The 143,096-nt window shown below is 47.8% G+C and overlaps 1 protein-coding gene across 6 annotated transcripts; it reads left to right on the top strand.

Moving 5' to 3' along the window:
• Nucleotides 1-39,539: 39,539 nt before the first annotated feature.
• STARD8 (StAR related lipid transfer domain containing 8) lies at nucleotides 39,540-112,891 on the top strand. Of its 6 annotated transcripts, XM_046673572.1 has the most exons (15): nucleotides 39,587-39,723; nucleotides 53,705-53,738; nucleotides 99,088-99,159; nucleotides 101,419-101,500; nucleotides 102,838-102,901; nucleotides 104,175-105,589; nucleotides 106,228-106,401; nucleotides 107,369-107,528; nucleotides 107,986-108,184; nucleotides 108,593-108,803; nucleotides 109,098-109,212; nucleotides 109,495-109,719; nucleotides 110,730-110,947; nucleotides 111,046-111,222; nucleotides 111,369-112,891. In XM_046673572.1, exons 1-15 carry the CDS (start codon nucleotides 39,679-39,681, stop codon nucleotides 111,484-111,486), a joined length of 3,309 nt encoding a protein of 1,102 aa, XP_046529528.1. In that variant the 5' UTR covers nucleotides 39,587-39,678; the 3' UTR covers nucleotides 111,487-112,891. The 6 variants fall into 6 exon arrangements, with proteins under 6 accessions (XP_046529531.1, XP_046529528.1, XP_046529529.1 ...); XM_046673573.1 differs by lacking the exons at nucleotides 39,587-39,723; nucleotides 53,705-53,738 and adding an exon at nucleotides 79,821-79,999; XM_046673578.1 differs by lacking the exons at nucleotides 39,587-39,723; nucleotides 53,705-53,738 and adding an exon at nucleotides 80,849-80,867.
• The last annotated feature ends 30,205 nt before the right edge of the window (nucleotides 112,892-143,096 follow it).

The following is a 143,096-nucleotide window of genomic DNA, read 5'->3' as shown; positions in this document are numbered from 1 at the left end:
TTTATCTTATATCCTATGACCCTGCTGAACTCACTCATTAGTTCTAGGAATTTTTTTTTTGTAGATTTAATGAGATTTTCTATGTAGACAATCACGTCATCTGAAAACAGAGACAAATTCATTTCTCCTTCATAATCTGTATGTCTTTTACTTCCTTTCTTGCCTTATTGATGAGACTTCCAGTACTATGTTGAATAAGTGTTAAGAGTTGTTCTTGACCTTAGGGGTGAAACATTCAGTCTCTCACTATTAAATACAATGTTAGCTATAGATTTTCTTGTAGATGATCTGTATCAAAATGTGGAAGTTACCCTCTATTCCGAGTTTTCTGAAAGTTTTTATCATGAATGGGCATTGAATTTTGTGAAATGATTTTTGTGCATCAATTGTTATGATCATGTGATTTTTCTTCTTTAGCTTGTTAAAGAAGTAAATTAAATTATTTTATTTTCAAATATTGAACCACCCTTATATCCCTATGGTGCATAATTAAACCCCACATAGTCGTGGTGTATAATTTCTTTTATATATCACTGAATTCTATTTGCCAATATGTTATTAAGGGTTTTTGTGTCTATATTCATGAGAAACATTGTTCTATAGTTTTCCTTTTTTGTACTGTCTTTGTCTGGTTTTGTATTCAGGATAATACTGGCCTCATAAAATGAGTTGGGAAGTGTTTTTTATTTTCTTGAATTGATTGCGTAGAATTGGTGTCAATTCTTTAAATGTTTGGTTGAATTCTCAAGTGAAACAATTTGGGCTTGGAGATTTCATTTTGGGGAATTTTAAAATTATGAATTCAGTTACTTTAATAGTTATAGAGTGATTCAAATGATCTGTTTTATATTGGGTGAGTTGGGGTAATTTCTTTTCCAAGGAATTGGTCAATTTCTCTTAAGGTCTCAAATTGATGTGTGCAGAGTTGTTTGTAGTATTCCCTTATTATCCTTTTGTTGTCCACAGGGTTTGTAGTGATATCTACTGTTTTATTCTTGATATGGGTAATTTGTGTGTTTTTTTTTCCTTTGTCAGTCTTGTTTGTACATTGCAGAGATTTTATATAATTATACGTTGTGAAAGGATTTCCCCCATCTGGTTAATTGACACATCCATCACCTCACATACTTATCTCTTTTTTTTGTTTGTTTTATATATAATGGCCAGGGTTCGGGCTATATTTAGTGGGAGAAATAGGAATAAATGCATCTAATCCATCTTGTCTGGAACAAGAAGTCTATCAAATTGAACTTTAAAAAGAAATAGAATTATATCATTTTGTGTAACATTGGCTGTCAACAGCCAGCCCCTGCCTTCTCATATTCAATCTCCCAATATGTGACAGGCAGTAGGGTGGCTTTAAAAGCTACAGTTTGGGCACAATCTGACACACTTGATCCCATGTCAAGGGAGCAATGTAGAAGAATTGGTTGCTGGAAGAAAGGGGAAGGAGAGGGCAGGAGATGGGTAAACAAGCATTTGTTGAATACACCCAATGTGAGCAATGTACAGTGGTGCCAGATGAACTTACAGCCTTTGTTCTTACAATAGCCCTCTGCATCTCAGATGCCATCAAACCTTGCTGGCTCTACTTCTTAAATAGCTGTGGAATCCATCTATGTCTTGCGATCCCCATTCAGGCCACATTATCTTTCACCTTCACTACTACAACAGCTTTCTAACTGATATGCCTGCTGCCAGTCTTGCCACCTTTCTAATTGATTCTCTATTATGTATGCAGAGCTATCTTTCTAGACAAAGATGATCATGTCACTTATGCTTAAAACACTTTTTAGATTGAGATATAATTCACATACCAAAAAGTCACGCTTTTAAGTGTACAATTCCGTGGGCATGAGGGGAACCTCAGTGTAGCTTTGATCTGCATTTCCCTAAAAATTAGTGATGTTAAACATTTTTTTCATGTGTCAATTGGCTGTCTGTGTATCTTCTTTGGAAAAAATATCTGTTCAGATCTTTTGCCCATTTTTGGATTGGGTTGTGAGTGTTTTTTTTTTGTTGAGATGTATGAGTTCTTTATATATTTTGAATATTAACCTCTTATCAGATATATGTTTTGCAAATATCTTCTCCCAATTGTTAGGTTGTCTTTTCATTTTGTTGATGGTTTCCTTTGCTGCACAGATTTTTATTTTGAGGTAGTCCTGTTTGTTTATTTTTTCTTTTGTTTCCCTTGCCTGGTCAGACATAGTATTCGAAAATATGCTGCTAAGACCAATGTCAAAGAGCATACTGCCCATTTTTTCTTCTAGTAGTTTTATGGTTTCAGGTCTTACATTCAAGTATTTAATCCATTTTGAGTTAATTTTTGTGTATGGTGTAGGATAATGGTGTACTTTCATTCTTTTTCATGTGGCTGTCCAGTTTTCCCAACACCATTTATTGAAGAGACTTTGTTGTATGTTCTTGGTTCCCTTGTCAAAAATCAGCTGTCTGTAGATGTGTGGGTTTATTTTTTGGCTCTTGATTCTGTTCCATTGATCTGTGTCTCTATTTTTCTGCTAGTACCATGCTGTTTTGATAACTATAGCTTTGTAGTATATTTTGAATTCAGGGATTGTGATACCTCCAGATTTTTCTTTTTTATTCAGGATTCCTTTGGCTATTTGAGGCGTTTGGTTGTTCTATATAAATTTTAGGATTCTTTGTTCTATTTCTGTGAAAAATGCCATTGGAACTTTGATAGAAATTGCATTGAATCTATGGATTGCTTTAGGAAGTATGGACATTTTAACTATGTTAATTATTCCAATCCAAAAGCGTGGAATATCTTTCCATTTCTTTGTGTCTTCCTCAACTTCTTTCATCAATGTTTTATAGTTTTCAGTGTACAGGTCTTTCACCTCTTTGGCTAAACTTATTCCTAGATATTTTATTCCTTTTGTTGCAATTTTAAATGAGATTATATTCTTAGTTTCTTTTTCTGCTGCTTCATTGTAAGTGTATAGAAACGCAACTGATTTTTGTTTGTTGATTTTGTATCCTGCAACTTTACTGTATTCATTTGTTCTTTCTAATAATTTTTGGTGGATTCTTTAAGACTTTCTATATATAAAATCATGTCATCTGCAGACAGTGACAATTTTACTTCTTCCTTTCTAATTTGGGCCCCTTTTATTTCTTTTTCTTGCCTAATTCTTCTGGCTAGGACTTCCAATACCGTGTTAAATGAGAGTGGTGAAAGTGGCCATCCTTGTTGGGTTGCTGTTCTTAAAGGGACGGCTTTCAGTTTTTCTCCATTGAGTATCATATTAGCTGTGGGTTTGTCATATATGGCCTTTATTATGTTGAGGCCCTGTCCTTTCATATCCATTTTATTGAGAGCTTTTATCATAAATGGGTGCTGTATATTGTCAAATGCTTTCTCTCCTTCTATTGAGATGATCATATGATTTTTTTTAAAGATTTTATTTTTTCCTTTTCCCCCCCAAAGCCCCGTGGTACATAGTTGTGTATTTTTAGTTGTTGGTCCATCCAGTTGTGGCATGTGGGATGCCACCTCAGCATGGCTTAACAAGCGGTGCCATGTCTGTGCCCAAGATTCGAATTGGTGAAACCCTGGGCCATTGGAGAGGAGCGCACAAAACTAAACACTTGGCCCTGGGGCCAGCCCTCATCATATGATTTTTATTCTTCATTTTGTTAATGTGTATCACATTGATTGATTTGCAGATGTTGAACCATCCCTGCATTCCTAGAATAAATCCCACTTGATCATGGTGTATGATCTTTTTAATGTATTTTTGTATCCGATTTGCTAGTATTTTGTTGAGGATTTTTGCATCAATGTTCATCAGTGATATTGGCCTGTAATTTTCTTTTTTGTGTTGTCCTTGTCTGGTTTTGGTATCCGGGTAATGTTGGCCTCGTAGAATGAGTTAGGCAGCTTCCCCTCCTCTTCAATTTTTTGGAACAGTTTGAGAAGGATAGGTATTAAGTCTTCTTTGAATGTTTGGTAGAATTCACCAGGGAAGCTGTCTGGTCCTGGACTTTTATTTTTTGGGAGGTTTTGGATCACTGTTTTGATCTCCTTGCTGCTGATTGATCTATTCAAATTCTCTGTTTCTTCTTGATTCAGTGTTGGAAAGTTGTATGATTCTAAGAATGTATCCATGTCTCCTAGATTATCCAATTTGTTACTGTATAGCTTTTCATAGTATTCTCTTATAATCTTTTGTATTTCTGAGGTGTACATTGTAATTTGTTCTCTTTCATTTCTGATTTTATTTATGTGAGCCTTCTCTCTTTTTCTCTTGGTAAGTCTAGCTAACAGTTTGTCAATTTTCTTTTATCTTTTCAAAGAATCAGCTCTTAGTTTCATTGATTTTTTTCTGTTGCTTTTTAGTTTCTATTTCACTTATTTCCACTCTGATTTTTATTATTTCCTTCCTCCTACTGATTTGGGGCTTTGTTTATTCTTCTTTTTCCAGTTCCTTTAAATGCACTGTTAGATTGTTCATTTGAGATTTTTCTTGTTTGTTGAGGTGGGCCTGTATTGCTGTAAACTTTCTTCCTAGTACTGCTTTTGCTGTATCCCATAAATTTTGGCATGTCATATTTTCATTTTCATTTGTCTCCAGGTATTTTTTAATTTCTCCTTTGATTTCTTCATTGAACCAGTTTTTATTCAGTAGCATATTGCTTAATTTTGACGTATTTGTGGCTTTTCTTATTTTCTTCCTGTAGTTGAGTTCTAGTTTCATACCATTGTGGTCAGAAGAGATGCTCAGAATTATTTCAGTCTTCTGAAATTTATTGAGACTTGTTTTGTGGCCTAATATGTGATCTATCCTGGAGAATGTTCCATTCATTTGAAAAAAACTTTATATTCTGCTGTTTTTTGGTGGAATGTTCTGTATATATCTAAGTCCGTCTGGTCTAATGCATCATTTAAGGCCAATGTTTCCATATTGATCTTCTGTTTGGTGATCTATCCATTGGTGTAATTGGAGTGTTAAAGTCCCCTACTATTATTGTGCTGCTGTCTATTTCTCCTTTTATGTCTGTTTATAATTTCTTTATATATTTACGTGCTCCTATGTTGGGTGCATAGATATTTACAGGTGTTACATCGTCTTGTTGGATTGTTTCATTTATCATTATGTAGGGCCCTTCTTTGTCTCTTGTTACAGTTTTTGTTTTAAAGTGTATTTTGTCTGATATAAGTATTGCTACCTCAGCCTTCTTTCAATTGTCATTTGTACAGAGTATCTTTTTCCATCACTTTGCTTTCAGTTTAAGAATTTCTTTAGGTCTGGAGTGTGTCTCTTGTATGCACTATATATATGGGTCTTGCTTTTTTATCCAGTCAGCCACCCTATGTCTTTTGATTGGAGTATTTAGTTCATTGACACTTAAAGTAGCTATTGATAAGTATGTAGTCATTGCCCTTTTGTTACTTTTTTTCTCAGTGTTTTAGTAGTTCTTCTCTGTTCCTTTCTCCTCTTGCTCTCTTCCCTTGTGGTTTGATGGCTTTTTTTTTTAGTATTGTGTTTGGGTTCCTTTCTCTCAATTTTTTGTGTATTTATTAAGATTTCTGGTATGAGGTTTATATATAATAACCTGCATATATAACAATCTGTATTAAGTTAATTGTCTCTTTTTTTTCCTTTTTTTTAAATTAATGTTATGATAGATTACAACCTTGTGAGATTTCAGTTGTACATTATTGTTAGTCATGTTGTGGGTACACCTCTTCCCCCTTTGTGCCCTCCCCCCACCCCCCCTTTTCCCTGGTAACCACCGATCAGATCTCCTTGTCAATATGTTAACTTCGACCTATGAGTGGAGTCATATAAAGTTCATCTTTTTCTGACTGGCTTATTTCGCTTAACATAATACCCTTGAGTTCCATCCACGTTGCTGCAAATGGGCCAATTTTGTCTTTTTTATGGCTGAGTAGATTTCCATTGTGTATATATACCATATCTTCTTTATCCAATCATCAGTTTCTGGGCATGTAGGTTGGTTCTACATCTTGGCTATTGTAAATAATGCTGCGATGAGCATAGGGGTGCAAGGGACTCTTGGGATTTCTGATTTCAGGTTCTTAGGATAGATACCCAGTAATGGGATGGCTGGGTCATAGGGTATTTCTATTTTTAACTTTTTGAGAAATCTCCATACTGTTTTCCATAGTGGCTGTACCAGTTTGCATTCCCACCAACAGTGTACGAGGGTTCCTTTTTCTCCACAACCTCTCCAACATTTGTCGCTCTTGGTTTTGGATGTTTTTGCCAATCTAACGGGGGTAAGGTGATATCTTAGTGTAGTTTTGATTTGCATTTCCCTGATGATTAGCCATGATGGACATCTTTTCATGTGTCTATTGGCCATATTTATATCTTCTTTTGAGAAATGTCTGTTCATGTCCTCTGCCCATTTTTTGATCGGGTTGTTTGTTTTTTTGTTGTTAAGCCGTGTGAGTTCTTTGTATATTATGGAGATTAACCCTTTGTCGGATAAGTGGCTTGTAAATATTTTTTCCCAATTAGTGAGCTGTTTTTTTGTTTCAATCCTGTTTTCCCTTGCCTCGAAGAAGCTCTTTAGTCTGATGAAGTCCCATTTGTTAATTCTTTCTATTGTTTCCCTTCTCTGAGAAGACATGATGTCTGAAAAGATCCTTTTAATACTGATGTCAAAGAGCGTACTGCCTATATTTTCTTCTAGAAGCCTTATGGTTTCAGGTCTTACCTTTAGGTCTTTGACCCATTTTGAGTTTATTTTTGTGAATGGTGAAAAAGAATGGTCAATTTTCATTCTTTTACATGTGGCTTTCCAGTTTTCCCAGCACCATTTGTTGAAGAGAGTTTCTTTTCTCCATTGTAGGCCCTCAGCTCCTTTGTCAAAGATTAGCTGTCCATAGATGTTTGGTTTTATTTGTGGGCTTTCAATTCTGTTCCATTGATCTGTGCACCTGTTTTTGTACCAGTACCATGATGTTTTGATTACTGTAGCTTTGTAGTATGTTTTGAAGTCAGGGATTCTGATGCCTTCAGCTTTGTTCTTTTTTCTCAGGATTGCTTTAGCAATTTGGGGTCTTTTGTTGCCCCATATGAATTTTAGGGTTCTTTGTTCTATTTCTGTAAAGAACATCATTGGGATTCTGATTGGGATTGCGTTGAATCTGTAGATTGCTTTAGGTAGTATGGGCATTTTAACTATGTTTATTCTTCCAATCCATGTGCACGGAATGTCGTTCCATCTCTTTATGTTGTCATCAATTTCCTTTTGGAAAGTCTTGTAGTTTTCATTGTATAGGTCTTTCACTTCCTTAGTTAAATTCACCCTAATGTGTTTTATTCTTTTTGTTGGGATTGTGTTCTTGAGTTCTTTTTCTGTTAGTTCATTATTAGAGTATAGCAATGCTACTGATTTATGTAAGTTGATTTTATACCCTGCAACTTTGCTGTAGTTGTTGATTATTTCTAATAGTTTTCCAATGGATTCTTTGGGGTTTTCTACATATAAGATCATGTCGTCTGCAAACAATGAGAGTTTCACTTCTTCACTCCTTATTTGGATTCATTTTATTCCTTTTTCTTGCCTAAGAGCTCTGGCCAAAACCTCCAGTACTATGTTGAATAAGAGTGGTGATAGAGAGCATCCTTGTCTCATTCCGGTTTTCAGGGGGATAGCGCTATTTTTGCCCATTGAGTATGATGTTGCCTGTGAGTTTGTCATATATGGCCTTTATTATGTTGAGGTAATTTCCTTCTATCCCCACTTTGTTAAGAGTTTTTATCATAAATGACTGTTGGATCTTGTCATATGTTTCCTCTGTATCTATTGAGATGATAGCGTGGTTTTTATTCCTCAATTTGTTAATGTGGTGCAGTACGTTAATTGATCTGCGGATGTTGAACCATCACTGTGTCCCTGGTATGAATCCCACTTGATCATGATGTATGATCCTTGTGATGTATTGCTGAATTTGAGTTGCCAAAATTTTGTTGAGAATTTTTGCATCTATGTTCATCAGCGATATGGGCCTGTAGTTCTCCTTTTTTGTGCTGTCCTTGTCAGGCTTTGGTATCACAGTGATTTTGGCCTCGTAGAATGCGTTAGGAAGTGTTCCATCCTCCCTAATTTTTTGGAATAGCTTGAAAAGTGTAGATATTAAATCCTCTCTGAATGTTTGGTAGAATTCCCCAGGGAAGACTTCTGGCCCTGGGGTTTTATTCTTTGGGATGCTTTTGATTGCTGTTTCAATCTCTTTCCTTGAGATTGGTCTGTTCAGATAGTTTCTTCTTGACTTAGCTTTGGGAGGTTGTAAGAGTCTAAGAATTTATCCATTTCCTCTAGGTTATCCAATTTGTTGGCATATAGTTTTACGTAGTATTCTCTTATAATCTGTTGTATATCTGTGGAGTCTGTTGTTATTTCTCCTCTTTCATTTCTGATTTTGTTTATTTGAGCTTTGTCTCATTTTTTCTTTGTAACTCTGGCTAAGGGTTTGTCAGTTTTATTTATCTTCTCAAAGAACCAGCTCTTTGTTACATTGCTCCTTTCTACTGCCTTTTTTGTTTCAATAGCATTTATTTCTTCTCGGATTTTTATTATTTCTCTCTTTCTGCTGACTTTGGGCTTTGTTTATTCTTCTTTTTCTAATTCACTTAGGTGTAATTTGAGATTGCTTATTTTGGATATTTCTTTTTTTTTAAGGTGTGCCTGTATTGCAATGAATTTCCCTCTTAATACGGCTTTTGCTACATCCCATATGATTTGGTATCGTATGTTATCATTTTCATTTGTCTCCAGATATTTTTTGATTTCTCCTTTAATTTCTTCAATGATCCATTGCTTGTTCAATAGCATGTTGTTTAGTCTCCACATATTTGCCCCTTTCTCAGCTTTTTTCCTGGAATTAATTTCTAGCTTTATTGCATTATGATCAGAAAAGATGCTTGTTATTATTTCAATTTTTTTAAGTTTATAGAGGCTTGCCTTGTTTCCTAACATATGGTCAACCCTTGCAAATGTTCCATGTGCAGCTGAGAAGAATGTGTATTCTGCTGTTTTTGGATGGAGTGTTCTATATATGTCTATTAAGTCCAACTGGTTTAGCTTTTTGTTTAACTCCACTGTTTCCTTGTTGATTTTCTGTCTGGATGATCTATGCATTGATGTGAGTGGGGTGTTGTGGTCCCCTTCTATTATTGTGTTATTTTTCATATCTTCTTTTAGATTTGTTAATAGTTGCTTTATGAACTTTGGTGCTCCTGTGTTGGGTGCATAGATATTTATAAGCATTGTTCTTCTTGATGGAGTGTCCATTTCATCATTATATACTGCCTTTCTTTGCATCTCTTTACCTGACTTATCTTGACGTCTGTTGTCTGATACAAGAATTGCAATACCTGCTTTCTTTTGTTTGCCATTAGCTTGGAGTATCGTCTTCCACCCTTTAACTCTGAGCCTGTGTTTGTTACTGGAGCCGAGGTGTGTTTCCTGGAGGAAGCAAATTGGGGGAACTTCTTCTTTAATCCATCTTGCCACTTTGTGTCTTTTTAATGGAGAATCAATCCATTTGCATTTAGTGTGATTATTGATGTATGAAGGCTTAATGCTGCCATTATATCACTCGTTTTCTGGTTTTCATGCATTTCCTTTGTTTCTCGTCCTGTGAGTTTTGGTCTACACATTGAATTATGTAGTTTTTTATGATGTGTTTCTTTGCTTCTTCCTTATTTATTTATTTATTTTGTCTCTGTTCTGCCTTTTAGTTTAGTGGCTACTCTGAAGTTTGTATTCAGAATCTCATGTATAATAAAGTCTATTTTCTGATGGCATCTTATTTCCTTAATCTAAACCAATTCAGTCTCTTTCCTCCTCCATTCCTAAGTTGTTTTTCTCATATCTTATTCCAACTTGTGTTGTGAGTTTGTGATGAAAGTGACAAGATTGTCTTTGTTTTTGGTGTTTTCCTTCCTTTTAGCCTAATGCTATATTTTAATATTTGTTAACATATCCTGATTCTGTCTACCTATTTATCTCCTTACTCTCTGTTTTGTGACCCTTTTCTCCCTTTTTTTCTTTTGTCGGGTATGAGGGCCTTCCTGAGGATTTCTTGCGGGGGTGGACCTCATGGCTATGAAGTCCCTTAGCTTTTGTTTGTCTGGGAAAGATTTAATTTCTCCCTCATATCTTAAGGATACTTTTGCTGGATAGAGTATTCTTGGCTGAAGATTCCTGTCTTTTAATGTTTTGAATATGTCGTTCCATTCTCTCCTAGCTTGTAAGGTTTCTGCAGAGAAATCTGCTGAAAGCCTGATAGGGGTTCCTTTGTAGGTTATTTTCTTCTGCCTTGCTGCCCTGAGTATTCTTTCTTTGTCATTCATTTTTGCCAGTTTTACTACTATATGCCCTGCAGTAGGTCTTTTTATATTGACAAATCTAGGAGATCTGAACGCTTCCTCCACACATATTTCTCTCTCATTCCCTAGATTAGGGAAGTTCTCTGCTATTATTTCTTTGAGTACACTTTCTGCTCCATTCTCCTTCTCTTCACCTTCTTGAATACCTATAATTCTTATGTTGCATTTCCTCATTGAGTCGGATATTTCTCGGAGACTTTCTTCATTTCTTTTTAGTCTCAGTTCTCTCTCCTCCTCTGTCTGGAGTAATTCAACATGTCTATCTTCGATTATGCTCATTCAACCCTCTATGGTGTCCACACAAGCATTCAGGGAATCAGTATTTTGTTTTCTCTTCCATTGTGCCTTTCATCTCTAGTATTTCTGATTGATTCTTCTTTATAGTTTCAATCCCTTTTGTGAAGTAGCTCCTGAACTTGCTGAATAGTTTCTGTATATTCTCTTTTACCTCACTGAGGTTTTTGACGATAGCTATTTGGAATTCACTGTCATTTAGTTTACTTCTTTCTGAGTCCTCAGGACATAATTCTGGGTATTTATTGTTTTCCCTGTGATCTGGAGTTTTGACGAATTGCCTGATGCTGGAAGTACGGGTTTTTCCCATTGTGATATTATTTGGCTGCAGTTACAGCCTATTGCCGCTAGATGGTAGTGAAGAGCTGCATATTCTGAGCCCTCCGCCTTCAGCCAAAATGGTGCAGCACAGCATGGGTCCGGGGGGGGGGGGTGTTTTCTCTTGTGCCCAGTCTCCAGTTTCCTGATCAACTCTCGCTATCTGGTCTCCTGGGGTCCTGGTTTTATGAGGTCACCCCACGCTTAAGCTTTCGCCCTGTTAGAGGGCTTCCCTCTAGGCTGCAAGGGCGCTAGGGAGTCCTGGATGATCCTCCAGATGCATGACCCCTCCCCCACTCCTTCCCTCACAGATCCTCCCACAGCAGCGACTGCAGTCTTTAGGGGAGGGAGTGAAGTTCTCTTTTACCCTGTTCCAGCTCCTCTTAGGGGGGCTCCAACCTCTCTGCCCTCTGTCATTTGGCTGCCGTGACTCTCTGAGGATTCCTGTGCTATTAGTATATTTTCTGTTGGAATATGGTTGCTCCTTTTTGTTGTATGTTGGAGGGGAGAGAGTCCTGGGCAAGCTCACTCTGCCATGATGCTGATGTCACCAACACTGATGGTTTCTTAAATTTGACCTATTTCTAAAAGCTCTACTCTTTTACTTCTCTTCCCCACATTTTATGTTTTTGATATCAGATTTAATCTCTTTTTTGTGTGTGTTTGTATTCTTTAACCTCTTATCATGGAAATAGATAATTTTAGTATTTTTGTCTTTTGACCTTCATATTAGCTTCATGGGTGGTTGATCTGCTACCTTTACTGTATATTTGCCATTGCCAGTGATTTTATTATTATTTTTTGATAAATTTCTTATTCCTGTTTGTGGTCTTTTCTTTTTCACTTAAATAAGTCCCTTTGACATTTCTTGTAAAGCTGGTTTGTTGGTGATAAACTCCTTTAGTTTTTGCTTGTCTGGAAAACTCTATCTTTCCTTCCATTCTGAATAATAACATTGCTGGGTAGAATACTATTGGCTGTAGGTTTTTTCCTTTCATCACTTTAAATACATTGTGCCACTCCCTTCTAGCCTATAATATTCCTGCTGAGAAGTCGACTGATAGCCTTATGCAGTTTCCTTTATATGTAACTTGTTGCCCTTCTCTTGTGGCTTTTAGGATTCTCTTCTTATCTTTAATTCTTGAAGTTTTAATTAAAATGTTTCTTGTTGTGGGCTTCTTTGGGCTCATCTTGTTTGGTGCTCTCTGTGTTTCCTGTACCTGGATGTCTGTTTCCTTCCTTATGTTAGGGAAGTTTTCAGCTATTATTTCTTCAAATAGATTCTCTTCCCCTTTGTCTCTCTCTTCTCCTTGTGGGGCACCAGATAATATATATTATAATATGGATGTTAGTACACTTGATGTTGTCCCAGAAGTCCCTTAGATTGTCTTCATTCTCTTTTCTTTTATCTGTTCAGCTTGGGTGATTTCCTCTAGTCTTTTGTTCAGCTCACTGATCTGTTCTTTTGTATCATCTACGCTGGTATTGAGTCCCTCTAGTGAATTTTTCATTTCCATTATTGTATTCTTCAATTCTGATTGTTTCTTTTATATATTTTCCAGTTCTTTGTTGAAGTTCTCACTGTGTTCATCCATTCTTCTCCCAAGATCAGTGAGCATCCTTATGACTATTAGCTTTTACTCTTTATCAAGTGAATTGTGTATCTCTGTTTTGTTTAGTTCTTTTTCTGAGGATTTGTCTTTGTTCCTTATTTGGAATGTATTCCCTTGTATCCTCATTTTTCCTATTTCTCTGTGCTTATATCTATGTATTATGTAGATCAGCTATGTCTCCTCATCTTGGAGAAGTGGCCTAAGTGGCCTTATGTATGTGAGAGATGCCTTATGAGGCCCAGAAGTGTGCTTCCCCCTCATCACCAGTTTCAAGTATTCCAGGAGTGTCTCCTGTGTGGGATGCATGTGTCCTTCTGTTGTCACAGGGCTGTTCTTACTTCAGGTGCATGGGATGGCTAAGCTGTACCCCTGGTCAGCAGGTTGGAAGACTCAGCTGCATATGGCTGCTGTGTTCCCTTTAGTTACTCTATTGGGTGGGGTGAGCCCCATCACACTTGGCTGCAAGGTCTAATAGCACATACCTGCTGCTGTTTGCTGTTAAGTGAGTAGAGCTCCAGTATGGCTGATTGCTAGGCTCAAGGGCTCTCAATTGCTGCAGTTGTTAGCTCTCTCAGGAGTGCAGCTGGTTGGGGCCAGCCCCAGGCATGGCAGCACGCAATTGTTTCATGTTTTGGAAGGTGGGGCAGATACCCTATGTGGCTGTTTGAGAAGCACAAGTCTGCTGCAGCTGATAAACCCTACTGCCTCAGGCCCACGCACCCCTTTGATGCAGTCCCACCCTGTGTCCATGCCCCAACTCACAGAGGCAGATCCACTTGCCCTGTTGCAGAAGTCCCATACACTCCATGTATGTGGGCCCACAAGGTTCCTGAGGGCTTTCTGGGGGGTGTGGCCAGTCCCTCAGGCAGGCTGCCTGCCCTGGCTGAGCTGGATTAAATCAGTGCTCTAGTGGTTGGGGCAAACCCCTGCGCTAACAGGCCAGGGGAAGTACTCCAATGGTGTCTGCCAGTATCTGTGTTAGCCCGCCTGTACTAGGTCCCAATAATGTCTGCCACCAATGTCTTAGTCCCTGGAGAGGTGGTCCCAGCTGCCTCCTGCCTCCCTGAGATGTGCCCAGAGCAAGTGAGTCTCTTTCTCCAAATGACTGTGTATCTGTTTTTTTGGTGATTTTTTGTTGCTTTCTGGAACAGGTGATTTTGTGCATGGGCCCCTTAAGAGCAGACTTCTTTCTCTTAAGTATGATAGCTTTACTGGGGGTATTCCCCCCCTTTTTTTTTTTTGAGAAAGATTAACCCTGAGCTAACTACTGCCAATCCTCCTGTTTTTGCTGAGGAAGACTGTCCCTGAGCTAACATCTGTGCCCATCTTCCTCTACTTTATACGTGGGATGCCTACCACAGCATGGCTGATGCCAAGTGGTGCCATGTCTGCACCTGGGATCTGAGCCCGTGAACCCCGGGCCACTGAGAAGTGGAACGTGCGAACTTAACTGCTGCACCACTGGGCCAGCCCCTTCCCCATTGTTTTGAATAGCCAGCAAAGCCAGCTATTATGACACTCATCTTGGTTGTGCTGAGTGCAAAAGATGCTTATTGTGGTAAAGCTCTCCCACTCAGATCCCCTGCTCCTCCAGGAAAAGCTTTGTACCTTAAGATTGCTCCCACTTGTGAAGCTCTGTGGCTTGAATGTGGTTTTTCCCTCTCCAAAAAGGGACTTCTGCCTCTTCCACCTCAGTCAGTACTGTCCCTTGTTGTGGGGGATTTTAATCCAGTTTCTGGTTCTCTCTCAGTGGTAATTGTTCCAAGGGTAGCTGTAAATTTGTTGTGTCTGCGGGAGGAGGTGAGTTCAGAGTCTTCCTCCACTGTCATCTTCCCAGCAATCCTGATGCCCTAATTTAGACTCACAATCCAAAGGCTTTTTGCAAACATTCATCTTCCTGCAGCCTCTCACATTGTTGACAGCCCCTTCTTGCTTGGCACTTGATTAATCTCTGAGCTACATGATGCAGCTTCTTGTTAATGACCTTTCTTCCCACTTCTTTGTTTATGCCTTCTCTGTACTCTTTGGGATCTTCTCTTGCTGTCCCTCAATGTAGTTGTTAAAATATGTCAATTTTGATACTGGGTAGACGTGGAAAGTGAGGCTGAAGACCAGGGTGTTGAAACTCTGTATACAGATGAGCTAACCCCTCTCTGTAGGAAGTAACTCTCCATTCCTGGTTTCATCTTATCTTCCTATCTATATCTACTTATCTATCTTTCTATCATGTATATATATATTATATATATATGCAATAATATATAATTTTTAAACCATTTGAGAAGAAGTTGCAGACATGATGCTCCTTTTCTCCTAAATACTTCAGTGTCAGTTTCTTAAGAACAAAGACATTCTCTTACATAACCACGTTGTAATTATCAAAATCTTAAAATTAACATTGATATAATGCTATTATCTAATCTATAAACCTTATTCATATTTCACCAATTGACTCACTAACATGTTTATAGAACAATAAAGATAAATTATTTTCTGGTCAAGGATCGAATCCACTCTCCTTTAATCTGGATCAGTTTCCCTGTCTTTCTTTCTCTTTCTTGACATGACCTTGACATTTTTGGAGAGTACAGACCATTTATTTTGTAGAATGAATATTCCTTACTTTGAGTTTGTCTGATGTTTCCTCAGGATTAGATTTGAGTTGTGCATTCCTATCAAGCATACTACAGAGGTGATGTGTTATCCTTCTCAGTGCATCTTATCATCAGGTATGTGATGTCTATTTGTCCAATTACTAGTAATATTTACTTTAATTACCTGTTTAAAGTGGTGTTTGCCAAGTCTGTCCACTGTAAAGTTACTAGATTTCCCTTTGTAATTAGTAAGTAGCTTGTGGGGAGATACTTTGAGACTATGTGAATATCTAGTTTCTCATCAAACTTTTACCCACAAGTTTTAGCATCCATTGATGATTCTTGCCTGAAACAATCATTACTATGGTGGTTGCCAAATGGCAATTTTCTAATTCTGACATTCTTTCTACACTTATTAGTTGTCATTCTACTATAAAGAAGAGCTTTTCTGTCTCCATTTATTGTATTAATTTATTTATATCAGCATGGACTCATGAATTCTTATTTATTATATGGATTCTATTCTGTTACTTTCATTATTTATTTTGATACTCAAATAGTCCTAGATTTGATCAGTAGGAGTCCCTTTGAATTGGCTCCTATGTCTTATAGACATGTCCCCAACATTATTTGCACATGTCCTTACTTTTTGGCATACCAAGATGTTCCAGGCTCATCTTGTATTCTCTGTGCTCCAGCCCTGAAACTGGCCATTTCTTCATTTTTGATGGACAATGGTATAAAACCAATACAGATATAGCTCTCAGAGGATAGAGCTAGAATAAATGCAGATGTAGACGTATAGACATATAGAGATACATTAAAAACCATACTGATACCTCCAATTCCAACCCAACACCACATAGTTCATTCTACCCATCTTCCTTTTGATATTTGTAACTCCCTTCTTTAACTTCCTTTTGATATTTGTAACTCCTTTCTTTATATTGTGGAAAATCTTGGCTCCCGTTTTCCACAACATGTTTCCTTATGTGCTCAATCTTAGAACCTAAAGTAGTTTTGGAGATGATAAATTATACCACTGAAAAAAACAAACCAGCTAACTAGAGTTCAATATTTGCTTATATTTACTTTTTGTCTTTAGCCTAAGGGTATACAGTCAAATGATGTTTTTAAAATTTACTTAGATTGGTTCTTTATTTTCCTCTTCAGTGAAGTTATGTCATTCATTTGAAATACAGTTAAGTTTATTTGCTTCTGTTTGTATTTCATTTTTGGCTTTCTTTCATCCTTGTTGATTTTATTTATTCCTAACCAGATTCTTAATGCCCTATAATAAAATATGAATGGAAAATCAAGGATCCCCGGACACATGATAAATGTTTCCAACACTAAATATAGAGAACAGGTAAACAGAAAAAAAGGATTATTTTGGAAGAAATAGTAAAAATTCATGGAATGGAAGTGAACTTAAGCTCTAATTTGTCTCTTCAGAGTGATTCAAGAAGAATGAATTTAGAAAATAAAAGCAAATTAATAAGGAAAAAAATCTGAGAATGAGGGAGCTCCTGGAATTTAAAAATATATTCTTAAATTTAAAAAAAAAATCAGTGGAGGAATTGGTGGACAATCAAGAAGATCTCCCAGAAAGGTGAATCAAAAGACAAAGAAAACATAGGAGAAAAAATATAATGGATGTAATAGGATCAATCCAAGAGACTCATTGTCCAAATAATGGGGATAACATAAAAAAGAGGAGAGAGTGTAGAAGCAGAAGATTATCAGAGAAATAATTCAAAAGATTTTCCCAGAGCCAAAATTCATGTCATGAGTCCCAGAGCCCAGACTCATGTCATCAGTCTCTAAATTGTTTTTTTTAAATTTTACTTTTATTTTATTTTATTGAGATCACATTGGTTTATAACATATAAATTTCAGGTGTACATCACTATATTTCAGCTTCTGCATAGACTGCATCGTGTTCACCATCAAAAGTCTAGTTTCTATCCGTCACCAAACACATGTGCCCCTTTACCCATTGAGCCCTCCTCCCACCCCCTTGCCCTCTGGTAACTACCAATCTGTTCTCCTTATCTATGTGTTTGTTTGTTTGTTTATCTTCCACATATGAGTGAAATCATATAGTATTTGTCTTTGTCTGATGGGCCTCTAAATTGAAAGCATACAATAAATGTCCTCCCAAGGAATGAAATGGAGCCCCATGCCTAATCACAGTATGATAAAATCTCAAAACATTAAAGAGAAAGAGAAGATCCTAAAAGCTTTCAGAGTAAAAATCAGGTCACATACAAAGGAATAAGAATCAGATTAACCTTAGACTTCTTATCAAAAAGCTTTGCATTCTAGAAGACAATGAAGCAATACCTTGAACTAATTATGAGACAATGTTGTCAACCAGTAATTCTATACTCAACAAAACTACAAGTTAAGTATGATAATAGAAAAAAAAGACGTATTTGGACTCTTAAGAACTTGTAAAATTAAGCTTCCACACACTTTTTTATTGGGAAGTTCCTTGAGGGTATGCTCCACCGAATGTGGGAACATGCCAAGAAAGTGTAAACAGTAGATCATATCAGGGAAGACCTTGAAGTTCCAGGATGATGAAAACTGCGTATCTGGCCTACTGACCAACCAATCCAGATAGAAGCAGGAAGATGACCTCTGATTCCAGGAGGGAGATCTCTGAATAAAAAGTAACTGGTTAGAATACCTAATATGATGCGGTGTTTGAAGACAATTATTGGGAATATGATGAAAATAAGTAAAAAAAAAAATGAGAAGATAAAGTCAATTACAAACACCAGGATAAAACAAAAAATTATACAAGAAAGAAAATGGATACTACTTGGCTCTTCAGTGAACAATATTTACAAAGAAACGATGTTAAAAATTTACTGCTTTTCAACTTTTCAAATTAGCATGTTGTTGCCTATCCTTTAGTAAACATTGTGTTGTACATGGAAGTTAATTTTGATAATTCCCATTTATACAGACAGATGCCAACAATGTTCAGCTTCGGCAGCATGCATTTTTTTTTCTTTTTTTGAGAATGAGTTTGCAGTGGTTTGGAATCATTCATAATTGTTTGAGTTCACTTCAGGTGAAGTTTGTGTTTCTAACTCCTGCAGTTTATTCCTGAGTTCATACTGTATATTTGAAATAAACAATGATATCATGGTGATTATTAATAAATCTTCATCCAAAGAAAATTATCACTCTGCATTTCCTTCTGGCCATCATTATCATAATTTTTTGTGAAAATAAACTTTTGCCATCTGTACTTTAACTTTTACATTGATGATTTTTATGTTGATAATATTTATATCATTTCTACTTTGTTCTATATTTACACTTGTCTCCTGTGCTATTTCCTTCCTGCCTAACCTGGGGAGGGGAGAATGGTGGTAGGGAATTTCTGGAGCAAAAAGCCTGCAAAAAAAGATCTGAAAAAGTTCAGGCAAGTCACTTGCTCTTTCAGCTTAGCCAAGGGAAAGACCCTCTCCATTTCCCTGGTATGTTTGTTTCAAAATGGGTCCTGGGATTCATAACCAGATTCTCCCTTCCTCCTTCATCCCTCCAAATATAAGTGCACCCCCTGCAGGGATGGTTGAGGAGACTAGGAGTGGGCCCCTGGGGGCAACAGCAGAGCCCAGTAAGATGAGTCTTCAGGGTACTGCTCCTTTTGCACGTCAGCCAGGAACAAGGCTAAGAGATTCACTGGACCTTGTCCCAGTTTTGTCCCACCTCCCTGCAAGCAGACACTATATATTGAAAGGTGTGCCACATCTCACAAAAGTGACTCCTTTATACTATCCACCACGCACTTTTCACATACATTTTCACTATGTCTCAACATGGCAACCTCGTGTGTATTTTTACTCTTATTTTATACATGAGGAAACTGAAGCTCAGAGAGGGGATGTGAGTGGCAGAGCTGAGATTTTACGCCCAAGGCCACAAGAACTTGATTCCAGGTTCCAGGGCCAGAGGAAGAGTCATACTATATGGTTTACTGGAGCTGCCTGTGAGCCCCTGCCACTCCCTGCATATGAGAATCCTTTATTTTATTTTATTTTATTTTATTTTTATCTTTCCTTCTTCTCCCCAAAGCCCCCTGGTACACAGTTGTGTATTTTAGTTGTGGGTCCTTCTAGTTGTGACGTGTGGAATGCCACCTCAGCATGGCCTGATGAGCAGTGCTAGGTCCGCGCCCAGGATCCTGGCCAGGGAAACCCTGGGCCACCAAAGTGGAGTTCACGAACTTAACCACTTGGCCTCAAGAAGGCCCCAAGAATTCTCATCCTACGCTGTAGATTGGGAGCTTGGGTTTGTGGAGATGGCTCCAGGCTAGGTCTGTAGGTCTATATCCCTCCTCCTTTCCTCTCTTTTCCCTTGATCTGCTCTGGGTCTGGCTCTTACACTCTGAGGAAGAAAGCAGGATAGAAAAGTTGGAATGGGAAATGAATCATGGAAGAAAGTTACAAACTGTCCAAAAGTCAGCATTCCTTTACGGGTAAGCAAACTGGAATGGTCTGATTGCTATACAAGATGAGATTAAGGGTAAAATAATTGACTTCAATGTGAAATACCCTTTTGAAAAATTCCAGATGAGGGATAAAAACAAGACAGGTTTGAATGGATTCAAAATTGCAAAAGGTTAGAAAGTGGAAGACCCTATGAAGTATGTTTCTCTTTCTTTTTCTCCTCCTACCAAGAGCTTTCTAGCAATCTTCGCTTCCAATTAACACTGAGCAATGAGAAAGACTACTTTTAATGGTATTCTTATGGTATAGATGGAGTTGTCGGTTTTCTTATGCAAAGGGAATGTCTAGGAGACCAGAATGGAATTATACAATGAGCTGTGTCTTGTATCTATAAGACCTGGATTTGAGCCCTAGTTCTGCCATTAACCTGCTTTGTCAGCCAGCTCAGTTCTCTCTGGGCCATCATTTTCTTATTTATAAAATGGGAGCTATAGGGGAAGATGTTAAACTAAATGATTTTTTTTTATTATTTCTCCTTTTTCTCCCAAAGCCCCCCGGTACATAGTTGTGTATTTTTAGTTGTGGGTCCTTCTAGTTGTGGCATGTGGGATGCCACCTCAGCATGGCCTGATGTGTGGTGCCATGTCTGCGCCCAGGATTCCAACCCGCGAAACCCTGGGCCGCTGAAGCAGAGCACGCGAACCTAACCACTTGGCTGTGGGGCCGGCCCCTAAACTAAATGATTTTTAAAGTCCTTCCTGGTTCTGTGGACCATGCTCAGCCTGTCTGTCTCCTCTCAGGAGTGTAGTCTTCTTGTTACAAAATGGGAGCATTGGGCTACATTACCTTGAAGAGCTCTTCCAGTTCTTCCATTTGGTATCTGAGATGAGGAGACACTCCTGGCTCACCTGTCCCCTTCTCCAGCTCCCCACACTAGGCACCACACTGGATACCCTGTCCTTGAAGCAGAGGGAGTATCCCAGAAGAGTGATGTGTGTGAGTGTCCAGGCAAAGAAGGGAGGAGGAATTATGGCATGGTAGGGGAAATGCAGAATTGAGAGGCAAAGAGATGAGTTCAAATTTCGGCTAACCACTTCCTGGCTATTGTGATTTTAAGCAAGTCACGTAACCTTTTTGAGCCTTACTTTACTTATTGTCAAAATATGGATAATATCTTCTACTTTGTGGAAGAAGATATGTGAAAGGGTTTAGGGCAGTGTTATATTGCTCTACAAATATCACTTATGGTCAAGTCTGATATTCAGCAAGTTCACACTGGTAAGGCATCCATTCTGATTGGTCAGAGCTTCGGCCACAACACTTGTGAAATATTTTGAGTGTTACTCCCTGGTCATTAGTATTATTTTTACCCAGGGTTTCTAGATGGCCAGTCCTCATGGGAAAACCTGGCAAGCTCTCCTTCTCAGGTCCTGGAGAGTCACACCTCAAGCCAGTTCTTGCTCCTTTCTAGGGCAGCTTGTTCAGATACAGGTGAAGAGCAATTGCAGGAGATGTGCGCTGCTTTGAGCTCTACAGTTATAAGGCGGTTCCTAAAAGAGCTAGGTTGGAGCATGGCAAACTGTGGCCATAGGTGAGCTATGAAGAACACCCTGAATAGACAAGTTGAGAAGACATCTAAGATTGTGATGAAGACAAGTTATGGAATGGTTTTCCGTGGAGGTCTTGGTGAATCGGAGAAGTCCCACTTACTTGTACTTGAGCAAATGCCATGCTCCTTCCATGGAGAGATGGACCGCCATGCTCCTCAAATTTAAGTGTACATAGGAATCACCTGGGGATCTTCTCAAAATGCAGGTTCTGATCCAAATGTCTGGGGTGGAGCCTGAGCCTCTGCACTTCTAACAAGCCCCTAGGCAGTTCGAGGAACAATTGGCTAGATGACCTCATTGGGATCATGTGCCCTGAGACGATTACTTCTCTCTGGAACAAGGGGCTGACTGCTATACTTGTTTCTCTACTTTGATTCAAAGTCAGAACCTGGTAGTGAGGAGAAAGGCGACAGGGGCCTATTCTGGCCAAAGAAGTGGGGGCAGAGCTGCAGCATGAATGGACTGAGGTCCTGTAAGGACCTCTCCTCTCCATAGCACCCTCCTCTTTCCTGATTTTTGAGGGTCCCAACAAGCATGGGCTAAAGCAGGGCATTCAGAGAAATAGGCAATTTATCATCTCTCCTACCAGCTGGCTTGGTTAGTTCATTTGTTTCCTCATTCATTCACTAATCCATCTAACCACGCATCCATTCAGTAAACTAAGTCCCTGCTCTGTGCCAAACCTTGTGATGAGCATATTCATTCAGAAATGTCAGATATAGCCTCATTCCTCAAAGGGCTCACAGTCTAATGGGAGAGATAGACAGACACAAATGAATTGCAATTCAGTGTCATACGCTTTATAATAAAATATGAGCAAGATGAAACAGATTCATGAAGGAGGGATGTTTGCCATTTCTGGCTGTAAGTTGATGGTTAGAAAGGCTTCATAGGGAAGAAGGTGACAGTTAAGATGGGACTTGGTATATGAGTATTTGCTGTGCAGATATGGTGGAGAATACATTCCAGACGGAGGAACCAGCATGCACAAAGGCATGTACTAGTGTGTTCAGGCAACTATCAATTGTTGAATACAGTGTATATTAGTTAAGATGTTTTCAATTGCAAGTAAGTGGATATCCAACTAAAAGTATCATGAACACAAGAACAATAACTACTTTATTATCTCACACAACAAGAAGTCCAAAGGAAGGTGGTTCCCAGGTAAGTTCCGTGGTTCGATGTTGTCAACAAGGACCCAGCGATTTTCTTATCCTTCTGCTGTATCATCCTTGGTTTATCAACAACATCTCTCTTCTGGATTGCAACATAGTTATTTCGTCACATGCAGGTACAACCACATCTAGTGAAGAACAAGAGGACCACTTCATTCCACATGTGTCCCTTTAGTAGGCAGGGAAACCTTTCCCCAAAGTTCCCCATCAGACATCCTGTCCAGTCCCCTGCCCATGCCCTAAATGCAAAGGAAGCTGAGAAGTTGAGTATATGGCATTTGCAGCCTTTCCAGTGGGAGGCTCTACCACAAGGAAGGGGTAGAAGGAAAAGAGCCTGAAGAAGCCAGATCCTGAAGGCCTTATATGCCTGCCTAAGAATTTTTCATTTTCTCCTACAGACTATTTGGGAGAAATTGGATCAGAGGAATAATATAATCAAATCTGCATTTTGGAAAGATCACATTGCTATGTACGTACATATGTATGTAAATACAGAAAAAAGGTCTGAAATGATAAATGTGAAGTGCTACTAATGATCCTTTCTGAGGAGGGGAGTGAGATTGACAGAAGTGAAGGGGGGCATGCACTTTTTACTCTTTAGCAGTGGTTCTCAACAGGAGGAGATTTTGCCCCCCAGGGAATTTGCCAATGTCTCCGGATGTTTTTTTCAGTTGTCACAACTGGGAGAGTGCTACTGGCAAGTGGTGGACAGAGGCCAGGGGTGTTGCTAAATATCCTAAGGGGCATGGGACAGCTCCCGTAACAAAAAACAATTCAGTTCAAAATGTCAATAGTGCTGAGGCTGAAGGACCATGGTCATAGACTTCTTTACTGTTTGGATTATCTACTGCAAAACCATGTTCATGTAGTATTTATGTCTTAAAAACATTGTTGCATGAGCTAAAATTCATAAGCAATATCGGAAAGCAAATTGGAAGTGCAGAGACTGGAGGCAGGGAGACCAGTTAGGAAGCTGTCGGAATATTTAATTCAATGGTTTTCATATTTCTTTATTTTCTTTTCCTTTCTCCCTCCCTCCCTCCCTTCCTTTCTTCTCTCTCTCTCTCTCTCCTTCTTTGGGCAGTAGGAACACTTTAGTCCAATGAGATTTTCCTGGATTCCAGTATATAAATCAAGGAATCAATCAATCAATCAGCACTGCTGTGGTTGAAGCAAGAGTAGGGTCTAGAGCCCTAGCTTCTGACACTCTCCTTCTCCCCTCATGATGGCCTGATATACTTCCACAGACCCCCTTCCCCACTGAAACTGAGGCCTGACCCAGGCCAAGGATGGTAGGGATGGAGAGGCTGAGAAGATTCAAGAGTTAGGTATGTGCAGTGTGTTTGCTAGACCAGTCATGATAATAACTAAGATAGCTAATTGCAAACAGTCTATTACAATTTTGTCAGTAAGAAGGGGCATTTAGGGGACGATTTCTAATTTCTAATTTGCTGCAGATAACTCCCTTACCATTAACATTGAGTAAAGGAAAAAAATTGACAAACCAAGAGAGATATTCAGCAGGTGGAACTGATGGAACATGGTGATTGAATAGTAGAGTGAGAGAGAGAGAGGAAGCTTGAAGGATTCCCAAGTTTCTGGTTTAGTTTACTGTGTATGGAGGTGCTCTTCCTTAAGGTGAGGAATACAGGAAAGGATTAAGCAATGAGTTCAGTGGTGGATGTGTTGCATTCGAAGTACCTGTGACTCATTAAGGCAGAGGCGTTTGAGTAGGCAACTGGATACATGGGTCTGAAGCTCAGGGAGAGGTCTGGCCTGAAAGCGAAGATTGGGAGTCATCAGCACATAAATGGTGGCTGAGGTCTTGAAAATTAGTGAGATCATCAACGGAGAGTAGAGTGGGCCTAGGAGAGAACTTTAGAGAAAAGCAGTAGTTAAAGAATAGACGGAGAAAGATGTCTCCCTGAAGGAGATTGGGAAAGGGTGAACTGGAGGCAGAAGAGGAGAATGAGGAGTCTTCAACACAAGAGAAATGTTTCAAGATAGAGAAGGGAATCTGTAGTCAAATGTAGTGTATTTTCAAGTAAGAAAATGACTGAAAAGTGAGTTGCCTTGGTTTCTGTCTCAGGGCCCTTTGACAGTGCTGACTGCAAGAGATTTGAGGATAAAAACCAAGGATAGAGAATTTTCAGGACTTTTTTTAATTAGAAATTAACCAAAAAACCAATTCAATGAAAGGAAGCTTAGGCAAAAAAAATGTAATGTATGGTTGAACAACCAAACCTCAGGAGAGGAAAGGATACAGCTGAACCTCAGGAACAACTGGAACCAAGGCCTTGAGCACTGCTAGGACTTGAATCTAGCTGTATCTCACTTATCAACTTCTGTCTGCATGTCATCTTCAGTATCTCCTGCTGCAGACTGGCCCTCTTCACATGATAACATGGCCTCTGTGCCTAGTATAATGAGAGAGTGACTAAATCCCTTTTCCAAGCTTCAGTTAGAAAAGTCAAAGGGTAGAATTCGATGATCCAGCTGTCCCTAGACTCATCTCTGGGTCAATAAGCTAGGGTCAAGAAGTATGTTTGTGGAGGCAGTGGCAGTATTGGGTATCCAAGAATATGACTGGTTTAATTAAAAAAGTGGAAGGTGATTTTATCTATAGAAAACCCTAAAGAATCCACTAAAAAACTTTTAGAAACAATAAATGAATACAGTCAAGTCGTGGGATACAAAATCAACATACAAAAATTGGTTGTGTTTCTAGACACTAACAACGAAGTAGCAGAAAGAGAAATTAAGAATACAATCCCATTTATAATTGCAACAAAAAGAACAAAATACCTAGGAATAAACTTAAACAAAGAGGTGAAAGATCTGTACACCGAAAACTATAAAACGTTGAAGGAAATCAAAGAAGACACACAGAAATGGAAAGATATTCCGTGCTCTTGGATTGGAAGAATTAACATCGTTAAAATGTCCATACTTCCTAAAGCAATCTGTAGATTCAACGCAATCCTTATCAAAGTTCCAACAACATTTTTCACAGAAATAGAACAAAGAATCCTAAAATTTATATGGAACAACAAAAGAGACCCCAACTAGCCAAAAGATTCCTGAGAAAAAAGAGCAAAGCTGGGTATCACACTCCCTGATTTCAAAATATACTACAAAGCCATAGTAACCAAAACAGCATGGTACTGGCATAAAAACAGACACACAGATCAATGGAACATAATCGAGAGCCCAGAAATAAACCCACACATTTATGGACACCTAATATTCGACAAGGGAGCCAAGAGCATACAATGGAGAAAGGAGAGTCTCTTCAATAAATGGTGTTGGGAAAACTGGACAGCCACATGCAAAAGAATGAAAGTAGACCATTACCTTACACCACGCACAAAAATCAACTCAAATGGATTAAAGGCTTGAATGTAAGACCCGAAACCATGAAACTTCTAGAAGAAAACATAGGCAGTACACTCTTTGACATCGGTCTGAGCAGCATATTTTCAAGTCCCATGTCTGACCGGGCAAGGGAAACAAAAGAAAAAAATGAGCAAATGGGACTACATCAAACTAAAAAGCTTCTGCACTGCAAAGGAAACCACCAACAAAATGAAAAGACAACCTAACAATTGGGAGAAGATATTTGCAAACCACATATCAGATAAGGGGTTAATATCCAAAATATACAAAGAACTCACACATCTCAACAACAAGAAAACCAACAATCCAATTAAAAAATGGGCAAAAGATCTGAACAGAGATTTCTCCAAAGAAGATATACGGATGGCCAACGGGCATATGAAAAGATGCTCAACATCATTAGCTATCAGGGAAATGCAAATCAAAACTACAATGAGGTATCATCTCACTCTGGTCAGAATGGCTATAATTAACAAGACAGGAAACAAGTGTTGGAGAGGAGAGGAGGGAACCCTCGTACAGTTTGGGAGTGCAAACTGGTGCAGCCACTATGGAAAGCAGTATGGAGTATCCTCAGAAAATTAAGCATAGATCTACCATATGATCCAGCTATCCCACTGCTGGGTATTTATCCAAAGAACTTGAAAACACAAAGGCATATACTTGCACCTCTATGTTCATTGCAGCGTTATACGCAATAGCCAAGACTTGGAAGCAACCTAGGTGCCCATCAAGGGACGAAAGGATAAAGAAGATGTGGTATTTATACACGATGGGCTACTACTCAGCCATGAGAAATGATGAAATCTGGCCATTTGTGACAACATGGATGGTCCTTGAGGGAATTATGCTGAGTGAAATAAGTCAGAGGGAGAAAGTCAAATACTGTATGATCTCACTCATAAGTAGAAGATAAAAACAACGACAAACAAACACATAGCAATGGAGATTGGATTGGTGGTTACCACAGGGGAAGGGGGAAGGGGAGAGGGCAAAAGGGGTGATTAGGCTCACGTGTGAGGGGATGGACTATAAATAGTTTTTGGGTGGTGAACATGATGTCATCTACACAGAATTCGAACTATATTACGATATACATCTGAAAGCTATATATTGTTATCATCCAATGTTACTGCAATTTAAAAAAAAATTTAATTTTTTTTTTAAAAAGTGGAATGTGGAGCATTTCTCAGAAGAAGGGGGAAAGTTGTGGAGCGGACAAAATAATTGAGCATAATAGATTAATGAAGAATCTCTGAAGCTATTGAGGTCCTGAGGTTTCACATGTCTCCTTCTACTCCTCCTCCACCCTTTTTCCAATGGAGACAAGTCTACACACAGACATGGACACAGGAGGCCATCTGGTATCTCTAACACTTGCTGGTCCTATCCTCACCCCTGTACCCAAATGCCAAGGGAGGGGACTGAATGGCTTAAATTCTTTATAATGCCAGGTCAACTTCCTCTCTTCCTGAGGGCCTCTCTCTCTCTGTGGGGAAGCAATTAGTCCCCCTCTGCCCTATGGCCCAACCTGCAGCTTGGTCTCCTTGTCTGTGGACCTCAGCTGAGCCCAAGGATCCCATCCCATCTCAACACTGTGACAAGATGTGCTCACCTTTGATGCCAAAATGACCTGAACTGCCAGACAATTAGGCCTTACTGGAATGCCTAATTCCAAATTAGAGGATTCTAGAAGGAAATGAAAAAATGGACTCTACATTTCACAGTAATAACACATTTCCATGGTGTTTTCCAATTTACAAAGAATATCTCACATGCATTAACTTTGTTTACTCCTCATGATCGAGAACAGCTGAAGACAAGTGAGAAAAGTACAGAATTTTATCTGTTTGTGAATTTAAAAATCATGTGTGAGTTTTGCATTTGATTTAAACGTTTAACTTAGTAGAGGTTTATGTTAAAGCCAAGCTGCTCTCATAAAGAGTTCCATTTTTATGAAAAAAGTGTAAATGAGTTGAAGAGCACAACACTCTCCCTGACTTAGGTAACCCCCAGCTTAGCTGCTCAGAGCAGGATAAATACTCGCTACCATTTGTGTGGCACTTTATAGATCCCCAGTACTTTCACATCCACTCTATAATTTAATCTTAAAAATAACCCTAGGAGGTTGTCAGGACAGAGATTGTTATCCAGATTTTTCAGAAGGGGAAACCAAGATCCAAGATCACTCACCTATAAGGGTCTGAGCTAGGACTACAAGATACATCTACTGCCTCTCAGCTTAGGGCTCCCTCCCTTCAGATATAAATGTCTGTTCTGTTCCTGAGACTAGATTGCGAGCCCTTTGAAGAAAGGATTGTGTCTTACTCTTCTTGGGTAAACCCACAGTGGCTGATGCTCAGAAAAATTGCTAGCTGCCTGACTTTCTGAATGGGGTCCAGATTCACCCCCGTCTGAAAGCTGAGGGGCTAACTGCTAGTGAATTCCAGGAGCTTATGAGAAACCTAGCCTCTTCACTCATTACTTGGCTTTGCCACCAGGGGTCAGCACTGGTGCTCATGAGCCCAGAGTCCAGGGCTGTTGGGAGCAGGGAGAGGAAAGACAAAGGCAAATTTGAGCTTCTGTTCCTAATGGCTAGTGAGGGGACTCCCATTGCCTATGGGAGAAACCAGCCTACCACATGCACTGAGCCTTGACTTTGGTGGCATGTGCCAGAATCCAGGGCTTTGGTGGGGGATGGTGAGATGTGGGCTGGAGGGTGAGGAAACAGAGTAGGACAGTGGAAAGAAGCCTGGGCTGGCACAGAAACACGGAGGCTCTGGTTTCAGTCCTGGTGCTTTGACCTGCTGTGTGACTTCAGGCAGACACTTTTTGCCTTCTGATCCTCAGTTTCCCTGTTACATGGGAAATTAAACCAGAGTGTTGGTTCATAAGCAGACCTGCTTATCAGCATAATCTGAGGAGATTTTTCAAAACATACAAGCCCCCAGGCCCTCACTCGCAATCTGCTGGAGAATCTCCAGGAGGTAAGATCTGTGATTGTGTCTTTGGAGAGAGCTGCCCAGCTGGTTCCACTGCACAGCTCTGGTTTGAGAAGTCCTGGGATGGGTCGTTGCTGAGCGCCCTTCCTGCAATGTGGCGCCTGCCCCTTCATAGGTGGTCCTAGGCAAGGGGGTTCACAGGGCACCTCCTGAGCATCCGTACCTGCCTTCAAGCTCTTCTCCTACTCCACTCCCAAGAGTCACAGTGGCTATCTAGGGAGGGTCCTTCCCCCACCGTCCGCCTTGCTCACACCCGGGCTCTCTGACCTTGTTCGGTAAAAGCCACAGGACTCCAGAAGTGCTACTTCCTCTGCCCATGGGCAGCAACCCCAGGCCCCTGGTATCTGCTCTTCTTGGGAAGTGTCCTTTGTATAAGGGACACCTTCAGAGGCATCTGGGAAAGAACCATTACACGGACTAACAGGGAAGGAAACATCCATGAGACAGGAGCTGGGAGAAAAGGATACCCGTTGAGACAAAAGGTAAAAGGCAAAGAGCAAACCATCCTGGCACTAAGGATATGAGTAGGAACCACTCCTACCGTTTGGGCAGTTTTACAATTTCCAAAGTGCTTCCATGGTAATTAACCACTTTATATTTTAAGTTTCAGCAACAGCCCTTGGAGGTAGGGGCTGTTATCCCCAGGTCTCAAGGCCCTGCTTTCCTGACCACCCTAGCTAAAATAGCTCCCCCTCTGCCCCATCATTTTTCATCTTCTTCCCCTGCTATGTAGCCCTCATCACTACTTGGCATTCTATTTTATCTTTACTGCATATTTGCTTATTTGCTTATCTTTTGTCTTACCCATGAGAATGTAAACTTCAGGAGGGCAGGGACTGTGGTTACCTCATTCACTATTGAAGCCCCAGTGGTTAAAAGAGTGTCTGGCATATGATGAGAGCTCAATAAATATTTGTTTAATGAATAAAGGAAATCTGTAAATGGGAAATCAATATCCACAAAGGAGAGTAGCTTTGTCCCAAATTACACAGCTAGTCACTGCTTCAGACAGGCTTGGATCCCGTGTCCCTCTTTCTCCTGACTCTCAGGACAGTACTTACTCTGCTCCCATGGAGTCTGAGCTGCTGTGCAGTGCTTAGCTCTAAGACCAGTCTCTGTTGATTTGGGGGCCAGGATATGAGAAGAGGAGTATTGGGCTTGGTGGTCAAGGCCGATGACAATGACTACAGTCTTGAGAAGGGCCAATCAGCCTTATATAGAAGAAAGCTCTAGCTTTAGTCATAAATTAAGCCCCCGGGTCTGGCCAGATAACGCACCCCAGTGGTCTGGGGAAGTGAGTTAGAGTGTGGCTGACGAGTAACCCATGCCCACCGGTGGAGACACTCCTACTAACTGATGATGGCCTAGCAGGAGTAGCTGGAGGTTTTTTTTTTTTTTTTTTTTTAAGGAAGAGACCACTTTTTTTTTTTTTAAAGATTGTATTTTTTCCTTTTTCTCCCCAAAGCCCCCCAGTATACATAGTTGTATATTCTTTGTTGTGGGTCCTTCTAGTTGTGGCATGTGGGACGCTGCCTCAGCGTGGTTTGATGAGCAGGATTCGAACCAACGAAACACTGGGCCGCCTGCAGCGGAGCACGCAAACTTAACCACTCGGCCACGGGGCCAGCCCCTGGAGGTTGGTTTTTATTATTCTCCCCATGAGCCTCCTTGTGGGAGGCCATTGAGGATGAGAGTTACTTATGCAGGCTCTAGAGGCAGCCTGCCAGGGTTAGAAAGCAGGCTCTAGCATTTACCAGCTATATGACTTCCGGCAAATGTCTCTCAACTGCCTCCATTTCCTCATCTCTACCTACCACACAGGGTTACTGTGAGGGTTAAATGAAGCAATCCATGAAAAGTGTTTAGAGGGGTGTCTGGCACAAAGTAAGTGTTTAATGCATATTAGCCATGGTTGTGGTTATTTTATTAGAACTCATTATTGTACTTTCTTATTATTGTTCTACTGTTATTTATTTTATTTCACCATACTCATCATTGTTATTATCCTCTTATTTTTCTTTCTTCTCCTTCCATAAAGTCTATGCAATTGTCTTCCTCTAGCCCTAAGGATTGGTGGTAGATGGGAAAATGGTGGCACAGAAGCCCCACCAAGGCTTGTCCTGGGTCTCATAGTTCACCAAGTCACCAAGAAGGCCACAGCCTCCCAACTCAGGGCTTGCTTTTGCTGAGCCTGGACCTCATGGAAAGCCTTCTTGCCACTATGACAAGGTCTGGATCACTCCGTGCAAACCGAGTGGTATCAAGCACAGGGAGGCAGACACTTCTGGGCTGGACTTAGTGCTGTGAGGAGTCTATTATCTAATGTCACCTGGGACCCAGCTGCTGCTGGTCTTCTTCCCCCATAGCTAAGAACTTTTGACCCCACCAGCAGGCCCAGCCTCATCCCTGGCACCCATCCTGAAACTGGGCAGCCCCAGGCCCACCTGCTGGCCTCAACATCAGACGCTTGCTGTGACCTAGCCCTGGCCCTGGCCCTGTGCCCAGGTTCAAATCACTGGGTTCTGACTGGTAACAGTGACCAAGTCTCTACTTGGTCCACCCCAGCTCTGATCCCTGGTTCCATCCTTGGTGACCTGAGAGCTGAGCCCTGCCTTGCCTTTGCTGGTCCCTCATGGACTGGAGTCTGGCCCTTTTCCCCTGCTGGGATCCTGCTGCCTGCAGACATACCCCCTCCAGCTGCCACATCCCCAGCTGCACCCTAGAGTGCTTGGAGTCACCTGGCCCTGGACTCCTTGAGAGTTGCCATGCCCTCTCCCAAGACATTGTATGAGACTGAATACTTCCACTGCCCCCCTGAGTGTCCCCACTTCTGACTGTCACCTCAGCTCTCCAGACAGCCTGTTCTGCCTGCTTTGCTGCAGGAGTAGCAAGGCTTATCCCATAGTGCCTGCCCAGGTCCTGTCATTTCTCAAGGGCATCAAGATTTGCTTTAGCAAACTGTGGCCATGATCTCATGACAAGGAATTTGACTCCACCCACCAAGCCTGGCAAAAAAGTTCCCAAGCATTAATTGTCACTAACCCAGGGCCTCCCTGAGCTCTCTTAGGCCTTGAGACATGCCCATTGGCCATCCTAGGGCCCTAGAAGGAAGTCTCCACTATGTCATTGGCCTGGACCATGTTCCAAGCCAGTTTGTTTCTTTCTCCTGCCCTGTTTCTCAATCCTCCTTACCCCCATCTCTGACTCCTTCTTCCTTTCCCTCTCCTCCATCATTGGCCAGCATTCCTACCCTGCACTTAGCCCTGCCAGGTTCTATCTGACCTGTGAGAGCCAATACAGCTGCCCTTCTTCCAGAGCATTTGAAGCCACCACTTCATGAAGAAAATTGCTCCTGTGCTGGACTGATAATGACCAACAATCCTGCTGATAATCAGATGCTCACGGGATTCAGTCTTCAGTTACCACTACTTCTTGTGATGTACCACCTAGTCAGCTATAGCTACAGCCCTGAGGGGCCCTTACATGTAGGAATGGATCCCAAGGTCTCCTCAGAGAGATGGAGTGGATTGGCTCAAGGTGGCAGCTGCTGGGCCTGGCTAGAAAAGGAAGCAGAGCTTGGTTCTCGGGGATCTCATGTACCCTGCCCTGCCTCTAACTCTCAGCATACCGGGAGGGCTGGGGTAGGGGCCACAGGAGCTAGGAGGTGCTGAGCTGACCTACTTATGGGCAGAGCCACTGTGGCAGTGGGCAGGGACACTGCATTCCTGAGCTTGGAAGTCTGTATTTCCCACTCTAGGCCCTGGCGACTGGAAGACCAGACTTTCCGACAACAGAAATTTCACTTCTCCAAAAGGCATCTAATGTCTTTCTTGGAATCACATTCAGGCCTGCCTCAGTCTCTGACTGCTTGCCTTGACGGTCCTGTGATACACAGAATCCCAGTCTCCATCCCATCTCCCAGTCATCCCTGGGCCCCTCCCTTGGGCAGGAAGAAATTTTTTCCAAGGCAAGAGGCATTTTGCAGCAAGGAAATAATTAGCTGCCTCCTATCTGTCAGAACTACCCACAGTGTAGACATTTAAAATGGTAACCTTCTGTCATTGGGAGAGGAATGGAAGGACAATTCCAAAGTCTTTTGTGTTGGGCCTCCCTGGTGAGGAAACCCAGGGGACAGAAGGAGTTGAAGGATTTAATGGTATAAAGGCATATCCTGCCTCTCCATTATAGTCAATTCTTGGATTGATCACAAAGAACATCAGAACTAGAAGGACCCTTAGAGCCACCTGGACCATTGGTTTCTAAACCCAGCTGTTCATCAGAATCCCAGGGAATCAGGCCCTACCCCTTAAGGTTCTTATTCAGGCTATCTGGGGAGGGGCCTGGCAATCTATATTTTTAAATGTAGATGTGCAGCCAGGTTTAGGAACCACTGGTCTAGTCCAGTGCCCTCACATTACAGATGGGGGAAACTGAGGCTCAGAGAGGCATGTTTTCAAGTCGTATGGCAGCTACCTAATTGACATTGAAGGCCCTCTATGATCTGGTTCCAATCTACCCTTTCTCATTCTAGCATCTCATTTATGTACCCTTAAGGTTGCTACATAAAATACAAGATGCCAGTTAAATTTAAGTTTCAAACATACTTATACTAAAACTTTATTCGTTGTTTATCTGAAATTCAAATTTAACTGAGCATCTCGTACTTAAATGTTCTCAGTCTGGCAACTCTATACACCCTACACTGCAGACCACCTGAATCAACTTTGTCATATGTAATTTCTGCATTCTTACTTCTAAGCCTTTGCTTATGCTGTTCCCTCTGTCTGGAATACTCATCCCATTATTTTCTCTAATCCTGTCTGTTCTTTAGCCTGAATGCTGATTCTTCTCTCAAGCTTTCTTATCTTTTGAGCTGATCTTCATCTACCCTCCAATAAGACTTTGTCTCTCTACTTCCACCTCCTTGTGCTCTGTCTTGGATCAAAACTCATTATCTACTTGGCTTAACTCTCCTGTGGAGCATGAGTCAGCCCTCCCCCATGGCAGGGACCATATGTGAGTAGAGAGTAATGTGTAAAAGCATGGGCTCTGGAGTCAGATGGATTTGATTGAATTTCAGCTCTCTCACTTACCAGCTGTGTGACCCTGGGCAAGATTTTCCTCCTCTTCGGGACTCGGTTTCATTGTCTATAAAATGCGAATGATAAAACTAATTTCCATATAGGGTTGCTGTGAAAAATAAATGAGGTAAAGCTATGAGAGTGCTTAGAACAGAGGGAGTACACATGTATAAAGTGCTCAATAAATGTTAACTATTGTTATAAGTCAACACCATCTTTGCATCCTCAGGGCCAAGCGCAGAGTAGTGATCAGTAAAGTCTACTGAATGAATGAATACACGAGTAAAAGTGAAAGGCCTGGAGATAAGATCCTGTGCCTTATTGACAGAAAATGCTAGATATCAATGTGAGCAGCTTTGCATTGAAAATACATGTGCGTTGGAAAACCACGTCCCCTCAGGAGAAAGTTTCTGCCCTCGGGGAGTCGTATATAGTACCACATTTCTCTCTAGGGGAGTAAATTGCTGTTTAGAGATTGTTACACAAATGTTTGTCTCATGGGATCACTTCTATGCTTCTATTTTCTACAGTAATTATTGGAAATGTAAACCTAGACTTGTTCCTTTCACTTTGTCCCTGCTTTCCTGTGGACCGCTAGGAAACTGGTATTTCCCCTGGGCTTTGCTTTCTCCCTCCATTTCAGTGGAATTCATTGATTTAAAAATTGGCAAATACTTGGAGACAAAGAAAAAAAAAGATGAAATACAAGTGCCAAGTTCTGTTCAGATTTACTTTTCTGATTCCTCATTTACTGCCCCCCCCCCACAAATGCAGTAGTTGAGGGTTCATTGGGTCCCCAGCAAGCATTAAAACAGCATAAAATGAACAGGTAGAGATTGAAATAAAAGGAAGTGAGAACAGCAGTTTTCTACTGCATTGGGATGTATTATTCTCATCTGAAGTCACTTATGGCTTTTGTTGGGACAATGCACCCAGCATATTGCCTGATATATAGTAGATGTCAAATAAATATTTGTTGAATGAATGACTGGACATTGTTGAATGAAAGGTAGAGTATAAATACATACATACATAAATAATTTTTAAATAAAATAAATATGGACTAATTCTTCTACCCCTTTTTTCTGCCTACCATGTTCCTGGTTCAACTTGGAAAAGTGACTAAGCCCTGCCACAGGAACCCTGCCTAAACTTTACTGCAAGTACCATTTATATCCTCTGTCAGGCTCTTGAAGTTGATAGGAACATGACAGGTTAGTTGGGCCAACTTTTCCCTTATATACATCTAGCGACAGGGAGCTCTGACTGCTGCATCAATGACAGATCCTGTACAGAACCCAAGCCTCTCTATAACCCAGACTAGGGTACTCTCCACTGTACTACCTGTGGAACTGTGAAGCTGTATTGTTCAAAGATGGTAGGAAAAGAACTTTCCCAGGAAGCGGGAGACCTACATCCAAGTCTGAAATCTGCCATTGACCTGCTGTGTGAAATTGGGCAATCTCTTTCCTTATGTGGGCCTCAGTTTCCCTTTTTGCACAATGAGGGGTTTCAAACTGGATGCTCTGCAAGACTCTTCCAGCTCGTGTGTTCCAGGATTCTCTAATGAGGTCTAATTAAGATCTCGTAATACAGTGCTTCTCAAAGTGCGGCCAAAGGATCCCTAGGGGTCGCTGAGACGCTTCCTAAGAGTCCATGAGGTCTCTCTTTCAAACTACGTATCCGTAGAAGGCAAGATTTTCTTCATATACTTCAAACAGCATGTTGCAACAGACTGCAGACACAGCTATGAGAATCGATCTGTTTTCTATTAAGCCAGATATTAAAGATAATAGCAAAAACTGCAAAACCATGCCACTCTTCTCAGTAAATTTATTTTTGTTACAGAAAATATTGTTATTCTTCATAAAATATATTTAAATATGTTCTAGGGGTCGGCCTGGTGGCTCAGCAGTTAACTTCACACGTTCCACTTTGGCGGCCCAGGGTTTGCCAGTTTAGATCCCACATGTGGACCTATGCACCACTTGTCAAGCCATGCTGTGGCAGGCGTCCCACATATAAAGTAGAGGAAGATGGTCACAGATGTTAGCTCAGGGCCAGTCTTCTTCAGCAAAAAGAGGAGGATTGGCGGCAGATGTTAGCTCAGGGCTAATCTTCCTCAAAAAAGAAAAAAAGTAAAATATGTTCTAAAAATATGTCATTTATGTTAACATGTTTTTTAAATTAATGAATGAATCAATCAATATTCTATACATGTCTTTGCCTTAATTTCTAATACAGTAAATATGCATAGATGATATCTATGTAAATAAAAACTCTTTGGTCTTTGATAACTTTTAATAGTGTAAAGGGGTCCTGAGAGCAAAAAGTTTGAGAACCGCTGTTCTAGTCATTCTCTGACTTCCTGTCTTATTCTGTACAGCCTTCTCCCTCCAATGGTCCCAAATATGATCTGCTCCATATCTGGCAGAGGGATGGACATAATGACCTTGGGAGGGAAACCATTCTTCCTAACTCACGGGTCTCAGACATACCAGGCTTCTCTCCTCCTTCACCTGGGTTCCTTGGCATGAAATGGTAACTCAGGATTTAGATGAGACACCTCATCACAGGCAGTGCCAGTTCCTGGGTCGGGAAATAAAGCAGCTGGTCTGGTGAGGGTTAATATGATGGCCTCCCTGCTTTTCTGCCCGCAGATTCTCAGCCCACTCTGGTTCCACCTGCCCTAATTGCTATAACTCTTTATACCCACCACCTCCCCACTGGACCCCGCCAACAAAGAAAGCAGGCTTCATTCCTGCGATGCCAATTATGGGGACCTTGGATGTGAGGCAAGGGAGGCCCTCTCAGATTCGGAGCCCCTATGGAGTGTGGGGCGGGGGAAGGAGGAAAACGAGGGGGAAGGATTTGTGTTAACTGAGAGAACCCACTGCTCATCAGGTTCTTCATGACACATCTTACTTAACGACAAGCCTGGGGGGTGAGTGGGGATCTTTATCCTCATCCTCACGTTACAGCCAGGGAAACTGAGGGTCCCAGAGATAAAGCAACTTGCCTAAGGTGGTTACATAGCCAGAAAGCAGCTGGGCTTGGATTTGAACTCAGATCTAGATAACGCCAAATCAATGCTCCTTCTGCTTTACCAGGGAGAGTCAGGAGCATCCAGGACAGGAAGAGGGAGCAAGGGAACTAACATCTATTGGACACTTACTATGTGCCAAGCATGGTGAGTGGAAAAGAATGTTGTCTCATTGACTTCTAACTGTAGTCCCCTTATTTAAACAGTGAATCCACAGTTTACAGATGAGGAAACAGGCTTCGAGAAGTAAAGTGGATTTACTAAGGGCACACTGCTAGAAGGTAGCAGAACAAGTGTTCAAATCTAAGTCTGTCTGTTCCCAAAGCCTAAGCTTCTTCGATAATAACAAATAACATTTATTGAGAACTTACTTTATGCCAGGCACCATACTAAATACTTTAGCTCGTTTAATTCAAACCTCCCAGCCAGATAGGTGCTATTATTTCCCCCCATTTTACAGATGGGAAAACGAAGGCAGTAATGGGCCCAAAGTTATCCAGTTAGAAAGTAGCAGAACTGGGATTTGAATCCAAGCAGTCTACCTCCAGAGTTCGTGTGCTTAACCACTGCACTATGATATCCTCAAGGCTAAACTGGAATGAGAGGCCCAGGACTGAAACCCAAGTCTCCTGGTCTCTCAGGTCAGTGTGCTGTGTACCATTGCCTCCTGAATGAATGCTGAAAGCCACAGCTGGTGCACCTCCTCCCAGAGACCTGAATCTAAAGAAGGAAATGAACACCAGGGAGCAAGGGGCTACACGGCCATCCTAGGAGGCCTGTGCTCCTGCCACACAGCCATGCTGCCGTGCAGCCTCTCTTCCAGCAGTTGCTCCCTGGTTCTCCATCCTCAGGCTTCTGGCTGTGGGGGAGGAGGGCATATGCTCAAAGACGAGAACATTGCTCTGCTCTGGTTCTTTGTGTTACTCCCCCACCCCACGCAGGGGGTTTCCCCTTATAAGTCCACATGCAGTTGGAGGTGGGTGGGAAGGAGCCACTTGTCTTTCCTTTAGCTGACTATCATCCTGACAGGGCCCAACAGAAGGGACATTTGAGATGGAGGTCAGGGCTAGAGAAGAGGTGAGAAATCAGTTATTGCAACCTCCCTAGGGTACAAATGGGGAAACCGATGGCCACAGAGTAAGTTGTAAACAGAGCTGAAGAGATCCTTAGAGACCCTCAGGACAAACCTCGGGACCAAATCAGTGATAAGGAAGGTCCACAAAGATAGGCAGAGGCTTGCTCAAAGCAGGCTTAGCATCTTCTAGGGTTCCAGGATTTGACCCTTTACCTGGCCAGCTCGGGTCTCTGAAAGGGAAGTGAGGCCAGGGAGAGTAAGTTATTCTGGGCCTTGTGATGACAAGTGCCCCAAGAGACCCAAGCCTGGCCCTTTTCCATGAGGCCCCTGGGAGCCTTCTGGCAGCCAGCCATGGCACCCTGCCTGCTGAGGCCTGTGGGAGGAAGGAATCACTGCTTCTTAATGGCCTCCTGCCCAGAAATCCTCCAGAACTGCCTAGTCCTAACTCTATTTCCACCAAAAGAACTGACTTCAGTGCATCCAGAGGGCTCAAGTTCAGATTCCAGGCTAAACTTCCGGATCTGGAGAGTTCTGAGCATGGGAGTGGATAAAGGAGGGACGCCATCATCTCCTCAGAAGATGTTCAGAAAAGGACATAAACCCAGCTATCTGAGCTGCTAAACAGCTGTGATGCCCTGAGGCAGGAGGATGGATGAAATGGCCTTTGAGGGCTCAGGTTCTCTCTGGGGCATTGTGTGATCTCCAATGAATTCCCAGGGCAGTACAGGAGTTCTGAGAGGAGCTGTAACTGTTGTCCAGAATGGAGTTCCTTCCAGACTTGCCCTTTACCTAATCCCAAACAGGAGTCATACATTAGACTTGAGCCTTAGAGACCTGTGACCCTGCCTTTCATTATACAGCCAGGAAAACTGAGGCCCAGAAAGGAGGGGGCCTCCCCAAGGTGCCAGAGTGAGTCACAATTCTGACTTTAAAGCAGCATTGGAGAATCATCCTGTGACTCAGGGCCCAGAGCCTCCCATCTGAGAAGGTTTCCTAAGGCCACAGCTTGTCCCCTTCCACCAACTGCCTTCATACCTGCCTGGGTCCTGCTTGGGTAGAGGGCTCTCCTCTCTGGGCCCTTTTCCTTAGCATTCTTTCCACAGACCTTGTGTGGTCGTGATTGTACTCAGAGGCCCCCAGGGAGAGCTGGTGTATCATTCAGCAGGAGGCAAGCAGGCAGGCATGCCAGAGTGCAGGTGGTGGGACTGCAGGGTGAGACAGCAGGCAGACTGGACACTCCGAGCTTAGAAACTGTAACGTTCAGGGAATTTCAACTGGCATTGCTGTCCAGTCCCAGCCAACTGGCTAACGATGCCGAGTTTGAATCAGTGACCCGCCTCCTGATCCCTCCTCCTTAGCTAGCCTCTCTCCGTTCCTCCCTCCCTCCCTCCCTCCCTCTCTTCTTCCCTCCCTCGGCTCTCTGGGTGTGGAGGCGAGCTGAGCTCAGGCCAGCGCTGCTCTGCCTCTCCCTTCTCAGTGCTGGCTGATGGAGCGCAGGGCCAGGGCTGGCTCTCGCCGAGCCCTGGGTCCCCTCTAGCTCAATCCCCAGAGAGGGAGAGGCTCGTGCCCAGCAGCGTTCTGCTAGGCCCTGTAAGCTCCCTGCACCCCACCATGCCTCTGCTGGACGTTTTCTGGGCTTGCTTCAGGAAAGTGAAGGTAAGTGGCTGCCCAGACCCAGCCTACCTCACTGCTCAGGGGAGAAGGAGGCAGCTGGGGACCCTCCGTGCTGGCTGCAAGGCATATGGGCTTCTGAGACTATCTTGGAGCTAGAAAGGCTTGGGTTCAAGTCTTGTTTTTGTCACTTAACCAGCTCTGTGAGCTTCTCCTGCTTTCCATAAAACTCTTTTCCATAAAACTTGCTTCTGTTGCTTTCCAGCCTCTCCACAAAGGCAAGATTCTTAAGCCTCGGTTTCCTTAGCTTTCAAATGAAGACAATAGCGACTCCAACTTTATAGGATGATGAGGTTGGTGTTATTGTTTACATATTAAATGTAAGCAGATATGAGATAATGTGTGTGAAGTTCCTAATGTGATGCCTGGCATGTAGCGTCCATACAAATAACGGTAACTACTGGGATTATTACTAATTTCCATTAACATATATTCAGCACCTACTCTGTGCTAGGCACTATAGGAGTTACACAAAGACAAAAAGGGATGTGGCTTCTGTCCTCAAAGAGGACATAAGAAAAGTGACAAATCTTTATCAAGCACCTACTATATGCCAGACACAATATTAGATATTCAGTCAGTCAATAAATATTTGTTGAGTGCCTGCTGTCTCCTGGACATGGGGGGTACACGAGCACAGCAGGACACACAAGGATGTGTAGGGCATGATTTCTGTTCTCAAGAACCAAGGAATTGGAATTTATTTAGCATCTGTTACGTACCAGACATAGGCACTTTCAATTCATTGACTGTTGTGGTAATATTCACCACAACCCACTTTTTTCCTGCTTTTGTAGGTGGGGAAAGAACAGTGTGAACAATTAAGAAATATTTACAAGGTCACTCAGATATGACTGGCAGAGCTGGGATCTGAACTCCTAAGTCGTTATACTCTTCTTGATGCTATGTGGCATCCCACAGTTCAACCCAGTAGGAAGACCTTTAAACAACTAGTTTGCCTGTAAGATAGGATGAAAGTAAGGCTGGGACCCTTGAAGGGAAAGATTACTTCCACTGGGAGAGACTTAGAAAGGTTTCTCAGGAGGTCACATTTGGGCTGAGCCTGAGGCTGGAAGGAAGAGACGAGTTTGTCAGTCCGAAAAGGGGGGAAGGGCATTCCAGGCATGCCTGGCAGAGGGAACTTCATGAGCGAGTCTGGAGGCAGTCAAGTGATGGTGGGTTGGGGGAGGGGCTGGTTTTGTGACGTGTGTCAAGTGCAGGGTTCAAGGAGAGAGGAGTTAGAGATGGGGAACTGGGAGCTGCCTCCCATAGGGTTTGGAATTGATCTGTGGGTTCGTGGTCCTCACCTAACAGGGGGCCCAAATGAGATTTTCACCAATCTATGGTGAAATGAGAGAGAAGTGGGGATGATGTAGTACTCAGTTTTCAGAAAGCTAAATGAATTCAACTCAAAGGACTATTCTTCATTTGGAGACTATTATGTTCTTCTTATGGAAGTGGTGTTCAAATGATCTTTCTTTTATGAGATAGGAGTGAGAGATTCTTAAAAAGTCTGTCCTCAGCAAAATAAAAAATTTGCAACTCTCTGACTGTTCCCCCATTTATTTATTTAAAAATTGTCTTCCTCATCCATGAAATTCCAATGTCTTGGGACTGTTGTTTTAGGGGATGGGGGTGATTTCAGTAAAGTAGGGATATAATTAAGTGGATGGTTTTAAGAAAAGCACTCTAGCAGCCTCAAGTGGGGATGGTGTCGAAGGGCCCAAGCCGTGACGTGGAGGTCAGGAAGGTGGCTGTGATGGTAGTAAGGATGGGTGGGGAGGAGATGATGAGAGACACATCTAATAATGAGGACAGGGCAAAGGGGAAGTGAAAGTGCCTGTGAGGTTTGACACCCACTTGGCACTGCTGTCCACTACACTAGTTAACCATTCTGGGTACTTGGCATGAATTTAAATCCCTTTACACTCATTACCCCAATCTCTCAGACTCCCAGCAAACACTCCCAACCCACGTCAGCCTCTTAGAAATTGTTGGGATAGAGGAGTCACAAGAAAGGTCAGGGACCTCTATCGTAGGTCACAGACACTGGCCCACATGCACACATTCACTCATGTGGGTGTCTGCAAACACAGGATATATTACTCTTAGCTGCACACACATATGCATAGACACATCATTCAAGCATGCACACGTACACATACATAGAAGGAGACAAACACATCCAAATTCACATGCACGCACAGGCAGTGCATATCCACAAGCATGTAGACTCACACATGTGCCTGCAAGCACATACAGAGGTAGGCGCACACAGACCCAGGCACATATGCAAAATTAGGTAGACATACAGAAGCACGCACACAATGCAAAGTCACATGTCCATGCATGTGCACACAAAGGGCTGTGGCAGACACGAATCAACACATGGTTAGATCTCAGGGCTAAGAGGCAGCCTGCCAAATCCATACACATACTTGGGTTTTGTGTTTCCTTTTTGAATGCTCCTGCATTGAGGCCTCAGTCAGATAGGCAGGCCATCTGGGCTTGTAAGGTCAGTCAAGTGCATGGGCTGCTCTGAGCCACCTTCCCTCTCTGAGCCAGGCCCCCTTGCGAGCAATTACATGGCTGTGCGAGAGCGAGAGCTGACTGTGGGGAGGGGCATTGGCTGTGTCAGAGCCTGCCATAACTGAAAGAGCCCTTGTGGATCATCTTGTTCAACTCTCTTGCGGTCCTGATGGGCAAACCGAGCCCCCTATCATCCCACACCATATGGAGCTCTCCATCAGCTGAAGAAGCATGAGGAAGGGAGGAAGCTGAGAAGCTTAAGTTTGAATTCCAGCTCCCCCCCCCCAACAACACAGACACGCACACATACTGGTTGTGTGCCTTTGAGCAAGTCCTCTCTGAGCCTCAGTTTCCTTGTCTGCAAAATGACATTAATCAGTGCCTGCCTCTCAGAGATGTCATGAGGATTCCGGGAGGTGGTGTCTTTAAAGCGCCTGGCATGGAGTAGGTGGTCAACACGCATGACTTTTGGAAGTCGATTTCTGAACTGTACCTCCAGGGCAGCAAAGCAAAGAACAAGGGTTATTCCATATTTGAAAACTCCAGAGTTAAGGTCTCAGGTCCCATCTGCTCCTTTGCCACAACTCCCCCTCTGCCCTCTACTTTGGCCCTGTCTGAATCTGTTACCAGAAGCAATCCATTTGGGAGCTGAAGGGTGACACCTCAGAAGCCAGGGACACTGGGAAGGTGGCAAGAGGCCAGGCCAGGGCCCAGGACTGCTTTAAGCTGCACTGGGGTTAGCGGTAGCCAAGGGACAAGACGTTTGAATGTGAGATGAACCCAGTATAAACAGTTTCATATGTGTTTGATGTGTCTTCCCTGGAGGCCAGTTGGGGCTGGGAAGGTATCCATGGCCTCTCAGCACAACCAAACATGCATATGAGTCCCCCCACAGCCTCACACTCACACACGCGTACACACAGGACTGTTTCTTTGATGTGTCTTTTTGCCCCTTCCAACACCTAGCATGGTTTTATGCACATGAAGAGTGCTCAGAACATGGATCCTCTCTCTTGTTACTCTCTTTGCATCACGTGGGCATATCAGTTCCTGGAGGGCACTGACCTGGGAGCTGGGGAATCTGGCTGGGGATCCAATCCATATCAGCCATGACCTCTAGGTGACTTTGAGAGGATCAATGCTTTTTACTGTCCCTCAATTCTGTCCTCTTATAACATAGGTAGGTAGTCACACAATATCAGAGACAGAAAGACCTATAGAAGTCAGCTATTCAGGGCTGCCGGTGGTGCAGCGGTTAAGTGTGCATGTTTCGCTTCTGCGGCCCGAAGTTTGCCGGTTTGGATCTCGGGTGCAGACATGGCACCGCTTGGCAAGCCATGCTGTGGTAGGCATCCTATACATAAAATAGAGGAAGATGGGTAGGGATGTTAGCTCAGGGCCAGTCTTCCTCAGCAAAAAAAAAAAAAAAAAAAAAAAGAGGAGGATTGGCAGATGTTAGTTCAGGGCTAGCCTTCCTCAAAAAAAGAAAAAAAGAAGTCAGCTGTTCCTCCCTCCCTCCCTCTTCCTCCTTCCAAACTACAGATGAAGAAACTGAGGCCAAAGAGGGGACAAGATGTGCCCAAGGTCACACAGGGGCTCTGGACACAGCAGGATCCACACATGGTCTATGTAATAGGCCATAATCGCCCTACTTGTTCTGTGGCAAAATCCAAACACAGCTTTCTTTGGTAGAATCGAAGAGCAATATCAGGTGGAACATCTGTATCCATGCCACACACATAAATGCACGTGGTGGTAACCCTGTCTCGCCTACCCACAGGGCTTCTATGTGAGGCAAAACAAATCATGGACAGAAAAGTCTCTTGTAAACTGGGAAGCCTCGTAGAGGTTAGCCACCCAATCACGGTCCAACAAGGGACACGATTTTTTTCCCCAGTCACTGTACTCACATACTTGGTCATATGTGCATGAAGGTGCTCCTGAGTTCACCCAAGGACACATTCTCAAGCACCTTTTCCTGTGAGTCCACTCTCGTAGTGTGCATGGGACTTCCATGTGACTGTTCTTATCCCTGGCTGCCTGAGCACCTGTTCATATGGGTGTGTGCTTTCACACCCCTTCTATAGGCTCATGTTCACATACATACATATGCTCATGTGAGCACACGTCCTCACATGTGGTTGTTCACATTCTGGGCCCTCTCTGCCCCCAGGCCAGCTTGCAGCTTTCCAGTCTTCCCTGGAATCAGCCTGGCAGGATATGGGGTGAAAGTGTGACAATGACTAGGTGATTCAGCAGTTCCATTCCCAGCCTCCAGGACATCTCTACTTTTCCAGACCTTTGCCCTTGTCATCCCAAGCAAGACCAATTTGCTACGTGCAGTGAGTATTTGTTGTGGGAAGGGCAGGAGGGAGTATCGAGAATTCAGGAGAGCATATGAATGTATAGAAACTCTCAAATACTTCTGGATGCCATTCCCACATTCCATGTAGGAATCCTCTCTATCACACTTCACCAAGAGGATGGCTAGACACTGTTGCACACCTCCCATGATGTGGAGCTCACCGCTTCCTCAGATAGCCTGTTTCATCTCAGGACACTGCTGTAGGTCCCTTAATCAGCCTGAGTGTGTGTTTGTGTGTAAGTGATAGTGTACATGTGTACATCTGAAACTTGTACATACAGCCACTTCTCAATTACTGGGTCCAAAGTAAGGAATTATGGCATAGATTCTCAGGTCATGGAAAAACCACTTAGCAAGGGCAGGGCAGGGCCCTATATCCCGCAGAAGGAGGCTTCATCCCCAGACCCCTCTCTGCAGTTCCACAGCCCAGTCAAACAATGTGTCAGTTGAGTGGTGGGTACTGGTTCCCGATATGGGTGAAAAATTCACACTGTGGATTGTTCCTGTGTGGTTAATTGTAAATTGCCTCGCTGCTGACATATGCCACATAGCTGTGAAGCAGAGGTTTATGGTCGGAGGTGAAGGAATAGGTTGTGGCAAGGTTTTTGGCACAGATGGGCTTAAAGAGAGTTGTGGGTTGGTTTCTGGATGATCTAAGAAGCTTTCTGGGAGGTGTTTCCCAGTTCAGAACAGAAGGAAGTTTGGTGTGGCAGAAAGAGCACTGGACATGGAGTCCAACGGACCTGGATGTTATGCCCGCCTCTGCCACATCTCGGCTGAGTGGTCTTGGGCAAACCACCTCTGTTCGGTCGATAAGACTTAATGGAGTTGCCAAGAAAATGATGTATATACAAGCCTGGCATGTGGGAGATGGGCAATTGGCTCGGAATCTGAAAGGATGATCTATGGAGGAAAAGAGAGGGGAAGCTTCTTCAAGGAAGAGTAAGGTTGGAGACAGGAGAGGGAAGAGGCACAGAGCCAGGGGACTTGCCCCGGCTGTAGGAGCTTGGTGTGAATCGTGATGGGACAAGGGGTCAAAATAAGAGACACACATCTGTGGGCGAGAGTTTGTCCTTGGTGCTCTTGAGGCAGTGAACAGACCAGATCTAGAGTAAGAAGACACAAAGTCAGGCCTTCCACCTATCTGAGCTGCAACTTCCTAGCTGTATGACCTTGAGAAAGTTACTTCACCCCTCTGAGCTTTAGTTTCCTGCTCTGTAAAATGAAGCTAAACATAGTACCCACCTCACAAGACTGTTATGAGGCTTAAATGGGTTAATATGTCTAAAGCACTTAGAAAAGTACCTGGCACATTGTTAGTGAGCACTAACCATTTTTATTATTGGTACACTGGGAAAAACTGTAGTTCCTATCTCATAAGGCTGTGGAGAGGATCACATGAAATAATGATGGCAAAGCCTGTTAGGATGTTTATTCGTTGTTCTCTTAAATGAAACGGGAGTTTCCTTAGGCTGGGAATAGCCTTGGGGAATTCATTCCTTCACTTATTCAACCAAGCAATATTTATTCAGGGCCTACTATGTGCCAGGCACTGTGTTAGGCCCTGAGGAGATAGTGGTTAGCAAAATAGCTATGGGTGCCTACTCTCATAGAGCTTACCATCTAGCAGATATAAAAGGAGAATTTTTCACACTCACAACCCTCAAGTGTCCTGTTGGTGGGTATGACTGATTCAGTTCAGAAAATGTCGGGACAAAACTGTTCAGTTAACAATTTTAGTCCATCTAGCACCAGTGAATGGTACTCCTGCCTAGTCTTCAAGGCAAAGGGGTGGCTAAACTGGAGTGTAGAGTACTTCCTGCACCAGCACAGCCAGAACAATCTTGAAAGCGGGCCCAGCTTGGGGAAGCGGATGGGGACCTTCGCAATTTGTCTGATCTGAACTCCTAACACTTGTCTCTCTCCTCCACTTTCTCCATCCGAGCATAATTGGTGTAGTTTGCTCAAGAGTCATCTGAGATTGGGCAATATTTGTTCTAGAGAGTGGGAGAGACAGGGACGGACACTGGAGAGGGGAGACAGGGAGTAGAAAGAAAGGCTTCGAATCTGACTTGTGTCTTGGACACACAAATTCTTACGTTGCTTTCAGCTTCTTTGGTGCCAAAAGGAGTATGAGTCGGGGCTGCTGGGGGTGGAGGAAGTACCTGACCATATGGCTGGTGGAGGCAGAAATTAAGTAGGAAAGCCTACAGATTGGCAATGCCCCATTTACTATTTTTCCCCAAAGCACTAAAGAAAGTTAGAACGAATATTAGTTCACAATTATAGAGCACATACTATGTGGTGGACACTGTTCCAAGCCCTTCACATATATTAACTCATTTCACCATCACAATAACTCCGCAAGGCAAGTGCTATTATTCTCATGATCCTCATTTTATTGAAATACAGAAAGGTGAGGAAACTTATCTGGGGTCACACAGCTATGAAGTGATAAACTTGGGATTTTAAACCCAGGTAATCTAGGTCTAAAGTCCATGTTCTATCCACTGTGTTTATGTGATCTGCGCCTCAGTTTCTCCACCTATATAGTGAAGAGTTTAGATTGCTTTATCTCTAAGAGTCCTTCCAGTTCTGGCACTTTCGTTATATTTCATATACGTATACTTCTCTAAACTTCCAGGCCATGTGAAAAAAACCCTGCTCCCCAAATGTCAGTGATTTCCACTCATGGTCCCTGGGGAGGAGGAAGGGAGCCCAGGCTCAGGGAAATGAGCCTGCACTGGAGGCCGGGCTTCCTGGTGGCCCCTATGGCCTGAGAACAGCTGGAGGCTTGGGAAGTTCTGGGAGCCAGGACCTGGACTGCATTTCCAAGTCATTAGTAACAACAACAGGGAGCACCAGCCTAGGCGGCTTGTGCTGGGATGTGGGGTCAGAAGTTTCACGGTGGGGGTAGGGGCAAGAGCGGTGCCTTGACCCCATCCCTCTGGCCCACCCCTGAGCTCCTGCTGCTGCTGCCACCCAGGGACCTTGGAGTCCAGTTTGACTGGCAGTTCCAAGGCCGTGGCTGCCAAGGGGCAGAGGAAAGGAAGTCCTGCAGTTGGGGAATGGGGCTTAAGGCCCTAGAAATGGACGTGGGCTGACTTTCTCTGGCCTTTCCTCTACCCTGGGCTGGGTCACTCTGGGAGCTCAAGAGAGGAATGTGGTATAATGATATAACATAGTAGCTGCTGGAAACAGAACACCAATCTGCTAGACCAGGGTCTGCCTCTTCTTCCTCTTTCTGAGCCTCAGTTTCCTCAACTACAACCCGGGAAGAATACTCCCTACGTCATAATTGATTGCAATGATGACATATATGAAAGGGCCTGCCACACAGTAGGCACTCGGTAAATCTGAGTTAAATTTGAGGATAGTTGATAGGTTGCTCTAGGTGACCCTGGCCCCATGGCTTATGCTCTCAGTTTCCTCATCTATAAAATAAGGAGACATTTTACCAGCCTAAGGAGAGCCTAGAATTGGGTACATCCTGCGGAAGTAAAAAGATGGTGGGAAACACTGATGTCACCACCCGAAGTTCGGGAAGTGGGCTGTTTAGGTGATTCCTCCCACTCCTCCTATCCCCATCTCTACTCCCACTGCTGGTTGAACTAGTCCAGAGTCTGGAAAAAAGGCTCCATTCCACCCTGGAACCACTGTGTCTCTCCCCTCCGGTCCCTTCTTGCACTCACTCTGTCTAAGGCCTCTCTCCCAGAAGGACTCCCAAGCTCTGGGCAGGAAGGAAGGTCCCTGTTGGCTGGTGGGAAAGTCAAGTCTTTGGGATATGGCATTCCTGAGATTATCCAGAGAACCCCTGGGGGTTGCAGCTGCTCTCTCACTCTCCTCCCTGGCCCAGCTCCCGCCTGCTGTAGAGGCAGGCAGGACAGTGGAGCCCGAGGCTGGAGAAGGCTCGGGGAAAAGGGTCCGAAGGCAAGGAGCAAGGCCTGGAGTGGCCCTGCGGGCCAGGCGAGGAGTGAGGAAGGGAGGTCCTGCCAAGACTGGCAGGAAAGAATTAAGGTGAAAAGAGTCCAAGGGAGCAGGAATTTCTGTCACGGGATGAGTTATAAACTGATATGCAGATCAACGTTCCTGAGACTACAGATCGGGTACTCTTTTTGGGGGTGGGTGAATGTGTATGAGACCAAGGTTTCCTGCTGGGTAGGAAAGGAGAGTCAGCCCTTCCGAGAGGTCCCACCCTTCAAGCTATTATGGGACAGCTTGTACCCTCAGAGTGGGGACAACGGGCAGATAGACCCTCTGGGGATTCCTCAAAAAGCTGTCCCGGACTCTGAGTTCTACAAAGACCTTCTAGAAGCCATTTCTTCCACTGCCCTTTCGCGGCTGGGATCGTCCCTCACCCTCTACCTCATGATGGAAGGATAAGAATTGTCAGGGGCCACCTATCATTATAGGCAACAAATCTGAGGCCCAGTAAAGGGTCAAAGGCACATGGTCAAGCCCTGAATGCTTGTGTCGATCAGTCCTACTCTAAACCAGGTCTCCTCTGCTCTTTCTGAGGAAGAGATTGGTGTCCCTCAGGCCTGCAGCACCCCACTCCCAGCAGGTGTCACACTCTGCACACGAGCACATGTTCCCAGGCCACTTGATTGGGGTTTAAAAGTGGCACCCTGACACCAATGCTCCAATTTAGGACGTGGTAGCAAGCTCATTCCAGCCCCAGCCTGCACACCGCTGTCTGTGTGCCCAGCTGTCTCCATGCTGGACTGTGATCTCCTCTAAGAACTGAGCCAATGTCTTATCCACCCGCATCCAGCCCGACACAGCCCCTATTCTAGGCCTAGCCCAGAAGAAAGTGGCTGAGTGCTTAGAACACACAGGTACACACATGTACGTACAAGTGGCCACACCTATGCACCTCCTCCCAGTGGAGAGACCCCAAAAGACAGAGGAGTCAGCTCCTGAGGGTTCAGGGGAGCCTGCTTCCCATGGTAGCCATAGTCTGTGCTGGGAAAACACAGGCTGGCCCCGGGGGCGGTGAGAGCCCCCTCCAGAGGGAGGGAGGGTCAGGCTGTGAATAGGGCTCTGTGTGGCCTAGCTGAGAGGGCTGGGGGAGGCTGGAATGTGAAGAACGTGTTTTCATGACTGGCCCCAGGCTTGGGCCTGTGGCACAGGGCTGGCTAGGGGCCGAGAGGGGAGCAGAGAAACCAGGCAAGGAAAGGACGAAAAGTCTCTCCAGGCCTGCCCTCAGATAGCAGGACAAGGACTGGTCATAGATCCTGTAGGCCCAGCAGAAAGGATGCTGTGCAGAGTGAGCTCTGTCCTGGCCACTCATGGCTGAGGACTGCTTGCATCTGGACAAAGCCTGTCAGTAGCCTTTGCAGCTTGTCTCCAAACCACCCCTCTCAGACCTCCCGACTTCTCACCCAGCAACCAGCTTTCTTCTCCTATCCTCCTTTTGGCTCTGGCTCTCTCTTTTTCACTCTTTCAACATGATTCTCTTTTTCTCTTAAAAACTCCTGATCTTTTTCTGTCTGGTCACTTTATCACCAACTAGACTGCAAGCTCCTCAAGGGCACGGATCATATCTGCTGCTGTGCAGCTTTGCATCTGCAGGTCTGCCATAGTGCCTACTGGACAGCTCTGAGCAGATGCTCCACAGACGCCTCAAATCCAATGGGTCCAAAATGAGGTTCGTTACAAAAGGAAGATTCCCCTTCCACCTGCTCTCAACCATGCCTTTTCCTCTGTTCCTGACCTCAGTTAATAGACTCATCACCCACCCAGTTGCCCAGGCCAGAAACCTTGGATTCATCCTCAACTCCTCTCTCATCCTCTCACATCCTATCATTTACTTTGGTTCTACCATGTAAATAGTCTATATATTGGTCCCCACCTTTCTATCCCAAAGGCCACTGCCCTGATCTGCTCTGGCCTCCCTGTCTCTAGTTTTGCCTAGCCTCCCTCCCCCACGCCCATTCCTGATCTATTCTTCACTCAACAGATAAACATTCTGAAATCTAAATCTGACTATGTTACCCCCTTGTTTAGGCCCCTTCAATGGCTCTCCACTGGGCTTTGGGTAAAGTTCAAGTCCCTTCACATGATCTACAGAGTCCTTCATGATCTGGCCCCTACCTGCTGCTCCAGAATCATTTCTCACTCTCTATCTGGCACTCTGCTCTCCAGCTGGACTGCACACAGTTCCTCAAACCACACAGGTCCACACCTCTTTGCCATTCCCTATGCTGTTCCTTCTGCCTGCCATGCTCTCTGCCCCCTAGTCTGCCTCACGAACAACTATTCATCTTTCAAGACCTGTTCCAAATGCTGCTTCCTCCATGAAGGCCCTCATGACAACGCACCTGCACCCCCAGCAACTAATCACTCCCTCTGCTCAGTTCCACAAAGCTTTATCCTTTCCCGTGGCACTTCCCTGGAATTGTGACGATTTGCGCACGTGGCCTACCCGCCCCACCCAACTTGGCTGTGAAGTCCTCAAGGGCAGAGGACATACCTGATTTATCCGAGTCCTTGAGTACTCAGCACAGGGCCTGGCCCTGAGGAGGCTCATAGCGAGTAAATGAATGAGTGAATGAATGACGCACTGGATGGGAAGACTGTCACCACTGATCCTGGTCTTCTTCCAGAGTTGCTGTCTCTGTAGCTGCTGGACTCCCGGGTTCAGAACGCCCAAGTGAGAGGAATATGTTCTACAGCCAGGAAACAAAAAGAGCCTTCACTCTGTAGCAGAACTCTGATACAAAATTTCATGCCTCATCTTTCCCTGTAAGCCTCTCAGCTACCCAAACAGCACTGGGATCGGAGTTCAAAGCAGAGTGAAACTTATCGTCCTGGCCCAGTCCAGGTTATTCTGGACCACAGAGAGAAAAGAATAGGATGCAATAAAATTGAGAGCCCCGTGGGCCTAAAGTGTAAACTTGATTCTGACATTTACTAGCTGTGTGACTTTGAGTAAGTCATTTCACTTCTCTGGGCCTCATTTTCCTCCTGTGTCACAAGATGATAAGGAAACCTACCATGTAGAATGTTTGTAACAGTCAAGCAAGGCTACCTATTTGTAACCTATAAATCCCTGTGTAAATTTAAAGCCTAATTAACTCCTGAGCTGTCTTTAATTCTGTTATACTTACGATGGGTTGGGGGGTAGGGTGGGAAAGGAGAGAGTTTAACATGAATAGAACAGGACTGCAGAGTTAACAGTCTGTCTAACCCATCAGTTCATCTCCTAATCTCCCATGACTGTCACATTTAGGACCTCACAGGGGCCTGCTTCCTCCTTCTCTCCCACTCTCTCATGCTTTCTTTTTACTCCCCTTTTGTCCATCACTAAGAATTATATTGACTTTCTTAATCATAGGTCTACTTTGTAGATTTTTAGGGGAGTTTCATATGTGTCCCTCCTAGTCTCTCTCCTCTTTTCACACCTATCTCATTCTAGAATTTTCCATCTCCCTCACACTAACATCCCTCGAGGGCCCTGCCAATGAACACTCAGTCGAGGACACCTCCTACCTCTCCTCTCTCCTGTGGCCAATTGTAGGTTTAACATTTATTAGGTTGTCTCGTGATCTCCAAGGCTGGGTCTGACCTTTAGTCATTTTAGGGTGATCGAGGGCTGAGACTAATCTCCTAGGACTAGAAATCATTGTGGTCAAGTGTCTACAGCTGATGTGACAATCATTTGCAGGGGATAAGAGAGATGACAAATACTATGGTCAATTCTTCCCTGATAATCCTTCGGTTGATTGAGAGGCTGGCTGCATAAAGGCAGGAGAATAGGCAAGAAAACCCTTCAACCTCTAAGAGGCACCCTTCTTTCTTTCCTTCTTAACTGCTGAATTAACATCTCTATCTCTACCCTTTTAGCCCAAGCCACCGACAAATGCTTACCTGAACTATCGCAAAAGCCTCCTAAGAGATCTCCCTGCTTCCACTCTAGCTCCACAATCCCTCCCCCACAGCAGTCTGAGTGAGCTTTCTAAGGTGAAAATCAGATCTTGTCATTCTGCTGTCTGCCCTCCAACGGCAACCTACTGTAACTAGCATCAGAGCCCAAGTCCCCACCCTGGCCTTCAAAGCCCTGAATAATCTGGCTCTTGCCTCTCTCTTCAACTTCTGTCTGGAATGTTCTGCACCCAGATCATCACATTGCTAGCTCTTTCTTGTCATTCAGGCCTCTGCTCAAAGTGCAGCTCCTCTGAAAGACCCTCTCTGATCACCTTTTCTAAAGCAATCCCCACTGTATTCCTCCTACCCTATCATTCTCTACCTCATCCTGTTTTTGAAAGTTTCTCCATTTTAGTTCTTAGTAATGTCTGAAATTTCCTTATTATTTGTTTGTTTACCTATTAATGTTTGTTCCCGCTCCATGAAGACAGGGACTTTATTTGTCTAGATCACTGCTACATGCTTAGCATCTAGCATAGTGTTCCGTAGGGCACTGGTGCTCTATAAATATTTGTTGATTGAATGACTTCATAATGTGCTTTATCATTTTAAAAAATGCTTTCATGTACATTAATTTCTCACAAAGGCTATGAGGTTGAGACTATTACTATCCTAGTTTTACAGATGCAGAAACTGAGGCTCAAGAGGTTATGTCCAGTGTCACATAACCAGTAAGTACAGGAAGGTGGCCCTGAAATTGAGCTTTCTAATTCTAAATACTGCTCCTTCTGTCAACATGTCTTGCTTCTAACCTGGTTGAGCAATACCAAAGATTGTATGTGCCAAGCAAATGGTGACCAATTCCTCGATAATCCTTATTGTCAGGCCTTGGAATAGTACTGTGAGTTATGCAGACTGTCTCCAATCCCCTGACCTGGAGGCACTCTCCATTCCATGAGAGTGAAGTGAACCAGAGGAGTTAGCTGGTAAAGTGGAAGAAAGTATTTTGGAGTGGGCAGTCGGGAGTCTGGGCTTCTAGGCTCCACTTTGCTCCCTACTTGTACTTCGTTTTCCTTTTCTGTGGGCCTCAGTGTGTCTTTCTGTAAAATGGGTAGGTTGAACTTGCTGATGTGAAAGATCCCTTTCAGTTCTGATAATGCTTGGCTCTCTGCAGTGCCTTGATTTCTTCTGTTTCCTTTGCAGTGCTTCCCGTTGCTGCAGGGGAGGAAGAATGCTGGTAAGTGTTTGTGGTGGGGCTCACGAGCAGCATGCGATGGGACCGAGCTTCTCAGTGGTCCTCATAGGCTGGGTGATCAGGTCCCCGGGCAGTGGAGCCAATGGCCTAGATACAAAATCTGGAGACATTCTCTCTGTCTCCCTCCAGTGGGCATTTCCTGGGTGACTCAGGCCTTGCCATTTGGAAGTGAATAAGCATGCAAATCTTCTTTATTTCTCAAATGGAGAGTCTTCTCTGGTCAGGGAGAGAGGGGAGGATTTCCCCGAAGAGCTATCAGCAAGTGGCAGCCACTATATGCTTTCCTTCTCACATGCTTTCTTTCCACCAGGAAGTATATTAGGGGTGGGAGATATGTTGGGAAAGGGAACAGGTAAGTGGAAGGTGAAGGAAAGAGACTTGGCATTTGGGGTTCAGTGTCTGTGATAGTCCCAACACATACTTTATTTGGAACACTTCCAAGAGGGTTACTTAGAACTGAGGGGATATATTTAGCCTTGAGGGAAAAAATTCCCTCCTGTTTCTCTCTAACAAGTTTCTTTGAGCCTGACTACCTAGCTGTCTTCTGCCTCTGGTGTTCTGCTTGGGCCTGGACAAGTGGGTGGCATTCTGGGAGGAACATCCTTTTGTTAAGGAGGATGCACTTGTCTAGAGGGGGATTTCTGCTTTGGGAAGGAAGAGAAAGGATATTGGCTAGGAATGAATTTGCTGCCGGAGCCTGAACTCCTGGCTTTGCTGAGCTCATCTAGGCCATCCTCTTGACTCCAGCCTGACCTCAGCCATTCCCAGTGGCTTCAGTTTCTCATCAGGATGAACTCATGTGTTCAATGAGCATGGCTCCTAGGTGGCAGTCAGGGCTGGGGGTCGAGGAAACAGAAAGGCACCAATTTAGAAGTGGCATGCTAAGGGCCTGTGCGAAGCATCTTGGGGAGACATTGGAAGAGACAACCCAAGCCCTTGCTTCTGAAAACCTCCCCAAGTACTTGCAGTGGGTTTGGGCGCAGTCTTACCAAGAGGCAGAGAGGGGATCTGGTGACCTCCCAAAGACTTTCCCACCTTAGGACCTTGAGTCCTCGGGTGGTGGCTGCTAAAAAAGAAGAGCCAGCAGGATGAGGTGTTTATTTGCATTGCCATGACAGCAGATGAGAGGGGACCTGTTTTGAAGCAGAAACATTGCTTTGATCAGCATGCAGCATACATCTGCTTCTCCATCCCCTACCTCCTCCCCCCATCACCATTCCAGGGCTTCTTGCTGAGTACAGTTCCTGCTTTGCAACAGAGACTTGGGGGCACAAGATGTGTGGGCTGTCCACCCTGGGGGAAGGACAAACTTCTCCATTTCAGAGACACCAGCTGCAAAGGCTGAAAAGAAGCATCTCAGGCCCTGAAATAGTGACCCTACCCCAGACGAATGCACTTGCAGCTGCCAAGTTGCCTCATTAGAATGTCTGTGTCAGACTGAGTTGCCAGCGCTGAACCCTGGGAGGGTGGGCACTAAGTGGCTTAGAGGTCTGTGGCATATCAGAGGAAAGAGGAGTGTCTTTTAGGGGGTGGGGCTAAGCAGAAGAGGCTGCCACCCGCAGAGCTGAGCTGGGACTGGTTTTTGTGCTACTTCTTTAGCTTAAGGTTTGAAAATGTCTATTTAATGGCAAATGTAGAGATGCGTGGTCTCAAGCCGATCCAATGACAATTCAGTACCAATTGTGAGTTTATGTGGATGAGGCAATGGAAGCAGCAAGGCACTGGGGATCAGGGGATCTGGATTTTAGTCCAAATTTCATTACTGATTCACTGTGTGAGCCTAGGCAAGAAACTTCCTCTCTAGACCAGTGTCCACATCTAGAAAATGGAGCTTGTCGCATGGGGCTCTTGTACGGACCATAAGAGATAGGGCATTAAAAATGTCAAAGTGCTGAACAAATGTGATTATATCTGAGATTTGGCTCGGGGCGGGGGCAGAACTCTTGATTCGTTTTCTTATTTATCTATTTTTGGAATAGGTAATGTCTTCATGTGTTTCAAAATCCAAGAGGTATGAAAATAAAAGGTCTTCCCACCTCTGACTCTCAAGCACCCAGCAGTCCTCTTGGAAGTGACCAATATTATCAGCTTCTTGGGCCCTTGATGAATTTAGAAGGTCTAAAGAAAGTGAGATGTGCTAGACAGGACTTCAGTGGAGGTTATCACTGCCTGATTTAGGGTAGAGGTAGGGTTGAGGGGAGTGTGCAGGAAGGGCGATGGAGAAGGAATTGTGGGGCAAGAAATGTGGGGCAGTGGTGAAATAAGCATTAGTTTGAGAGTCAAGAGATCTGGGATCCAGTCTTGACTGTGCCACTCATGGGTGAATGATCTTAAGAACCTTCCCCTCTCTGACCATGAGTACTCCATCTGCACGTTGAGCCTACTGTGTTCTCATATGCCATTCTTACAAGTTCCACCAGAGTAGAACAGAAGTGGTGGAAGAGAGGACCAACCACGGACTTTTTAGGGAAGAAAGAAAAAGCCGAGACTGACTCAAAGCTGACAATTGAATATGATTTGCATATGTAATCTTCTTCCTGCTAAGATCAGTCAATCAAAGGTTTCTCTGATGTGCTACTGCTTTTGTCCTAGTGGTCTCGCTGACACTGACGGAGAAAATCTTTGGCTACATCTTCACAGGCAAACACTAGGAATGTCCAACTGGCTTCAACATATGTAGTGCTGCCCAGGCCCAGGAGGATAGCCTGAATGACCTTCGACCATCCTGCTATCATGTTCCAAGAATCCACTAGCACAATGTTTTCTAAATTTCATTGATCTGTGAACCAACTTCACAATTTTACCATCACTTCATCCTGTGCCATTATGTACTTATTTTTCTTTAAATCAACCTGACTTTAAACAATAACTTCACTCTCAGCCGAAATATCTATAAAATTAGAGTTTGAGGTACTAGTTACATCTTTCCTAATACGTATTGAATTCAATATATATCTATCATGATTCAAAATGTCAATGTTTCACTCCAAATCATCCCATGCATAAATACCAAGCATTGGAAAACACAGAGGTCACAAACTAACAGGTCAGGAGGAAGTTTGGGCCTTTGGACCTCACGCCAAGACTGACTAGGTGCTCTCTGGCTCCCCACATCACGTCATACTCCTTCCAAGTCCTCACTTTGTGTTACTTAAGCATGAATTGCTCCTGAGATGGAAATAGGCTCTGAAGCCTAAAAGGAGCGGCCCTCCCTTCAAATAAAATTCACAATTGTGAACTGCCTCGCAGGTCCTGAAGTGAGAACACTTGACTGGGGAACCAGAAGCTCTAGGTTCCGGTTTTGGCTCTGCCTTTTGCCAGCTGTGTGACCTTGGGCCTGTCCTTTTATTTCTCTGGGCCTTAGTGTCCCCAACTATAAAATGAATAGTTTGGTCTAAATGACCTCTAAGGTATCTTGCTTCTCTGAAATTCAATGACTCCTTTACTTGCCGACCCTACATTTCTGCTTAACCTACTAGCTCCCCTTCCCAGCAGCCCACAGAGGTGAGGAGGATGCTGACCTTCCCCCCCACCGCCCTTGCACCAAATCCTCCCTGAGGCCCCTTGCTCCTAGTGCACAAAGCTCCTTTTGTTGCCTGGAGCCATTCAGGGCTTCTCTCCAGGCTCCTGCTGAAGTGGCTGAGGAAACTTGGGGGGTAATAGTTGGCCTGTAACAAGAGCCCTGGCTCCCCAACCTAACTGGCTCCAGCCTGGCTGCAGGCTTGACCTCAGCACCAGACTCTGTCCATCAGCTGCCCCAGATCCCTCCCTCCAGCTCTGAGGGGGCAGGGAGACAAGTTTAAAAGGGGGAAAATAGAAACAAATATATTTATTTAAATGCATTTATTTAAGTTGCTATTGGGCATCACTTCCAAGGCTCAAGAGGGCAGTAGATTGAAATACAGAGCCTAAGAAAATCATCAGGATAATAATAATTCAATTAACTTCCCTTCTTTTGAAAATGACCAAATCATTCCTGTAATTAATTCTTGACAGATCTGGGCATTTAACATTTGCTATTTTATGAAGAACATTTGTAGGGCATAGCCTATCTAACATATGTCAGATACTTTACCTAGCAACTTGGAATAGTATAAAGATCTACTTAGTTAGGAGGTTATCTGGAATTGATTATCATTTGAAACATAAAATCTTTCAACCATGATCAACAGTGAATTCAGCCAAGGAAAAAACACCAGACTACAAGTTGAGATTTCTAAGATCTAGTCCCAGGTCTGACATTAACTCCTTCTGTGACCTTGAGTTAGTCTCCTCTCCTCCTTGGGCCTCAGATTTTCTTGTCTGAAAAATGAGAAGCGTGAACTAGAAGGTCCCAAAATCCTCTGCACTGTGACTCTGTGTCATCCTCCACGCCCTGCCTCTGCCAGAGTCAGACTGAAAGGAGGGAGAGGTAGGGACAGGGTCAGTGGAAAGGCCAATTTCAAGATGTTCTTTGAGTTGGAGGAAGGATTTCCAGATCTGTGGAGGAGTGTAATAACTTCCTTTGGGGTCAAGAGGCTGGGAAGCCAGGTTCCCAATGCCTGTTTTCAGGATTGCAAAACAAAGTTAGGCCTGGGCTAACAGGTTCAGGTCAGGCAAATGCCCTGAGGCACAGCCTAGTTGGCCATTTTCACAGCCTGGGCCAATCCAGATCAGAGCAAGGACTGGGTGGCATGAGATAGCTACCCAGGGGCTGGGGAGGGAATGGGAATTGCAGGTGGAGTGACAGGTCTGGAAAGGACTTGGGAAATGCTATTTACACTTCCACCAGAAGGTCCCGTGAATCCTTCAAACTCAACACTAAAGGCTGTAATTCTTCGTCATTCCCTTGGAAACCTTCTCCATCTCCAGGACTCTCTTTCTTGATTAATGCACCATCATCCACACAGTCACTCAAGCAAGAATCAGCTGGACTCCTCCATCTCTTTCATTTGCTGCCATCCAGTCACCAAATCATGCCCATGAAACTTCTCTGTAATGTTTGCTCAACCTGCCCCTTCTTTTCGGCCCATACTTCCATAGCCCTCTATCTCGGTCCTTAGCAGCTCTGGCATGGATGGTTGCTGTGGCTTCCTAATTGGTCTCCCTGCCACCATGCTTGCCTTTCCAGCCCACCTCCCATACTGCTGCCTGAGTTCTCTCTTTAAAAGAAAAATTTGATGATGCTCAAAATCCTTTGATTGTTCCCTACCTTTGGTCAAAGTCCAAATTCTTTGCATTGGCATTCAAAGTCCTTCACAACTTAACCTATCTTTCTTGCTTCATCTCCCACTGCATCCCCACATTTCTGAGCCCCATGGAACAGCTCACTACTTCCTATACATACAATGAACTCTCATCCTGGACTCTGCACTGGATGTGTCTTTGCCAGCCCCCCTGCTTGGCGCATCAAGCCATCCTCTGGATTCCCTTTCCATCTGATTCATGTCTCTCTTATAACATGTCACACCACTCTGCATTTGCCTCTTTTCTTTCCTGTATCTCCCAGAGACCATGAGCTCTTGGTGTACAAGAGCTACATCTGACTGACCCCTGTATTCCCAGAACTAAGCACAGGGCCACACGTAAACAATGAATCTGCCAAGGACTGTCTTTTATTTTTGTTGGCATAGCAAAAGAAATTCTGGTAATCAGACTAGTGACTTCTTCCTCTCAGGAGACTTTCTTCCCTATCATTTTAGCTCTGAACTAGATTTTACAGATTGACACAGAGCCCTCACTGGCTCCGGATGACAAATCATCTTGAGACAGATCTTTGAGGGTCCAGTAGTTCCAGACAATGGTGCAGATCCATGGAAAGCACATTTCCACCAAACCCTTGAAACTTGGAGGTTGCCCTACATCACAAGGCAGGGAGGGCACTTAAGGGCCATATTAACGTGATTTTCAAACCAAGTACTGAAGACATTCACTGGGGGACATGAGGGAAGGACAGAGTAGAGGGGTGGTTCATTCAACCAAATCTATTTTACCCTTTGGCTCCATGAAGTTTTCATTTGGAGACTGGAGTTGGACACATAAAAGTGGGTGTTGGAGACCACTGCTCTAGTTCAGTGCTCAATTGCTAACAGGTTCCCTTTTATGCCATTCCCACTACATACCCACTCAGGCTCAGATCAAACTCTCCAGGCATGGTCAGGCATCCCTTTTCTCTCTACTCAGTTGAAAGTTCTTCTTTATATGGAGCCAGAATCTGCCTCACAGCTTCCACCCAGTGGTTCTGTTTTCACTCCTTGGAGTCTCATGGAAGTTGTTGTGTTCCTTCTTCTCCATGATCAGCCTGCTGACATTTAGAATTTCCCAAAGCCTGAGATGCAAGAGACCTTGTAGCTCATATAGTCCAGTGTTCTCATTGCAGTTGGGGAACGCGAAACCCAGAGAAGGTAGGTGATCTGCACAACAGCAGACAGCTCATTGGTGGTAAAACTGAGACTAGAAATACAAGTCCCCACTCGTCTATAATGCCCTCCCCAGAATCTGTCTTTCCCTAGAGTAAACAGCTCCATCTCCTAAAAGGATTTCTCACAGTCCCGATAACTCTTTCCTAAACTTACTCCTGATTGAGAGTAACCAATGTCTAAAGATCAGCAGCTCAGCTGGTGAAGGCTCCATAGCATCCAGGCTTTAGCAGGCCTGGGTTAAGGGCAAAAGCAAAGGAGAGCAAACTGGCATCAGAAGCAGAGTTGTTCCCTCACTACAGCCAGGATGCTATTCTCTTCGTCGTCCTCCTCTTTCCATAGGACTGAATTCCATTCCAATAACCCTCCTCCCATGGCAGGGCAGCCAAGGGACAGCTTTCAGAGGCCCTGTCTGACCTGTTTGCTAGAGGGTCCCTGCTGTGTGACCTTCCACATCCAAAACCCAGAAACAGGAAGAATTGGTTTGGTTTACATTTTGAGAAGAAAAATGAAAACATAGGAAGTAGAGCTCCTGAGAACAGAGGCTTCCAACTCTGTGTCCATGTGCCCCTAGAGCAGGATATTTCAGGGAATACATTCCACAGGGGAAGGGAATGGCCTCCTTATTAAAAACAAAACACAAAGCCCTTCAAGATTTGGAAAGAGACAAAGGCCAAAAGGGGACCTTAAGGAGTGGAGGGGCAGTTGTTTCAGAATCTCCAACTCTTCCCTCGATCCGCCACTTGGCGCCATCATACTTTGATCTCACTGCTGTTATAACCACATCTGGCCCCCAGAGATGCCCTGCTCCCTTTAACCTATGGCCAAAAAGAAGGTCTAAGCCCCTTTTCTTGTTTATGTGAGGATCATCAAAGTAGGCTGGCACTTAGAACCTTCCTTTAAAACCAAGAAAAAACAGACATGAATTAATTACAGAACATGCAAATGGCAAAATATTCAGGGTTTACAAAGTGCGTGCTTCTTGTCTCAAGAAAGCCAGCAAAAGTGGGGCAGCACTTTGCCAGTCCCCAAATATCTCTCAGGATAACTATTTCATCACCCTACATGAGCTGCTATAAGTCTGCCTGGCTTTCTCCCCTTTCAGTTCTCTGTCGCTGGGAGGTGGGTGCTTTCTTATTTCCCAACCACAGTTACCAAAAGGGTCAATGCAAAAGGTATTTTAGAAAAAACCTTCCAGAACACCTAGGGTCCTTTCCACTTCTGGCTTCTGGGCTGAGGAACATAACTAGTTTGCAGGCTAGTTGGCAGGGTAGAAGTATGGGTCATCTGGGTGACAAAGAAACATGGTCCTGCAAGGAAACAGTTCTGGCCATCTCTGGAGCATCTACAGGCACACGTGTACACGTGTCACATGCATGCATGTTTGCACACACACACATAGCCTCTTTACAAAAATCTTAGTTTTTCAGAGTAACAATACCTTCGCCACACAAAAATGTACCACTGTCTCTTGCTTCTCAAAAGGGGCTATGTATTCCCCTGGGCCAGAGGTGAGCAGAACCTCCTCCTGGGGGATGCTTCCAAGAGCATATGCTTGTAATGGCTCATTCTCCCTAAAAGATCTAGGGGCAAAACATCATTTTTATATGAAAACAAGCATAGATACATGTTATGGAATAGCATGCAAAATTCACCTGAATTTGTAAGATAAAAACGGAGACTTCAAAGAAATTTCTCATTTGTGGCTGGCTACATGGGCTTCTCCAGCTCCTGGGGGCTGTGTGGGGAATGAGTTCATTCTGTTCAACCATTTGGGGGTACTTTGGTGTAAAAGTTTGAGAACAACCCACTGAAATGGTAGACTGTGAGGGTAGAAAGTTTGTCTCATTCCTCTCTGTATCCTCATGCCTAAGACAGAGCCAACCACAGAGAGAGTGCTCAAGAACTATTTGCTCCATCCTTCTACCCTCCCATCCACCCACGAATCCTTGCCAAGAAACAAGCAAAAAAGGTAGCTTTAAGCTAGTGGAAAGAGCTCAGTTTCTGGAGAATTCAGATAGCTCTGGGTCTGAATTCTGACTCTCTCACTTATTAGCTATGTGCCCACCTCTCTGAGCCTCAGTTTTCTCAGTTTTAAAATGAGGATGCAAATACCCAACTCCTGGGTTGTAGTGGGAATTAAGCATGGTGGTGAGAGTGAGAGTGAGAGTGCGAGTGCTCTCTAATCTCCCAGGCGATACACAAATTATAGTTATTAAGTGATTATAAAATGACCATCATGACTATCCCAAGCAGGAGGGTGAGAGAAGGGAGAGATGTTTTCTCCAGTCCAAAAGTCTAACTTGAGATGAAGAAGGCAGAAGCTGAGGCCTCAGGAATGAGCCCCTGGACCTCTGGGATGGGGAGGGCCTATGTGAATTGTGGCTCCAGAGCCCTAGCCCGACTCCAGGGAGACAGTGTGCAGGCCAGAGGGCAACTTCGGGTAGAGCGATGGAAGGATCAGATGCGCCTCATACACCTAAGGTCTCCCAAGACCAGATGTGCTTACCTTCTCATGTTTGCCAGTGAGCCCCTTTGAAGCCCGGCTCACAGAAATGGTCATTCATCAGCAGGGGCTAAATTTAGTACAACTAGGTGTGATGACTTGGCTGCTAACAAACTTTATGACCTTGGGCAAGTGCCTTCTCCTCCTGGGCCCTGACTTCCCCATCATTAAAAGGGGGGGCTTGGATAATATGGTCTCTAAGGCCCTTCAAGCAATTATACACTATGGTTATGTGACCCTTTATTGGAAAGGGGTTTGAGCTTGATTTTCCAAAAATGTGGTTTTCCAAAAATGTGATCAAACTGATCATCTGATCGTTTGATACTGAATCTTGGGCTTTAGTGAAAAACAGTGAAAAGTAGTGTAGGGAGCCCTGGCTGGGCCCCCCTTCTGTTTGTAAAGTCTCTTGGTCCCTATGGCTCCTTCCGCCTGTGTCTAGCTGGACTGGCCCAGCTGGACACTTCCAGAGAAATCCATGACCACAGTCCAGGTGAGGGGCGGGTGAATGAAGCAGGTGTTTCCCAAGTCCTGGGCTCTGGCCCAGGTTCCTCACAGTATAAAATGAGGAAAGGAAAGAAAACAGGAAATTATGCCCACTATATGTACCTAATTGTTCAGGAAGAAATCTTTCTAGGAAGGCCTTTGTCTCAGAAGTCAGCAGTAGCTGCTGAGTTGGAAAGCTGACTGCTGCAGCCTCTGGGATTCTGGGACTCCTGCCTCCCCATCTCAGTCTTTGCCATCTCAGATCTTGGCCATTCTTCGAAGCTCAGTTCAAATACCGTCCTTTCTCCCCTTCAAATCCCCAGCATATTATGTACCTATCTTACAGCACGGACCATGTTCTGCCTTGTGTTGCAGCTATTTCCTTTCAGATATGGATTAGAAATAGAATACATTCTTCAGGGAAAAATTTCGACCTTTACATCTGGATATAAAATGGAGAGCCAAAATCCCAAAACCCTTCACTTCCGCTTTCCAGAATTAGCCACTGTTAGGAGGGCATTTTCTAGCTTCCCATAAAACTTGTATTGTCAAACCTATAGAAAATGCAAGAGTATGATGCTTTGGACAGAATACTAGCTATGAAGACTAAACACTTGGGTTTGTAGCTCAGTTCTCCACTTGGCTAGTCAGATCAGCTTGGGTGAATTCTGTCCCTTCACTGACCCTCAGTACTATGCTCTGTAAAACGGGATACCAGTTCCTTTCCTGCTATCTAACAAGGTTGTTGTAAGGACCAAAAAGACGAAATAAATGAAAGCACTTTGGAAACTGTAAGAGATGCTGTATTTATCTCCATGTTTTTCCCTGTGACTTGATGGTAAGCACCTTGAGAACAACATCTTAGTCCATCTGGGCCTGGGTCCCCATTGCCCCTAGTTCCGATGACCTGTCCAGAACAGGCAGGTGGTAAATGCTGGAGGATATGGAACTGAATCCCAGGGGGTGTGCTGCCCCTAGATGGGTTGATGCTTTGCTTCTGCCCTGGTTCTGGGCACACAGTTCCTTGACCTTTCTTTGGAGCCAAACCCAACTGAGAGGACCATTTTTCTAAAGTTACTTGACTTTCAAAATGCTTCTCCACTTTGAAAATTCTGCAACTCCTGTTTCCACCCTCTACCTTCCTCAGCTCCCAGTTCCTTAGATTCTGGCCCCAACTAATGCTGTCAGAGGTCTACACACACACACACACACACACGTGTGTGGATATGTGTGTGTGTGTATATATATATATACGTATACATATGTATGTACATATGTACGTATACATATGTATACGTATATATATACACACACACAGAGAAAGAGAGAGAAGTGGCCAGGAATACCCAATTTTCTAAATGGGCCAGATACAAAATGGTTGAAAATTAGAGCTGGAAAGCTCCTCGGATATCATTTAGTCCAATCACTCCCCTGAAACCTGTAACAGATGGAGAAACTGAGACCCAGAAAAGGGAAGGGCCTTGCCCAGGGAGTTAGAGGCTTTGACAGCCAAGTAAAAAGGAGAAGAGGCAAGTCCTCCGCGCTAAGGGGGTTCAAGTTAAGAGAACTAGCCTGGGTGGGGCCTGAGAAGAGATGAATGTGGTCAGAGAGGGAGGATCAATCAGAAGAAGGAGTTGGGACCAGCTGCAAAATTCCCCTGGAAAGTGGAAATAAAAGAAATATGAGGGTTGTGGTTTAGCAAGTTATTATGAGTCTTGCTGAGCAAGGAGAGGAGGAGAGAGGAAGAGAAAAATAGAAGGGGCCAGAAAAGGAGAAAAAAGGGAAGAAGGAAAGCTAAACCAGGCTAATGGAGGACATTTAGAGTGGTAGGGTCAGTAAGGGCTGAACATAGCAAGTCAGTAGTCTTGTTGCATGCGGGACAGCCACCTTATAAGTTCCCATTGGGTCTGCTGCCTAGTTTCTTCCAGGCTCTGAGCATGCAAGCCAGAGCTTATTTTCTCATCAAACTCAGCATTTGTCCACTGCCCACTGTTTGGAGAAGTGGCTCCAGACTGTAGGCTTTACCTCAGTAGATCTGGCACACATGGGCACAATGCAGCCTGGTCTGGTAGCCAGAGCAGGAATGCACCCACTCTGCAGCCACAGTCTGATTTTAGGCACACAGTCACAGTGCAAGGTGAACTCAGCCCACTTTACAGATGAGGGCTAACATAATTTGCCAATGAAAATAACAACAATTACAAAAATAATAAAAAATAACTAAATATATATTGAGAACCAACAGTTGTACTGATGAAGAATGAGGGCCCTAGAGCCAAACTGCCTGTACTCAAATCCAAGTTGCATCCTTCATTAGCTGTGTGACAAGTTGCTTAACTTCTCTGTGCCTCAGTGGCCTTGTCTGTAAAATGAGGATTATAGTAATACCTTCTTGAGAAGATTTAGATGGATCAAATGAGTTGACCCAGGTAAAGCCTTTGAATATTGCCTGGCACATAGTTAGTACTCAATAAATGGTAGCTGTTATTGTCATCATCATTATGTGCTGGGCACTGTTAGAGATATTTTATTTTGTATTATGACATGTAGTGATCACTCTGAAGGTAACTGAGGCTCAGGTGCAAGAAGGAGATATCTAGTCCATTGACCTTTAAAGTTTTCTTAGATGCAGTCTCTTTTATTTCTAAAACTGAATCCTATGTGGAACCCTAATATATCAAACAGATAAAAAGCAGCATGCTCTTACCGAAGCAAGGTGGGGTAGGAGTGGAGGCCTGGAGCCTCTAGGCTCAATTTTCCCTTATTCTCCCTCCCGCAACATCCCCAAGGTAGGCCTTGAGGCTCCCCCCGGCCACTGGGAGGCACAATTCGCAAGCCTGCTGATCTAGGCCATCTAACCTTTTTATGCTCGGATGAAGATATCATTAACCCAGAAAGAGCAATTAACATGCCCAAGGTTACACATCAAGTCAAAGGCAGAGGAGGGTACAGGTGGCACCATCAGGCATGGAGGACAATAACTTGGTGGAAGAGAGCAGCCTCCTTGGTTAAACTAGAATACAGAACATTGAGGCTTGGACAGAGAAGAGCTAGGAAAGGAGGGTGAGCAGGAGGGAAGGGGAGGCCGACCCAGAGACCCTGCCCCTGGGCACTGAGTGTGAGCTGTCCCTCTGGATCCTCATTTTCTGCTGGAGCCACCCTAGACTTCAAGACGAGGCCCTGTCCTCATGGGGTTTCTCACTGCACAGGGCTTGGGATTCTGTTTTGACAAGGGATGTAGTCCCCTGTCCCTGAGGTCTCCAGTCTGTGGGACACAGCTCACCTGGGGCTAAATTCTGCCATTCAGGCCTTCCAATTAGACTCTTGGCCCGAGCTGGGCATTTTCACAAGGATCCTTCTCCAGGGTTCCCGGAAGGCAGCCTGGCTTCCAACCTATTATTGTCTGGGAAGTACAGAGGGACGGCCTGGTGCCCCGCCCCTTTCACAGCTATGTACGTGGGTGCCCCTATCTGTTCAAGGCAAGCTGCTGTTTATTTAAGAACCTATGTGTTGCTAACTTTCGTTTCCAGACTTTGACATGGGTTACCTTAGTACACCACACAGAGAAGAAATTACAGGAGAAGATCCCCCCAGAGAACTTTGGGACTTCTCTGGAATCCCGTCTTCTGATCTGATTGCTCGAGCCACTCAGGCCACATGAGAACTCGGGAAGACTGAATCTCCAGGGCAAGACAAGGCAGAGGCAAATATTAGAGGGCAAAGCCTGGGTTCAGGGCCCTGAGTTGCTTGCCCCTCCCTGAATGGGCCTCAGGTTCTCCATCTGTGCCATGAGGGAGCGGAGCAGATGCTCTCTCAGAGCCCACCAGCTCTGGGCTGGCTTCCATGGAGGCCCTGGCCACTTGTGCACTGTCTCATGCACTGGCCTAGAATCCCAGGGGAACATGCCAAGTGATAGATGCAAACAAAACCTGCCCACCACCTTGGTCCCAGCCCTTCTGGCTAGTCACAAGAGGCTGCGGATGCAGGAGGCAAATTACTGACCCACAAGCTGCAAACTACTCCTCTGACACAAAAGCAGCTTTTGTTCATGGTGAGGCCAGTTTCTCAAATGGACAGAGCCCTGGACCCCTGAGCCAGACTGCAAGGTGTGTTACTGTGTGTTGGTGCTCCATCCCGCTCAGTGACGGGAGGAGGAGAAGGGGCTTCTGCAAGTTCCAACGGGGGCTGAAGGTGCGTGTACTAAGGCCAAGAAGTGGGAGTGGGGGCAGCTGTGGGTGGGCACTGCAACTACTTCCCAGATAAAGGCAGAAAGAATTATGGACATTAGAAATGAGCAGCCTGAATGATGCAAGGACAGGAAGAAAGGAATGAGGCAAGGTGAAGGGCCAAGGGATGAGTTTGCCACTGAGAAATGCATCTTGTGGATGCTTTCACATTTGATCCACATAATAGTTTAGGGGGGTAGGTGTTATTGTCTCCATTTAATATGTGAGGAAACTGAGGCCCAGAGAAGTGATGTGACATGTCATGTAGTAAGTGTTGAAGCTGATGTTCAAACCCAAGGCTGCTTTGAGAGTTATAGTTCTTAGGGGTCCCTTCTCTGGAGCTGATAAAATCTGTACACATATACACTGCTAATGCCCAGCCAGCAACCCTTCTAAGACTTGGCTGCAAGAGCCTAGGAATTATCCTTCCTGTTTTACTAAGGCCCAGAAAAGGCTAATGATTGGGCCATAGTCATGCCCAGCCAGCTGGAGACGGGGGAAAGGCCTTCAATTGAAAAGCTGCAGAACACCACTAGAAGTAGCACTCCCTCTGCTAGTCTCTCTGCATCTGGTCATTTCCCAATTGCAAAGTGCTCTCAGATCCGTTATCTCAAAGTTTGCATGGCAGAAAAAAGTTATTTTCATTTTCTAGGTGAAGAAACCGAGGTTCAGTTACTTGCCAAAGTTTACACAGCTCCTGAATAGTCGAACCAGGATTCGAGACCAGATTTGTACCCAAACTCCCCTCTACTTGTACACAAAATGCACTTGGTCAGCAAGGGAAGGGCAGAGTAAGCTCACTGAAGCATAATGCTGGAGACCAAAAGCAGCAAACCCCAACTCCCTGGGGTGACATTTCCATACGAACCTCTGAATTGCAGAGGCAGTCATGGGGCCTTTGGGGGGCAAACAGAGAAGCCAGGGAGCTGAGTTCTCCAGAGAAGACCCTAAAGCTGCTGGCTTTCTGGCTTACAAGATGTCCCATCAGCCCAAATGGCTTTGTGGTCAGGGTGCCAGGTTTGGTCCAGCCACATGAATGGTAGGATGCGGTGAGGAGGCCTTCTCTCTCTTCCCCTCTTACCACCTGTGGTTGCATTTCACGCTCGGTCATTGAGTCATCTTTATGTTCCTCTACTCCACTGACACTGGGGAAAGAAAACCCCAAATCTCTCAGCCACCATTTGGTTTGATCAAGGCTGCTTCTGGGCTACTAACTCACTCACCCCTCATTCAGTCCTTTGACAAATATTCCCTAAGTGCCAACTCTGTGCCAAACTCCTTCCTGAGCAATGGATATGCCATAAATAATAAAACACAGTCCCTACCCTCAGAGAACTCAAATTCTTCTTGGGCAGGAAAACACGTAGATAATTAAACTCAATATAGAATGACTCCTGATGTAACTGAGCTGTGGGAGCGCCCAGAAAGGGAGCGGCTTATGCTATTCACAGGAAGGGCTAAGAGTGTCTATAGGACTTTGTCAGGTGCAGGAGATAGGGCAAATAAGCAAACCTCTTTATGCCTCAGTTTCCTCATCTGTAAAATGGATAATAATAGTACCTACAGGGTTTCTGTAAGGAGTCTATGAGTTAAAATGTGCAAAGAGCTTAGAATAGTGCCAGACACATTGAGAGCACCACGTAAGTATTGAAATAAGTCAAAGGAAATAAGGATGAACATTTTTGTGAAAGAGAAGAGCACATGTAACACATTTGGAGGGGAATGAAGTTAAGTTAATGAAGTTCTGGGAATGCCAGCTGATTTGGATGGGTAAGCTTGGGCAGCACTTTGAATGTCAACCTTGGAAGTATGGACTCGTCCCTGTAAATAATGGGCAGCCATTTCTGAAGCTGGATTTTTGCTATGGAAGATGGCAGAGGGCTCCTCTGTGACATGCTAGTGCTCTATCTAACAGCTCAACAGGTGCTAGGTCCAAGAAACTGCCACAAGCCAGGACACAGCCAATTGCCACACATGAATGGAGGACCAGCCCTGTGTGCAGCCCAGCCTCTGGCTTAGCATCGATCTGGGGAAGGGTGGGTTGAGGGGAGAGACACTGTGTCTCTGCCCTCAGGGAGTTGCTCATCTAATTGGAATAAGGCCCGCTTCTGTCAAGAATCAACTCAATCATCCTGGTGGGAAGTGGCGGAGACAGGTGGGTAAAAGAGGCTCTGTTGTGGCCTAAGAGGCAGTAAGTATAGTGGTTACTGGCCAAGGCTGACAGTCAGGCTCTCTGGGTTTAAAGCCCAGTGGTCACTTCCAAACTGTGGGACCATGGGCCAATCGCTCAACCTCTCTGTGCTGCAGTTTTCCCACTAAAAATGAGAGCAATGATAATAATTCGACCTCCTCATAGAGTTGTCATGATAATTAAATCACATGTGGAAAGTGCTTAGAGTGTTGGCTCACATAACAAATGCTCCATATACGTTAGCTCTTCTTAATGACTAAAGGCCTACTATGCGCCAGGTGTCTGGTACCCCTGGGGTAAAAGACAGTGACCTGGAGCATATGAACGCACAGGACCAATGTGGCCCATTTCCCAGAGTGTCAACTTTCCTCAGAGGCTTAAAGGAGAAAAACACTCATTTCTATATGAAAACAACATGCATGTATATACTGGAGTTAACAGGAAAATTCAAGTAGAAGTTTAAGATAAAAACAGTGACTTCAAAGACATTCCCTGCTTGGAGCCAAAACTTCAGGTTACATTTTCAGTCCCCCAGGGTTGCTTCACATTCTTTCCCCTCGGCCCTTAGGGGTACTTGGTTACAAAAGCTCCAGCCACACAGACACATGTGAGCTCACGGAACCTTTACGATGGATCATTCTCTGGGGTAGGGATGATCACCACCATTGTATGGGTGAAAACTGAGGTTCAGGATTCAAATTCTGCCATCGCCACTTATTAGCTGTGTGAACTTAGCAAGTTATGTTACCTTTGTTGCCCTTCAGTTTCTCCATCTGTAAAATGGGGGTGATGCTGCCGCTGATTATAATAGTACCTACCTTGGAGGGTTGTGGTAAGAACTAAATAGATTAAGACCCGAAAAGCACCTTAGAACGATGCTAGGCATATAATTAGTGCTCAATACAAGTTAACTTTTATTAAATCCATTCTCACATTTCCACCCACAACATTGTCACGTAGGTGTCACCCTGTCCATTTTATGAAGCAGGAAACTGAGGCTGTAAGAGGTTAGGTCAGATGTCCCCCTCCTCTTTACTAACAGAGGGCATTCCTGCAGTGGGGAGGAGATGGGAATAAATGACCTCTGGGGTCCTCTCCAGTTCCCAGTTTCTGTGATTCAAGTTGAACTTTGGAGCCCTTCCATATCACTGTTCTGGCTGAGGCTGAAGTAGTAGAGCTCAGGAAACAGGGGAGGGACTAGCCAGGGAGAGATGCCTTGGCGGAGGAGGAAATGGCTGCTGCCGCCCTTCCTCCTAGGCTGCTGCCGAGGGGCTGTGTCCTGCACTCCCACCCCGCCAGAGAGCAAAAGGGAAACTCCTGTGCTCGGAGGAAGCTGACTGGGGCCTCCTTTTCCTCAGAGGGGAACTTGCCCTTCTTCCAGGAGCAGTGCAGCAGCTGTTGGAAACTCAGAAGTCAAAGGCTTGGCAGCACCAAGCTGGGCACAGACGGAGGCCTCCCAATGGCTGTTTATCCTGGCTGGGCTGGTCCAGAATGGGGAGTGCTGATAGGCAAGAGGGTGATGGGAGACAGAAATGGGCTCTCTACTGATTTATGATCACATGAGGGAAAACAAAAAGAATTCCATGAAGCAGCATGGCCTACTGGAAGAAAGAACAGACAGGCGATCTATCTTGATTCTGAAATGATTTACTGTGTGACGTCGGGCAAATCCTCTTCCCCACCATATTCCCCACCATATGGTGAGGACAATATTCATTCAATAAATATTTTGTCAACACCTACTGTGTGCCAGCACTGCCTTGGGGAAAAGGGTGAATGGAGTGGAGGTCAATATGTTATCCTATCGTTCCCTTACAGCTCTGACATTGAGTCTGTGAAAAGTCGGAGCAAATCTCACGCAAATAAGCACACAGCAACACACGAACTCCTCTTCCTTTTCCTAGCCTGTCCCTCACAAACGGGGCTGCTTAACCCTAGTCTCCTGGCACAAGGTATGGAGACCATAGAGGGAGGGGCTGTGACCCCCATCTGTGTATCCCCTTATCATTATTCCTATTGTATCATGGAATTATTATCCTTATGTTACAGATGAGGAAACTGAGGTTCCGAGAGGAAAAATGGCACATGTTATGCTGCAGAGCCACTATGAGAATCTTTCCCCCCATACTGGCTACCACAAGTGGAGTAGAAATGACCAGGTTTGAGAGCTGGCAACTTTCTGCTTTCCCTCCATTGTAAACTAAGACAAATAGGACTCCCCACCATCCCGGAATCAGGCAATGCACTTTTGCTTGCTGTGGGTGGAGGTTAGGAGTAAGGAAAAGGGTTATGTAACTTAGGCTCCTGGGTCCAGGCTTTTTTTGTGGTAGATCCTCAGTGCTGATCTCTTTGAGAATTGAAGAGAATCTTTCTTTATGCAGGCTGTATTCCGTGCCAGTTACCATGCTCAGCTCCTTTAGATCCTCACAACAGTCCTGCAGCATAGAGATAATTGTCCCTGCTTAGATGACGGCCAAGCCAGCTGTATTCTTGGGCCTCAGTTTGCGTCTGTTAACATGAGGGTCTATAAAGAATGCTTCTGCTCATAAGGTCTAGGATGCTCTTGGCACTAGAAAGGTTTCAAGGTATCTTTGTTGGAACCCAGGGTCCGTTGCTCTGGTCAGACAGACAGAAAAGGGCCGTGGGGGGATAGTGAGAAGTAGTGGCGTGGAGGCTGAAGAGTCAGTCAGTCGGTCCGCCGAGATGGCGGGAGCCATTGTTTCCCACTCCATCTGGCTGTTGCACCAGGTCTTCCGCCACCTTACATGGTTAGTGAGATTTGGGGTAGACAGGAGGTGGAGGGGCTGACCTGGTGACTAAGAAGACCCTCACTATCTCACACTGGGATAGGAGAGCAGGAAGGAGCGGGATCATGGTGAGACACCTCTCAAATAGGGGGCCAGGGCGGAAAAGGCCAGAGGGTGACTCCAACCCGGAGAGGAGGCCAGATGGCGACGGGGAACCAGATGGCAGAGCTAAATGACTTGAGGCCAGGGTAGGATAGAGAAGGGGGGGGCTTCTGCTCAAGATGGGGGCCTGGAACTTTCTACTCGCTACTGGGGTGTGGGGCAACCCAAGCCGTCGCTCCCTCAGCCGCTTCCCCCCCCACCTTCTTCGGTGCTTCCCTGGCTAGCCGCTCAGTTCGGGTACCACCGCCCGAGGCGCCAGCGCTCTGGCTCGCCCGCCTGCGGGCTCCGGAGCCGCTCGAGGACACATGGCCGAGGTGCGGGGCTGGGGGCTGGCGGCTGGCCTCGCGGCTCCCAAAGCCCCGGGCGTGGACGCCGTGGGGTGTGAAAGGTACCCAGTGGGACCCGCCGCGCTGGAAACCGGGTGAACAGAGCCGGGCAGACCTGGCGGGAGGTCAGGGCTGGCTGCACTTTGCTGACACCCTGCGCGCTGCCTACCCAGCCGGGTCGGCAAAGCTCCTGCCCCCTCGCCTTGTCTTTGGTTCCAGTCCCATTTTCATCTATTAGTCCTATGTCCGTTTGTCTAAAACGCTACTCCTGGCTGGCAGTCCCCCTTTTTCAGACCTTCCACCCCCGCACGCCTGCCGCCTTCTAATTCTTAGCCAGCTCTTGCTCTGTCCCAAGATGTCCCATCCTTTTATCTCCACTGTCCGTCCGGCTTCGTCCCTACCCACCTCTCTCCCTCTGCCTTCACCCTCCACTCAAAAAGAACATTTTCGTTATTAACACATAGCAGGTGTTTAATAAACAGTATGTCCCTTACCCCTATGCCTCCAGCACTTTCTTTGTCTCTGCCTCTGGAGTCGTACTTCCACCATCCTGTCTGTCTTCCTGTCCCACTGTATGTCTCACCTTCAGCCTGTATTTTTACCTCTTCGTTCCATTGTCTGTCTTTCTATCCCTCTTTTTGTCTCTGTATCCTGGGCTCTTACTATCTAGCTGGTAGCTCCCTACACCCCCCATCACTCCAAGGGCCCCTTACCGCCTCACCCTGTCCCCTAGTTGCATAACATAGCCCAGCCACCCTGGCAGCACTTTTCAGTCAGCTCGAATTGCCTAAAATCTCCATCCAAAGGCCTGTTTCCACTCCAACGGATCTCCCAGAATGCCTGGCACTTTGTTTTTTTTTAAGTTGAAAAAATTCATATTTCTTTGAGCACTTAAAAAATTTCCAGGCTCTGCCTGTTCTTTTTCCCCCAGTAAATTCTCTCTTGTTCCTGCCCCAAGTGGCAGGGGGGAAACAGCAAACCGGGTTGGGTTTTTCGACAAAAGATTTGTTGTGGAATGTGAACCCACTAAAGGACAGGGCCCTCAGAGATCCTCAGATCAGATCCTCTGATTGTACATATGTGGACACTGAGGCCCAGAGAGGGCAAGACTCTCAGCCAGGTCACACAGCCTCTCCGTGATAGAAGCTGGGTAGAAGCCAGAGTTGCAATGTCCTGGCTCCTGATCCAGGAACCTTGGTGGAGGTGGGGCCCGGGGAACCACTTTCCTGGTATTTCCTGGGGGTTTGTTGATCCAGAGACATCAGATGTCTAATCTGGGAGCCTTGCTGTTCCTCTCCTCTCTCTGTCCTCTGGGACCTCACTCCACTGCCCCACCTGGTTGGGTTGGGCATTCTGCCTCTGGGGCTGCTGTTGCCTCCCCCACTGGCATGGGAGCTCCAGGAAGTCAGGGACCGGACCCTGGCTTCCCACCTGTCTGCCCTCTTCCCCACCCCAGCCCCCTGCCAGAGCCTCGGTGCCCATGTTGACTGACAGGTTGGTACATTTGTGTATGGAAGCCCTGGCCCTGACTGAGGGTCAGATCAGAACTTTTATTTAGTGAGAATGCATGCGTGCATATGTGTGTGTGTGTGTGTGTAGCAGTTTTGGGAGGGGGAGAGCTGTGCTTGGGGAAGGGCCCACTGAGAGGGGACAGGGATTCCAAGGCCAAGAAGAGCTCAGACTCTTTGTTGAATGGCCCTCAAACCTCACCACACATCCCATGTCCTCTCTGATGTCATCCTGGGGCCTCTGAGGGCCGTCCTTCAGGGAAAGGAGACAGAGTGGGTGGGTGGCCAGGGGACGGGCTTTGTCTGCCTGAATTGAGGTTGCCAAGCCCTAGAGACCCATAATCACAGGGTTGGACTGGGCCAGGCTCTGGGCAGGGCCAGTAAAAGCTACCCTCCCCCCTACCTCCTGCCCCAGCAGCCCTCCAACTTCCTGGGCACCAGATCTGGTTGCAGCATGAGGTCAGGCTGTGGTGGGCTGATGGTGGAGCCTATGGGTAGGAAGAAAGAGCCCCCTCTTTCCTCTGCTCTTTCTGTCCTGACCCCCAGCTATTCCCCATCCTCAGAGGACCCTCCTTCCTCCACCGCCCCCTTCCTCTGCAGAAGCCCCATGGCTGTTCAGTTTCTGGGAGCCCCACTCCCATGGAAACACACAGAAAAGCTCACGGAAGCAGAGAATGTTCTGGAAAGAAGGGACCCAAGAAACTAGGGCCCAGCCCTGTTTTTCCAGATGAGGAAACTGAGCTTAGCCAGGGAGGAGCAAGCTTGAAGGCTGAAACGGAATCAGACAGAGGGGACTGTTAGGGAGGTGGGATAGAGGGAGGGTTCCTCTGACCTCAGCTGCTTGTAGGTGTGCATGACGAGGGCGCAGGCAAGGCAAGGGGGCTTGTGTTAGAAGTGGGCCTGCCTTTGCTCATCTCCTTTCACCACACTGTGACCTTCTCCTGAAGGACCGGAATGGGGTGGGGCGTAGAGGGGTGGGGGTGGACATCCTGCTCTTGATGTCTGTGCCAGTCACCAAGTGCTCTGCCCAGGGTGACCTCACTTATTCATTTGGGCCAAGACAGGCAGACTTCCCTGAGGGAACTGGGTGTGGGGGGTGCTCCATCTGCCTGCAGCAGAAAACCTCTGGTCCCTTTGAGACGGGCCAGTAAAGCTAGGCCAGGGGCCCATTCTGGGTGTGAAATGAGGCCCATCACACTGTCATGGCCCAGTGGGTCTGTTGTGTGGATGCTGGGAACCAGCCGTCCATCAAGCTGATCCTTTGTCTGGTGTTTGTTGTGGGGAGGGAGATAGGCTTTTGGGTGTCTGGGGAAGAGCTGGGGACAGAGACTGAGTGGGCTTGTGTTCTTCATCTCCAGCTGCCCAGTCCAAGTGTCAGAGGTGGTCATGAGTTGCCCCGATACTTTCCTGTCAATGACTCCAGGAGGCAGGTGGGAGGGGATGAGTGCCTCTGTGTCCTAGCTTAGGGAAGGGGAGCCCTGAGAGGGTAAGTGACCCCTGAAACTCCCCTGACCTATGCCTGGCTTAGCCAGTGCTCCAGCTCCCCTCACAGCCAGCCCAGGGTCCCCAGCCCAACACAGAGCTCCCTCTTCCAGGGTGCTGTGGTGTGTGTGGTGAGCTCAGCCACAGCCCTGGTCTGTGGGCTGACAGGGGGTCTTTGTGTTCCTTCCAGGACATAGCTCTCTGCCCTCCAACCCCAGTTGGCAATGCTCATGAGGTGCCTGTGTGCTCCTCACCTTTGCAAGCCCCTGCCACCGCCACATCCCCTCTCCCCACATCTGGCCCTACTCCAGCTGACCCTCTTAGTGTAACCCCCTCCCCCAACACAGCCATGGCTCCTCAGGAATTTTTTTATAAACTGCAACTATCTCACTTTGTGGGAGTCTGACCAGTAACCCCCTTTCATGAGGCTGGGTAGGGGGCCCAAACCACTGGGGAGAAGGCCTTTACGCTCCTAGGCCTGACTGGAGGGCTTTAGAGGAGATATGCAGGAATGTGTGTGCAAGTGTGAGAGCACGCGTGTGTGTGTGTGTGTGTGTGTGTGTGTGTGTGTGGGCACCTGTGGTTATGTGCTGGGCAGGGCTGGTCTGAGTGTAATTCATTTTCCCCTCATAGCTTATACTCCCCTTTTTTCTTCCCAGCTGTGTTCCCTGGAATTATTTGCTGCTGCTTCTTTAGATCCATGGAAGAGTAGTGGAAACATCTGCTTGGTTCCTTCCTGACATTACCCTCACCATTCCAGGGTGGGGTTATGGGTCTGCCTACAACAGCCTGAGGAACCCCCATTCCTAGGCAGGAAAGGGTGTAAGAATTGTCCTCAGATAGGCGCTTATTGGGACCCAAGTGTCTCAGAGTGAGGCTCAGGGTGATGGCATATGGAGTTTCTCTGTGCCACCACCTAGGAGAAAAGGGCTGATTGGCCCTAGAAAAAAACTTAGCTCCGCAGCACCTTGAGTGCCATCCTGCCACCTGTCACCACCCTTTACAGTACACTCTCACATCTGTTGTCTCAACTTTGCCTGCTAGGGATTGTGCTCTACCCTCATTTTACAAGTGAAGAAACTGGTGGTTGGAGTGGCACAATGACTTGCCCTGGGTGACACAGCCAGAAAGTGGTAGAATGGGGACTAGCACCCAACTCTCCTACTTCCTGATCCACGGCTCATTCCACAATTGCTTAGTGCCTGTGCTTAACCCTATCTGCCACCACATCTAAAACTTAGAGCCACCATTCTAAGTGTGATGATTTAGCCCAATGGATCAGCTCAACAGCCATATAAGGTCAGGCCTGTGATTGTCATCACACTTAACAGATGAGGAAATCAAGGCACAGAAAGTTGGAAAATAATTTGCCTAAGGTCACACAGCTAGCAAGTGGCAAAGTTGGGCTTTGTACCCAGGCTATCTGGCTCCAGAATCCTTTGTACTGTCATTTGTATGACACAGCTGGGCTGTGGTAGTGGTAGAATGAGGGTGGCCTCATGCCCCAGGTGTAGAAATGCATGCACGCACGTCCGCACCCTGAGGCTTTTTCACCCGCCCTCAGTCTGCCCTCGTGCACTCTATGTTTCCCTGCCTGATGGCTGAGCTTGCATCCAGGCTAGCAGTGGCAGCACTATAGGACACACAGGCAATAGTGGGGGCTCATGGACAAAGGGACACCAGGGACCTAAAGCCTCCAGTTATCTCCAGAGCCACTCAAGATGCAGCCCAGAAAGAAGTCTATGAAAAGGTACCAATTTCCCATCCGTTCCAGGCACCATTGCTGAATATGTGTTCTGTGCAAGACTCTGGCTTAGGTTGGGGGTAGTGTGCAGGGGTAGAGGGTGGGGGTGGCTCAGGGAGCAAGGGCTGGCAGTGGGATGGAAGCGGATAAGCTACTTTTGTCTTTCTGAAGAGGCTGAGCTTTTCTTGCCTTTCTGAAGCTCGTGGGATAAGAGAAGGAGATCAAAAAAGACTCAAAGAAATAGCCTAGATGTCACTTGGGCCATTTCAAAATGTTAAATGATAACATGATAAATATTAGGACCGTAGCTTTCCCTGGCTGTTGTGTTCACTCTGTCATTAAATAGATGTTTTTATTGAGTCCCTACTCCATGCCAGGCACTGCGAAGTTCTTGTTCTGCTTATATAGCTTATATTGCTTATATTGCTTATATTGCTTATAAGCTTATATTGCTTATTATAGCAATGTGTCTTTTTGTAGTTTTCGTTCTTTCTGTAGTTTTCCCTTTTGTAGTTTTCTTGTTTGATTGCCTTTTTTTTTTAAAGAAATGGGTGTCCCAGAACCCATCATATCTGATTCAGTTAAATGTATCTACTAAAAGGTAAGTTGGGTTTGCTCATTATTCATATGATTGTAGTTTCTTCATGGTCGTCCCTTGAATACCTTTCAACATTCATTCGCCCATTAGCAAACATTACTGAGAAACTACTGTAAGCACTGTGCTTGGTGTCATGGGGTGGATGGAATGAGCTCTGACATGGTTTCCTACTCTTAGGGAAACTATAGGATCATTGCCAGACCCACACTTCTATATCCTTCTAGCATTTTCCAGAAGCAAGATAAGTTTGGCTCCAACTCAGAGCCTTAGGGATGCTTACAAATAGAATAGCCCAGCCTCAGGAAGGAGGTCATCTCCCTACCCACCCATCATAAGGGTTCCTGAGTCTGGGTAGAATTTTGTTTTCAGGAGTGAGCTGATGTACAGGCCTCATCCACATCCAAGGGACATGGCTGATCTTGAACAAAGTGTCAGCTGCAAACTTGTCATTGAGAGGAAAGGAGGCGGTACACGCTGGAAGTAGCCTTGCCCCGTCATTTCTCCTCTGATTCTCATCAGGGCCGGCAAGGAAGGAAGGTGGGAGAATTCCAATTTGGCCTAGTAGACTGAAGGCCAGGCAGGAGGGGGGCACCTGGGGCTAGGTCTGGCTCTGCTGTTGCCTTGGGAGACCTTAAGAAAGTTGCTGTCCTAAGAAACATTAATTTTTGCTCTCATCTGCGTTGGGTACTCTAGCAAACAAGTTAGATGGATGCAGTCTCTGCTTTCTAGGAACCTCAGCTTCATTTCTCCCATCTTTTGGGTACAGAGAAAATAACCGGTGTGCAGGTATTGTCCTTGCCATGGATTTGCTAAGTTAACTTGACTGAGTTGTCTCTTCTCAGTTTCTGTATTTGCAAATGTGGAGGATGGTGGTTAGATGGCATGTGGTCTTGGGTACTCCCAGCCCTGGCTAATAGGAGTCCCCAATTCAACAATGAAATCAAGGTTGTGAACTTGTGTTGGGCCCTTGTGAGGAAAGGCAAGAGAGAAGTCAAATCTTAACATTCTGTTTCATACTGAATTTAAACGGGCTTTCTGGTGGTACTTGCTGTCACAATTCTTGGGAACCCTCTCCTGCCATGGTTAATGCAGATGCCTGCCCCGAGTTTTCCTTGCATTTCTCTGTAGAGGTAGAGTTTGAACTTGGGGCAGAGAGCTGGGCGTAGTGGGGGAGGTTGCAGATTGCTGGAGCCCGAGCAAGGTAGGAATGGCAACTTCCTGCTCAAATATCTAAGGTCCCAGTTCTCTCCTAGTTGCCCCGCTCGCCCAAAGGATCTCACCTGAGTTGTATCTTCTAAACTCCCCATAAATTATCCTCAGTAAGCCACCGAAACTTTTCTTGCACATGGCATGTGTATTTAAATTCCCCACACGGTGCCAGACACATTCAGAGCTCAGTGACTATCAGTCTGTGTGCCTGACCAACTCACTCCATCACCCTCACTCACTGGGTCTCGGCTTGCGCCTTCTCCCCCCCGGCCCCCACCCCAAGCGGTGTGACCTGAGGAAGAGGCAGCGGCGCTCGGATTGGATGAGCTGGAAGGCAGAGCCCCGCCCACCACAATTTAGGCGACTTTCAGAGGAGTCCGGTGGGCCGGACTGTACTCTCATTGGTCGAGGGTTGTAGGTGGGCGGGGCGTCCCTACCGCCCAACTCGCCTTGACTCCCTCCCCACCTGCGACAAGAGTAGCCTCGGGTTGACAACAGCTAAGCAGCTGTGGCAGCTGCTTCTCTGGCTGGCACCGTTACCCACGCCTGACCCCGGGCTCTGCGCGTGCTCCGGACGGGGCAGCCCTGCCTTGTGCTCGCCTCCCACCCGCTGGCAGCTGTGTGTTGGGGTCTCGAACCCAAAGCGGTGGATGCGGCCTCCAGGTAGGAGTTGGGGCGACAGCGGGGGGAGATCCGGCCCGAAGGGGCCTCCTGGGCTCCCCCGCCCGCCTTGCCTCTCTGGAGCGCTCCAGCCAGGCCCCCGCTCTGAGCGGTTCGACTGGGCAGAGTACACAGGAGCAGCAGAGGAAGCGAGCAGAGGCACCTTTGCTCCTGGGATTTGGGGTCGGAGTTGCCGAAATTGTAGGAGCTCTGAGCCCGCCGGCCGCGCTTCTCCCAGGGAAGCCCTGCAAGTGGGGTGATGAAAGGCGGCTGTCCGCCCGTTATCTCTGGGCCTGGCTGGAGTCTGGAGCGGTTGCTCTCAGGCTTCGGAGGAGGGCTGGAGCTGGACGTGGGTGGTGGGGTTTCAGACTCTGCACTTCTCTTACTCTCTCCTCCTCACTCTGCTTTTGAGGGCATTTCCAGGAAGCTCCTGGTCGGGCGGTATGGGCTTTCCCCTCGGTCACTGCCTTCCCTTCTGAGAAACGCCCCGGACTTTCCTGGTATTGTAGCCGCGGGCATCAAGAGAAAACCTTTGAATAAGTCGCATCTTTCAGGGCTCGGTTTCCTTATTAAGTCCAAAGTGGATTTGGAATAGAGAACCCTCTGAGGAAAGGCCTTTTAGTGGAAGTTTTCGGGATTTCCAAATTCAGCAGTCAGGGGTTCTCTGCATTTCTCTTCTCCCAGGACTCTCTAAAATCGAGCACTGAGGGGCCGGCCCCGTGGCCGAGCGGTTAAGTTCGCGCGCTCCACTTCGGCGGCCTGCCGGTTTGCCGTTTCTGATCCCAGGCGCGGACATGGCCATGCTCATCAGGCCATGCTGAGGAGGCGTCCCACGTAGCAGAGCCAGAAGGATCTACAACTAGAAGACACAGTTAGGTACAGGGGGCGGGGCGGGGGGCGGGGGGCCTCGCTTTCGGGAGAAGAAGAAGAAGAAGAAAAAAAAGGTTGGCAACATATGTTAGCTCAGGTGCCAATCTTCAAAAAAATAAACACCAGAGCATTTATAAAATACTATTAAAAAATTTTTAAGTTGAGCACTGAATTATGACTCAGGAAACCGGGGTTTAGTTACTAATTCATGTGACCTTAAGTGAGTCATACTACTTCTGTGGGCCACACTGTTTTCAACTGTGCCTCAATAGTGGGCTGGATTTCAGTAATCTAAAGGGCCACTCTCTTCTGCCCTGACATTTGATGACTTGGTGCATGGGTCCAGGCTCTTAACTGCAAGTAAAGGGTTGTCTCTGAGATGCTTGGGGCAACAGGAGCTATGCAGATAGGGAGGTTTGTGGTGATTTTGCAGCTAGGCTAGCTGGAAAACTAGTGGTGGAGAGGGTGAGCAGGACAGAAGCCAGACTGAAGGTAGAGAGGAGTGGAGCCAACGCAGAGCCAGAGGTCCCAGAGGTTTGGCACCCCAGAGGTTGGGCTGGAGGGCCCTGGCTTGTCTCCGTCCCACTCCACTTGGAGCACCCAAGTCTGCCGCCTTGGGAGGAGAGGGTGATGAATCACACCCAGGGCTATTTTCAAACCCTGACTCCTACTGTGGGACCTGTTCCCACTCCCACTCTAGGGGTTGCTGTCCCCACCCGCTGTTTGTCTGTCTTACTGCTCTCTGAATTTTCCCCTCACTTTCATCCTCCTGGAATGAAGGAGAGACACTTCTGGGGATGGGAGGTCAGGCAGCCCGAGGGCGTAGAGAAAGTGGTGGCTGCAGGTGGTTTCTGAGTGGTTGATGGATCGGGCAGGAAGCCTGTGGTGGGAAGGATGGTGTTGGGGGTGGGAAATTCTTTACCCTAAGGCTACAGCTACCATATGGCTGGACATTCTGGGCTGGTCCTCATTTCCAGGATTTGGCCTTTGTCCACCAATGTTCTGGATTTGGGATTTGGAATTTCTGCTCCCTGAACCTCTGTAGTTAGGGCTAGAAAACACCACGTGGGCAGAGTCCGGTCTCCTCTGTTTGCTTGCCTTCTCTTCACCCCTTAAGCAACTCTTGGAGAAGTAGGCTAAACCTCTCTGTGCATCTGCAGCGTCCCTCCCTCTCCAATCTGGAGATGTGAGGCTATTGGGAGATGATACCTGGAGGTATTTAGAGCAAGAAGCGAGGCCGAAGGTGTGCAGATGGGCTGTGTACCCTGTGTGAGTGCTGGGGCAGGGGCATGAGCTGTGCAGGGAGGCTGGAAGGGCCTTCCTTGTTAAAGCACAACACCTCCTGGGTTTGAGCAGAGAGGCAAAGAAAGTGGCACAAAGAAGCCCGAACTTTGATCCTCTCCGTCTTCTTGAAGTTTTAAAATTCCATTCAGAGGCCTACATATTGGAGAGGGAGCCAGGTATGGAGATAGTAGCAGTGACACAAAAGCAAGAAAATCCCAAAGGGAGGAGAGGAGGGAGTATCTAATCGGGATGCCTGTCACAGCTGCCGGAGCTCCCTGCTCCAGCCATGGAGAGTTCAGGTTCAACAGATGGTAGGCTTAACAAAGGCAGGCTGTGCTCCCACTTTCTTGAAGAAGGTGGGGCAAGGGGTCTCTGGCTGGAAGGAGTTGTCTCTGGCTTGAATAGAATAGAGAGAACTTTTTCTTGGGCTCCCTGTTTGGGTAGGATCAAGTGTCATGACCCCTGGGCCTTTGGGGAGGCTGTTATCAGATAAAATAGAGATACGGAATCTCAAAGATGCCAGGGCTCTAGGATGGGAAGTGTGAACTCCCCCACCCCACAGCCCTACGCAGAGTAGTTGAGCACAGGGCTGGGCACACAGTTGGTGTCAAGTGTTTTTATTAAGGCCTACTCATTTATGACTCGGGGTCTTGATTTGTGTGTGTGTTTGTTTTGGGGATTGGTCCTGGTAAACTTGAATCAGTGGACTGGAGGCCACAATCTGGGCCCTTGTCACAGTCTGAAGTGCTATGTTTGCGTGTTGAGTCTCCTCTTGCCCAGCCTTCCACCTTGGGAACTCGCATGTCAACAGTTGCTGTCCCTGTTTACCCCAACTGCGCGGGGACTGGAGAACTAGATGTTAGGTTCCTCAAGAGTCCAGGGTGGCGGGGAGCAGAGAACAGGGGGCTGGGAGCTGGACACGTGGAGGTTTAAATCTGGGCTCTGTTGCTCCGCTCGACCTCTCAGACTCCCGATTTCTACCTGCTTTTCCCACTGCACTGGGTTAAACGAGGGGATCCCTGGCTAAGTGCTTTGTAAACTACCAAGTGCTGTACAAATTATTAGTCCTTGAGTGCAGGCTTGTTGCCAGGTCTTGTGGAGGACCCAGAGTATAACCCCAACCTTCAGGGAATCTGCTGTCTAGTTTGGGGGTTAGTGGCATAAATAATGCATGATGCACTGAGTCTTTCCTCAGTGAAGGCTTTTAAAAAAATTATTATGAAGAATTTCAAACATACATAAAAGTAGAGATGATTAGTGTAATAAGGCCCCATGTGCTCATCACCCAGCTTCAACAGCTGTTAGCCCATGGTCAGTCCTGCCCTATGTACACCTCCGTTTACCTCACCCTCTTTCTTGTTATTTTGAAATGAATCCCAGACACCCTATTGATTTGTCTATAAATAGTTCAATATATATCTCTAAAAGATAGGGAATCATAAAAAGGGGCAATCATACCACTCTCACACCTAAAATAGTCCCTTAATGTCATCAAATATCCTGGTAGTATTTATTCCCAATTGTTAAAAAGGACATTTTGCCCTGGGAGGCCTGACCAGGGAGCGATTCCTTTTGACTGAGAGGAAGGTGACTGACAGAGGCAGTGTCATTTGGGCTGAGCCTTGGAAGAGTGGCCCAGGAAAGGTCTGAACTGGAGGGATTATGGAGCCCTGGCCCCTCCTTTTACAACACTGGTTGGCCTCGTCTCTGGGGCTCCGGCTCCTGAGGCTGACTTGTGGAGGCTTCTCGTGGAAACTCTGTGCTTTGGATCTCTAGTGATAAATGGGAGTTCTAACTCTTTCACTTGCCTCTCCAGTTCCAGGGCCACCCAGGAGCTTGAGATCAGCAGGCCTGGGAGAATTCCTGCGAGGCTGCTCTCCTCCCAGCCCCTCCCCTGCCCCTGGCCCCTGAGGCCAGTTCAGAGCAAAACAGGATGTATTCAGGATGAGCGTCTTTCCCAGCTTGTCATCTAATCACCACAGCCCAGCTTGGAGCTTCCTCTCTCATTCATGATAAAACCCCTCACAGTCTCGCTTTTCCCTCCCACCCCAGTAAGGGTGTGCTGACTTCCTCCATATCCGGGCCAGCCCTCTTCCACCCCCGTGGGGCTGAGGCAGAGCTTCCCTCATCTAGGCCTCTCTTCCTACCACTGCAGAGCAGACTGTGAGAGGGAGAGAAAGACCCCACAAGTGCTCTCCCTGGCTGCAGCCTCCTGTTCTTGAACTGTCCTTGGGCAAGGAGTGGCTCCTTTCCAACAAGCCTGGGGTCCTGCCACTGCTTGGTTAATCATTGAGCCACATAATAACCACCTTGGAAAGTCACTCTGGGGGATGGCCGTTACCTAACTCCCTGTCCACCCTAGGCCTTAAAGGGACCCCATCCTGAACCCTCACTTTCTCCCAAGGGGACATTGACAAACATTCAGTCATGGGAACTTCTGAGGCCAATTAAACTTCTGCCCCTCTCTCTTCGCTTGGGCAAACAGAAGTAGTTATTCACATTGCTTGAAAGACACACATTCAGCCTGGGTGGTATTGTGAGAGGCAGGGAGTTGAGTTGATAGTGATTCAGATGGGCAGTGGGTTAAGAGATGTTTTAAGGCATCAGAGTCAGAAGCGGGTGGGGATGTTTCCAGGAACGGTTGACCCCCTGCTCTCAATTTGAAAGCCTAAAAGAGCAAGAAATGCCCACTCAAAGGGTCAGCCATTACTGGGGCTGGGGTCGGGCTGTGTGAGTGTCTGTTTTCAGTACAGCTGTGGGTCCCTCCACACCAGGCTGGGACTTGAGCTGCCAGCCACAGTGCTGCTGCTGCTGCGAGGCTGAGGCCTCTGTAGTGGAGGAGGAGGCGTTCCTCAGAGAGCCTGTGTCTTGACAAACAGTGGAAGTTGGGAAGGGTCAGGCTAGGCCCCAGGTCCAATTTAGAAAGCTGTAAACTGCAAGCAGTTTTCTGCAGTTTCAGCAGGAGAAGGAACTAACATTTAGTGAACCCTGTGGGCCTACTATAGAGTCAGGAAACCTAGCTTCTGGTTGTACCTCTCTATAGCTATCTCTCCATGAGTGACTTTAGAGAAGACATTTGCTTTCTCTGGGCCTCAGTTTCCACATCTTTAAAATGGGTAGGGCAGGTGGCATGGACTCAGTGGTCTCTCAGGCTCCCTTCCAGCTATGAGAGTATACATTCCCAGTCAAGACCTCTTTCACATCCACAAGGCAAGGGTGAGCTGGCTTTAAATTCTGCCAGGCTCAGTCACTAAACATTCTCAGCTGGCTTGTCCATTTGGGCTGGCTGTGCCTTGAACTGCCACAGCTTGGGTTTTCCTTGAGCATGGGCTTTTAGCCCCTCCCCATGTTTGCATCTGTCCCAGGTGGCCACCCTCTAACCCATTCAGCCACAAGTTAATGAGTGACCTGCTCCCCCTGGGTAGTACCAGCCCAAGGTGCTCCTGGGATCCCAGGTCTCTGTGGGAACCAGCTGAGGACCTAACCAGCTCCAGTCACCTTTATGCTTTCTCCCACGATACCCCAGAGGTAGGAAGCAGACAGAGCTCAGGGAAGAAGGGCCTTCAGAGCGCACTCGACCCAACTTCCCTGAAGCTTCGGCCTTTCCACCAGCGCTTGTGTAGCTCCTGTTTACCCATCTTCAATATCTCGGAGAGCAATGTCTCAAGACAGTTGCTTTCATTCATGGAATGTCTGAAAGATTTTTCGTATGTTGAGCTGAATTCTCTTTCCCTCTGCCTCCTACTCCTGGGTCCCAGCTCTGCCCCCTGGGACCACCTAGACCCTGTCTACCCTCTCTAACCTTCAGGAGTCTGAGGACAGAACCTGCGTTCCCCTGGGTCTTCTACAGGCCACGTAGCCTCAGCTCCTCCAAGTGCTCCTCCAGAGACCTGACCTGTCCCCTTCCCAGCCTCCTTACTGTCCTCTGCACATGCTACTATTGTGGCCCTGGGGGCAGGAAATGGCACTCTGGAAGCCCCTCACTCTCTTCTGTTTATTTATAGCCTGGACTTTTCCAGAAGACTTCTCCATTTTCTTTTTCTGGTGACTCCAGCAGGTAGATTCCGGACGCTAAGAGTCCTGGGTCCAAACATCTCATCCGGCTCTCTCTGATTTCTTTGTTGTTTAGGTACAGCCAGCTCCCATGACTGGGGAGCCCTTCGAGGGTGAGGGCCTTCTTCTTGGTGCCCCTATAGCAGAGAGAAAACTTGGTGAGAGGAGGTGCTCACCTTGATGAGTTGACTGTAGGGTACTATGAGAGGGTTGCCAGTGTCTCCTGCTTTCCTGCTAGTTGCTTTTGTCTCTTGAGCTGGTGGGGGTGGAAGGAAGGGGATATTTTAAGGAGCATTGAAGCCGGAAATGAGTATGAAACATGCCCACAGTGGGGCCTAGAAGGGTGAATCAGACAGGGAGAAATACCAACTCAGCCATTCCTCCTCTAGCAGTTAATGACGATGACAACGACGAGTCCTCCCATTTCTTTAAAGTTTCCAAGGCACTTTCATTTCCATGATCCCATTCTGTTCTCAGAGCAGCCCAATAAGGTAGACAGTGTGATCCCCGCAATGGGATCCTTGGTGATCCCCACCTAAGGCCTGGGCAGGGAAGGCTACAGTCTCCAGGGAGGGAGGACTTGGAATCCAGGTCTCCTGACGCTCAGTCCTCCCTGTCTCCCCCAAACACACCCGGCAGCCAAGGCAGCTGGGGCTGACTCGGCAGCTTCCCCACCACAGAGGAACCTCTGCCCAGGCTGCAGCTCTGTTCCCATGGTAAAGGGAGTGACCTCTAGGGGAGGTGGCCGAGGATTTCCTGTCCTTTATCTGGGCTGCCCAAAGGCTGGCCTGTCTGAGGTGTGAGATAGGCACTTGCAGCCAGCTTTTCTGTGCTAGGCTGAGGCCGAGTCAGGCTGGGCAGGGCCAGGGAGGTTGGGAAGTGCTTGGCCCCAAACATCTGGCCTGAGCAGCCGCCACCTGAGCAGGGCCCTCTAGTTGGGAAAAACAAAGAGGGGCATGTGAGAAAAGAGCCAGAGTGGAGCCGAAGCAAAACACCTCCTGAGTTGCACACATGATGCCTAGGGCAGAAGAGTGTCATTGCGAAGAGCAGGGGCTCTGGTATATACAGCACTGGGTGACTTTGGGCAAATCCCTTAACCTCTGTGAGCCTCCATTTTGTCAGCTATGAAATGGAGATACGTATCCACCTTATGGGGTTGTTGACTATTAAATCCAATATGTTTAGTAGTACTTTCTGCCACCTTGTCACTTTGCTGTGTTTCACTGACCTGGGGATATGCAGTGCTCAAACCTGCCACCTCCTGGGCATTAGGTCTGGAATTTTCTGTTACTTCAGATTCCACCTCCTCCAGAAAAGCTCTCCCTGGCCATGCGCACCTACAGGGCTCCCTTCCTCTGGCCTCCTTTAGTGGCATTTATGACACTACAACAGGCTGTAGTTACGATGATAACACCAATAATAATAGTGAACTCTTCTAAATTCCTGACACATTTGAACTTTCTTGGCTCCCATGACAATTCTGTAAGGTAGGTACTGCTATCATCATCCCCATTTTACATATGAGGAAACTGAGGCAAGGGGAGGTTAAATGAAGAGCTTACCCAAGATCATGCAGCTAGGGAGTGATGGAACTGTGATCAAGACCCTGGCAGACTGACAACTGTCCACACCTTAGTGACTGTGCCATGCCTCTCCCTCTCGTTTTCCCAGCTGCCTGGCCAGGAGGCAAGAGCTGAGGCTTGGGTCTCCCTTCTACCCCCGACTGGTCACTGCACCCACCAGTGATCAGTCACTCCTGAGAAGACAGTCCCCAGGTCTTTGCCTGCCCCCCCCCCCCCAACCAGGTGGACAGATGGAGAGGAGAGAAAACTCAAAGAATTAGGTATTGATGCTTGAAAGCAGAGTCGCATTGGAGTGGGGGAGGATGTGCAGGAGGGAGTCGGGGGTGGTTCTGACAGCAGCAGCACGCCCGCCTGATTAGCACCTTCCAGCACTGGGGGTGGAGAGCAGGGTGCTGGGTGGCATGAGGGAAGAAGAGACATTTTAATGAGCTGTCTTGACAACCACGTTGCATTATTTAGAAGATGTGGGTGGTCAGGGGCAGGCAGGAGGCTGGCTGGATTAACTTTTGTGATCCCTCCAGCTGGTGTGGCCCGTGCTGGAATTGAGTATGGGGGTGGGGGGAGGCTTTTGTTCAGAAGCTCTAGGCCTCCCCTCCAATGTTCCCACCTCAGAACCCTTGGGTGCTGCAAGCTTCCTTCTATACCAGTTCTGTTGCTCTTGAGCTCATTCTCTGTTATCTTGTCTCTAAACAACCTCCAGGGGGTGCTTGAAAGGACAGTCCATCTTAGCCTCTGCTTTCCTGAGAAGGATGGGCCTGGTAGCAGCTCTGGTCAGGTACTCCAGGAGAGTTTGGCTTTTGTTCAGTTTTCAGAACTTGGTGCCTAGCATAGGGCCTGGCACTGAGTCGTTGCTCAGGTAATATCAGTTGAATAAGTGCACAGCCAAGGAGGAGTGGATTTGGAGGGGAGGACTTGAGAAGGCTGACATGGGAACAGATCAACAGGGGGGCTGTTGGCATTTAGATAGGCTCCCGGCCCCATCTGTAGTCCAATAGAAGCCACTTGACTTTTTGTAGCGTCGGTTTCCCCATTTGTGCAGTAGGCCTGCTCTGGACAGGGCTGTTGTGGGGACCAAATGAGATGTAGGATGGTCAAGTGCTTTCTCCACTGATGGGAAGTTACTTCAGGCTAAGGGTTCATACCGCAAAAACCCTGCTATATGTTTTTTGTGTCTACAGCCTAGATGATTTCTCCCACTTAATGAGGAGAATTCTAACTTGGTGGCCCTGACTCTGGAGCCAGACTGCCTGGGTTTGCATCTTGGCCCACCACTTCTTAGCTGCTGACCTTGGGCAAGTTACTTGATATCTCTGGGCCTCAGTTCTCTCATCAGTCAAATGGAAATATTATCAGAGCACTTACTTCACAGGGGTGTTGTAACAATTCAATAATATAAACCATATAAAAAATACCTAAAGAAATGCCTGAGATGTGACAATAACTCAGTACCCTTTGGCTCTTATCATCTCAGTTTATACTTGCAAAAACCTCATGTTGTCAGTACTGTGATCATAGCTCTATTTTACAGATGAGAACACTGAGGCATAGAGAAGTTAAGTCTTGCCCAATATGATCTGTATACAGTCCTTAGCCCAGGGCCTGGCACATAGTAAATAAATACTCAGTAAATATTAGTGTCTGTTATTAACTATTATTAATAATTAAATTCAGTATCATAAATATTGTCATCAATAGTGAGCACAGCCACAACTAAGAAGTAGCAGAGCCAGGACTAAAAGCCACATCTTCAGATTGCTAGTCTGTTACTCTTTCCACTGTACTCCAAAACCTCTATGCTTCTAGGTCTTACACAGCCACTAGGCCACCACTTTGGGTTCTCCTTCCTTTTACTCCACCATGGCCTGAGCATGCGCATTGTCACTCCCTGCCCCCAAGGCCCTAGACCCCTGCCCTCTCCTTTGCGCTCCACTTCACAGCCCTCCCTTTGGCTGGCCACAGGGTCTGGTGAGGGGCTGTGTCTGCTGGCTCCCAAAGAGAGAACAGGCCTCCCCCTGAGGAGGCAACTTCTCTCAGGCGCATTTCCTTTCTGTTAGAGACAATTTTCTCGGGATCTCAGGGTGGAGCCAGGCTCCTTCCAGGCATTTCCTACCCGGGAGTTTATATTTGGCCTCAGCAAAAGGAAAAGGAAGTAGGCAAGGGAGGTGGGATGTAGAAGTGGTGGCACAGGGTCAAAATGGGTGAGTGCCAAGGCCTTGCAGGCCAGGAGAGGGAAGTAGGAGATGGTGCGTGATCCTTCTCTCAAGTGAGCTTGGATGCCCTCACAGGAGCTTGAGGCCAGAATGCCTCCACTCTCACGCAGAGTTCATTTGTCCTTCTCACATCTCTGGGCCTTGGTTCCTGGCCCTGTGGTTTCTGCTCTGGGGCAAGGTGTTCTGTGAGTCAGCAAGTTGCTGAGTTGCAGGTGTGTGCTCAGTTCTGGGTCCTTGCTGTGGTGATACCAGAGGAGAGAGTGGAGTCGGGGGCCCACACACTGTTTAGTTGGGAAGCAAGACTTCCTGTCTAGGTGTTGCCAGAACATTTAGTAGCCCTTACAACACTGCAGTGGGGATACTGAGACCAACACGACCCAATGCAGTGGAGCTCTGGTTGAATGGGGGAGACAGACTCATGTGCTGCTGAGAAGGTAATGGAAATGTATAGAGGGCCAGTTAATTCAACTGAGCCATTGGGTGGTAGGGGGTTGGTAAGAGGTCAGGGAAGGAAGGCTTCACGGAAAGGGATCTTTGACCTCCATCTTGATAATAATAGGAGTTTGCAACTTCAAGTCAGGCTGGGTCTAGAGTGTGGAGAGCCTCAAGTGCCAGGTAGGAAGCAGTCTCATGTCTGCCCTGTGCTTGGGCAGTGGGGAGCCTGTTAGGGTGCAGGGTAGGAGAGTGACCAGGTCAGAGCTGGGCTCTTGGAAAAAGAAGCTGGCAGGATGACCTGTTGGAAGGAGAGACTGGAGGCTGGGAACTTGGAGAGCTGAAGTAATCCAGGCCTGAGAACCTAGAGCACAGGTGGGTGTGGGAAACCATGACCATTTGATGGAAAAGTTGGTAGAACTTGGAGACTAAATACATGAGTGAGAAGAGGACAGACCAGGATGACTGGAGGTTTAAGCCTACGTGTTTGGTGCCTTTGGAGGCAGGAAATCAGGAGAGGCAGATTGGGAGGGGAATATGGGTTTGTTCTTGGTCCCCGCTGAGGACCCTCACCTGAGTTTCCCAGAAGAGAATGTGCAGGAGGAGGACAGCTCCCTCTACTGAACCAGCCGCCAATCACACATACCTCTGCTCTGGGTCTAGATTTTGGTGAGTGGCCATTAGAAGGTGGAGAAACTGAGGTAGTGGCTTGCCCAAGGTTACCCAGTAAGTTCCTAGTGGAGTTAAGGCCAGAATGTAGTTCTTCTGACCTTCAATACAATACTCTTTCCACCCATACCTGAGTGGAGAGCAGTTACCACTGGTCTAACATCTGCCCCAGACAGGTTAGGCTGGCATCTCTTGCCTGCCGGCTGGGGACTGGAGGTGATGGAGTAGCATGTGACTTATTAAAACAACGGTCTTTCCTTGTCACCATGACCTTGTCAGAGCACCTGGGACTGGGTTAGGGGCAGGATTTCCTGGGGGCAAGAAAGCTAATGGGGCGACTGTGGCAGAGCAAGTGGCAGCTCTGACCTTTGCTGTCACAGAGAAGCCCTGGGTCAGGCAGGAATGTCAGCTGCCTGCTTTGGCCTTGCTGTACCAGGCACTGGCCTAGGAGGCCATAGGCAAGGCTGACCCTGGACCCAAATTCTCAAGCAGTCCCAGCAGGCCAGCGGCCTGGTTTAGCCAGAAGGCCCTCATGACCCTCCCTCACTTACAGCTGCAACCAGAGCTCAGATCACAGCTTTATGGTAGGGAGGGACATGGTTGGCGTTCCTTGTATAACTTCCACATTTATAAAAGCTCCAAACTAGAACTGCCACCTCTCCCTGGCTGACCCTGCAAGTGGTCCACAGTGTCCAAAGATAGGGGACCTCCATTGAATATTGTGTCCATTCTTTGCCTCATTCCTCAAGACACCCGCAAGGTGGGGTGGGGCTGCTGGAGGTGCCTGAGATCCCCAGGTGAAGTGGAGGCTGACCTTCATGGTCTCACACTTCAGGTTTGGAGTCAATCTTTGTTTTGTTGTGGGGCTGTCCTGTGCATTGTAGGATGTGTAGCAGCATCCCCGGCCTCTACTCAGTAGATGCTAGTAGCACTCCTCCTCAGTTGTGATGACCAAAAATGTCTCCAGACATTGCCAAAGGTCCCCTAGGGAGTAAAATTGTCCTTGGTTGAGAATCCCTGTGGCTCTGTGGTCGTGATGTGGACGTGGAGTGTTAAGGAGAGAGGGGTATTAGAGTGGAGAGCCGCACATGCTAACCTGCCACTGGCCAGCAAGAAGATCCAGTGGCTTCATTTTGTTGCCACTCAGTCCCACAGTGCTGTACCCTTCTGGGCCGTTTGCCTTGGTGGTGCCTCACTTGTGACAGAGAGACTGCAAAAGTGTTGCTCACATGGGCCCAGGAGCATGGCATCCAGCTGTAGCTCTCACTGAGACTGAGGCTGCCATCCGAACAGGTGCACTAGGGGCGGTCTACCAAGCCAGAGGCCAGCCAGTGTCTAGCACTGCCAGGCTAGGCAGCTTGAAATCCAGAGGCCCTTGCTGCGGCACCCCTCCTGCAAGGTTTGGAATGTGGGATGAGAGTTATTTTGGTCTTGTCTCCGTCCCTCCCTCCACCTCCCTCCCCTGTAAAAATCTAGTTATTGTGATTCCAGCTAAGAGCGGCAGGAGCAGGGAGAGACAATGCGTGTACCCAACTTCCCAGTGGACAGAGTATTGCAGACCCCCATCAATGTCCACTCCAAGGTCGAGAGGAAAAGTCTTGGCAGTCATGGAATCCATAACAGCTCTTAGTATGGGCCCTTGTGAAGGTCCCTCTCCCTCGGTCCCCCAGAGAAAGAGGTGGCATAGCCAGGCAGTCACCTGTTGTAGCATCTCTGCCAGGGTCACTGCCAACCTAGAGGGCCCCTTTGTGTAAATTTGAATGAAGCACTGCCTTGGAGGAATCCAAGGCTCCAGGCTGAGTGGGCACATTTCTTGTGGCACAAGCCCCTTAGTGTATCCTTATGGGAGGGTGAAAGGAGCTGGTCATAAGCACTTGGGGCCAAATGAGATATAAGCCCTCTGCCAAAAGGCCAATATTGCCTTCTTATGTGGGGCTCCTCTCTAGGGGTGGGGTGAGCAAAGGAAATGGGCCTTGCGTCAACCAAGAAGAATGATCTGAGAAGCTGTTTGCCAGGACTTAGCATTTCCCAGGTACAACAGCAGGGTCTGGAGTGGTAAGCTGCCCCTCTACTTACCTTGGGTACCACCTTGGCCTCACAGAGCCCACCTTGGGAACTTGGGTTGTCACATAGACAGTGGCATCCCAGGTCTTTCTCCATCCCTCAGAACGCTGGCTTTTCCTCCTGTGCTCACTGAAGGTGGGAGAGACCACGCTGATACCAGACCTTGTTTTGGAGCTACCCATCCTGTGGTGAGGGCCATGGAAGGGATGCCTTTCCAAATGGGAAGCTAAGTAAGGTAAAGGAAACCAACATATTTGTTGAAAGCTGCCTTATAGAGTAGGTCAGCTAACTGTGAATAAATTACCACCACAAACACCACAGATTTGCCCTCCCGTGTCCCACCGTCTGCATTCATATTCATGCTCATTGCTCTTGCCTTCTCCTGCACTTGAGCCTGGAGAGAACATGGGCCAGTGATTAGAATGGGCCTAAGTCTGGCCTCTGGCTATAATCTCTCCGGAGACCTATGCTGTGACTTTTAGCTGGCCGCGTCTGTTTAGGGCCGTGGTTCTCTATCTTGGCTACACTTTAGAATCACCTGGAAAGCTCCCCAAAACAAACAAAAAACTAACCCTCCCCAGAGATTCTAATTTAATTGGTAATGACAGGCACTGACATTTTTAAAAACACCCCAGATTATAATGTACAGCCCGAGTCGAGAGGTTACTGCTCCAGCAGTAACAAGGACACTTTGATCTGGGCTTCTGTGACATCTACCCATTGCTTGCCCTGGGCCCTGTGTCTTGCCTGGTCCCTGGGCCTGAGCTGGCCTTTAGGTTGGGAGGGAGGAGGCTGAACCGGGGCCTGGGCAGTTCTCTCTCAGCCCATTGAGTGACCACAAGGCGTAAGGAGTCAAGTTCCCCAATAGTGGCATGAAGAGAGTGGAGTTGGTGACATTGGCTGGGTGAGGCCTGACCTCCTGCAGCCTAGTTGCCTATTGTCTTCTCTTTTCTGCCTAGCTCTCTTTATCACTTCTTTACAACTAGGACATAATCTGAACTGAGTCTTAAAGACTATGTGAATACAAAGTTCAAGTAGTCTTTTTTTTTTTTAGGTGAGGAAGATTGGCCCTGAGCTAACATCTGTTGCCAATCCTCTTCTTTTCACTTGAGGAAGATTGTCGCTGGGCTAACATCTGTGCCAATCTTCCTCTATTTTATGTGGGATGCTGCCACAGCGTGGCTTGACAAGTGGTGCTAGGTCCACGCCTGGGATCTGAACCTGTGAACCCTGGGCCGCTGAAGCAGAGCACAGGAACTTAACCACTATGTCACCAGGCCGGCCCCTCAAGTAGTCTTAATCAAAGCAGCCCTCTCTAATGATAACTTTCGTACAGCCACTTTCAAAACCAGACAAAACCTGACCAAATCCACACAGTAACTGTAGAGGTAGGCAGGAAAGTTGTTAGTCCTCACTGTATAGATTGGAAACCAAAGCTTAAAGAATGAAGTTGCCTAAGATGACTTAGGCAGCAAGTAGGGGAGCCAGCTTGATGAGAAAAAGCTTTTTCTCCCACTCAGTTATCATCTTTGGGCATTATTGCACTTCCTCAGTGGGAGATGTTGCAGCCTTTTTCCTGGGTGCATAACCTCTACCCCCGTTCATATAGCATTTCTCAAGAACAGAAGCCCTGCTTTTCTCCTCATTCCATCCTTCTCTGCATAGAAAAATTCTCCATGCTAAGAGGATCCTTGGTACATGGCCTGTGTAAGTGTAGGTGCAGATATTGTCACTGACCTCCGAAACCATCTGCTGCTGCTCAGCCATTCCTTCTTTGACACTCCCTCCAGGAGACCTGTGGGTGTGGCCCTGAGGCCTGATTTGACTCTGGATCTTTCTAGTATGCCCTCTCCCCCAACTCTTAGGGCTCAGATCAACTGGGCCCCTCCCAAGGGAAGGAGTCAGAGCTTAAATCTCCGTGGAATCCAGCTTGTGTCAGCTGAGTGCCATCCCTGACCTGTCCTGGCATATCACCCTAGCCTTGGCCAGAGCACGGCCTGCAGAAAATAGCAGTCGAAACTACTGGAATCTGCACATCTGGACACAGAGGCAGGACCAGGGGCCACAGACATTCCTCCATCACTCGCCTCAGCCTGCCCGGTGTCACTCTCCCCGCCAGGCACAGAAGACAGTCCTCAGTCTGGGCCACCTGGGCCCCAGCTCCAAGGTGAATTGACTCTACTGGGTGTGGGTGGTCACTCCTGGCCCCAGCCTGGGCAGGCTGGGATGGGTGGGAGGGATGAAGGCCAAGCACCTTAGCTCAGCTCTTAATCACCAAGACATGTGTCCCTGACTGCTCTGTCTGGGAGGGTGCCTCAGGGCCTCCATGAGGTGGTATATTGTCAGAAGCCAATGTCCCTGACATCCTGTTGTATAATAATGTATCACATTCTCCAGATTCCTGCCAGGGAGCGCTGCTGGGGATTCAGTCCATAGCCCTGCTTCAGACTCCTTGGCTGCTTTGTCGTTTGGAGCTCTTGTGGCCTCTGAAGCTTCTGCCTCCTAACCTCACTTCCCTGAGTCTTATTCTCTCATTCCAGCAGTGAGGTGGATGCAGCCATTTTCCAGACCCACAAGGGAACGCTAGCTGGGCCTCTTTCTCCAGTTTTCTCTTTTTCCTTGGGACCCTTCAGTCAGAGTGGGGAGGGAACTCATTTGTTGAGTGCTTGGTACTATGTGACAGGGTTTTTTTTTTTCTCTCCAGTATTTTATTTAATGCTCTGAGTAGCTGTTAGAAGTGAATTTTATTACTCCCGTTTTACAGAGGAGGAAACTAAGTTGTAGAAAGGTTAAACAACTTACCCAAGGTCAGAGAGCTGGTGATTGGTGGCACCGGGATTTGAACTCAGGCTTGTAACTCCACTAGACCAGAAGGGGCAGAAAACAGTTTGGGGGCCTGGAGTTGGTCCCTTTGAGTCTAAGCTCTTTGTTTACCTGGCATCTGAGGGCAGGCGGCATAATGCAGTGGAAAAGAGTGCTGGACAGGGAACTAAAAGATCAAGGTCGCAGTGTCAGCTGTGACACTTTAACTTTGTGTGACTTGGAAAAGTCCCTTAGGCCCTAGTGTGCCCCATACCGTGGCTTTGAAAAAATGCTGGTTTGGAGAGTCCCACCACAGACCAATTAAATCAGCCTCCAGGGATGTGGCCCCTAGGAATTGGTATTTTTTAAAAGCTTCTTAGCTGATTCTAATGTGGATCCAAGGGGGAGAATCCTTGAGCTGGGTGATTTAGGCCAGTGCTCCTCAAGCTTTAATGTGCTTGCAAATCACCTAAGGATCCACTTAAGTGTAGATTCTGATTCAATAGGTCTGGAATTCTGCATTTCTAGCAAGCTCCCAGGTGATGCTGCTGCTGCTGGTCCAGGGGTCACGCTTTGAATAGCAGGGAGCTAGAGGGCTCTAGGTAGGAGTGAAAGAATTTGGCACACACCTGAGTGAGCTGGTCTCCTTCCCACCAACCCTGGCTAGGGCCACTGCCTAGTCGTAGTAGGAGGGGAGCAGGCAGCCCGCCATGCTCCATGGGCTCCGTGACTAGGGCAGATGATGCAGATGTGTGAGACGCAGGACTCTCCCATCCCCTTCAGGTTAAGGAAGGAGCAAGGGAGTAACGGGCAGGCAGGTGCCTCGCTCCTTCCTTCTCCTCTTTGTTCTACCTCTTCAAGAGTGTGTTCCTGCCATGCAGGTCTATCCCTGGGGCTTGGCTCCCCTGCCTGGGGTGGCCATTACCAGACTTGTGGCCCTTTAGGGGTCATTGTCTCCTTCTGTGCCTGCCTCTCTGGAAACTCTGACCTGGTCCCTCCTTTGGCACCTCCCCTTTGTCCTAATGACAGGAAAGCAGAGCTGGCTGTTGGAGGAGCTCTGAGGATGGGAAGGGCCTTCTCCCAGGGGTGTGGCAGGAGCAGGAGACAAGGAGGTGTTGTGGCAGCTGGCTCAGCTGTCTTAGCAGCAAAACCATGTCCCTCAAATGCTCCTTGGGGCTGTGTCTTAAGTCCCTTCTGGCTGCTCTTATCACATCCCCCAGACCACCACTGGCTTACAGACCTGGATCCTTTCCCAGGCCTGCATTGCCCCCTGCCAGAGGGGCTGAGGTACTGCTAGCAGGGCTCTGTGGGAACAAATGATTTCCAGGACCTCTCAGATGTCCTAGTGACTCCTAAATCTTTATCATAGGTTAGAAAGATGCAGTAACAAAAAACATACACACACACACACACACAGGTGCAGGTGCATGCACACACCGAGGGGCCTGTAGCTGTGTGTATACAGGTGTACAATCCTATACCGATCCACATGGATCACGGACATGAGCAAACTGGACTACAGGTATATGCAGAGACAGATGCTGGGGCGGCACCTACCTGATGCATGCACTCACAGAAATGCACAGGTGTTCATCCCCATCCTGCCCCTGTTTGCCCCAAAAGCCCTCAGGGTCTTCACCCTTCAAATCCTCATCAGCGTGTGGTCCTTGCGGAGCCTATTATTTTTTCTGACTTCCACCTTCCTGCACTCTTTCCTCCCTTGTTTACCCACCCAGCATCTCTGAAATACCATTTTGTCCTTTAACTTATCAGTCTTGGCTGCCAGGATGTCATCCCGGATTTCCTTGTGGGAGAGCACTGGGAAGAGAGAGTACTTCCTGTCTTGGAAAAACCCCACCAGGCTCCTTGGAGTCCCCTGGTCACAGGTGCTAAGGAAATGGAGGAAATGGGGGCAGGACTCCATAGCCAGAGCAGCTCTGCTAAGCCAGCAACCTCCCCTCAACCCCACAATGCTAGGTCCCACAGTCACAGCCGCACTGCTCCCTGGCACCCCCTGGGTAGGGAACAAATAGCTGCCTGAGTGGTTCCAGGGCTTTGCTGCTGGTGCTCAGCCTATTCTGCCCAGGAGGGCCTCCTCTGTGGCTTCAGTTCAGCTGAGGCTGGCAGGGGTGCCCCACTCAGAGCCAGGCACCCCCAGAGCACAGGCAGGAGTCTGATCCCACCATTGCCCTCTAAGATTCCCACTGGCAGCACTGTGTCGACATGACAATCGGCACTGAGTTATGCCGCAAATAGATCGAGCCACAGGTGAGAGCCAGGGCAGTCCTGGGAGGCTCCCGGGTGGGGGGGGGGGGGGGGGAACTTGTTGAGGGGGGGGGGGGGGGGAGGGGGGGGGGGGGGGGGGTCGGGGGGGGGGGGGGGGGGAGGGCTGAACTTGATGAGTGGTAGGGCAGAAAGAGCACTAGGGAAGCTGTCATGTCAGAAGGGTAGGAACTCTGAGCGGGAGTCAGACTGAGCTTAGACTCTTGCTACCTCGTCAACTGTGAGACTGTATATGAGCTCTTCCTTTCTGAGCCTCTTCGGAGATCTGTAAAATGTGGATAGTAAAACCTTCAGAGCTTATTGTGTGTGTTAAAGAAGATTTGGTTATCAAAATGCTGGGGAATGTTAGGTAGGTTGATGGGAAAGAAAATAATAATTGTTGAACATTTCATATGCCTAGCTGGACTAGGATAGTCTACTCAGGGCCATGTAAGGGGACAGCTCCCTGAGGAAGGGGAGGGTGAAGACACAGCTGTGGCTTCTTCCCCCAGCAGTACTCCCTGACCCCAGACATTCCTGGGATTTGCTGCTGGTGGTGAGTTTTGTTCTTGGGCAGAGGCAGGAGAGGGGAAGACGATTGGGACACACAGGAAATGAGGCTCAAGAAAGGTGCTCCGAACATGCAGGTAGTGGGGCTTGGGGAGTGGGGGGTGAATCCTAGCTGGCTGTGACATGGAGCAAATGTGTTGGCCCCTCCGTGCTTCTCTTGCCATTTCCAGATTATCAGAACTACAGGTGCCTTCCTGCTGGAGGTGAGGCACCATACACCCAGGTTAGCTTGGTGTCAGCACCCCACTAACCCCTTTTCTCTGCCTGTTTTTCTTCCTCTGCTCTGTTTTAGAAGCTGAGGCCAAAAAAGCATGCGAGTGGCTCCGAGCGACAGGATTCCCTCAGTATGCTCAGCTTTTTGAAGGTAAGGCCACTCAGTTCCCCCCCCCCCCCCCCCCCGAAAACTTACCTCATCCCTCCATTCTTCGTCTGTAAAGTGGAGCAAATCAGATCCCTTCTCCCACTACACAGGAAGCTGTGTACCCTGGCCGTGCTCCTAAAGTTACAACTTCTCTCTCCTACATAATCATCTCCACTGGATCACTCTCATCGGCTCTTACAAGCTCTGGTGTTGCCCATGTGTTAAAGTACTTTGTTTTGATGAGGGCCACTGCTTTGTACCACTTCTGAGGACTCCACTTACATAGATGCCATGTGGAAGGCGCACGCTGGCGTCCCTTGCCCTCACCTCACCTTCTCCACGGCCTTATTTCTCTGTTTTCCCTCATTTTTCTGTCTTTCTTTAGAGTTGTTCATACTTGCTGTTTCCACGTCCCCTCTTCTTCCCATATCCCCACTGCACCCTGGCTTCACCCCCACCTCACCAACAAAACAGTCCTTGCCAAACTCACCAGGCACCTCCACGTGGTCGAATTCAGTAGTCACTTCCCAATCCTTACTTAATCTCTCAATAGCATTCAGTGCAGTTGGCCACGCACTTCAGATTCTGGAACACCCTCCTCTCCTGGCTGGCTCTCTGGCTGCTGCTCTCAGTCTCCTTTGCTGGCTCTGCTTCCTCTAACTGATATCTGAGTGTTGGGGTGCCCCAGGGCTCAATCCTGGCCCTTCTTCTCTCTCGACATTTCTTTCCCAGGAGATCCTTGACAAGTAATATCTATATTTAGGTGACTCCCAAATGTTTCTCCGTCCAGATCTCATTCCCAAGCTCCAGATTGATCTATTCAACCACCAATTCAATATCTAGTCGGATGTCTGCCTGGCGTCTCAGATGCAACAGGTCTAAATCCAAACTCCTGGCGGCACCACCATCCAGTCAAGCTCCACCTCCAGGAATCATTCTCAAGTCCTCCTTTCCTTTGTTTTCCATATCTAACCCTTTAGCAAGTTCCTTTTCTCTCAAGGATATATCTTAAATTGATCCACTTCCTGCCATCTTCACTGCTCTATCAGTGTGACCTGCCGTCATGGCTTGCCCGGCCTGGCACGCCAGCCTCCTTCCTGCACTCCCTCCTCTACTCTGCACCGCAGCTGGAGGGACTCAGTGAGCCAAAAGCCACTCTCTGTCACTCCTCTGCTCTGACTGTATTGCTCCTCTGCTGGCTTCCCAGCACACTCAGCAGGAAGTAAGCCCAAGCGCTTTATTCTGGCCAACAAGACTGCATCACCCAACTTCCGTTCGCTCCTCTCCCCTTTGCTCACTCTGCTCCATGCTCCTTTCCACCACTTGCTCATACCAGGCTCTTTCCCTCCTTGGAGCCTTAATGTTAGTCCTGCCTGGAGCTCTCTTCCCAGGCTCTTTGCACGGCTGGCCCCTTCTCACTCTTCAGGACTCGGCTCAGAAGTCCCCACCTCAGAAAGCCCTCTGCTGACCACCTCGCTACACGTACCCCCACCCCACAAGCCTCTCTTTACCCCATCACCGTGGCTAATGTCTTTCATAGCATTTAGAACTGCATTCTCTTGTCTGTTTCATACACTGTTTATTATCTTCGGCCCCTATGAGAGTGTAAACTCCATGAAGGCGGGGGTCATTTTTATCTTGTTCACAGTTGTATTCTCAGTGCCTGGCACCAAGTAGGTGCTCAGTTAATATTAGCTAAATGAGTCAGTCGGCTTGTTTTGCCAGTAAGGCAGAGAGGTATGGGATTTCCTGAATGCTCTCTCCTCTTCCCCCGCTCCTTACTCTCCCTTCCCCTTGCCAAACCCCAGGGAGTGGGCTCCTCTGCTCTGAGCAATAGCGGGAAGTGAGGTGTTGTTTGGCTGCACACTCTCCTTTCTCCCTCTCTGCTCCCTCCAGTTCACCTTAGGCCAAAGAGAAGGTTTCCTCTCTGAGCAGCCCAGGATTCAAAGGGGACTGGAGGAGCCCAGGTTGGCTCTTAGCAGCCACCGAGGGCCTCAGGCCTGCTGTCCGCTATGGACCTGCCTCGCTGACTGATGGGTCCTCTTGTCCAGTTCAACCCTCCTGGCCTCGCTTCGGCCTTTCCCGGACAGTCAACCCTGAGCTCCCTGGGCCCCTCTTTTACTCCGGGCTTTCTCCTTCTCCTCGGTTCTTGCCTTTCTGCCTCCCTGCTTCCCTGGCCTTCCCCATCCTGCTCAAGGGCTGCTGGCACTGAGTTTATGACCTACCACCCTTTACTCATCTTGGCTTCTCTCTGCCGTACAGAAGGTTCGTTTCCCCTGGATATTGGCTCTGTGAAGAAGGACCACAGTTTTCTGGACGAAGACTCTTTGGGGGCCCTGCGCAGGTAGGGGGGCTGAGGGTCAGGAGGTCAGGGCCTGGCTTGGGGCTTCCTCATGGAAGAAAGCAGTCCCTGTCTCCTCTAACAGAGGAGGAGCCTGGCCTATTAACAAAGCTCATTTGCTGCAGTCACTCTGCTCGCTCTGTTTCTATGTCTGTGACACCCTCACTCACACATATACTCTAGCTACAAAGCCAAGATCTGGCCTTGAATCTTTTCTCCCTTCAGTCAGATCCCCCAAACATTCCTCTGATTTGTCCCCCCTCTACTTACAGTGGCTTGGCCCTTGTTTGAAGCCAAACCACAACTTCTTGGATCCATTACAGTAGCCTCCTAACTGGCCTTCCTACTTTCCATCTCTGTATTCCCCTCCTTGCCCTCGCCCTGATCCAGCCACTAGAGTCAGCTTCCAAGCTGGTGTTCCTTTGCTTAAAGTGTGTCACTACCTGCTGGGGAAAGTTTGAAGATTTTTAGCATGACACCTGAAGTCCTTTACAATCTGGCTTTGACCGACCCTTATCAGCCTCAGTGGCAAAAGTGCCCTGTTCTCTGCCTGAGGACATGTCCTAGAATAGGGAGCTGGCTCTGGGAGTGCCAGAGGAAACCAGGAGTCATAGGCAGAGACTAGATGGATGGTAACGGTCATTTGATTAATCTAATCTCTCCCCAATTTGATTAATCTAATCCCTCCCCATTTTACAGATAGGGAAACCCAGACCCACAAATGAGAAGCCACTTGCCTAAGGTCATACAATGTCATGCAGTAAGTCAGTGACAGAGCCAGGGCTAGAATCCAGGTGTCTTGACCTCCTGTCCTCAGCAGCCTCCCAAGTCTCTGGACTATAGTCTTAGATTAGAATTAGATTAGAATCTAATCAGGACCCTTATCTCACACCCAGGCTCATCTGTTTGCTGACCATTTCCCTCTCTACCTTGTCACAGCTCCTGTTAAAGCCTAGGATAGAGTCTCTGTTTCTCTCTCCCTCAGAATCCCATTTCTGTCCTCCAGGAAGCCTTCTCTGACTGCAACCCCTCTGTTCATGGAAGTTCCTTGACCCACCCTCAGTGTGCTTGTAGTGCCTTCTGTCTACTCTGTTCTTGAACCTGTCCCATCTCTGTAGTGGTTTGTTCCACATCTATAAACTCCTGGAAGACAGAGGCCATAATCTCCCCAGCATCATATCTGGCACTGAAACCTTCATGAACACTGGGGCTTGGGAGAAGTGTTGATGGCTTGGGCATGTGAAGTATTGGATGGCATCTTAGGAGTGTCTTGGTAGGCTATGCCCTGCAGGCTTTGGGGGTTGATACCCTTGAATGAACACTGCTTCCTTTCCTTGCAGGAGGCTGATGACCTTGAACAATTGTGCCTCGATGAAACTGGAGGTTCATTTTCAATGCAAGCAGGTGAGTCATGACAAGGGTAGGGTCTGTGGTCTTGTGGCACCATAGGGAACCCAGGACATACACAAATCACTTGCAAAACTAGCTCCGATGTCCCGGGAATCTGGGGTATCCGGAGCAGTGCCTTGCTCTAGCCTAGGAGTGAGAGGTAGGGGTTCCTAGGAGGCTGCTGGGTTTTGGAAAGCCTGGTCTAGAGGTTTGACTGTGAGAACAAGTGCCCTGGCCCATGGCCTCACCCAACCCCCTCAGCCCACTTCTCCCTCCTGGGTTTACTAATAACTTGACCTAGTGATCATTCTTCCTCGGGGAAATCTATCTGCTTCCACTACCTGCTCTGTGATAGTGAAAATTCCTTGACTAGGGCACAGAGATAGAATAATGTGGTCGGAAAATCATGGCCTATGTGGTCTTAGAAGTCAGGATCCCCAACCTCACCGCCACAAAGTCTAACCCCTCTGAGGTTCATTTTCTCCATCTCTATAACGAATTGGGGGGTGCATTAATAGCTTCCAAAGACCTTTCCAACTCTGCCAATCTGGGATTGCAGAAACTGAGAGGACTCTTGGTCTGCACATAGCCCTGGAATGCAGGCCTGGTGACCCCATCCTTCCCTGGAGTCAGGCTTTGTGGGTTTCTTCTGAGGCTTTCTCTACCTGAAGCCTGCAGCCAAATGGGTCAGCCAAGTTGCCAGAGCCCTGGCTCGGGAAGCAGGAGATCCCTGGGGCCTGGTCGTAGCTCTGCCCCTCTCTGCTCGGTGACCTTGGGCAAGCTTTCCCCTCTCTCAGTTTCCCCATCTTGAAAATTAGAAAATTAGAAAATCTAAAATCTCCTTCCAGCTCTCGCATTCTGTGATTCTAATCTAAGACTATAGTCCAGAGACTTGGGAGGCTGCTGAGGACAGGAGGTCAAGACACCTGGATTCTAGCCCTGGCTCTGTCACTGACTTACTGCATGACATTGTATGACCTTAGGCAAGTGGCTTCTCATTTGTGGGTCTGGGTTTCCCTATCTGTAAAATGGGGAGGGATTAGATTAATCAAATTGGGGAGAGATTAGATTAATCAAATGACCGTTACCATCCATCTAGTCTCTGCCTATGACTCCTGGTTTCCTCTGGCACTCCCAGAGCCAGCTCCCTATTCTAGGACATGTCCTCAGGCAGAGAACAGGGCACTTTGCCTCAAAGTCCCCCAAGAGATTGGAGGCAGAGAGTGGAACACAAGCAAAGGCTTGTGGGCTGGACTTCTCTGACCTAACCCTGTGGCACCATTCCCAGAATGAAGACTCAGAGGAGGAAGAGCAGTGTACCATCAGCAACCACTGGGCCTTCCAGCAAGAAAGTAAATGCTGGTCTCGTGTGGACTCCTCTGACCTGCTGGCCCCACCAAGCCATGGCCTGCCAGTGACCTCCAGCTGTGAGAGCATCCTCACTGAGTTTAGTGCCACCTCCCTGCCAGCCATCACCGTGAGCCTAGCGCCTGAGCCAGCGGCTCTGCCCTCCCTAAGCCGTGCACCCAGCCCGAGTGACCGACCCCTCCTCAGCCCTACCCGGGGCCAAAAGAGTCCCCAGGACAAAGCCAAGAAGCACCGTTCTCGAAGCTTCCTCAAGCACCTTGAGTCTCTGAGGCGGAAGGAAAAGGGTGGCAGCCGGCAAGCAGAGCCTGAGGGTAGCCCAGCCACCCCCAAGAAGGCCTCAAAAGCCTCCTCTTTCCGTAGTCGCCGTGGCTTCCTCTCTACTGGATTCTACAGGGTCAAGAACCAGCCAGCCACCTCAGCCAGTGGTGCTGGTGCTGAGACTCAGAGGGCCTGGGAGGCCTGGCCTGTGGCCACGTTCTGGCATCCTCAGCGGGTACACCGGGGTGACTGCCTGGTGCATGTCCCCAGGGACCACAAACCAGGCACATTCCCTCGCTCCCTGTCCATTGAGAGCCTGTGTCCTGAGGATGGACAACGCTTGGCAGATTGGCAGCCAGGTAGGCGCTGGGGCTATGAAGGGCGCCGGGGCTCCTGTGGCTCCACGGGCAGCCATGCCAGCACCTATGACAATATGCCTGAGCTGTACCCAGCTGAACCTGTACTGGCTGGGGCTGACGCCGAAGATGAGGAGGGTGGGGGCAGCTATGCCCACCTAGACGACATCCTCCAGCATGTGTGGGGCCTGCAGCAACGGGTAGAGCTTTGGTCTCAGGCCATGTACCCAGATCTGGGGCCTGGAGATAAGGAAGAGGAAGAAGAGGATGAAGAAGAGGAGGAGGCCGCTTCATCAGTAGAAATAGCCACAATCGAGGTTGAAGGCCAGGCTGAGGCTCTGGCCCAGGTCGAGGCTCCGGCCCACAGAGAGTCCTCAGCCCCGCCCCAGGCTGATGACCAGCCAGGAGTCCCAGCTCAGGCTCAGGCTCAGGCCCCAGCTGAGGCTGAGTCCCTGGCACAGGCAGAGGCAGAGGCCCTGGGCCCAGCCCAGGGTAATGAGCAGGAGGCGAATTCAAGCAGGGAACCCACCTCTGTCTCCAGCCTGTCTGCGGAAGAAGGACACTCCATTTCTGACACTGTGGCCTCCTCCAGCGAACTGGACTGTAGCGGGAACTCCATGAACGAGGCTGAGGCCTCAGGGTCCCCGGCTGGACTCCAGGCATCAGCGCCCCGTGAACGACGAGATTCAGGCGTTGGGGCCTCACTTACCAGACCCTGCAGGTGGGAGTTCAGGATAGGGGTGAGACCAGGGGCCTCTGTTGTTTCTCTCTGTCTCTCCCTTTCCCCCTCCCTCCCTCCCTTCTCCTCTCCCCGCTGCTCTCTCCATCTCTCCCCACCCTCAAGCCAGTTTCTTAGTTATGGGGCCCAGGAGCAGGTTCTTGGGGCTGGGTGATTGCCTCCAGGCAGCCAGTCCCAGGAGAGAAATAGAAATACTCCAAGACTCGGGAATCCAGAATGTTAGGTTCAGGACCTGCCTCTGCTATGGCATTGAGCAAATTTTAGCTCCTCTTTGGGTTTCAGTTTCCTCATGTGTAAATCGAGGGTGTTAGAGGAGATGGTCTTTGATGCCCAGCTTCGCCATTCTGGGTTTCTCAGAGCAGCCTCTCTACTGCAGTCTTGGAGAGGTAGGGGGCTGGTACTGTTTGCTGGCACTAGATGGGCCTGAGCTCTGTGCCATCCTCCCTGACAGCATCTTGACTGTTGGGCAGCCCTGGACCCAGCAGCAATGCTGACAGTGGTCCCATCTCCCTGCATTTTCTTTCTTTGGGGAGAGAAAAGGGACCAGAGGAACACAACCTTTTCTAAAGTTTACCCAAACCTGCTCCTCTGGCCTTCTCCATCCCCTCATCCCTCACCAGGAAGCTCCGGTGGCACAGCTTCCAGAACTCCCACCGGCCCAGCCTCAACTCAGAGTCGCTGGAGATCAACCGGCAATTTGCTGGCCAGATCCACCTCCTGCACAAGGGCTCGCTGCTGCGGCTCACTGCCTTCATGGAGAAGTACACTGTGCCCCACAAACAGGGCTGGGTCTGGTGAGTGTTCCTGGGCCATGGTGGGTGGGGGGAGCTGCTCACCGAGGTCTTGGCTCCCTCCCTGCCCCCTCTCCAGGGCCCTGGGAGCGTCAGCCCCAGAAGGTGGGTGTAGGCAGGCAGGGCCCACAGGCCAATGGAGTGGTGGGATGTGCCAGGAGGATGGAGGGGCTGTGGCCCGAGAAGTCAGCATGGCTCTGGATGGCTTGCATATATCTGTAGGGGATGCGCGTGGGATGGGTATGTGTGCTGTGTGTGAGGAGGGGTGGGGGTGGGGGACCCTAGTCCTTGAGCTGTACCTCCTCCATCCCAACCTCCATGCTGCCACCGGTGAGATTGTCCTAAAATACAGCTTTAGTTGTCACTCTCTGATAAACACCCTTCTGTGGCTCTCCATTGCCAAAGAATGAGGTCCAGTTTCCTTCTCTTCTGGCCCCACCCCATCTGTCAGGTTCTTTAGCCTGCCATTCCCAACCAATGCCACCATACAGGCCAGTGGACTGGTCGCCCTTCCCTGAATGTGCCATGCTCTTTTTCCTGCCTCTTTGCCTTTGTCCATTCTGTTCTGTCTGTCTCAAATGCCTTTTCCCCATTTCTCCTCTGGGACAACACCTACCTGTCCCTCAAGAGCCTGCTGAATTTTCACCTCCTCTCTGAAGCCTTCCTTGACCCGCTAGGTACAGTTCCCCTCCCTCATGGGTCTTCCCTCGGGTTCTTGGCCTACTCCTGGCCGCATGTATTGTCATTGCCTGTTGACACAATTGACCAGACTCAGAGCTCCCTATGTTCCTCTGTGACCCACTAGGGCTGGACCCAGAGCAGGTGCTCAGTGAATGTTGCCTCTGGGATGTGGTCTGCTCCTTACCCTGCTCGCCCCTTCCTGAGCCCCTCAAGACTGCAGACAGAGTCTCTGAGTTATGTCCGAGCCTACCCTGCCCCCTCCCTGATCTCTTGTTACTCTCCCAAACAGGTCAGTGCCCAAGTTCATGAAAAGGAATAAGACCCCAGACTACAGGGGCCAGCACGTGTTTGGGGTGCCACCTCTCATCCACGTGCAGCGCACAGGCCAGCCACTGCCGCAGAGCATTCAGCAAGCCATGCGCTACTTGCGCAGCCAGTGCTTGGACCAGGTGAGGCCTCCCAGGGGAGCCTGCAGAGAGATGGAACTGGGGAGGAGGTCCGATGCTAAGGAGTTGGGGAGGGAAACTGCTCTGACCTTTCCCCTGGGTTGAGCAGAGACCTTTCCTGTCCTCAGGAAGGCCCAGCACAGATGGAGCCAAAGCTCCCTTCTGCCTGGCTCTGTGCCAGCTTATTCCTGGCCCAGGTGCTATAGTCCCCATCTTCCAGGAGCCTGCCTTAGCCTAGGTCCCCCTTTTCCTACTCATCTCCACTAAAGCTGTCTTTCTCCTTGGCCCCGAAGCTATAAAAACCCTTCTCTTTGGTTTTGCCATTTCTCTCCTACCCTGCCCAGCAGGAAGCCTGCCAGGCTTGGAAGTCTCTGGGGTGGCCTACACTCTTGACTCCTGGTGCAAGGCTGCCCTCACAGTCTCCCTCCCATCCCTCCCTCCCTCCCCTGCATGGACCCAGGTGGGTATCTTCCGCAAGTCTGGGGTGAAGTCTAGGATCCAGAACCTGCGCCAAATGAATGAGACCTCCCCCGACAATGTCTGCTATGAGGGCCAGTCGGCCTACGATGTGGCTGACCTGCTGAAGCAGTATTTCCGGGACCTGCCTGAGCCTATCTTCACCAGCAAACTCACCACCACTTTCCTGCAGATCTACCAGCGTGAGTCACCTGCACCTATCCCCAACAACCCGCCCGATTCTCAGCCTCCGTGAATCCTAGGGCTTGTGGAAGATAAACCTGATGTGGGCAAATGGAGTCACAGCCATGAGCTCATTGAAAGATTTACTATCAAGAGTTGGAAAGCCCCCTGGGGAGAGACCACATTTTATCCCCCGCCCCGACCCATTATATGGAAGGATTGACTGAGGCCCTGAGGAAAGGCAGGGACGTACCTAAGGTTACACTGCACAGTAGAGCAGAGCTTGATGTAGCACCCAGGGCCCACCTTTGCCCTTCTCACTAGCTTCCCTTGGGATCACTGTGCCTTCTGCATTCCTGGAAGCAAGAGGCTGGCTGCTGGAGGCTCTAGGGGAATAAGGAAGCCCTTCTGCCGTCCCTTCCTTACAGTCCTCCCCAAGGATCAATGGCTGGCAGCAGCACAAGCCGCCACCTTGCTGCTCCCTGACGAGAACCGAGAGGTGCTGCAGACTCTGCTCTATTTCCTAAGTGACATTGCCTCTGCTGAGGAAAACCAGATGACAGCCGGCAACCTGGCAGTGTGCCTGGCACCCTCCATCTTCCACCTCAACATCTCCAAGAAGGATAGCCCCTCACCCAGGTGAAACAGGGCAGGGTGTGGCAGAGCCAGGCAGGGAAGATTTGGACCCTGTTGGACTTTTGGCCCTTGATGGCCAGCACTGCAGTTCTCAGGCGTCACCACCAGGGTTCAGCCTGACTCCTCAGGGGCCCAGGACTGGTTGGATGCGATGAAGAAGGGCTTTCCTTCTAAAGGGCAGCAGGTTGTTTTGTGTTCAGGACTGGCAAGCTGGCTTCCAGGGAGCTGGAAGCCAGCTTGTCAGCCATCTTGTCTTGTGCCTTTGGGCCATCCTCTTCTCCTGGCACTTCTCTCCAGGATCAAGAGCAAACGCAGCCTGGTTGGCCGGCCAGGCCCAAGGGACCTAACTGAGAACATGGCTGCCACCCAGGGCCTATCACACATGATCAGTGACTGCAAGAAACTTTTCCAGGTGAGTACTTCCAGGCCATGGTACCTACTTTCCAGACCCAGGGGAACCATCAGGCTCGAGCTTTGCACCCCAAGGCGGGGTTAGGGCCCAACTTGACACATACCCCTTATCCTCCTACTTCTGACTCTTCCCCTACAAGGTTTCTCATCTGCCTCACTGCAGTAGCCAGGCCTCTCCATCCACTTAACATGAACCTGGCAGGCCCCATGGGCTCTAAGACTGAGGGTCCCTGACTCTCTGCTGCTCCTCACGGCCCCCAGCCTGGTGTGTGTGCCCTCCCAGGTGCCCCAGGACATGGTGCTGCAACTGTGTGGCTCCTACAGCGCAGCTGAGCTCAGCCCTCCGGGCCCAGCCCTAGCTGAGCTGCGGCAGGCCCGAGCTGCTGGCATGAGCCTGAGCCTCTACATGGAAGAGAGCGTCCAGGAGCTGCTGCGCGATGCTGCTGAGCGCTTCAAGGGCTGGGTGAGCGTGCCGGGGCCCCAGCACACAGAGCTGGCCTGCAGGAAGGTGAGCAGCACATTGCCCATGGTTGCCATGGGGCTGGGGGAGGGTGTGGTGCAGGCGGGGGAGGGGGCAGGGATCCCAAAGGAAGGAGCTGCCCAACTAGTCTTCCTGTGCCTCAGCCTGATACTTGGAGAATGCCAGCCAGTGAAGCAAGTACCCTAATGAATTGAGAACCAAACGAGACTAAGGGATCTCTTTCAGGGATCACCTGTAAGAATTACCCTCCCAAGGCCCCACTCCAGACATGTCACTACTTTTAGAGCCTCACCTGCCATCTCTTCCTGCCCCACAGTTGCGCTGAGCTCCTTACATTTCCACCTGTGTGCTTCTGCCCCTGCTGTCCTCCTGCCTGGACTGACCTGCCCCAACCACTACATTTCCCGAGCCACGTTAAGCCCCAACTTAATATGCCTCCTCCTTCATTCAGAGCCTCTCGTCATGCCCTAGGCTGGAGGTGACTTCTCTCTGTCCTTCTCTTGGCACTAGCCATGTTCTTTCTTGGATCCTGATTATGAGTAAGACTGCAAGCCTGAGGTTTACCATGTATAAACCGGTCATAGTAAAGCCTCTCTTATAGGATCAGAGTGAGAAGCTTGCCCTGTGCCTGGCATAGACAAAAGGCTCAAGAAAGAGCAGCCTTTGTTGCTGTGCACATGTTCTACTTCCCGCGCTAGATGGTGAGTTCCTCGAGGACTATCGCCATCTTCTCTGCCTGTTCACTTCCAGAAATTCCAAGCACTGTGCCCATTTCGTGGTAGAGCCTAGTAGGCCTCAGAGAATGTGTGTCTCATCATCTCTTTGTGCTCTTGAGCAGATAGAGAGGCAGACATCCAGAAAGGAGAGAGAGGACAGGGAACACAGGGATGGCCTGTCTGGATCTGGCTAGGATCAGCAGAGTAGCCCTGCGGCCTTCCTTTGCCAGGGGCTGGAGTGCAGGCAGGCCAGGACTAGGGCTGAGTGGGAGTTCTCCAGCCTTGACAGTTGCTCCCTGTCCCCACTCCTGTGGCTTGCAGGCACCTGACGGGCACCCCTTGCGTGTGTGGAAGGCATCCACAGAGGTGGCGGCCCCTCCAGCTGTGGTACTACACCGTGTTCTGCGGGAGCGAGCCCTCTGGGATGAGGATCTGCTGCGGGCCCAGGTGCTGGAAGCCTTGATGCCGGGTGTGGAGCTGTACCACTATGTCACCGACAGCATGGCACCCCATCCCTGCCGTGACTTCGTGGTACTTCGGTGAGGGCCTCCAGCTGTCAGCCTGCCGTGCCTGGGGGACTAGGGAGGTGGGGTGGAAACTGGCACAAGGAACCTGAGTGTGTCTCCCTTTCCCACAGGATGTGGCGCTCTGACCTGCCCCGTGGGGGTTGCTTGCTTGTCTCTCAGTCCCTGGATCCTGAGCAACCTGTGCCAGAGTCAGGGGTGCGGGCCCTGATGCTCACTTCCCAGTACCTCATGGAGCCTTGTGGCCTGGGCCGCTCCCGGCTCACTCACATCTGCCGTGCAGACCTCAGGTACCAGGCCCCCTCAGCCCTGGCACCCTCTGCTTCTGCCCCACACCGCTGATCCCTGGGGGCTGGAAGCATGTCCTTTCTCCCCTTCCCCTGGCAAGGGCTCCAGAGAACTCCTGGCTCATGCCTGCCTGTTTCTACCTCCCCAGGGGCCGCTCTCCTGACTGGTACAACAAAGTCTTTGGGCACTTGTGTGCCATGGAAGTGGCAAAGATCCGGGACTCCTTCCCCACCCTGCAAGCAGCTGGTCCTGAGACAAAGTTGTGAGCCTCGGCCTGGTCCCAGGGTGGCACCACCTGGGCCCCCGGTACCAAAGGAGTAAGAGGGAAATGAGAGGAGAGCAGCTCTCAGCTGCTGCTTCCAGGGGCAGAGGCAGGCCTGTGCAGCTGCAGCTGCCTCCCTTACTTCCTGAAGCTCCTCCACACATACAGGGGAGGAAAAGAGAATTTCAGTGTTCCATCTCCATTCCACCCTCAAACCTGTGTTCTGCTCTCCAGAGAGAGAGAGAGAGAGAGAGAGAGAAAGAGAGAGAGAGGGGGAGAGGAGTCATTTTAGGAGCAAGAAGATGCTACTGCCCTCCAGGCCCATGGAGCCACCAGTCAATCTGAAGCCCTACTGGCTGCCCTCCACTGCAGGGGGAAGGAAGTAGACAGCAGTGTGTGCTCCCAGATCTCCACAATTCAGAGAGGCCAAGCCATCCTGTTTGGTACTAGAGTCCCTCTGAGGTTGGACAGGAAGTTCTGGTCCTGCCTTTAGGCCCAACATTGGCCCTGAACTGGCTTTTCCAGAGAAATTGGACTGGAGTGGATGTGCACAGGGGCAGAGCACAGGGCAGCCCCAACCCCACGATCTGTTTTACTTGTGTAAATACAATGAAGACTTTTATGAAGCTGATTTAAAGAGTGGGCACTGACAGGCAACAACGATTTGGGATAGCTTGAGATGTGAGAGTGGGGGGAACCTTCCTTTCTCAGGTCTCAAGAGACCAATGAACCAGTCTCCTCTGGCTTGGGCCCCATACTTTATCTGCCACTCTCTGGGGTCCCATGTAGCCTTTGGGCACACGCTGCCATGTCTGCAGAGTAAACAAGCTCATCCCCTCACTGCATGGGCTGAGCACAAGCAGATGGTGGCGAGGAGAGACAGATCTGTGTCCATGTCCTTTCTCCTGCGGTAGCAGGCTGACATAACAGTCCCTTCCTCAAGCAGAGACCTGGCCCCCAGCTCAGGCGGCCAGCCAGCCAGATAGAATGGCCTAGTGTCATCTCAGCCAGCTGGAGCTTGATCCAAACCTGACCTATCCCACCCACCAGCCATCTTGGTTCATGTGGAAATTCAAATGCCAACTGGTGCTTTATTTTTCTTTCAGATGAATAAACTAGAGTGGGATGGGTCCCAGCCAACGTTGTAATTTTTAAGCCTATTTTATTTGTACCTATAAATACTGTACAGTCAGAATATATATATGTATTTGTGTGTGTATATACATATATATATATGTATGTATATACACACACGTCTATATACACACACATATATTCTATCATGAGTATACTATAATCTGTGGGTGGGAGCAGGGATCTGGAAAGCCTCGGGGTGGGGAGGCAAGGCACTTAAGATAAGATGGGGGAGGTAGAGAGCAGGATCCACGTGACCCCTCAGCAGAACAATAAAACATTACTAGAAATGCAGTCTGGCTCTGTGGCTGTCTTTGCTGAGACTATGGGCGCAGGACTGGGGAGGGGTTACAACACAGGCTTGGTATTAGGGTCAGAGGTTGTGAGCATTGCTGGCATAGGACACAAGGGGAGGCTGCAGGAGGAATCGGGGAGGGCCTCAGCTCTTCTCTTTGGGAGGTGATTTGGGAGTGGGGAGGTGGAATTCTGAGAATCCAGGGCTTAGGTGGAAGCTGAAGACCCCATCCCCCGTCCCCTGACCTGGCCAGTGTCCCTGATCTGAGTGGCCCACAAGCATGCCCTCAGGCATCCTGACAGTAGCCCAAAGGAGAGATGCCCCTGGTTATGCTGTCCTTCCTTCCCCTGCCACACTCAGCCTAAGCTGAAGGATGAAGAGTGGAGACTCAGTCCCAGGAGGCTTGGGGAAGCTGTTCCACTCATAAGCCAGCCTATGAGAGGTCTAAGTGCCTCGAGACAGCCTCTAGTCTGGCACCAGTGACCAGCAAATCCCCAGGTACAGAGGGGCCCCCTCATTTTGTCTTTCCCGCAGGCTTGTCTTTGCCATGTTGCTGTAGCCCTAAAATTCCCCAGCTCTGAGGAGCAGCTAGAGAGAGTACAGGCTTTGCGATCACATCTGTGTTTGCATCCCTTCAGTGCTATGGAGTAGCCTGGAACGAACAAGTCCTGTTCTCTCTCTCTCAACCTCAGCTTCCTCGTGGGCCAAAAAGGCCAGTGATACCTCGTCACAAGTCTGGCTCAGTAACTTCAGGTTGGCCCACCCCAGTCTCCACCCTCACTCAGCCTGAACAGATTGGGGTGCCTGTCAAGTCCCACTTCTCTGTCACCTCCTTCCATTCTCTTCTGGGTTCTGCCATCTCTACATGCCTTTGGCCTTTTTTTTACTGCTGCTGCCTGGAGGTCTTGGCTAGCCCTGAAAGGAAAGGAGGAGGAGCAGAGGGCCTGTCAGCCCCTTGCCTTTGGGAAAACAATGGAGGTGCCCCACGTGTGGGTGTGGGATGGGAGATTGCTCAAGCAGCCCTGGTGTTGAGGGACACCGGTGTGAAGCTCCGACCAGTAGGTTTTTGGGTTTTTTTAAAGATTGGCACCTGAGCTAACATCTGCTGTCAACCTTTTTTTTTCTTCTCCTTCTTCTCCCCAAACCCCCCAGTACATAGTTGTATATTCTAGTTGTAGGTCCTTCTAGCTCTGCTATGTGGGACACCGCCTCAGCATGGCCTGATGAGTGGTGCCATGTCCGCACCCAGGATCCGAACCAGCAAAACTCCGGCTGCTGAAGCAGAGAATGTGAACTTAACCACTTGGCAACAGGGCCAGCCCCCGACCAGTAGTTTTTGAGGAAGGCAGCCAGGGGCCTTCTGGCACAGGCGGCTGGTCATGGAAGGAGGCTGGGTCATGGTACAGAGTATGGGGTTGAGCATACTGTTAATGGGCAGTATGAAAATGACGACCCAGCTGATAGTCACTAGGAGACAGATAAAGAGTTATGAGGGAGGCTCCTAGAAGGGCCAGAGAATATTCCCCCAACCTTTCAGCTCTGAACTCTGCTGCCCTGGACCAGCTGCCCAGTGTGGTTCCCCTACATCTGGCATCCTGGGAGAGGTAGTGCCAAGCAGAGGAGCTTCTCTGGACCTTAGTGGTGTCCCCGTGCATAAAGCAGAGGCTCCTATCCCTGTGCCTCTGTCTGGTCCACTGTGCAATCCATGAATGGACCATCATGGCCAATAGACAGGGGAGTGGATCTCATAGAGATGAGGCCACCCAGGCCCCTCACTCCCACACACGTGGCAAGCACTGCCCATGGCCATTTCTAGCCCTCAGCCTTATACCTCGACCCACCCTGAGTTGACCTTTTCCTTTCCCTGGTGCCAGAGAACTCTCACCCTCCAATTCCCACCCCTGTTGCCTATACTTTTTCCTCTTGTGCCTCCACTGACCCGATAGCTCAAAGAAACCAGGCTGTGGGTAAATCCCATGTGGGAATTGGACAATCTATCTGTGAGCTTCCATCTATTATTTTCTAGTCTCCAGTGCCCTGTTGCCAGAGTGGCTGAGGGTAGATGGTAGACAGATCCAGGTTCAAATCTAGCTACATTGTGGCCTGGTTGTGTGACCTTAAGTGACACATTTAACCTTTCTGATTTCTTTTTCTCATAGATGATAAGGATAATCCTCATTTATATCTTGCAAGGTTGTTGTCAAGGTTAAATGAGCCAATGGTCGTGAATGTGGCTGCATAGTGCCTAGCACATAGCAGACTTGACTACATGGTAGTCTCCTCTGCCCTCCTCCTCCCTGTCAGTCAGGCTCTGTGGGGAGGGCTTGGGCTTGGGTGGGTGGCTGGGGTATGCATATTATTTTCTACTTGGCATCAAGGTCCTACCTACCCTAGTGGCTCCCAGGCCTCCACAGCCTCAGCTCCCACCATTCTGGACACACCTACCTCCTCACCAGGCTTGAAATATCCCAGTGATATTGTGCATCCTAACTACTAATTGGTTTTTACTCTACTTCCTCCTTGAGAATGTGGCCCCATGTCCATATCTTCCTTCTTGAGCCCTCCTTCTTCTACGCAATAAGATCTCTTCTTACGTTTTGGCCATAGCTCCTGGCCTTCTATCCTTGCCCCTCCCACTTCTCTCTTTCCTCTGCCCTACCCCGACCTCAAGCATTCCTCCAAATTCTTCCTTCTCCTTCTCCTCCCTGCTTCAGCTTTCTCGTTAGGGACCTCACTGACATCCGTTGTTTCAGTTTACACCTCTGTGCAGATGACCCCCCACCCTGTCCCTGTCCAGAGCCCCATCACCTCCTCGACCTCAGGCCAGTATTTCCCACTGCATGAGTGGACCTTTCTACCTGGAGGCCCCACCTGCATATCAAACTCAACAGGCCCAAGCTAAACTCATCATCTTCCCACACACAGTCTGCTCCCCACTGCCTGTTCTGTCTCTGTTGGTGGCACTGTTATCTTCCTGGCTGCCCAGCTCAGATCCCCAAATCAGCCATAACCCCTCCCTCCTTCTCACCTTCCTCCACAACCATCCATCCATCCATCCATCCACTCAAACACTCCTCCATTCTGCCATTCAACGAGTAGTTGTGAAATGTCTATGTGCCAGACCAGACTCTGTTAAGATACAGGGAATACAGCAGTGAACAAGACTGACAAGGTTCCCACCTGCCTTTAGCACACATTCTAGTAGATGGGTGAGTGGAGAGAGGTACACATACACAAGCTAACTTCAGCTATGATAAGGGTGATGAAGGCAATACAGCAGGGTGAGGTAGTAGTGACTGAGTGCTTACTTCATTAGGGTGGTCAGGGAGCGCCTCTCTGAGGAGGTGACATGTAAGCCAAGACCAGAGGGAGGAGAAGGAATCAGTCACGCAAAGATCTAGGGGGAGGAGTGCTGGGCAGAGGAAATAGTCAGCAAGTACAATGGTCTTGGAGTGGGGACAAAGTTGCCATTTTCCAGGGTGAGCAGCTGGTCACCTTGGCTGGGGTGCAGGGAGCAAGGGGGAAGTGGGAAGAGATGGAGTCAGAGAGGTAGGTAAGGGCCAGATCACATGATCCTAAAGAGGAACTATGCACATCCTGTTTAGTCTACCCCCACAGCATCTCTCATATCCAGCCCCTGGCCCCATGTCTGAAGCACCCCAGTTCATATTGCATTCCTTTCCACCTCGATATTAGGGAGAAGCCCTCACTTCCTTTCTCTCTTCTCCCACCCTTTTCCACCTATACCTAGTACCAGGCGAATCTTTCTAAAGTCAAATGTTATCCTATGCCTTTCTGACTCAAAAGCCGTCAATGCCGCCACTTTCCCCTCAGTTGACTACCAAACTGTGGCGTTCAGGACCCCACAATGCAGCCTTGACCTTTCCACCAACTTTTTCCTCCCCTTCACTTCCCTTCTCCAGTCATGTCTCAGGAATGTTCCTTTAGTTCCCTTTGCCAGGAGTGGACGGAGGACGGTCTTGGACTCAGAGGACTCAAGTTCAAGTCTCAGCTCTGCCAGTTCTTAGCTCTAGGGCCGTGGGCAAGTTATTTAACCTTTCAGTGCCCCGGTTTCCCCATATATAAAATGAAACTCAGAGAGATGTATGGATTACTTAGCAACATAAGTTGATTGCTGCAAAGTGCTATCATGCTCAAACCTCACCAGTCTGGAAACACTAATAGACTCTAATATGTCTCCACCATGAAGTCATCCCTGAAACTTCCAGCAAAGTTCACACTCTCCCTTCTTTGAGTTGTCATTGCCCTTTCATCCATTTCAAGGCTTCCATCTTGCTTATGCCCCCTCTTACTGTTCCTTAGGTACCAGCCACGTAACCAGTCTGCCCATTAGCCTGGGAGCACCTGGGATCAGGATCCTTGTGGGGTTCCTCTCTAAGTCCTTCACAGTGCACAGCTCGAGGAGGCAGGGAGGCCTGCTGAAAGGCATCTGGAGACACACACAGGTGGGTTCAAGTCCTGGTTCTGCCACTTCTTAGCAGTGTGATCTTGAGTAAGCTACTTCACTCTCTGAGCCTCAGTTTTCTCATCTGTAACATGGGTACAGGAATGCCTACCTTGCTAAGGTATTGAGAGAAGCCTGTGCACCTAGCATAGTGCCCAGTACAGTCATGGACATAAAGGGAGCGTTTCATCACTGTTTATTGTGTTGGCTTGTTCACTCCAAGCCCTTGCTCTACAGCCTCTGCCCCCACTTGGCTTGCCCCAACTTCATCCTCTCTAGCTATTCACATCTTCCCAGCCCCAGCCAGCCTTTCCTAACCACCCCACCCCTGAGCTCCTGAAATACTTTTTGAGTGAACTTTTGCCACACAAAACTAACCTCAAATGTACAAGCCTGCATCCTCGTCTAGGCTGTGACATCAAAGACAAGGGACCAGGTGAGAGTCATCTCTGTGGCCCCTGGGTCAGTGTCCAGCACACTCTGGTCTAGAAGAGCCAGTGTCAGGGAGCTCAGGGAGTGTGTGCTGAATGCAGTTAAATATTTGCGTGTCAGACCAGAGAGCCATGACAGCACATGAGGCCAGGGCCAGGAGTGGGAGGGGGCACGGAACTTGAAGGAACCTGGGGAAGGGTAGGTAAGGACAGGACAGCGTCAAACCCTTCCACTGCCCAGGAGGGAACACATGGATACTTAGCACCTACCATATACCCAGAACTGTGCCATGCATTTTCCCAAACAGGATGTCTTTTCAACCTCAAAAGTCCCCTGTGAGGTGTCAGCATCCCCTTTTTCCAGAAGGAGATCTGAGAGTCCTAGAGGCAAGGAGACTTGCCTTGGGGTACACAGCAAGTAAGCAGCTGAACTGAGACTTCCGCCCAGACTCTCAAGCCTGTCTTCTTTCCACTATAGCCCAGTGCAAAGAGAGAGGAGACCCCTACCTCTTGTTGGTGTGTATGGTGGGGCAGAAGGGAGGGAACCAGGAGTGGTAGGTGTGAGAGCTGTTGATCAAAGGAGGAAATGCATTTGAGGAAAGCTGCCTGGGAAGAAAGGAGACCAGGAGGGAGGCAAGAGGGGCAGGGCTGCAGGAATACACAGTGGTCATGGAGGTTGCCTTCTTCTGCCCCCAGCCCACGCCCACAGCTTGCTGGGAGTTGGCCTGCTCTGCCCTGCCTCCAGGATTCCAGCTGGTGGGCAGGCCAGGCTGTGTTCAGAAAGGACTCTGGGCCATCTGCGACAGCCTCTAAAGCAGGCGGATGGGGCCTCAAGCTGACAGGGAGGGCCCGGCATTGAGCAGAGGCCAGGGCCACATCTAGGCTATCACGGGCCCCGGCTACTTTTGCTTTCATGGGCCCTTCCTTTGTAAACAATATTTAAAATGTATATTTTATGACTGCATTGGTATGAAGACAAATATTATCCAGGCTGGACTAATCATTATATATTCACTGTTATTGTATTCATTTTTTTCTTCTGATGTTAAAATAAATTAAAATTAAAACCATTTTCGTGGACCCTAGGTGCTGGGACAACTGTGCTTAACAATAAGTTGGCCCTGGCAGAGGGCAGCATAGAGTCTGTAAGAGAATAAAACCATTGCTGCTTCCTCAGCGGAAGAGAGGTGCTGAGGCCTGGGCAGCTGGAAGCCCGTTTCTAGACTTTGGGCACATCTAGCCTGTGGACCGCAGTGGCACTTCCTGCTTCCCTTGTTGGAGTGTAGACACCCCTTCTCATTTCCCAACTCCATCCCAGCTATGCTTCCTAGTCCAGAGAGGCAAGCAGACTCCTGTCAGGGCCTCTCACTGGCTCCTATGACCTTGGACAAACTCCTTGCTGTCAAATGAGAGCAATTTATGGCCCAAGGCTCCTGACGGGGAGGCAAAGACCCCAGGCTCCCAGCCTCCTCTCCTCTGAGGGGAGGGAGTGGAGCTGGGCCCAGCTTGAAGCTGGCCTCCTTCCAACAAACCCCCCTGGGAGGAGACAGTTGAATCAGTGGCTCCAGCTCGTCCATGGAGTGGGACATGTTGTCCAGGTCACAGAAAAACGCCAGCATAAACAAGCACTGCTTGTGCAGGCAGAGGAAATGGCTGTGTCCTGGCCTGTGACAGCTTTATGAGGAGGGGAAGCAGAAGAGATAGGGGGAGAGTGAGATGAAGGGTAAGGGGGCAGGGTGCTAAGAAGGGAGACAGGGCCCAGGGCTCAGGGAAAGGGAGGAACAACAGAAACGAAAACCAACCCCTCTCCAGTGTGGTTGACACAGCTCGCCCACCTATTTTCTCATTAGAGAGTCACAAACCCCTGCAAGTGGATACAATTTTAACCCCCATTTTAGAGGTACAGAAACTGAGGCTCAGAGCCGTGAAGGAACTCGGCCAACATTATACTTAGCTAGGTAGTGGTGGAGCTAGATTTGGACAAATCAGGTCTGTGTGACTCAGTGCTAGGTGGGTGGGCAAAGATCAGTCAGTGAGATGGCAACGAGGCGTGGGAGTGAATGAGGCAGAAGTGCCTTTTCTCATGGTTTCATTCGTCTGGGGAGCCAGGTCAGTCTCCGCGCTGTCTCCAATAAAGTACACTTGATTTGTTTCCAAAAGCCTCAGAGGCGGCTGTCAGCTTAATAGTAGCTAACATGTATTTAGTGCCTCCTATATGCCTAGCACTGCTTACACACTTTACATGCCTTTCCTCCTCTAACACTTAGTATGCACTGGTCATGCCAGGCACTGTGTTGTGTACCTCATATGCATTATCTCGTTCACTTTTCACAACAGTCTTACAATTAATTAGCCCCATTTTACAGATGAGAGCAACTGAAACCCAGAGAGATAAATGGACATGCTTGAGGTCACAAAGCTAGCAAATGAGGGAGCCTGGATTTGAAGCTTGGTCTGTCATACTCTAAATACCAAAGAAAGGCTGGGGTTGGGTGGGGTGGCGGGCATTAGACCCAGGGAGATAAGCTCGGCAGAGCAAGGGGGCTGAAAATGGGGCTCAGTCGGAGAAGCAGCAACAAAGGACTGAGGCAGTTCTTCACCCAGAGGGTGGTGAGAAGTGGTTTCCATGTCCATGCAGGAAAGAGAGGAAGTAGGTCTAGGGAGCAGCTGGAGAGACTGAGGTTGGATGTTAGGAAGCACCTCCTCATTCTGTGTATCACTAAGGCACCCACTCACCTGGCAGCATCTTGCTTGGAAGCAAGGGGCTGTCTAAAATGACTTGCATGAGGCCTGGAAGTTGAACTAGAATTTGGGGAGGACATACAAGTGATGAGTATCAAGGCTGCCCCAGGGAGAGAAGCCCAAGGCGTCCTGCCCTACATACCGATCTGTATCACCCTCCGGGAAGCATAGGATGTCCTGACCTGATCTGACCTGATTCTTAACTAAAGTTATAGGACCACCCAATACCCAGACCCCACCTGCACTGACACCATTTTAACGGTTTTTTTACGTCATCTTTCCTTTATCTTGTAAAGAAATAACTCATATGCCTATGCCTTATAAATTTAGCCCTGCCCTCAACCCACTGCAGCTCTTCACTGCCCATGGGTCCTGTCCTCATGCTGTTCTCTGAATAAAGGAGCACTACTACCAGACCTTGAGAGTCCAAGAAATCTTTCTTTCAACTTCTCGGCTTGCCGAGCCCACATCGCAAAGACTCAAATTGTCTGGCAAAAGTAGGGCTGATTTCCTCCTCTGGAGACCAGCACACAGATCCTGCTGCTCAGGACACAGGACAGGCTCCACGACAAAGAATTTCCCTACCCTAAATGTCAATAGTGCTGAGATTGAAAAACCCTGGTCTAACTCAAATCCTTCAAGCTGCAATTAGGGTTAACTGGCCAAGGTCGATGGGACCAAAGTCCGTAAAGCCAGGAAATCAAGCGTGAGAAGACGGATGGAGAAGAAAAGAAGGGCCACAGGAAACTAACTGTGTACACCACAGCCTTAATCCGGGGGCTCTGAAGGAGGGGCTCTCACAGCCAGTTCAGCTTAGGCGTCTGAGCGCAGATGGATGGGGTGGGCATGGAGCTGAGAGAATTGCTCAGCAGGGCCCTAGAAGTCGGCAACCAAGTTGACAGGACTGAGCGCCCTCCAGGGATTAGCACTCTGCTGGACACACCAAGGAAATACGATATCTAAGAACCACCTCTCACAGCCACGTGGCCCTTTACACTCAACCAAGCATTGCTCTGTCCATCAGCTCCCGTGGGCCTCATGAATGCTCCATGGGATTGACAGGATGAAGATTCTTCTCTCTGCTCTGGGGTAGTAGAAAAAAATACTGCTCTAAGAATCAGGAGCCATGGGGCCTTGTCTCAGCTCTGTTGCTTCTGAACTATGTGACCCTGAGCAAGACCCCCTGCCCAGGTCTTCCTCCAAGCCCACCTAGTGGAAATACACAGTCTAGGGAGCTGAACGAGGTTCTGTCCTCCACACTACCCACCAGTCCCAGGGCATGGACTTGGGGTTTTCTGGGCCCCTGTTCTCTGGGGAAAAGCCCCTGTCCCTCTCCTGGGTGCAGGTAGGCCTATGCATACACACACATACCCACAGACAAATGCACCTCATATGCACAGCTCATGTGTGTACACACAAAGTCACACAGACACATACACAGACGCACACACACACATACACAGATACCAGATTCTTCGCTCCCTGGCTGGAGCAAATGTAGGAATAAGGGAGGATAGGATCAAGAACTTACAGAAAGTACAAGGAACTCAACCCCAGCACGGTGTCCAGGAGCAGCTGGATGAGGTTATTGCCGTCCAACATCCTGCCAGGAGCTGAGCCTCAACAAGGAGTGCAGCAGGCAGGCGCTGCCCAGGCAGGAGGCCTAGCTCTGAGGTGGGGCACGGCCAGAGGCATGGTCTCCAGTTTGCCTTTCCTCGGACTGCTGCCCTCATCCTGGACAGCCTCCAGGAAAGCTATACAGAGTTGTCCCTACAATGGGGCCAAAAAGTTTGTGAACACCTGAGGCGAAGTCCCCTTCTGAGGGTGGGCCTTGCCAAGCGCACAAGCTCTAGCCCCTTATGGTGCCTCGGTCCCCCATGGCGGGCAGATCTGTTCCACAGTCAACGCCCTGTGTGGCTGCAGGCACCCCACTTCATGCTGCAGTGGAAGGATCCCAACCACTCCCCCGTGGGGTCTGAAATACAGAAAGTTGGGGGTGTGCCTGAAGGCCATTGGTGTGCTTAAGCTTAAACAAAACAAAGGAGTATACACAAAGCCCAAAGCAGGGAGAGATAGTTCCTCACAAGGCCATAAGCCCAGCACAATGTTCCAGGCCCAAGGCCCTGCAGGAGTGGGGGGAGGATGGGGGATGGGAAACTGCCTTTCCCAGTACTCACTGAGCTCCATCTCTCTCCCACCCCTAAAGGAAAGAAGCTACTCACGGCCACTCCAGGGAAAGGTCCTGAAAGCACCAGGGAGGGGATGCCACAAGGGCCCCAAAGGACAGAGCAGAGTCAGAGGCAAGGGCAGGGCTGGGCACGGGGCTTACCTTGGCAGCGGGTGTGCTGAAGGACCCAGGAGGACTGACTTGAGTGGAAAAGCAAGCCCTGAAGAGTGAATCTAATTTTAGAGAGAGATACATGGTAAATTCTTAGTTAGCCATGAAAGGTACAGACTTCTTTCTCTGGTGAGTCCTCCTGTGGAAGATTAATTTTTCTAAAGGTCCCTTTTGCCTTGAGTATCTTATTGCTTCCTCACAAGAACAGCTTCTCCAAAGGGGCCAGCCAGCTTACCAGTGCCCAGGGGAGTGGATGAGAGAGTAGGGATGGTTCTGTGCAGCATATCTGCTTGCTGGAGACAAAACTCATGAACCTGGTCCTTAGACCAAGAGTGGGAGCTAAAGTCTTGGTCATCTTTGTTAAGAAATAGTAAGATCTGAGTCAAGTAAAGGCAACAGATGTTCCTCCAGGCCTGACCAGTGATCCTTGGGATCAGAGACAAGTGTAACTTCTCGATACAGAGTCATTTACAACTCGGGGTCAAAGCCCCCCTCCCACCCCACCCAGGGCTGATAGCCAGTGTCCAGCAGGCATGGGCTCCAAAGAAAATACCAAGGCCACCTCAAATTCTAGTTTCTTTCTGGGCTGGTTGCCTGTTCTACCAATGGCTATTGGTTCTTTGGTAAATGGCCTAATCTTTCGTCCCCAGCCAAAAAGCTGAGCATTCCCAACTTTCTCCAGCCCCACAAGCCTCAGTCCCATCCTAACCCATCCCTACTCCTAACTACCCGCCCCAGGCTCCATCCAGGAAACCTGGCAACCACAGCTTTCTCAGTTGCAACAGGCCTTTGAAAGCCTTGGCAGTGATGGAGTGGATTGAGCTGTCAAAAGGAAGCTGTGAGCAGAGAAAGGCGCTGGGGCACCTCATAGTGTCTCATGCTCTTGAGTCCCAGAGAAGTCCAGGGCCCAAGGGAAGAACCAGGTCCCTAAATGTTGTCTCTGGCCCCACTGACTCTCCCAGCTTCCAAGGTTCCTTTCAGCAAAACACATGGGGCTTCAGCAAGTCAAGTAGGACCTGCACTGGAGGCCTGCACTGAGGGGGCTTAAATGGGCTTTGCAGGCACTTGGTCTGCTTTCACCTTGCCCTGCAGATTGGGTTTGATTATCAGCAGCAGCTAGCAGTAAATGGCAACTCTGTCTTTCCAGTTGCTCAGGCCAAAAGCCTTGGACTCATCCTTGACTCCTATCTTTCTTGCATACCCCAAATCTGATCCAAGTTCTGTTGGTTCCCTTTTCAAAATTCGTCAAGAACCTTCCCACTCCCTACCACTTCCGCTGCTCTCACGCTAGTCCTTGCTAACATCATCTCTCACCTGGATGACTGCAGAAGCCTCTCAACTCTTCCCTGCTTCCACTCTTGCCTCTCGCAATCCACTCCCAACATACAGACCAGAAAGACCCTCTGCTCAAAACTCCCCAATGGTTTCTGATTTTGCTCGAGTCCATGTGACAGCCTACAAGGCCCTGCCCAACATCTCCCCTTGTCACCTGTCTGACCACATCTCCTACCACGTCCCCCTCATTCCATCTGCATTGGCCACATTGGCCCCCTTGCTGTCCGTGGATCGTGTCAGGCATACTCTTGCCTGTCTCTCCAGATATCTGCATGGCTTGCTCTCTCAGCTTCTTGGGGTTCCTACTTAAATGTCAGTGAGGCTTTCTGTAAGAAAATGGGTCAAGGAAGGCCATCCAAACCCTAACCTTGGTCTTTCTCTGTAGCTTCTTTTTTCCCCCTACTTCCTAACTCAGCATCAGAGGGAAGGAGAGGGAAACAGACCCAGGGAGAGGAGAGGTGCATCATCTGAGGAGGCAGACCAGGGGCCAGAACACCCCAGCACCCTCCTGTGGAGGTAGAGGAGCCCTCAGGCCTTTTCCCCCCAGTTCACCCTCATGGAGGCAGTGCAGCACTTGTGGGCAGGGTCCCAGTGGAGTAGAACCTGACACTGACACGTGCTGCCTCAGGGCCAAAAGGAGCCAACCTGACCTGGGGGATGGCCCACCTGAGCTTTTTAGCAGATACTGTTTTTTTATCAAATTAGTGAGCACTGCTGAATTAGTAGGTTGGACTGGCCCAATGCACTGGCCTCACTGTTGTGTGTGGGCTACAGCCCCACTGGAGGCCACTAAGACGAGAGCAATCAGCCATTCCTACTGAAGCTGCATAGAGTATCTTATATAATGTACAGCTTTTCAATTTCTAGTCCATTAGCTTGACACATAGAACCTGGGGCATTCTGAGGGCTTCCTGACAAAGGTCTCCATATACTTGCTTTTATTCTCTCATTCCATCTTTCTTTCTATCCTTCTCTTTCTTAAACTCTTTCTGCTTGTTTCTCTGCTGCTCTTTCTGTCCCATCTCTCCATCCAACATTCACTGAGGACTGGCAGGCCCTGTGCTGGCCCCTGGGCCCAGAGTTGAATAAGGCCCAGACCTTGCCTGCAAGGAGCTCAAAATCCCATGCAGGAGGCAAATACGGAAATGGTTTCACTCTTTTTTTTTTTTTTTTTTTTTTGAGGCAGATTAGCCCTGAGCTAACTACTGCCTATCCTCCTCTTTTTGCTGAGGAAGACTGGTCCTGAGCTAACATCCATGCCCATCTTCCTCTACTTTATACGTGAGATGCCTACCACAGCATGGCTTTTGCCAAGCAGTGCCATGTCCGCACCCGGGATTCGAACCAGCAAACCCTGGGCCGCCGAGAAGCAGAACATGTGAACTTAACTGCTGCATCACCGGGCCGACCCCCGGAAATGGTTTCATACATGATAACTAACAAGTCAGAGATTGGCAGCCCAGAGAGTGAGGGATGAGCAGTGGGTGGGGGAAGCCAGGGTAGGCTCCCTGGAGGAGGTATAGTTCAAACGTCTTAAAAGGTAAGTAGAAATTAGGCAGGCAATGGGGAGGGCTGAGGAAGGCATTTCTGTTGAGGGGACAGCATGAGTGAAGACAAGAGGGCTAGAGGTGCATGCAGGTGCCAGGTCCCAGAGAGGAACATATGGCACGTGGAGTCAGTGTTTCCCAAAGAAGATTCTGCTGAACTCTACGTCCTATGAGAAAGGTGGGGTAGAGGAGGTATACGTTAGCATAGTACAGATGCCACTCTGTCCTGCAATAAAGACATCTCTTCTACTTTGTTGAGTGAGGCATTCTCCTAACTTATTTGCCTTTGGAACCTCTTTTCTCACCAGATCCTGGTGACAATCCCAGCCCACAGCTCCTATAGACACTGGGGAACCAGCTGAGGGTTTTAGGCTGGGGATGATGAGATTGGGCCTGTGTTTTGGAAGGCTCACTCTGGATGCTGTGCGGGTCGTGGACTGGGGAGGGAGGAAGAGCCCCAGGGAGACCAGGAGAGAGATTACTGCCATCCTTCAGGCAGGAGAATTGCGAGTCCCACACAGAGCAAGGGTGCAGCAGGGATGGCAGATGGCATTAGAGCCTGTCTCATCTTTAGATTGGGCCCAGTCCATGCACCCTGCAGCCTGCCCACAGCCCAGGACAGAGCCCCCTCCATCAGCTCACTCTCACTCTGGGTCTGTCTGTGCTCTCCCTATCCAGTCCTATTCCACCCTCCCAGCCCCAGCTTCTCCAGACTGCCCAGGCACTCGAGGAGGCTGGGTTCCTGGCCTCTCTCCACTCTGAAAACTTGAAACCCACAAGGCCCACAGTCCTCAATTCCATTTCTCCCTAATGGAATTTGTGGCCTGGGTGGGCCTGGCCCCAGGCTCCCTTCTTTTTTATGAAGCATTTTATGACTTCCTGCTGGAGGGTCTTTGTTAGGAAGGGTAGTTTGACTGATGGTAGTGAGGAAACAGAGTGAGGAGGGAGGCACAAATAGCAGCTCTTCTCCCCATGGATCAGTCTCACTTCCTCACCCTGGCCAAGTGTGAAGTCAAGGTCACAGGTGGAAATACCCTGACAGGCTATTTCTATGGGCAATGCTGATGGGTGGCTTTCCCCACATGGACACATACTGTGTGTACTGAACAAGGTCCCCGGGCCTACAGGGACCTGGGCTGGCCCAAATATTCATAAAAGGGAGCATGTAGCTCATATACTCACTTGCTCAGCGGCGCAGACACACACACACACACACACACACACACGCACACGGGTACGTGACATTTTGACCTGGCTGCTTTGATGCATCCATTTGGACACCAGGAACATTTTATTCTGACTGCGTTAATGGGGTGGATCTGACACAAAAACATTTTTACAAGGCATAAAATTAAACCATTAAACTTTCAACTTTAAAAAAAATGATTATTATTATCGAGTGCTGTTTGAAAAGGGCATCCACACCTCACCACTTCACCTCCGCTATTGGTGACCCTAGCTCTGATGGGGATTGATGGAGGAATTCAAGAGTGAGGGGAAGCTCAAGGATGTCAGAGGAGCCCATTACCCAACAATAAAAACGTGGAGATTTTATGTTGTAACATAGACATCTGGGCATAGTGTGTCCAATAGCTCCAGCAGAATAGTCCTCCAGGGGCCGGCCCCATGGCTGAGTGGTTAAGTTTGCACACTCCACTTGGGTGGCTCAGGGTTCACTGGTTCAGATCCTGGGCGCAGACCAACGTGCCATTCATCAAGCCATGCTGTGGTGGCATCCCATGTAGAAGAACTAGAAGGACCTACAACTAGGATATACAACTATGTACTGGGGCTTTGGGGAGAAAAAAACCCAGGAAGACTGGCAACAGATGTTAGCTCAGGGCCAATCTCACACACACACACAAAGGAACAGTTCTCCAAATATTCTGTGCTGGGATGCACAGTTTATGGTCATGCATGGAGATGCAGGGCACACAGGCACATGTCCACATTGTGGCACAGAAAGCAACCCCAGGCACGGACCAGCCCTGATGTTCCATCTCTAACTTCTGACCGTGCAGGTCCTTCTGCCTGGAATGCTCTCTCCCTTCGTTTCTTCCTGCTTAACTCTTATTCCTCCTTCAGACCTCAATCAGACTTCACTTCCTCCTGGAAGTGTTCTTTGGTCCTTCTCCCCAATCCCCGTTTGGGGTTGGTTTCCCTGTGCTTACTTCACTTGACACTGGCGATACTGCATTTTTATTGCCTGTTTGTGTGCCTGTCTTCTCAATAACTGTGGATCATCGTAAGGCAGGAACTGTGACCGCTTTCTCTCAGAGTCCCCAGCACTTAGCTTGGGTTTGGCCCAAGAGAGGCTCAGCCCATGCTTGTTGAGTGAATGACTGGGAATATCAGCTGAACAGGGCAGAGATGTGACCCTGGAGAAAGGGGTGCAAATCAACCATCTGACCTGGGCCACATATTGAGGGCAGGAGAAGACATTAGGGAAGGCTTTGCCACCCCAGCATGGGGAAGGCCATCAGAAGGCAGAAGCAGAAGTGATCCTGCACTTGTGGGTGGGAGGTGAGAAACAAAGTGAACACTGGGGAGAGAGGTGGCAGTGTAGAGAAAGGAGAAGGAGAGAGAGAAAGGAAAGAAATGTAAGGACAGCTCCTCCATCTGCTGAATGCGTACTCTCTGGGTATGAATGGTGGGTTATTGTGTTGCATTCAGGCACTTCATGTGTGGGTGTGCTCTCTCCTACACAGAGGACATTTCTGGGGTCATTGACTTGGGGGAAACGGCAGGTCCTGATACAGAAACCCATACTGTGAGAGGTGGCCTTTGGCAGGACCTAACCTCTCTAGCTCTGTTGGAGCCCTGGGCTAGACAAGGGTTTCTGGGTGGTGCCTGCATTGTGAAGGCAGGCCAGGAGCTGGGACGGGACCTCAGGGATGGCGTCTTCTATGAGCCAGATGATGTAGTTTCACATCATTTCCCTGCCGTTATCCCAGCATCTGTAAGAAAGACTTAGCTATCTATTCCGCACTGAGGGCAGGGAATGAAAGGAAACGTCCTAAGTCCTCCCACAGGCAAAAGCATTAAATTGGCCCTGCCAGTGTGTGTATGGAGTCCAGAGAGAGTGGAGGTAGCAGTGACCAGTGAGAGGTGCCCAAGGTGAGTCTCTCCACTGCTAACCCTGGGCCAGCTGGGCTTTCTTTCTTTAAGGGTGCCAAGGACAGTTTTTACAAGAGACAGAAGAGAGGATCCAAGAAAAAGAGAAAAGGGGAGTGAGATGGAGAGAATGAAAAGGAGAAGAACAGAGTATTAGAAATACCTCCAAGGCTCCCAGGACCCAGATCCTGGGATCTGGGTGTTAAACAAATAATATCTGTTTAATAAGAAACAGCCAGGAAGAAGTCTTGGCAATTAGAAGCTAATGACAACCTTCCAGAAAGAGCTAATGCAAATAGGCTGCCGGGAAATACTCTCCCTTCACAGGTTTGTGAGTCAAGAGACTGGACCGCCTGGCCAATTCTGAGTGACAAGGTTGAGAAAAACTGCTTTCTGAAGATTAGTAAGAGAGAGAGAGGGAAAGAGAGAGAGACAAAGAGAGAGAGAGATTTGGAGAACAGGGTCAGAGCTTCCTGATTGCCAAACTCAAAGCAGAACCATGTCCTGATTGCTGGAGCTTGAGAGATCTGGGCCCAGGTCTCTGGGAGATGGCTCTGTGAAAGGCATCTTTGAATCTACTGTGGAAATGGCTCTGTCCTTTCTGTGGTTCAATGTCTCTTAGGTTCCTAGAATGGTCCAGTTTCTCTTTGCCACCCTCATTAATATATCCTTGGGACAAGTGAGGCCCCAAGGGGGGAAGACCCAGCCCAGGGCCACTCAGTGAAACAGTAATAGGGGAGGAACTAGATGCCAGCGTTTCAGATGCCTTGCTGCTTCAAAACGTTTTTTGCTCTACCAGGAAAAAAATCTCTCTTGATGAAAAAGTGGGGGTGGAAATGTGGAAACTTTCAATTTTTATGGATCACAATTGTCTTACGGCTGGCTGCATCAACAGCCCAGCAAGATGGCAGGGCAGGCATTATTCTCATCTTTACAGACCAATCTTCTGAGGCCAGCGATGGACAGTGAATGACTTGCCCAAGTGACCATAGCAGAATAGTGGCAGACTCAGGATCTGAATGCAGTTCTCTTGATTCTAAGTCCTGGGTCTGCTAAGGTGGAAGGAACACTATGTCTTGGAGAAAATGGGTGACTTGGTGTGTTAGTCAGGGTTCCCCAGAGAAATAGAACCAATAAGATAGATAGATAGATGATAGATAGATAGATAGAGAGATAGAGAGAGAGATAGAGTTATTATAAGGAATTAGTTCACACAATTCAAGAGGCTGAGAAGTCCCAAGATTTGTCATTGGCAAGCTGGAGACCCAGGAGAGCCAATGTGTAGTTCTAGTCCGAGTCCAAAGACCTGAGACCCAGGAGAGCTGATGGTGTAAGTTCCAGTATGAAAGCTGGCAGGCTTGACTCAAGAGCCATTGTTCCAGTTCGAGTCCAAAGACCAGAAAAGAACAACATCTTACCTCAAGCAGTCAAGCAGGATCTCCCTCTTACTCCCAGGAGGTGCAGACTTTTTGTTCTATTCAGGCCTTCAGCTGATTGGATGAGGCCCACCCACATTGGAGAGGACAATCTGCTTTACTCAGTCTACCAATTCAAATGTTAATCTCATCCAGAAACACCCTCAAAGACATACCCAGAATAATGTTCGACCATTATTTGGGTACCCTGTGGCCCAGTCAAGTTGACACATAAAATTAGCTGTCACACTCAAGGAGGGGATTAAGGTGAACCCATGGCTCCCTTCCTGTTTGGAGATACTTATTGCATGGCTGGTCCTCTTTAATCCACTTTAGTACTTGCTTCACTTTCTGAATCAAGTCTGAGAGGTGGAGCCATCCACTGCTATTCGCTGGAGAGGAGACAGTAGAGAGGAGAGCTGGGGGGAGGTGGGATGGACAGTTCCCAGGCAGCTCCTCCTTTCTGCCTCAGTGTAAGGGTTCCCGTGTGCTAAGAGGCTCCATGGACCTGGCACTTGACTGCGGACTTTATGAACAGGAACTTGAATGCTCTCCCTTGATACCACTCTGGGAGGAAGGGGACCCAGAGGAGGTCACCTATTTGGAACCTAAATACCCAAGGCATCTCAATAGCAAAGGACTTGTTATAAGGGGTTGTTATAATAGGTCAGGTGTCAGAAGCTAATGGGAGGCTATGGAAGCCAGGAGCTAAGTGTGTTTGCCTGCATGGAGTGGTGGGGCCACCAGGGGCTCTTCGGGTGGGTGGGCTGGCTAGGGGTGGAGGAATGGGCAGGTAGGATTCACCACAATCCTCCTCATCAGCCCCAGTTGACACAGTCCAGCTCACCATTGCAGTGCCGGAGCTGGGGGAGGCAGCCACAGGGAAACTGGCCCAGGGAACAGGGCTGCTGGGGGCTACCTCCACTGAGACTGGAATTAGAGCCTCAGCAGAGCGGCTGCCCAAGGGAAGCAAAGAGTGTGTGGTGGCATGGGGGTGTATATTACTTTCTTAAGGCTGCCATAACAAATCACCACAAATTGGGTGGTTTAAACCAAAAGAAATTAATTCTCTGGAGGCCAGACATCTGAAATCAAAGTGTTGGCAGCGCCACACTCCCTCCTGAGGCTCTGAGGGCAAATTTTTCCATGCCTGTCTCCTAGCTTCTGGTGACTTATGACAATTGTTGCCATTCCTTGGCTCGCAGCTACATCAGTCCAATCTCTGCCTCCATCTTCACATTGCCTTCTCTTCTAAGTATCTCTCAAAACTCCTTATGCCTTTCTCTTATAAGGATTCACAGGATTCCATTGAGAGCCTACCCAGAGAACCCAGGGTAGTCTTTTCATCTCAAAATCCTTAACTTAATTACATCTGCCAAGACCCTTTTTCTAGGGAGTAGGACTTGATAGCTATGGGTGGCCATTATTCAACCTACTATAGGGGATGAGGGTGTGTATCAAGATGATTTCAGGATTTACCTCCTTGTGATTCTCTTGGCTTCTCTCTGATCCATACGGTGGCTTTATCCTGAGTCTGATTGCAAGATAGCTGCCACTGCTCTGGATGCCCTTTCTGGTACAATAACATCCCACAGAAGATGGGAGAGATCGTCTCTTCCTATGTAGCTCTGTTATAAAGCAAGGAAACCTTTTTGAGAAGAGGCCCCATTAGGCTTCCCCAATTATCTCATTAGCCTGAACTGTGTCACATGCCCATGCTTAAGTCAATCATAGGCCAGGGGTTGAAGCCTCTACTATAGGCTTAGACCAACCAGGACCTATCTCTTGAAGCACATGACCATGTCAAGGAGGGTGGATACCTGAACGAAATTGGGGTTCCAATAAAGAAGAGTAAAGCAGGGGCCAGCCCGGTGGCGCAGTGCTTAAGTGTGCATGTTCTGCTTCGGCGGCCTGGGGTTCACTGGTTTGAATCCTAGGTGCGGACATGGCACTGCTTGGCAAGCCACGCTGTGGCAGGTGTCCCACATATAAAGTAGAGGAAGATGGGCACGGATGTTAGCTTAGGGCCAGTCTTCCTCAGCAAAAAGAGGAGGATTGGCAGTAGATGTTAGCTCAGGGCTAATCTTCCTCAAAAAAAAAAAAAGAAGAGTAAAGCATGGGGGGCCCTAGTTTTCATCCTTTGAATTGGATATAACCAGATTGATTAACTAGGGGACACTACTTGCATCTTGTAGCTGTTATTTGTTGTCGAGTTAAGCTTGGAGTGTATAGATACCAGACACTCCTCAGATACTAGATCTGAGCAGCTACTGCTCAGGTAGCATGTCTCCTGTTCACAGATGGCAGCTGTGATCTCTCTTATGATGTTTTTACTGAGGTGAAATTCGCATAACATACAATTAACCATTTTAAAGTGCATAATTCACTGGCATTTAGTGCATTCACAATGTTGTGCAACCTCACAACATTCTAGTTTCAAAACTTTTTCATCACCACAGAAGAACATCACTCATTCCCTTTTTATGGCCAAATACTATTTCATTGTATGGATAAACCACAATTTGTTTATTCGTTCATCCGTTGATAGATGTTTGGGTTGTTTCTACCTTTTAGCTATTATGAATAGCACTGCTACGAACATTTGTGAGCAAGTATTTATTTGAATACCTGTTTTAACTCTTCTGGGTATTTATGTGGGAATGGAATTGCTGAGTCACATGTTAACTCTATGTTTAACATTTTGAGGAAGCACCAAATTGTTTTCCATAGACGCCACACTATTTTACATTCTCACCAACAATGTGCTTGTTTCAATTTTCTATTTCTCCACATCCTCGTCAACACTCATTGTTTTCCTTTTTTCTAAAATTATAGCCATCCTGGTGGGTGTAAAGTTTTATCTCATTGTGGTTTTGATTTGCATTTCCTTAATGATCAATTATGTTGAACATCTTTTAATGCTTGTTGGTCATTCATATATCTTCTTTGGGGCAAGATGTGTTCAAGTCCTTTGCTCATTTTTGAATTGGGTTGTTTGACTTTTCGTCATTGAGCTGTAAGAGTTCTATGTTGAATACTAAACTCTTAACAGATATGTGATTTGCTAATATTTTCTCACATTCTGTAGGTTGTCTGTTCATTTACTTGATAATGTTCTTTGATGCACAAAGATTTTTAATTTTGATGAAGTTCAGTTTATCTGTCCACAGATAGATTTATTCGTCCACAGATGCCCAAGGGTCCTGTCTCTGACATATCACAAGAAAGACACCTCTAAGTGCCCTGAACCGCTTACAGAGTTCAGAACTAAATTCAATTTTTTTCTCAATCTCACCTTGCTTCACCCTCTAGTTCAGCCAAGTTCCTCCCAGAGAAATGCTGCTCTTCAAGGAAACCCTGATTTTCTAGTACTTCCTGATCCCCCAATTCCCTTTCCTTCAGAACACACAGTGCAGCAAGCTGTTTCTTTCTTCCTTCCCTTCCTTTTTTCTCTCCCTCTCTCCTGTCTTCTTTCCTTCCCTCTCTTCTCCATCCCTCCTTCCTTTCCTTTCCTCATTTGTTTCTTCCAAATTCTCAGGTCATCTAAGTAGACTGGAGATGGAGAAGTAGAGGTTTGGGTGAGGGAGGCCCAGTCTGGTGAAAATTACCCTCAGATGGCCATGGCCCCAGCTCCTGTTCTGTCGCTGACTGTGTGTAACCAAGGCAAGTCTGTTCTCTCCCCTGAGCTTCAGTCTCCTCTTATGAAGCATTGGAATGCATCTGTGGTTTCTTTCTTTCTCTTTTTTTTTAAAGATTGGCATCTGAGCTAACAACCGTTGCCAATCTTTTTTTTTTTTTTTCTGCTTTATCCCCCCAAATCCACCCGGTACATAGTTGTATATCTTAGTTGCAGGTCTTTCTAGTTGTGCTGTGTGGGACGTCGCCTCAACGTGACCTGACGAGCGGTGCCATGTCCGCGCCCAGGATCCGAACCATGGAAACCCTGGGCTGCTGAAGCAGAGCGCGTGAACTTAACCACTGGGCCACAGGGCCGGCCTCCGCATCTGTGGTTTCTGCACTTAAAAAAAATATCCTATATTCCAATAAAATCTTAGAAAAATATATGAAACAAAAAGTAGACTGGCTCCGGTGAAGGGGGAGTGTCTACCCGGTTCAGCCAGCCTGCCCTTCAACAGCTGCCCCTGAGGCACGTCCTCAGGACCCTGAAGCTCAGCATATTCATTTATCGAATAAGCAATGTTGAGAATCTACCATGGCCAGCCTTACAGTTGCTACTCTGTGCTTCTCTGTGACATTGGATATTAAAGAGATATGTTACAGGTTCAGGCACTGACACTTTTGCCGCTGGCTCTGTGTCTCCGAACACTGCCCTGAGTGGGCACACTTCAGCACCCACCCCGCAGCTTGAGCCTACCCCTTCTCTTCCCACTTCTTCTTTGCTTCTCTCCCTGCCCCATACCTGATCTCTTGCTTATTGGCCAACACTGTCCCTTCCAAGGCAAGGAGGGAATGCTAGACTTACTGGGAGCTCTCTTTGAGCTCCTTTCTCCTATTTCTTTTCCCTAGATCATCTTGAGAATAGCAGCTGCTTAAAAATTGGAGGTGGGGAGGCGTTCCCCCAGGCCTAAGGCCTCATCTATACTTATGGTTGCTGAAGCTTTGAGTACCTGTTTGCTGCTCAATAAACGAATATATCACATAACGGTCCAGAGCAAATGGCTGTGTGAGAGGCCCCAGCACCAATTCTTCACCCACAAGCTGCAAAAAGAGCTTGCTCTGAGGCTCATCTCTGGAGGTAAGAAGAGAAGGTGTGGGAGGGAGTACCAAGATGCTGTGAACCCTACTCCCAGGTCCAGTCAGAAAGAGGCCTATCTAGATTCTGAGGGAGACCCCAGAAATGCATATGTTTAACAAGTACCTCAGGCGATTCCTATCATCAGGGATGTTTAGGAAACCCCGGATCAGTGGCGCTCAGCCTTGGCTACACATCAGAATAACCAGATGCCCAGGCCACACCCAAGACCAATGATATCAGAGTCTCTGGGGGTGGAACCCAGGCATTGGTATTTTTTTAAGTTTTCGAAGTGATTCCAATGTGCAGGCGGGGCTGAGAACCACTATCTTAGATGGTCTGTGAACCCCCTTTTAGCCCTAAATTCCAGAGCATAAAGACTGTGTGTGGCTGATAATTTTCCTGGTGGAGGGGCAAGGGCCACTGTGGAGTGAGAGGAGCAGGCCTTTCTGAGAAGGCAGTGTGCTGAAGCAGAAAGAGCCCTGAAGTGTCTCTGGCCACCTGCCAAGAGGGTGGAGGAGGAGGGCAGCAGTGATGCCTGCCTGTGCACAAGCAGATTCTGAATATCCAGCTTGAAATTCCAAGGTCTGGAATGGTCAGTGCCTCGGATGGAGTCCCCAAGGGAATTAAAGGCTAGTGTGGGAATCTGATGATCCTTTGCTCTGGGCTCCTTCCCCTGGAGCTCTCACCCCTCATAGAGCCCATACTCTGATAGTAATTCCCTTTCCACATCTCCAGCAGACAAGGACACAGGCAGAGGGAGGACCCTTGCTGAGGCTAACATCGTCCTAAGCATTGCATGTACTACCCCCACGCCTCAATAAAATGCATCGACAGCTTCCCTTCATCTTCAAGACAAAGCTACACAAGATTACCTCTTGATTTCTCTCCAATTCCGGGCTCTTCCAGGCCGCCATCCCTTTGCTCCCACTGCACTCTGCCCATGATGCACTCTTACCCTAGCCTCTGCCTGGAAAGTTCCTAGTCTTCCTTCAAGACTAGGTCAAATATGACCTCCTCTGGAAAGCTTTCTGCCATATGCACCTTCCTTGCTTCAGGCCCAACTGCTTAGGTACTTCTTCCTGGCTGCTCCTCCACCCCACCCTCAGCACTGCATGCAGCAGTTCTGTGCCAAACCAGTCTGGAACCTGAGACAAAGGAAAAAATCAGCCATACCCAGCCTGCCTTCATGTACAATTCTGATATATTGTTTAGCATGGATTTCTTGCATGCATTCTGATTTTTTAAAATATTATGCTAAAATATATCAAAATTACTGAGATTTTGGTAAACTGGATGTCCCCTACTCTGCTTAGTGACCAGAACTTTTTCCAAGAAAGATATGACTGCATGGTCTCATTTATTGACCTCTAGGTAACCTGCCCAGAACCAGGCCAGAGGCCCACACCCTACAGTTCCTGTTCACCCCACCCGATCTGAATTCGACTGCTAGCCCCTCAGAAGCTGGGCTCCCTATCCTCTCCCTCAAAGTTTACTTCTTCCAGAGAGTCTTCCTTCATTAACACCATTTTGCTCCTTGCCCCCTCCCCTAGCTTCATTCTTTCCCTTTCTCTACACTGCTTTTTACCTCAGGGGGACAGGGAGTGGCTGACCCTTAGGGACTGCATCACCTGGTGTCCTTTGCCCTCTGGCTTCCTATTGGGTTCAATCAATGAGAGGCACCTGCAGGGGCTGGGAGGGGAGTAGACAGAAGTGAAGATATTTCTTTTCCTTTACTTCTCGACCCTGTGGCCGCACCTTCTTCTGGCAGACCCAATGACATGAAGAAAGGAAGGGAAGGGGCTCGCCCCATGGCCTAGTGGTTGAGTTCGGTGCACTCCACTTTGGCAGCCTGGGTTTGGTTCCCGGGTGCGGACCTACATCACTTATTTGTGGTCGTGCTGTGGCGGCAACCCACATACAAAATAGAGGAAGATTGGCACAGATGTTAGCTCAGGGACAATCTTCCTCAGCAAAAAAAAAGAAAGTAAGGGAAGTGGTTAATTACTTCAGCCCCTCCACATGCAGCCCTGTGCTCTGTTCTCTAGATACCTTCTTTTCTGGACCTTGAAAACTATCCTGTGGGGCAATGTTGTTATCCCCATGTCACAGATGAGAACACCAAGGCCTTGTAAAAGGAAGTGAAGGTAGGAAACAAGAGCCAGCCTGAGGCTCAGGCCCCTGCTTGGGGGAACAGACCTCCAGTGCATTGTGGGAGAAGCTGTTCTATTGCCGCAGAAGGGCCCAGTCCGTCCTACCTTCCAGAGTCTTGGTCTAAAAGAGGCACCCTCTGCCAGCCATGACCGGTGGTGCCCATTGTGTCTGGGGAACCTTGCCCTAAAGGCTGCATGTACCTATGAAGGACCCCCTGGGATTCAGCCATTTACCAAGCACTCCATAGAGGAGACCACTCACAATATCACCAAAGCCCCCCATACACACAAATATTCAAGATACATTCATGTTGTAGCCTGGATCAGTGTTCAATATTATATGGACTTAATGGATAAAATTCGGTAAGTACTGACAGTATGTGGAAGAAAATAAAAATCACATGTAACTCTACCACCCAGGGTAATCAGTGTACACATTTTATAACATGTATAAATGTATTTTATATATATAAAATATATGTAAATATATTTATAAATTATAAAAATTTAAAAAAATTTAAAAATATATTTTAATATATAAATATATATAAAATATATGTATAATATATTATATTTATAATAATATAAAATATAATATAAATATAATATTTTTGTTAATATTATATACATGTATTATGCTACTAAGGAGCCCCCCAAATTGTTATTTTCTAACTAAAATAGCTGTCGAGTGTTCCATCCTGTGGGTGAGCTGTAATTTATTTAAACGATTCCCTATGTTGGGTGTTTAAGTTGTTTCCAATTTATCTCAAACTGCCAAGTTTTGAACAGTGCAGTCTCCTTAGCCTGAGATGGTTCAGGGCAGCCCAGCACAGAGGCAGGGGAAGGCTGAGATGCACTCTTAAAATTCCTCTTGTGCCAAATACCCTCTCCAAGCGGATGTCTTCTTTTCTGTTTTCCTTGGGAAATTTATTTCAGCAAGAGTTTGTCTGCTATCTGAGCTGAAACACTATTCCTCCAAGTTCTCAAGCAGCTTGTCAACTAAATGCAGGCTGCTTATAGCTTGGGTCTTCTTGATGACAAACCCCAATTCCTGGCCAAGAATAAGTCTTTGCCGAGGCCCACAAGAATAGCTTTAGGGGTTCCTTCCAGAGACGGGGGTAGAGGGGGTGGAGGCAGCTGAAACTGGTAACTATGGGGGTAAGAATGGTGGAAGGGGGCCCTCAGGATGGGTGGCCTAACCTGTGGAGTCTTTTGTTCATGGCTGGGGGAACCTTGTGAGCTTCTGGTGGAGGAAAGTGCAGGGAGGGAGGTCTTGCTGAGGAAAGGTGTGGAGCCAGAAACAGGAGGATCAGTCAGGCGGGGTCAACGTTCCTCTGGAAGGTGGAGATATAGGTGGAAACAAGGACAGAAAATACCAATGATTTCTCATACCCTTTCCAGATATACCAACTGACATTGCCTTCCCCCTCCCAACAACCGTCCTCAGGAGCGAGATAGGGCAAGGGTTATGATGCTTATCTGAAGCATAAGGAAAATGAAGTTCAGAGAAGTGAAGTAACTTACCCAAGGAAGAGAACTCATCCACCCATTCATTTGACAAACAAGGTCAGGCATTGTGCTGGTCACAAAGGAATAGAGGTCAATCCCCATCCTTTACTGGGCAATAGCCATGAGACAGGAATGGTGAAGAAGAGAGACGTGATCCTCACCCTCAAGAAGCCCTTGCACCTATAGGCACCTTACCCATCAGGTTGGCAGGTTGTACAGGCCACTCTGCCTGGCCTCTGACATGGGTGCATACTAGGGAGCAGGGTTCCTAGGACTTTTGGAGGCCTGACAAGGGATGCTAGCCCTCCACATCTCTATGTTCTCTGACTGAAGGCCAGACCATTCCCCTGGACCAGTATCATTCCCCTGAGATGGGATCTGAGCTTTGCAAACACAGTCCAGTGGAGAAGGATACCCAAATGATGTGGCAGAGGGTTCAGGCTTTTCTTTCTTCGGGAGTAGTTAGCTCCCTATGGCTGGGGATGTGCAAGCAGAGGCTGAGAGAACACTTGCTGCGGGTGTTGCAGAGGGGTTTGGGGCATCAGGTACCAGTGGCAGTGGAAATAGGTGGGCTTCCATGTCCTTTCCAGCTTTGAAAGCTGGGATTTGGAGATTCTGCCCAGCTGTTTTCCAGAGATGACCCTCACAGAGCTCCACCCTCGACAGATAGTGGGTCACAGTTCCCAGCCAGGTCAACAAAGTTCCCCTGGGGCTAGTGAGTGGTCTCAGAGAGACCCCTTGACCTGCCTGCCATTCTGCTTACTCGTCCCACGCATTTGAGTCCCCATCCACAATGTAGCCCTGGTTGCTAGGTGAGGGATGAGCCTTGGACACTGAAGCCAGGGTCACCATGGCTTGGCATCTGCCCACACTTACAGTTGGGCCTGGAGGAGGAGGGAAATGCTGGGGATCAAGTAGCAAGTTGTCCATCCACTAATGAAGGCCTATTCTGAGCATGGAGTGGCCCAGCTACACACTTAGCTCTTCACTCCTGCCGACTCATCTGGAGTCTTAGTGTCTGAAGTTATCACTAAAAGGTGCATACCTAGGCAGGAGTTTCCCAGGGAATGGGCTAGCGAGGGAAGGAAGGAAGAAGGGTGGGAGGGACAGAGAAAACTTTTATTGAACTTCACCTATGTGCCAGTTGCCATATTAAGCACCAAGGAAGCATATATTAATAGAAAGAGCAAAGACTTTAGAGTTTGACATTCATTCCTTCATTCATAATTGTATCCATTTATTTAACAAACCTTTATTGAGCCTACTATGTGTCAGGCATTATGCTAGATGCTAGGGATACAAGAGTGAAAAAACACCATCTCTGACCTCATGAAACTATGGTCTACTGGGAGAGACAGACATAAAGCAAATCACTCCCCACATCCATCCCAAATTACAAATGTGATAAACGCTCTGAAAGAAAAAAGCCAGAGGCTTTGAGAGTATATAGCAAGGGGAGCCCAATTCAGATTAGGGTGGGAGGGAAGTGTCAAGGAAATCTGCTATGAGAAAAAGGCCCTAAAATGAGACCCAAAAGATGAGTAGGAGCTAGACAAATCAAGAGTGAAGGGAAGAGTGTTCCAGATAGAGGGACAACTCCAAGCTAGGGCCTCAGCATGGGGAAGAGATTAGAATGCTTAAAGAATTGGAAGGAGACTGGTATGACTGGGGCAAAGACACTGAGCCACCCTGCAGGATTTGTTCCTTCCTAATCTCCTTCCAGGTACCCAAGGGTCAGGAACTGTAGGCTCCATTTCAAAGGGGAAGAGTGAGGCCCTGCAGAGGAAACCAGCTGCTCAGTTCCTGTGGGGATGGTAGTCCACTGAGCTTCCCCAGACCTGAGTCCAGTTCTGTGTTTTGTCAAGCAACCCCGTGTGGAACAGGATCGCTTAGTGGGAGAGTCTTTAACCTGAAAGGGGCATAACCCAGCCTGGCTATTTCCCCCTTGTTCTTAAAAATCTGCTTCTAGTGCATACCCCCCAAATATTTTCTGAGTGCCTGCTCTGCACCAGGCCCGTGCTGGGTGCTGAGGATATAGAGATGAATTGGACAGTTTCTCCCTCAATGAGTGGGGAGACAGGCATAAAGATACAATTACCTTTGTTATCAGGAAGTCTTCACCTTCTAACTTTAATCTGTCCTGCTGCAGTCCAGGAAGATGTCACCCCAGACTTCTTTACACTGGTCCTCCCTCAGTTTCCTGACATCACCTTGGTAGGCTGTGGTAGGAGCTTCAGACACCGAGCTGAACTTCTGCTGATGTTCTCTGCTCAACGGGACCAAGGACTTCCAATTGCCCTCTGGCTTTTCTGTCTCCACTGCTCTATCTCCTAACACTCAAAATTCAACAGAAAAGTACTTATGTGCGCATGAGCTAGTGGCAGGGGCAGGGTGAAGTGGGAGTCACTGGAAGTTTATGTACTCCTACCCCACCAAGATCAGAGAATAGAAAGGGACACAGGACTCAGACTTATTCCAGGAGTGGGAGTAGAAAGCACCCTGCCACCATTGGTGGCAAGAGTCACGGAGAGACGCTGAGCAGGCAGGGAGAGGCCCCAATCTCCCACCCTTCCCACCCTCCCCAAGCCATGCCAATTGCTAGCTATCTCACAGGAGGGCATGGTGGCCATGGGTGGGGGGCACAGGAGGTGAGTAGTTGACCATAGTGATAAAGAGTGGAGGCTTGGGAACTGGACAACCTGCAGTTGACTCTTTGCCAGCTATGAGATTGTGATGGGCATCACCAATGTTCATTAATATCAGGCTCTCTGAACCTCCAGGTACACAGAAGGTAATATGTCCCCACTTGTTTGAAGTTAGATGTGGCTACGTGACTAGTTCTGGCCAAAGAAGTGAGGGCAGAAGTGACAGTGGTCACATCTGGATCTAAGCATTTAATTGCAGGTGCTCAACTCTCCACCTTTCTCTTCCACAGTTTTGGTGACAGTGGAAGCCCACGTTGAGATGGTGGTGTCACTGTCATAAGATGGTGGCTGTTCCCACAGCCTGGGTCTTAGAACACTTCTGCTGACCCACAGTGGACATTAAGATGAGTGAGAGTAAACTTTTTTCTTAAGTCACTGAGATTTAGGTGATGTTTATTACCGTAGGCCTGTGCTGCCTAAAACAGGAGTCATGGGCAAGTTACTTAACCTCTCTGTGTCTCAGTTTCCTCATCTGTAAAACTGGGGTCATAAAAGTCCCAACCTCCTGTGGATATAAGGATTAAGTGGGTCAATACTTAATGGGCTTAGAACAGTCTGGGGTTTATAGTAAAGCATTCAATCAATGTTAGATTTATTATTATTATCTCCTACTTGGAAAATCCCCTCAAACTTGATTGGATTAAGTAGAAAGATAAACATAGACTCTTAGGGATAAGAAAGACTTTAAAGTCTCCTGGTTCCACCCTTATCTTCTGTTGGGGTCTTCTGTGCAACTTCCTTGCCAAGTGCTATCCAGTTCTCCTGGAGGTTCTAGCAATGGTTGCAAAGGCGGAACTGCAACCAGTTCATAGATACCTTTCCTCTCCCCACCCAAGTACATCTATAGTAGGGGTGACACTCCAATCTGGGCCTTGCCTCTGGGTCTGTTGTGTATATGGTGAAACTGAAAACATGCAGGGCACCAGTTTCTGCTGTCACTGATATAGTCATGGAGGGAAGGAACTGGGCAACTATCCTCTCAAGCTGCTTGGAAATCCTATCTCCCCCATCACACACACACACACACACACACACACACACACACACACACAGTCCTCTGCCCCGTGCTCCCATCGATCTCCCCTCAAAGACACCTCCCTGAACATGCTTCCTGAGCTCAGAGCCTCTCTGACCATCTCCCTCAGTTGCTCCATCCCCTTTCCTCCTCTTTCTGAAAGGGGATCCCTGCTATCTTCCATCATCCCCTTTGTATATTCTTCCCAGACTCACGAAAGTTGGCTCTGTGCCACTCCATTATCTGTGATTCCTGTGGTCACAGCCCCTACCCTCCCAGGCTGGATTGTAACAGAGGCTGGGGGCAAATGAAGCTCACTTGGCTCAAATGTGAGCAGATCAAATCAGATTTGCACCTCATGGGTCCCTGTGGTCACACACATGAGGTACCATTTGAGAGAAGTGCAGAAGTAAAACCCCAAATGTTACTCCCACTTGTCACTCATAGTGTGTCACTGTCACCATTTGGGATAAGGCATTGTCTTGTGTTAAATTGTAAAGAACCCAGGAGGGCTACTGGCCTTGGCCATGTAGATGAATTAAGGCAGCTGCCCATGAAGCCTGGTCTGAGGAACTCTTCACTGGAATCATCTGGGGTGCATGTTAAAAATGCAGATTTCTGAGGTAGCTTCATGGGGCTGGTTGTCTGCTATTTGAAGAAGGG

Source organism: Equus quagga, chromosome 10 (assembly GCF_021613505.1).
Source record: "Equus quagga isolate Etosha38 chromosome 10, UCLA_HA_Equagga_1.0, whole genome shotgun sequence".
NCBI classification, from domain to species: domain Eukaryota; kingdom Metazoa; phylum Chordata; class Mammalia; order Perissodactyla; family Equidae; genus Equus; species Equus quagga.
This window is presented reverse-complemented; position numbering and strand designations above follow the sequence as displayed.

Bases quoted from the DNA above. Each gene is read 5' to 3' on its own strand.
- STARD8 (XM_046673572.1), top strand. From the start codon at position 39,679: ATGCCTCTGCTGGACGTTTTCTGGGCTTGCTTCAGGAAAGTGAAG. The intron at 53,739-99,087 runs GTAAGTGTTTGT...GCTCTGTTTTAG, and splicing joins GCAGGGGAGGAAGAATGCTG to AAGCTGAGGCCAAAAAAGCA. The intron at 109,720-110,729 runs GTGAGCAGCACA...TGTGGCTTGCAG, and splicing joins CAGAGCTGGCCTGCAGGAAG to GCACCTGACGGGCACCCCTT.